This window comes from Saccopteryx leptura, chromosome X (genome assembly GCF_036850995.1).
Source record: "Saccopteryx leptura isolate mSacLep1 chromosome X, mSacLep1_pri_phased_curated, whole genome shotgun sequence".
Classification (NCBI taxonomy): Eukaryota; Metazoa; Chordata; class Mammalia; order Chiroptera; family Emballonuridae; genus Saccopteryx; species Saccopteryx leptura.
Genome location: NC_089516.1, coordinates 14,484,504 through 14,608,358, shown reverse-complemented (window position 1 = coordinate 14,608,358; position 123,855 = coordinate 14,484,504). Strand labels below are relative to the sequence as shown.

General features: G+C 41.8%; 2 protein-coding genes, 1 non-coding gene and 1 pseudogene across 5 annotated transcripts; 1 reads left to right on the top strand and 3 right to left on the bottom strand.

The window, feature by feature from the left end:
* Positions 1-40,165: 40,165 nt before the first annotated feature.
* MBTPS2 (membrane bound transcription factor peptidase, site 2) lies at positions 40,166-97,753 on the bottom strand. 3 transcript variants are annotated; one of them, XM_066356560.1, is made up of 12 exons: positions 97,541-97,723; positions 88,602-88,740; positions 86,407-86,555; positions 83,704-83,932; positions 75,879-75,982; positions 72,426-72,553; positions 60,824-60,942; positions 58,783-58,963; positions 47,322-47,416; positions 46,784-46,979; positions 44,853-44,928; positions 40,166-43,095 (listed from the first exon to the last, which is right to left on the bottom strand). In XM_066356560.1, exons 3-12 carry the CDS (start codon positions 86,418-86,420, stop codon positions 42,873-42,875), a joined length of 1,365 nt encoding a protein of 454 aa, XP_066212657.1. In that variant the 5' UTR covers positions 86,421-86,555; positions 88,602-88,740; positions 97,541-97,723; the 3' UTR covers positions 40,166-42,872. The 3 variants fall into 3 exon arrangements, with proteins under 3 accessions (XP_066212657.1, XP_066212654.1, XP_066212655.1); XM_066356557.1 differs by lacking the exon at positions 88,602-88,740 and having other exon boundaries at positions 97,541-97,753; XM_066356558.1 differs by lacking the exon at positions 88,602-88,740 and having other exon boundaries at positions 42,913-43,075; positions 44,841-44,928; positions 97,541-97,753.
* Positions 54,004-56,212, bottom strand: LOC136385944 (thioredoxin domain-containing protein 5 pseudogene; annotated as a pseudogene).
* On the bottom strand, positions 66,532-68,181 carry YY2 (YY2 transcription factor). Its single transcript, XM_066357291.1, has one exon. It carries the CDS (start codon positions 68,179-68,181, stop codon positions 66,532-66,534), a length of 1,650 nt encoding a protein of 549 aa, XP_066213388.1.
* Positions 97,754-107,115: 9,362 nt separating the features above from the next.
* On the top strand, positions 107,116-107,279 carry LOC136386525 (U1 spliceosomal RNA). The gene has a single exon (XR_010747919.1). It is a non-coding gene; the product is annotated as a U1 spliceosomal RNA (small nuclear RNA).
* The last annotated feature ends 16,576 nt before the right edge of the window (positions 107,280-123,855 follow it).

The following is a 123,855-nucleotide window of genomic DNA, read 5'->3' as shown; positions in this document are numbered from 1 at the left end:
CTGTTTCAGATACAAAGAAACTAAGGAGATTAAACTAAATCATAACATGGGATTCTGGGTTGTCTCCTGGACCAGGAAAAAATATAGCCACTAGCCACTGGAGACATTATGGGGACAGTCAACAACAGTGGAACAAGGACTATGGTTAAACAATAGCTTTGTAGCAATGTTAAATTCCTTGACTTCGGTCAGTGTACTGTGTTACATAAGAGAATGTCCTTGTGCTTCAGGAATGACACCCTGAAGCATATATATATTTGGCATGTGAAGGCAAAACAATAAATATGTATTTTTTCCTGTTCCTGGATCCCACTGCAGCTTCTTCAAAGCAAGTGAATTTATGCATGTTGATATAGCTCTTACTTTAAACTATATATTTATATATACATATATCACATTTGCCTTGGCCAGGCAAGCCCAAGCTTCGAACTAGTGACCTTAGCATTGCAGGTCAATGTTGTATCCACTTTGCCACCCCAGGTCAGGCTTAGCCTTCATTTTGTTAAGTGGTGTATCACATTGATTTGCGAATACTTTACAAACCTTGCATCCCCAGACTAAATCCCACTTGATCATGGTGTATGATTTCTGCAAATGTATTACTGGATCCAGTTTGCTAATATTTTGTTGAGGATTTTAGCCTCTATGTTCATCAGAGATATTGGTCTCTAGTTTTCTTTCTTTGTAGTATCTTTATCTGGTTTTGGAATTAAGATAATACTGGCCTCATAAAATAAGATGGGGAGTCTCCCTCCGCTTTAGTTTTTTGGAATAGTATGAAAAGAATAAGTGTTAGTTTTCTTGGACTGCTTGGTAAAATTCACCTGTGGAGCCATCCAGTCCAGAACTTTTGTTTGTTGGGAGTTTTTTATTACTGCTTCAATTTCACTATCTGTAATCTGTCTATTCAGATTCTCTGATTGACCTGATTCAGTTGTGGAAGATTGTATGTTTCTAGGAATTCATCCATTTTATCCAGACTGTCCAATTTGTTGGCATATAGTCATTCATAATATTTTCTTAGAGTGCTTTGTATTTCTGTGGTGTTAGCTGTTACTTCTCCTTTATCATTTCTGATTTTATTTATTTGGATCCTCTCTCTTTTTTTCTTGACAACTCTGGTTAAAGGTTTGTCAATCTTGTTTATCCTTTCAAAGAACAAGCTCTTGGTTCCACTGATCTTTTGTATTGTGTTTTTAGCCTCTATATCATTTATTTCTGCTCTGACCTTTATTATTTCCTTTCTTCCACTCACTTTGTCCTTTGTTTGTTGTTCTTTTTCAAGTTCCTTAAGTATAAGGTTAGATTGTCTATTTGAGATTTTTTTGTCTTGAAGTCCTAGCCACAGCAATCAGACAAGAAGAAAAAATAAAAGGCATCCAAATTAGAAAGCAAGAAGTAGTTGTCATTGTTTGCAGATGACATGCTACTGTACATAGAGAATCCTATAGACTTCACCAAACTACTAGACCTGATTAATGAATTTAATGAAGTAGCAGAATACAAAATAAGTATCTAGAAATCGGTAGCATATTGTTTTTTAGAGAGACAGTCAGAGAGAGGGACAGATAGGACAGATAGACAGGAAGGGAAAGAGATGGGAAGCATCAATTCTTCCTTGCAGTTCCTCAGTTGTTCAATGATTGCTTTCTCATATGTGCCTTGACTGAGGACCTACAGCAGAGCTAGTAACCCCTTGTTCAAGCCAGTGACCTTTAGGCTCAAGCTAGCGACCATGGGGTCATGTCTATGATCCCACACTGAGGCCAATGACCCCTTACTCAAGCGAGTGAGCCCACACTTAAGCCGGATGAGCCTGCGCTCATGCAGGTAACCTCAGGGTTTCAAACCTGGGTCCTCTGCATCCCAGTCCAACGCTCTACCCACTGTGCCACTGCCTGGTCAGGCTATGGTAGCATTTTTATACACCAATAATGATCTATCAGAAAAGAAAACAAAGAGAAAACAACCCCCTTCAAAAAGAGCCTGACCAGGTGGTGGTGCAGTGGATAGAGCGTCGGACTGGGATGCGGAGGACCCAGGTTCAAGACCCTGAGGTTGCCGGCTTGAGCGTGGGCTCATCTGGTTTGAGCAAAAACTCACCAGCTTGGACCCAAGGTCGCTGGCTCGAGCAAGGGGTTACCTGGTCTGCTGAAGGCCCATGGTCAAGGCACATATGAGAAAGCAATCAATGAACAACTAAGATGTCACAAGGAAAAACTAATGATTGATGCTTCTCATCTCTCTTCGTTCCTGTCTGTCTGTCCCTATCTATTCCTCTCTCTGACTCTGTAAATAAAAAAATAGCTTCAAAAAGAATAAAATACCCAGGAATAAATTTAACCAAGGATATGAAAGACCTATACTTGGAAAATTATAAGACAGTCAAAAAAGAAATTGAAGAAGATACAAATAAATGCAAGCATATATATGTATGTGCTCATAAATAGGAAAAATTAACATCATTAAAATGTCCACATTACCCAAAGCAATCTATAGATTTAATGCAATTCCTATCAAGATAACAATAGAGTATTTCACAGAACTAGAATAAATATTAAAAAAACTTATATGGAACCATAAAATACCCCGCATAGCCCCAGCAATAATGAAAAAGAAAAACAAAGTTGGAGGAATGACACTACCTGATATAAAACTATGCTGCAAGGTCACAGTAAGCAAAACAGCATGGTACTTGCATAAAAGACAGACCTGTAGATCAATAGAACAGAATAGAGAGCCGAAAAATCAACCCATGCCTATATGGTTAACTAATATTTGACAAAATATGGCAAGAACATACAATAAGGTAAAGAAAGCCTATTCAAGAAATGGTTCTTGGGAAACTGGACAGATATGTGCAAAAAAGAATGAAACTAACCACTTTCTTAAATGATACACAGGAATATGCTCAAAATGGATTACAGACAAATATTAGACATGAAACTATAAAAATTCTAGAAGAAAACATAGGCAGTAAAATTTCAGACATTTATTTTCTTCAGGTATATCTCCTCGGGCAAGGGAAATGAGAAAAAAGATAAGTGAATGGGACTACATCAAACGAAAAAATTTTTGCAAGGAAAACCATTAACAAAATGAAAAGAAAACCCACTGAATGGGAGAACATATTCATCGATACATCTGATAAGGGGTTAATATTCAAAATTGATAAAGAACTTATAAAACTCAACATCAAACAAACAAAGAATCCAATTAAGTTATGGGCAAAGGACCTGAATAAACACTTCTCCAAAGAGGACATACAGATGGCCAATAGACATATAAAGATGCTCAACATCACTAGTCATCAGAGAAATACAAAAAGCCCTGGTCAGAGAGCTCAGTCAGGTGGCGCATCATCCTGATACGCAAAGGTTGCCGGTTTGATTCCCAGTCAGGGAACATACAGGAACAGATCAATGTTTCTGTCTCTCTCTCTCTCTCTTCCTTTCTCTCTGAAATCAATTTTTAAAAATCCCACAATGTGATATCACCTCACACTTGTCAGAATGGCTATCACAGATAAATCAACAAACAAGTGCTGGTGAGGATGTGGAGAAAAGGTTACCCTCGTGCACTGTTGGTGGGAATGCAGATTGGTGCAGCTGCTGCGGAAAGCAGTATGGAGTTACCTGAAAAAAATAAAAATGGAACTGCCTTATGACCCAGCTATTCCACTTCTGGGAATAAATTCAAAGAAATCTGAAATAGTAATTTGAAAGAATATCTGCACCCCTATGCTCACTGCTGCATTATTGACAATAGCCAAGATGTGGAAGCAGCCCAAGTGCCCATCAGTAGATGAGTGGATAAAAGGCTGTGGCACATTCACACAATGGAAACACTTACTCAGCAGTAAAACAGAAGGAAATCTTACCTTCTGTGACAGCATGGATGGACCTGGGGATTATTATGTTAAGTGACTTAAGCCTGTCAGAGAAAGACAAGTTCCATGAACAAAACAAACAAAATAGAAACAGACTCAATACAAACAGAGAACAGACTAACAGCTGTCAGAGGGGAAGGGGCTTGTGAGGGCTGAGTGAAAAAGGTGAAGGGAGTAAGCAAAGAAAAAAAACTCATAGACACACACAACAGTATGGGGATTGAGGGAAAGGGGGTGGGGGAGGCAGAGGAGGGAGAGGGGGTGGGGGAGGCAGAGGGGGTGGGGGAGAGGGTGGGGGAGGAAGAGGAGAGAGAGGGGGTGGGGGAGGCAGAGGAGAGAGAGGGGGTGGGGGAGGCAGAGGAGGGAGAGGGGGTGGGGGAGGCAGAGGAGGGAGAGGGGGTGGGGGAGGCAGAGGAGGGAGAGGGGGTGGGGGAGGCAGAGGAGCAGAGGAGGGAGAGGGGGTGGGGGAGGCAGAGGAGGGAGAGGGGGTGGGGGAGGCAGAGGAGGGAGAGGGGGTGGGGGAGGCAGAGGAGGGAGAGGGGGTGGGGGAGGCAGAGGAGAGAGAGGGGGTGGGGGAGGCAGAGGAGAGAGAGGGGGTGGGGGAGGCAGAGGAGAGAGAGGGGGTGGGGGAGGCAGAGGAGGGAAGAGAGGGTGGGGGAGGCAGAGGAGAGAGAGGGGGTGGGGGAGGCAGAGGAGGGAAGAGAGGGTGGGGGAGGCAGAGGAGAGAGAGGGGGTGGGGGAGGCAGAGGAGGGAGAGGGGGTGGGGGAGGCAGAGGAGGGAGAGGGGGTGGGGGAGGCAGAGGAGGGAGAGGGGGTGGGGGAGGCAGAGGAGGGAGAGGGGGTGGGGGAGGCAGAGGAGGGAGAGGGGGTGGGGGAGGCAGAGGAGGGAGAGAGGGTGGGGGAGGCAGAGGAGAGAGAGGGGGTGGGGGAGGCAGAGGAGGGAGAGGGGGTGGGGGAGGCAGAGGGGGTGGGGGAGAGGGTGGGGGAGGAAGAGGAGAGAGAGGGGGTGGGGGAGGCAGAGGAGAGAGAGGGGGTGGGGGAGGCAGAGGAGGGAGAGGGGGTGGGGGAGGCAGAGGAGGGAGAGGGGGTGGGGGAGGCAGAGGAGGGAGAGGGGGTGGGGGAGGCAGAGGAGCAGAGGAGGGAGAGGGGGTGGGGGAGGCAGAGGAGGGAGAGGGGGTGGGGGAGGCAGAGGAGGGAGAGGGGGTGGGGGAGGCAGAGGAGGGAAGAGAGGGTGGGGGAGGCAGAGGAGAGAGAGGGGGTGGGGGAGGCAGAGGAGGGAAGAGAGGGTGGGGGAGGCAGAGGAGAGAGAGGGGGTGGGGGAGGCAGAGGAGGGAGAGGGGGTGGGGGAGGCAGAGGAGGGAGAGGGGGTGGGGGAGGCAGAGGAGGGAGAGGGGGTGGGGGAGGCAGAGGAGGGAGAGGGGGTGGGGGAGGCAGAGGAGGGAGAGGGGGTGGGGGAGGCAGAGGAGGGAGAGGGGGTGGGGGAGGCAGAGGAGGGAGAGGGGGTGGGGGAGGCAGAGGAGGGAGAGGGGGTGGGGGAGGCAGAGGGGGTGGGGGAGAGGTTGGGAGAGGATGAAGAGAGAGAGGGGGTGGGGGAGGCAGAGGAGGGAGAGGGGGTGGGGGAGGCAGAGGAGGGAGAGGGGGTGGGGGAGGCAGAGGAGGGAGAGGGGGTGGGGGAGGCAGAGGAGGGAGAGGGGGTGGGGGAGGCAGAGGAGGGAGAGGGGGTGGGGGAGGCAGAGGAGAGAGAGGGGGTGGGGGAGGCAGAGGGGGTGGGGGAGAGGTTGGGAGAGGATGAAGAGAGAGAGGGGGTGGGGGAGGCAGAGGAGGGAGAGGGGGTGGGGGAGGCAGAGGAGAGAGAGGGGGTGGGGGAGGCAGAGGAGGGAGAGGGGGTGGGGGAGGCAGAGGAGGGAGAGGGGGTGGGGGAGGCAGAGGAGGGAGAGGGGGTGGGGGAGGCAGAGGAGGGAGAGGGGGGTGGGGGCGGCAGAGGAGGGAGAGGGGGTGGGGGAGGCAGAGGAGCAGAGGAGGCAGAGGGGGTGGGGGAGGCAGAGGAGGGAGAGGGGGTGGGGGAGGCAGAGGAGAGAGAGGGGGTGGGGGAGGCAGAGGAGGGAGAGGGGGTGGGGGAGGCAGAGGAGGGAGAGGGGGTGGGGGAGGCAGAGGAGGCAGAGGGGGTGGGGGAGGCAGAGGAGGCAGAGGGGGTGGGGGAGGCAGAGGAGGGAGAGGGGGTGGGGGAGGCAGAGGAGGGAGAGGGGGTGGGGGAGGCAGAGGAGGGAGAGGGGGTGGGGGAGGCAGAGGAGGGAGAGGGGGTGGGGGAGGCAGAGGAGGGAGAGGGGGTGGGGGAGGCAGAGGAGGGAGAGGGGGTGGGGGAGGCAGAGGAGGGAGAGGGGGTGGGGGAGGCAGAGGAGGGAGAGGGGGTGGGGGAGGCAGAGGAGGGAGAGGGGGTGGGGGAGGCAGAGGAGGGAGAGGGGGTGGGGGAGGCAGAGGAGGGAGAGGGGGTGGGGGAGGCAGAGGAGGGAGAGGGGGTGGGGGAGGCAGAGGAGGGAGAGGGGGTGGGGGAGGCAGAGGAGCAGAGGAGGGAGAGGGGGTGGGGGAGGCAGAGGAGGGAGAGGGGGTGGGGGAGGCAGAGGAGGGAAGAGAGGGGATAGATAGTGATGGAAGGACACATGCCTTGGGGTGGTGAACACACAATGCTGTATACAGATGATTTATTATAGAATTACACCCCTGAAACCTGTATAATGTTATTAACCAGTGTTACCCCAGTAAATTCAAATAAGAAAATAGAGTATACGGTTGAGGAAAACAGAAAGGTTGTTTTTTTGATACTTTCAGCCCATTTCTCGAAGACTCCGTAAAAAAACCAGAGGTTAATGCATTATTCATCATCCACTCACTGCCATGCCGCAGGTCACCACTCACCTTCATTGACAACTTTGACACCCGAATACAATGCCAGCCTCAGCTTAGGTGGAGTTTCGGGTTCTCTGAGGGAGACTTGGCCAATGCCCTATCGCAGTTCTCTGATCTCAGCTCCAGTCGTTCTGGATAGTAGGGGCAGGGCAGGGGAGGAGGCAGCTCCATGGAAAGTCATGGGCCACTCAGAATATGTGTGCAGTGCCCGTTCTGGGATCATATCAAGGCCTCCAGTCTGAGGACCACTCTATTTCTTCCTCATTTTATCACTCACCTCATTTCTGCTCTCTCCCCACAGTTGGTCATCAGTTCCTCAATCCCTCAAGTTCTCATCCTTTGTTCCTGCAAACTCCCTGGGTCAATTTAGTCTTTTGCCTACACACACACACACACACACACACACACACCCTTCCTCCAAGGTAACTGGGTTTTCATCCTATTGGCCCTATTGGCAATCTTTGTTCACCTTTTCTTGGTTTCTTTTTTTTTCTTTTTTATAGTGACAGAGAGAGAGAGAGAGAGAGAGAGGGATGGACACGGACAGACAGACAGGAAGGGAGAGAGAAGAGAAGCATCAATTCTTCATTGATGCACCTTAGTTGTTCATTGTTTGCTTTCTCATATGTGCCTTGACCAGGGGGCTATAGCAGAGCTAGTGACCCCTTGCTCAAGTCAGTGGCTTTGGGCTCAAGCCAGTGAATTTGGGCTTCAAAGTAGTGACCTCTGGGCTCAAGCCAGCAGCCATGAGGTCATGCCTATGATCATGTGCTCAATCAAGCTGGCGACACCATGCTCAAGCCAGATGAGTCTGTGCTCAAGCCTGCAACCTTGGGGTTTTGAACCTGGGTCCTCAGCATCCCAGGCCGATGCTCTATCCACTGTGCCACCACCTGGTCAGGCTCTTGGTTCTTTTATTAGTTGGTCTTTCTTTGTTATTTACCAATGTTGAAATTCTTTCCATGGTATCCATGACATCACTATCTTCTGTTTCCCACTACTTCTTTGACGACTAGACAGCTCCTTCACAAACTTCTTCCCAGGTTCTTCTCTCTGTTTTCTTTCTAAATGTTGAGCTTCCATGGGGTTCCATCTTGGCGTGCCTTCCCTAGCAGTAGTTCTCAAACTGGCTTCCTATCAGAATAACCCAGGGAGCGTTAATAAAGGATCATGCCTGCCCTTGGCTGGTGGCACAGCGGATAGAGTGTTGTCCCAGAGCACTGAGGTTGCCAGCTCGATCCGGGTTCACTGGCTTAATCCTTAGGACATTCGACCCTGAGGTCACTGGTTTGACTTCTGGTCAGGGCATGTAGGAGGAGCAATCAAGTGGAACGAATTGATATTTCTCTCTCTCATCTCCCCCACCCTTCCTCTTACTGTAAAAATTAAAAAATGATCATGCCTGGGTCCCATCATTGATTTGATTGACCAGTGGTATGGCCTGGGCATTGGGGTATTTTAGTCCCTTCAAGTGATTTTAAGGTGTAGCCAAGGTAGAAAGCTTCCTTCTCCAGGTAATCTCATCTACTCCTACAATTTTAGCCATCCATATGCAGAAGATTCCTTAATCTCAACCCCTGGCTCCCAGTTCATCTCCTGAGCTTTGGATCTTTGTGTTGGTAATATTCAGCCCCTACAGAGTCAAAGTCAAATGGTCAAGCTGAACACTTTACCTGCTTTTTCATCTTGCTCTTTCTCATGTAATCTCAAACTTGAGATATTTACACATTATTAAATAGTGATTAAAAACAGACTCTATACTCTGGCCGGGTGGTTCAATTGGTTAGAGCGTCGATCTGATTCACCAAGGTTGCAGGTTCAATCCCTGGACAGGACACATACAAGAAACAACCAATGAATACATAAATAAGTGGAACAACAAATCGATGTTTTTACCTCTCTCTCTAAAATCAAATTTTAAAAACCAAAGCAAGCAAACAAACAAACAACACCCCCACAACCAGACTGTACCATCATCCACTGAGCTGACCACATCAGAAACCTCAGACTTATTCTTTCAGACTTATTCTTGACTATTTCCCTTTACTTCCCCTGCTCCATCGATCACTAAATCTTTCTTAAACCCATCTGGTCATTTCCCCAAGTCTCTATCTTCCAGTACCTAAATTTGGGTCTTTATTTGTTGTATCTTGCACAGTGATAACTGGTCCCCTGCTATCCATGCCCCAAAGGTTACAAGAATTATCGCTCCAGAATACAGTTCTAATGATATAACTCCCCTGCTACAACTCTCCAATGGCTGCCAATTGCCTACAGAATTAAGATCAAACGCTATGTATGGCTTAAAGCCTTTTCAGGATCTGACCTTATTCTTCCTTTTCTCACTCACCTCCCATTATTCCTCCAAAGAAACAAGTTCTAAACCTGTTAATTTCTCCAAGTCTCAGATACATCATGGTTTTCTATGACATAATAATGTTAAGAAAATTATATAAAATTTGGGAGTAAGATTACTTATCAAATAATAAAAATATTATTCCATGTTCTTTCTTTTTTATTTTTAAAGATTGTATTTATTGATATTTTAGAGAGAGGAGAGAGTGGGAGGTTGGAGAGGAGCAGGAAGTGTCATCTCATAGCTGCTTCTCGGATGTGCCTTGACCGGGGAAGCCTGGAATTCGAACTGGCGACCTCAGCGTTCCAGGTCAATGCCCGTATCCACTGCGCCACTGCAGGTCAGGCAATTCCTTGTTCTTTCAATGCCGTACTGAAATATTCTCAAATAAGTACTCCTATGTTACAGCAGTACTGTCCAATAGAGCCACAGTAGAAAAAGAAGTAAAAATAAACTGGAGAAAATGATATTAATAATGTGTATTGTTTTACCCAGTATATTCAAAGTATAAGTCTTTCAATATGTTTAAAAAATTGAGATATTTTAGATTTTCTTTTTTTATCCTAATAATTCTTTAAATCCAATATGTGTTTACCCTTATGGTGTATCTTCAGATGCTACATTTTCTTGAAAAGCATTTAATCTGTATTCAGATTTCATAAAATTTACAGTCGAAAGAAAGTAAGTTTATATATATCCAAGTTGCTTCAACATATCTACAAATTTTCACATAACTGCATTGAGTACCAGAAATCATTTCCCTTTAACATTTACATCCATATGAATAAAACTCATTTTTTCAAAGAATTGATTTGACTTTGAAGCAAAACATGTCATTTTCAAAAGCACATCTGTACAAGTGAAGTAAATTCACTAATTTGTGTCAACTCAGTATTGTTACTGTTAAATTGAAAGCGGTATTGTGCTATTTAAGTAGCAATTCTAGATTTATCAATACAAACAAAGCATTCTTCAAGTTTCCCTACAGTTTTGACAGCCAATTTTCTTAATGCTGCCTATAACAATCTTCTGCGTATTGTTTCATGTTTAAAAATATATATAAAAGTAATTATTATTGATTTAAATCAAGCAAAGTTTCAATTTCAACATAAACTCTTGTACTTGACCTGTCAAGCTAAATCACAAGTAAGCTTTTCCTGTCTGTGGAGCTTTAAATTTATCTTGTTCATATGCAGTGTGATATCCATGAAAAAACAACATGTAAATCACATGATATATATTTTTTTATTAATGAGTTTTTGGTAAGCATTCCTTTTGTTTCAAGACAATCTCGAATTGAAGTTAATAGCCCAGTAAAACTTTGTAAAACTGTTTGTGGCTCACCCAACAAGCATTGGCAATGAACACAAGCTCATTAAATTCATTGTCTGCTTCTCTCAGTGCTTCCATAAACTAGCGATGAGTCATACAGTTTGCACATATGTGCTCAACAGTTTTAACAACCGTTTCCATGACGATTTTCAGAAATTGAACACAAATATTTTCAGTGTATAGCATAAGTGACATGAAGTCACCAGAAAACATCAGTCTTTTCTTTGAAAATTCCAACAAATCCAGAATCTTGACCTAACAGCTAAAGTACCATATGTCATGGTATTTAAAAAAAAAAATTATATGACTAAAGTTCTTTTTTGACAGATGGAAAAGGTTTTAAAATATCTATGCCATAGTTTTTTACGGTCTGGATTGGCATTTCTTTGCAAGTATTAGAGCGTCATCCTAATATGCCAAGGTTGTGGGCTCAATCCCTGGTCAGGGCTCATATAAGAATCAAGCAATGAATGAAACAACAGATCTCTCTCTCTTCCTAAAGTAAATTAAAAAAAAGAAACCACTTGCCTGACCTGTTGAGGCACAGCAGATAAAGTCTCTATCAACCTGGAACGCTGAGGTCTCCAGTTCAAAACCCTGGGCTTGCCTGGTCAAGGCACATATGGGAATTGATGCTTCCTGCTCCTCCCCCCTTCTCTCTCTCACCTGTGTCTAAAATGAATAAATAAAATCTTAACAAAAAAATTTAGTGTATAAAAAAAAAGAAACTGCTTGTCTGTGTAACAGACTGACTATGCAGGTACTTAAAGCATTTAAAAAGCAATTTAATGGTAGAGATGTAAATTCAATAAGTTGTTTAGCTATATTTAGTCAATTATTTGGTTCACCAAATATTTTAGAGCCTCACTCCATACTTTACAAAATGTATATATATTTTTATTTTTTATTTTTTGTGACAGAAACAGAGAGAGTCAGAGAGAGGGACAGACAGACAGGAAGGGAGAAAGATGAGAAGCATCAATTCTTTGTTATGGCACCTTAGTTGTTCATTGATTGCTTTCTCCTATGTGCCTTGACCGGGGGGCTACAGCAGACTGAGTAACCCCTTGCTCAAGCCAGCGACCTTGGGCTCAAGCTGGTGAGCCTTGCTCAAACCGATGAGCCTGTGCTCAAGCTGGCGACCTCAGGGTCTTGAATCTGGGTCCTCTGCATCCCAGTCCGATGCTCTATCCACTGCACCACTGCCTGGTCAGGCCAAAATGTATATTTTTTAAAAAGTTAAATTAAAAATAACCAGAATGCACCTGGCCAGGTGGTGGTGCACTGGATAGAGCATCGGACTGGGATGCAGAGGACCCAGGTTCAAAACCCTGAGGTTGCCAGCTTGAGTGCGGGTTTGCCGGCTTCAGCATGGGGTCACTGGCTTGAATGTGGGGTCATAGACAGGACCCCATCATCACTGGCTTAAAGCCCAAGGTTGCTGGCTTGAGCCTAAGGTCACTGGCTTGAGGAAGGGGTCACTCAGTCTGCTGTAGCCCCTGGGTCAAGGCACATATGAGAAAGCAATCACTGAACTAAGGAGCTACAACAAATTGATGCTTCTCATCTCTCTCCCTTCCTGTCTGTCCCTATCTGTCCCTCTCTCTGACTTTCTCTCTGTCAAAGCAAAACAAAACAAACCAACCAACCAACAAAAACACCAGAATGCAATTCAGGTGAATTTGTATCACAAACCCATAACCAACATTACTCTTTTTGATTTGAGATAGGATTGGCATATAACATTGTGTTAGTTGCAAGTATACACCATATTATTTGGTATTTGTACATACTGCACAGTTACTTCCTATTGTTGACATTTATTCAAAAAATAATCATGTCTTTTTGTTCTCAGTACAATACAGGATAATTTACTGAGATATCAATGTAGGTTCTATTCATTTTTTATTTTTTAGTGATTTGAGAGAGAGAGAGAGAGAGAGAGAGAGAGAGAAACACTGACTTAATGGTTAATTCTTGAATGTGCCCTGATTGGGGAGTCAAACCTGCAACTTTGGCATATTGGGATTATGCTCTAAACAACTGAGCTACCCAGCCAGGGCTGGATTTTATTCTTTGCATCAAGCAGGATTTAGGGACCAGGGACACTGTGCAGAAAGTAGAAATGATTTAAAGGCAACTTCCCTTTTTCAAGTCTTTATTTTTAAGCCCAAGCTCCTTGAGGGAAGTGTGCTGGGTTGAGCAATGCCCACCTCTAGACTCCATCAATGGTTTTCTTTGAATTCTTTCAACATATTTCAGATAAAAACATTCCTTCCTTGTAAAGAGGAGAGATTGGCTTAACCCAGAGATTCTCAACCTGGGGTTCAGGAGATCAGTGACCTTGAAAGACACTTCCCTTCATTTTCACTGATCTCCAACAGAAGTGTTTCCTTCATCTGAAAATATAAGCATCAAACCACAGTCATGTTAGCAGGCCCTGTGCCTCATCACCAATGGAAATCACAAGTACTTTCATATCACATGACAGTTGTGGTAGATATCTTGAAATATCTTTTACACTGCCACTTAAAAATTATAGGAGAGTGCTGCTAGATCTAGTTATTTAATAGATCAAATAAAGAAGTATATATAGCCTGACCTGTGGTGGTGCAGTGGATAAAACGTCTACCTGAAATGCTGAGGTAGCTAGTTCAAAACCCCAGGCTTGCCCCATCAAGGCTCATATAAGAAGCAATTGCTACAGTGCTACAAGTTGATGATTCCTGCTCCTTCAACCCGACCTTTCTCTCTCTAAAAAAGTATATATATGATATGTTTATATTTAATACCTTGATAACCACATTTTTAATGTATTGGTTTCCTTTATATTCGTATATATGATGTCCTAAGCATGCAAACACATGATTTTGAAAAGCCAAACTGAACAGGCTTCTTGGCCTTTGAAACAAAAACATTTTGAGCCCTCAGACTAAATACTCTCAGGCTCTCCGTGCTCACATTGGTGTGCACACAGAATCTCTTTCCATCCCTCTGGGAAAATAGCTCACAACTTAGATGATTATCTCTGTGACAAGGTTACACTGACATTTCAATCATTCCCTACTGGTCTCAAAGTGCCGCCGCCTAGTCTGCAAGCTGAAATGGCCAAACCTTTAAACTCAACCACAGAATGAACCAGAAAACCCAGGTCTCCCCCCTGTTCTGCTGTCTAATCCTGAGAAAGTCATTTAACTTCTCTGAACCTCATCCATAAACACAATTAGATGATCTTTAAAGTCTGTAAGTTGCCTTTCCAGTTGTAAAATGCTCTACTTCTGAACTTTCCTGTCCTTCTGCTGGTATGTTCCTTGGGATTCGGTTCGTAATGCTTCAATTCATTCATTCATTTATCAGATATTGAGGTGGGGATGCTTACAAAACTAAGCTAGAGGGTTCTGGGAAATATTTCCAATGACTCATCTTGGAAAGGTTTTGAAGGACGAATAGAAGTTCATTAAGCGAGGAGGGGATCAGGACATTCCAAGCAGAGAGGACACTTCCAAGGCCCAGTGTGCTCGCGGCACATAGCACCCAAGGGGCTTGAGACAGGTTCAAAGGGGACCAGATCTGTACTGAGTCTGGATTCCCTGGCTTATAAAAACTGAAAGAAGGATAAAAGCAGGCAAGGTAGCATGGCCAAGTTTGTGTTTTGGAAACATTGAGCCCTGAGATCAATGTGAAGAATGGAGAAACAGAGATATCACTTAGAAAAGAAGATGCAACATTTGAGCTAAGAGACAACAGAGACACGAATCAAAGCACTGGCAATGAGAACAGAAATGAACGAAAAGAGTGGCAGGAGACAACCTTGATGAGGAATTGGGCGTGGTGATGAAGAATCAGCGGGGACCCTCGTTTCCAGTGAGGACAACTGGGTGAAGGGTGATATGGGAAGGGGTGCTGTTATTAATCAGAACAGGCAATACAACAAAAATAAAAGGCTCTCTGGGAAAGAAAGCTCCATTTTGAAATGTTGGTTGAAGGGGACTGTTTGAGTTCTGGTGAAGGTATGCCTGGAGACCCAGAATTATAAACATCAAATGAGGCAACTGAGGCCATTTCATCAGCTTCCCCTTCACCACCATCTGCACCGCCTTCCAGCCCGTGCACTGCTTCACCTTACCCCGCCCCTTGGGTCCCACTCTTGACTTGCTATGAAGGCTCACACTGCCTCCTCCTCACTCCTACCTTTCCAACGGACCTCGTGTTACTCCCTAACACATCTATGCGCTAGAGTACAGGCAAAACTGTTGTTGCAAAGGAACCGCAAAGTCTGATAGCTGCTACATGATAGGAGTTTCTTTCTCTCTTACACAGTAGCCCAGGGCCTGCAGGGCAGCTCTGTCCCACCAGCACATACAGGAACCTTGGCTGATGGGCAGCTCTGCCCTCCTCATCCTCCCTGTTAGGGCCCAAGGGACTGTCCCAATCATTGCTATTTGCCAGTCCGTGGGGGGAAACATCAGGGCAACCACTTTCATCTTTAGGGAGATGAATACACATCAATTCTGTTGACATCCCATTGGTCCAAACTTGGTCATCTGACCACACCCACCTTCAAGGGAGATTTACACAGTTTCTGGAGTCTCTTTGAGTCTGTTCTGTTGTTTATTTTTCCTGCTGGTCCTTGCTCAAGGTTTTCTGTCTCGTATGAAGGCTTAGTTCTCTTTGTGTGCTGGACATTATATAGAAAAAATTATTTGGAGAAATAATTTGATGCGTAGGTTGATGCAAGCTTCCTCTAGAAAAGATGTTTTGTTTTTTCCAGGATCACCTTGGTCCGTGTTCAAGACTGGAAACTTTCTAAAGGAGCCATCTGCAGTTCACCCTCACTTCTAAGGGGTGTGCGCAAGTGGAACAGGGACCGGGTTACCAGGTCTCCACCCTTGTCGGGTCCTGATCTGACTCTTGTCCCCCTTTTTTTTTATTCATTTTAGAGAGGAGAGGGAGAGACAGAGGGAAAGAGAGAGAGGAGAGACAGAGAGAGAAGGGGGGAGGAGCTGGAAGCATCAACTCCCATATGTGCCTTGACCAGGCAAGCCCAGGGTTTTGAACCGGCGACCTCAGCATTTCCAGGTCGATGCTTTTTTTTTTTTTTTTAATTATTTATTTTATTTTTTATTTTATTTATTCATTTTTAGAGAGGAGAGAGAGAGGGAGAGAGAGAGACAGAGAGGGAGAAGGGGGGAGGAGCTGGAAGCATCAACTCCCATATGTGCCTTGACCAGGCAAGCCCAGGGTTTCGAACCAGCGACCTCAGCATTTCCAGGTCGATGCTTTATCCACTGCGCCACCACAGGTCAGGCCAATGCTTTATCCACTGCACCACCACAGGTCAAGCAGTGACTCTTGTCCCCTTAATCCCATGAGGTTGCTAAAAAAGACAGCTCACCCTGTCGGTTGTTTCCTTATGATCAGCTAATGACTCCAACACAAAAGCGGTTCAGAGTGCCAGGCTTGTTCCCCCTGGGTTCTCGTCCTCTGCTGCACCTCATCCCAGTAATTTGTCAGTACTTCGTTAGCTATTGATGCTTTTAAAAAGATGTTTAATTGATACGTAAAGACACATGCAGCCCCATGTTCATTGCAGCATTGTTCACCGTGGCCAGGACATGGAAACAACCAAAAAGCCCATCAATAGATGACTGGATAAAGAAGATGTGGCACATATACACTATGGAATACTACTCAGCCATAAGAAATGATGACATCGGATCATTTACAGCAAAATGGTGGGATCTTGATAACATTATACGAAGTGAAATAAGTAAATCAGAAAAAAACAGGAACTGCATTATTCCATACGTAGGTGGGACATAAAAGTGAAACTAAGAGACATTGATAAGAGTGTGGTGATTACGGGGGGAGATGGGAGAGGGAGAGGGAAAGGGGGAGGGGGAAGGGCACAAAGAAAACTAGATAGAAGGTGACAGAGGACAATCTGACTTTGGGTGATGGGTATGCAACATAATTGAATGACAAGATAACCTGGAGTTGTCATCTTTGAATATATGTATCCTGATTTATTGATGTCGCCCCATTAAAAATAAAATTATTAAAAAAAAAGATGTTTAATACATTATGTTCAGCAGGAAGGATGATCTGAGTTTGCTAGTGTGACATTATGAAAATTGGAAGGGTTACATCTTTATAGTTCCCAGAATAATGTTTCTCAGCATTAGGTCCACGGACCATGATGGCAAAGTCACATGTCATGCTTGCTGAAAGATGAGATTCCAGGGATGCCATCGCAGACTCCCTTCAGAACCTGTAGCACTAAAACTCAGACACATGCACTTTTGATAGCTTCTTAGCCTGTAATTACGAAGATTTACGTTTGAGAAATTTTGCCCCCGAGCCTAGCCCAAACAGAACTTGGGCTGACTCTTGTTTAAAGGTCAGGCAGGGCAGAGGAAAGCAGATGTGCCTCAGTAAGAATGTGATCAATGTTTAAACCTCCTATCTCTTCTCCATTTAAAAAGAAAATCCTCCTTCAGATAACATGATCCTAACGAAAAACTCTCAAGAACCAGCCCCGACTGAAAGCCAAAGTCTAACCCTGTGACACTCACCTGTCTCAGGAGGAGCATTCATTTTGATCAGTCATGGGTGGCAGCAGGTATTTCAAGCACCTGTTAGTCACTAATGAAAGGTTTGATAAAGAAGTTAGATTACCCGCCCCAGATGGTCCAAGCATCAGCCCCACATGGGGGTTGCCAGGTGGATCCTGGTCGGAGCACATGTGGGAGTCTGCTTTTCTATCTCCCTTCCTCTCACTTAAATAAAAAGATAATAAGAAAAAGAAGTTAGGTTACCTGAAGTTATCTTGACCCTAATTCTACTGGTAAATCCAATTATGAACTAGTCTCAAAAAAGGAATCTGTGAAGCTGTACCTTTTATAAAATGTTGGCAATGATGAGGTCCCCCTCCCAATATTATTATCTGGAAAAATAAAGACATTAATACTATGTTAGTCTGCAACATTATTCGGAAATTTTACTGGTCTAAGAAATCTATAGCCTGACCTGTGGTGGCGCAGTGGATAAAGCGTCGACCTGGAAATGCTGAGGTCGCTGGTTCGAAACCCTGGGCTTGCCTGGTCAAGGCACATATGGGAGTTGATGCTTCCAGCTCCTCCCCCCTTCTCTCTCTCTGTCTCTCTCTCCTCTCTAAAAATGAATAAATAAAATAAAAAAATAAATCTATAGATCTCTGAATCACTGACTGGAATTTGAGTGGCTACCCAAGCCAGTCCAAATTCCAGTATTCAAGACATTCCGCCTGCCTGCTAATGTCTCTGCAAATAGCTGGCTAATCTGCATTCCACATGTCAGGAACATGATTAATTATCTATTTGGATTAGCCAACAGAATCGATGTTCCCATGTTTCTGTGACACGGTTACTTAAATTTCTCAGCTTTGGTCATGCTTTTGAGTTACAACGCTTTCCAAAATGTTTGCCTTTGCTTTCTCACAAAAAAATAAAATAAAATAGCCAAGCGGTCTGTGAGCGACACGTTTAGATTTCTCATTCTGCACCAACAATGTAGTGTCTCAGATTCCTCCAGCTTTAAAAAGGCAAAGCTTTGCATGAGTTCTGGTGTTTTCCACAGCTGAATAACCTTAATATGGAAACATGCTCATGTTACACAGCATAGATTTCAACAGAAAGGTTCAGAAAAATTTGAGCGTTTTAATCAGATGATCTTACTCTCTCCCTGGAAAATGCAGCTCCGTGGGGAATCCGCTTGTCAGAGCAGGCTTTGTTCCTTTATAATTTTCGTTTCCTTCTATTTTTCTCTAATCAAGGGGATACTTCACAAACCATCTAAATAGGGAGGATGGTATTACAAATGAGCTGTTATGAGGTTTTTAAAAATCAGACCTGTTTTGAAAACCACTGTCAGTGGGAGAGCGGCTTCCAAGTGAACTGTGCCAAATTCCTTAAAGTTCAGCCAACTCTGACTATGCGTTATCGATGAAATAGTGTTTGTTACTTCAGGAACCTAATAGGCTAGCGCACATTTCATGGGCTACGGTAACCTCTGTAACCCATGGAGACGGGAAAATAGCACATGCCTCTATGGTTTCGTTTAACCAGATTAATTTGCTTTAGTAATGGAATCATTTAGACCTAATTAAATCTATCGAGATTATGATCCTAAAGAATGGGTAATTTGTGAGAAACAAAATAGCTCTAAAATCTGTGGGTTTGGAGCAACATCATAATTTTAGGGTTTGTTTTTTTTTTTTAAACTTAGTCTTTTTTTTTTTTAAGATTTTATTTATCCATTTTTATTGAAGAGAGAGAGAGAGAGAGAGAGAGAGAGAGAGAGAGAGAGAGGAAAGAGATAGAGAGAACAGGGGGAGGACCAGGAAGCATCAACTCCCATATGTGCCTTGACCAGGCAAGCCCAGGGTTTTGACCCGACAACCTCAGCATTCCAAGTCAACACTTTATCCACTGCGCCACCACAGGTCAGGCTAATTTTAGGTTTTTAAACATACCCAATCTAAGGCGGAAACCTGGATTTGCTTTAACCCCGCCTCCTGTGTTTCCCTGGGCTCTTTATAAATTCGCTCTTGGCTCTTCATTTCATCAGCTCTCAGCAGCCTGGGTTGTGTGTCTATTAAGACGGGTGGGATGGATGCAATGTTTGATTATGTTAAAAAATTACCTGATACTTGAAAACAAAGCAAAAGGATGAGTGCTTGTCCTTTTCATGTTGGACGAGGCCCACCCAAGGATTATTCAGTTTTCCAGGGGAGAACTGTTGCTTAATTAATGCTCAGACATGTTAACTTGGAGATTTTTGTCCAGTGGAGATGCAAAAGAATTCTGTGCAAGGGAAGTGATAGCCCCAAAGGTTACTTCCCATTTTGCTTCTCATTTAGCAAACTTATTTCAGCATGTTTTTCCTTTCTGAACATATAAATTTCTGTCCTTTGAATTCTCCTTTGTACCAGAGTTACATAAAACCTGTGACATTCTATAGTTGCATTAGGGTTGTGTTTCGAAAATTACATTGTGCCCATATGAAGAAAAGACACGGAGCTCACAAAACACCACAGAAAATGAATCTCATTACTTTACTTCATCCAATTTCACCTCTCTGGGGAACACATTTTATAAGAATGAAACCAATGCATTTTGATTCTACCCTTTAAATGCTATTTCCTGGTAGCCTTCTGACAGAGACAGAGTCATCAAGCTTATTGTCCTTGGAAAGAAAAGGACAGACAGGTGCTTCCCAGAGCAGAGGGGCCAGTCATCAGTCAAAGCTGATTTTCTTGACCTCTTTTTAGTAAGACAATGTACCTAAATACCAGGCATTTTTAGAGAAAGGGATTTCTAAATAACAAAGCCTCCTTTTTAATACACAGGCCCTGTGTTCAGAATAAAAGGAAGCCCCCCCCCCAGGCTGGAAAGAAGAGAGGGGAAAAGTACTCTCCCACTTCTGGACTCAGCTGTAGGGAAAAGAAAAAGGGAATGGATTCTGGGAGGGAGGTATTAAGACACAATTGTCCCGATCTCCTGCTTCTAGGTCGAAGTAACAGGGCAGAAAGTATGTCAGCTGTGCTGCTGGGAATCAAGGGAGAGAAGGGGGCAGGTCTGGATCTTGCTTTTCTTTGGGGAGATTAACACCTGTCCTTTGCCACTATGAGGTCAGGAAACCACAGCCCTCCCCCAAATACCCAGATGCCTTCTCGGAGAGGAGCAGAGGGAGCGGCAGAACTCTTACCTGTTGAGCCCTTAACTGAGTCATACAAGTAGAAACTGTTTACCTACCAAGACATTTTAAATTACCAGATTAAACTGAGGTTAATAAATTGGACACAATCTTGTCCCCCTCCCCCCACTTCTACTTAACAGATGGAAGTTTGTGAGGCCAATCAGAGGAAACTTAGAGAAGTAAGGAAGCTAGTTTTAGCCCAGCTGAGTGTGTCCTGAGTAAATTTACAGGTTACCGCCTCTGCCTGTGAAGCACGCTCCTCTACCCTCTTGGGGCCATACACAACCAACAAATCCATCGTTACTTTTCCACTTCATGAAGAGCACTGTCCTATTTCCTTGTGATCTCTTGTCTCCATGTGACATATCTGTGAGCTTTCTACAATTCTTGAATCTAACAAGATCAAGTTGGCTACCAACTCCAGGAGCAGGTACCAGAAGCACAACCACTTGGATAACGCATTTGTCGATGTCTCCCTTGAGTTTTTTCAATATTTGGTTACTATATTTTGAGGCTGTTATTAGGTGCCATTCATTAAATATATCCTCCTCTCTCAGCCCCGTTCGGGCTGGATTAGGACCACATGACTAATTGTGGAGCGGAGCACTGTGCTGCAGGTGTGTGACTCTCCAGAGCTCTTTTCCCACAGAAGTGGCAACTGGCAAAGCTTGAAATGGCTTCTGAGTCACCGTGAGGAGCGGAGCTCCCAGATGACCTGTGATGGACATGTAGTGGGCGGGAATACACTGTGTTCTCTGGGCTTGCTTGATACCACACCAGGATTTAGCCTGTCTGTCTAAGACAAGTGTTTTAGTGAAGGGAAGGGATTTGCAAGGGATTTCTTCTAAAGATGACAGTGCCTGGTGCCTTCTTCTAAGGGGTCACCTCTTTATATGTGGATGTTCTTTCAGAGCAAAAAAAGGAAAGACAACTAAAAATACAAATGTCAAGGTGAGAGGCAACAAGTGTTTATTTCAGATCAAAAAAACAAAACAAAACAAAACAAAAAAAACACAACAATTTCTGGAAGCTCTCATTCAGACAGAAACCTGAACAGTGTTCCAATTAGGAGGTGAAGGTGAGGGATATTTGTGAGAAAGAGAAGGGGAATGATGACATGAATAGAAGGAAGGAATGTCTATGGGTGTTAATAAGTTAAGGAAGGAATTTCAATAGGTACAGATAAACTAATGGAGAGAACAAATAATTTTCCTTCCTCCTACCTTCTAAGTTCTTTTGGCTAGACTAATAATCCATTTATATTATATTTATATTTTTAAAAATTCACACAAATGAAAGTCACACAAATGTCAATAAAAATTCAGGAACATAAAGCACATTCTCCACTTTATGTGGCCTGCTAGCTGGATGTCCTTTGCCATAATGGTTACACGTTTGGCATGGAGAGCACACAGGTTGGTGTCCCCACAAAGGCCGACTGCACAGGCCTCACCTGTCCCTGCAAAGCACCAATAGCTGCACGCTGGAAGCCCAGATCTGTTCCGAATCCTGAGCAATTTCTCGCACCACACACTGGAAGGGTAGTTTGTGACTCAGAAGTTCAGTGGACTTCTGATAATGTCAAATTTCAATAAGCGACACAGTACCCTGGCTGTAGCCACAAGATTTTTTCACGCCTCCAATGGAAGAAGCACTCTTGGGAGTGGCTTCAGTAGCCAGCATCTTTTTCCACAGTTCACCACCTGTTGGTTTGTGGGCATTCACCTTTCTAGGAGCCATGGTAAGGAGACCTCAGTACTTAACCCCTTTCTCCTTCAGCTGGTGCTCGGCGAGTTAGAGGTGATGCTGGCATCAGACAGCGATGGCTGTTCAGTGGCTGTGAATACCCTGAGTCTTTCATTTCTTAAAAATAATCAGCCTGAGCCCTGATCAGTTTCTCAGTGGGTTAAAGCACCATCCAGAAACAGCAAGGTTGCAGGTTCGATCCCGGTCAGGGCACATACAGGAAGTGACCCATGAATGTACAACTAAGTGAAACAACAAATGAATGCCTTTTTCTCTCCCTTCCTCTCTCTGTCTCTCTAATATAAACAACAACAATAATAATAATAATAAAAGAATGTCAAGAAAATAATAACCTAAAATAATATTTTTTTAAAAGGCATATTTTGGGGTTGCAATATCTGTCTCCCTTCACTAACATAGTGATGCTAATTCTAAACAATGTCTTTAATTTTCTATCCTATAGTCATGATATCTGTTTTCCTTTTATCTTTGCAAACAGTTGTTTGGGATACAATGCTGCTTTAGGTCTCCAGAAAGGTTATTTTGCTCTAATGTTTTGTTTTTTGTTTTTTTTTCTGTATTTTTCTGAAGCCAGAAACGGGGAGAGACAGTCAGACAGACTCCCGCATGCGCCCGACCAGGATCCACCCGGCACGCCCACCAGGGGGCGGCACTCTGCCCACCAGGGGGCGATGCTCTGCCCCTCCGGGGGGTCGCTCTGTTGCGACCAGAGCCACTCCAGCGCCTGGGGCAGAGGCCGAGGAGCCATCCCCAGCGCCCGGGCCATCTTGGCTCCAATGGAGCCTCGGCTGCGGGAGGGGAAGAGAGAGACAGAGAGGAAGGAGAGGGGGAGGGGTGGAGAAGCAGATGGGCGCTTCTCCTGTGTGCCCTGGCCGGGAATCGAACCCGTGACTTCTGCACGCCAGGCCGACGCTCTACCACTGAGCCAACCGGCCAGGGCCTTGCTCTAATGTTTTAACATTGCAAAAGCTTGAGGAGTGAGACGTGCAGAACAGTCCTCTGGGATGGCAGCTCCGACTCCATTTTAAAGTGTTCTGTTTATATTATTTTCCACATAGGAAAACAGAGGAAATAAAATGTAGAAGAAAATAGGTCCATCATCCTATTCTGCAGTCGTTGCTATCATTTTGATGTATTTCCTTTGTCTCTTGTTAAATACAGGGGTCCTCAGTTTATGACAGCTCCATTCCTACGACAGTGGCGTAATCCGAATTTCGGTGTGAGTTGAAACACACCCTAAGCCTAAGTCACTTACCTACCCTAACACAGTTGTAAAATCATAATCTAGAACAGAGGTCCCCAAACTTTTTACACAGGGGGCCAGTTCACTGTCCCTCAGATCGTTGGAGGGCCGGACTATAAAAAAAACTATGAACAAATCCCTATGCACACTGAACATATCTTATTTTAAAGTATAAAAACAAAACGGGAACAAATACAATATTTAAAATAAAGAACAAGTAAATTTAAATCAACAAACTGACCAGTATTTCTTTGTGTGTGTGTGTGTGTGTGTGTGTGTGTGTGTATTTTTCTGAAGCTGGAAACGGGGAGAGACAGTCAGACAGACTCCCGCATGTGCCTGACCAGTATTTCAATGGGAACTATGGGCCTGCTTTTGGCTAATGAGATGGTCAATGTGCTCCTCTCACTGACCATCAATGAAAGAGGTGCCCCTTCCGGAAGTGCGGCGGGGCCAGATAAATGGCCTCAGGGGGCCACATGCGGCCGCTGGCTGTAGTTTGGGGACTCCTGATCTAGAACATAAAAACACAACTAAGCCAAAAATGGTGTAGGTAAGCATACTGGGGGGTGCCAACTCCCTCACTCACATGACACTTGACTAAGTATCCTTCTGCCGCATGCAAACAAATTAGTCCACCATGTAGGCCGTAATGGCATAAGCTGAAACACTCAAGTCTCAATTTTTAAAGTTTTTACGGGAGTGAGCGTTGTGAATTTGAAACGTCTTATGTCAAGACCCTCGTAACCTGAGGACCGCCTGTATAGATAATTCACACTTACATATAATCCCACCATTGAAATACCTACCTTTGGAGAGAATACCTTTTCAGACATATATTTATGGAAATATACATTCTTACCTCATCCTATTCCTTTAAGGAATTTTTAATGTATGCACTTTTTAACCTGCATTTCACTTTAAAGGCATATTTTGAATATGCTGTCAAATTAATAAACTTGTTTCTACATAATTTTATTGGCTTTTCATTTTTGTGTTGCATAGATGTATCATAATTAATTTGACTGGTTCCTATATTTGAGGTGTTGGACATTTGAGTTGTTTCTACTTTTTTACTGCAAACCATTAAGACTGTTTCTACTTTTTTTGCATGGTGACTAATTTCCTTCTAGTCAATCATTTCTCGAGGATTATCTCTTAGAAGTGGAATTTCTGGGTACACAGCTTTGATTCTACTAGTTTATAGGATTTTACTTGATTTCTTTTTTTAAGCTATAATAACCATGCAGTGAACAAAGCTTTCATATTCTGTTCTATATTTTAACAAAAATATTTTCCCATGTTATCATGTGTTCTGTAAAAGAAAATTTAATATTGTTCAGTGGACATAAATCTGAGTAGATTAGTCAGTTTAATTTATCCATTCCACTATTTTAGTTGTTGGACAGTCAGGTGGCTTCCAGTTATTCAATGGAATTCACTTTTAGGATCACCTCACTATAGGGAGCCTAGTACATATTTAGGATGATTACTTTAGGATAAATTCCCAGAAAAGAAATTAATGCCTCAAAGGCCATGGACATGTTTGAAGTTAGTTAATAAATACTGATGAGTTGCTTTTTAAACTAGTTATATCAATCTACATTGTAATGTGTCATGTCTTATCATGACAAATTATAGGCCATGTTACAACAGCCTCATAGAGTGCAGAATAATATTCCTTAGAGCTCTTTAAAAAGAATGCACACTTTCTTCTCTGTGTTCCAAGTCAGACTTTAAAAGACATAAATGAAGTTTGCCAATTTTCAATTAGAAAGAAATGGCTGGTTGGCTCAGTGGTAGAGCGTAAGCCCATTATATGGATGTGTTGGGTTTGATTCCCAGTCAGAGTACACAGGAAAAGCGACCAGCTGCTTCTCCCTTCTATCTCTCTTCCCCTCCTGCAACCATGCCTCTATTGGAGCAAGTTGGCCCCAGGCATTGAGGATGGCTCCATGGTCTCACCTCAGGCACTAGCTTGGTTGCTGAGCAATGGAGCAGCGGCCCCAGATGGGCAGGTCATACCCTGGTAGAGGGCTTGCCAGGTGGATCCTGTTGGGGCGCATGCGGGAGCCTGTCACTCTGTCTCCCTGCTTTTCACTTAAGAATAAATAAATAAATAAATAAATAAATAAATAAATAAATAAGTAAAAAGACATTTAAATTACAACTAACAAAGAGGTTAACATGAACATGGTGCTCTTTACCTTCTAAGACTTGGACGGTGGCTTTCTTTCCAATTGAAATGTTTTTATATTATCTCTACAAGCTAGGTAAAGTGTCTATTCTACAGACAAAAAAATATTAAGGCACAAAAAAGTTTTCAAGTGACTTTCTTAGGGTTATGTAATTTATACCAAACTCACATCTAGAGTCCACACCTTGGGGAGACTCTTTGCAATGTCAGTAAAGTTCAGATTCACCACTGGGGTAGGAACAAATTTTCTTCTATCCTTCTGGGTTCTTCTGGCTGGACTAAAAATCAAATAGACAAACAGATTAGCAAGTAAAAATTACCAAATTTAATTACATATGAACATATAGGGAAACCCACATACATGAGAGGTTCAAAGACAGAAAGGGAAAATGAGGTACATATGACATTCTGTGCTAAGGATGAGGTAGGGTGCCTGCGACTTGAAAGGGGAGGAAGGTTGAAAGACCGGATGTTTGGTAATGAGAAGTTTGTCAAAAAAGTTACTTTTGATGGTAATGCTTATTACGGGTAAAGCCCCAATTTAAGTTAAGGGAGAGATGAGTTTCTCTTGAGCGCACAGGGTCTTGATTCCATTCAGCTCAAACATGTCACAGTGGCACACCTTAGACAGCCATCTTCTGAACCCCTTTGCCTCCAGACAGCCCAGGTAAACATTTTTTTTTAATTAAAAGTTTTTATTTATTTATTTTATAGAGACAGAGAAAGAGAGAGTCAGAGAGAGGGATAGACAGGGACGGAGAAATGAGAAGCATCAATCATTAGTTTTTCGTTGTGTGTTGCAACACCTTAGTTGTTCATTGATTGCTTTCTCATATGTGCCTTGACCGCAGGCCTTCAGCAGACCGAGTAACCCCTTGCTGGAGCCAGCAACCTTGGGCTCAAGCTGGTGAGCTTTTGCTCAAACCAGATGAGCCCGCGCTTAAGCTGGCGACCTCGGGGTCTCGAACCTGGACCTTCCGCATCCCAGTCTGACGCTCTATCCACTGCGCCACCGCCTGGTTAGGCAAACATTTTTTTAAAAGAGCGAGTTCCAGGAAGGAAAGCTCCATCTAGATTTCATCTTTGCAGGAAAGAAAATATTATAACACCAAAGGAAGAAATTCCTAACACAAAGCAATGCATACAACCTAGACTTCAACCTAATATTTTGTAGTTTATAAGAAGCCAAGCTTCCCCTGAGAAGCTGTTGAGATGATTTTAAAAGGATAATGATCTATTCTTTTCTTTCTATGAATTCTAATGAACAAAGAACCAATTTGTGTTATATTCTAAATATCCAGGTGCTTGGCGTAGTAGGCCAGTTTCTCAGTCCTGGTGCTGCTGACGTTTTACACTGGATCATTGCTTTGGGGGGCTGTCCTGTGCACTGTGCGATGATTAGTAGCATTCTTGGCCTCTACCCACTAGATGCTAGTGGCACCTTGATCCCTCCCCCATTGTGACAATCAAAAGTGTATCCAGACATTGCCAAATGTCCCCTGGGGGACACAATCATCCTAGTTGAGAACAACTGGTGTGGTACATATGGTATACTTAATTCTATTTAATAAGCTCTGATTATGCCTAAATGAATGACAGATGGAAAAGAGGGAGCACTTGGCCACTAACACACTTTAACAGGTAGTTTCATATTAATTTTTTCAATAAAATTGTAATGTTTTGAGAAAAGTGTCTTAGCAAATAAATGGGAAAGCAAAAATGGACATCAATCGCTAAGTATAGTGTTCTAAATCTGTAAACCAAATGTGTGAGTTCCATATAAATTACAGTAAATCTGCAACGTTAATGCAGTTTTCTAGCAAAAATGTTTTTGTTCATATTGTAGTTACCTGTGAATAACTATTTTATCATTAAATTTGGCTTTTTCTGTTCTATTAAGGTATTACCCAAACGATTTTCAAAGCTGCTTTGCTTATGAATTCTACTTTCAATCTGGAAGACTCACATGGCATTTCAAATAGGACAATTTAAAACCTTCACTGTAATCAAAATAAATGCCACATTTGAATTAGAATCATTAGCAAAGACCTTAACTAATAAAGATTGGCAGTATTAACTTTTTTTTTTTACATGCTGCAAGAGAGAGAGAAAGAGACAGACAGGAAGGGAGAGAGATGAGAAGCATCAACTCATAGTTGTGTCACTTTTTAGTTGTTCATTGATTGCTTCTCATATGCCTTGATGGGGGGGGGGCTCCAACTGAGCCAGTGACCCCTTGCTCAAGCCAGCAACCTTAGGCTTCAAGCCACTGACCATGGGTCATGTCTATGATCCCACACTCAAGCCGGTGACTCTGCACTCAAGCCAGTGACCTCAGGGTTTCAGACCTGGGCCCTCAGTGTCTCAGGTCAATGCTTTATCTACTGCACCACCACCTGGTCAGGCAGCAGTCTTATCTTTGCCCTTAAAGTTTAAAACAATTATTTTCTGATTACATTCTAATAACCATGTCAATAAATTTGGCCCAAAGTTTCCACCAATACCTATCTTCACCATTGTGGCGTGTCTTTCTCATACATGATGAACAACTCTTTCTGACACTGCAATACCCAATGTGTCGCCAGGGCACCTGTCAGGCCTGTATCCTGAGAGCCTCCACTTACTCCAATGTCATAAGGACTTCCTCACGTTTATGCTCAGTAACTGCCCTCTAAATAGCTGAGGGGAAATTAGTAAATATTTGGCAGAAAATAGTTTTCTCCTGCACTGTATTTAAAACCTCCTTAGAGCAGTCAAGTTGCTTTCAGCTGTGAATAATAATCTCCAAGTAAAAACAGGGAGCTGTATGGTCTTACCTAACGAGGTGAGGCAGATGGGCGTCCCAGGCTAACCAGTGTCATCGGGAAGCTACTCTTTCCATCCCCATTCGCTGCCAGCCTTGGCACGTTCACTTTTGTCTACTGCTTAACGGCTGCAGTGGGCCTCCTGGCTCCCAGAGCCCAGGAAATGACAGGAAGGAAGAGGTGGGAAAGCAAGTTCTTAGATCACTTCTTTTATTTTTTTCTTTAAGATTTTATTTATTTTACAGAAAGAGGAGGGGGGGAGCGAGAAGTATCAACTCATAGTTGCTTCACTTTAGTTCATTGCTTGCTTGTCGTTAGTGCCTTGACCGGGCAAGCCCAGGTTTTCGAACCGGCGACCTCAGCATTCCAGGTTGACATTCTATCCACTGTGCCACCACAGGCCAGGCTTGAATAGCTTCCTTTCATCAGGCTGGAAAATCTTTCTAGAAGAAGTGCTGCTGAAAGGCTCATTGACTAGACCTGGGCACATGGCCAGCCCTACCTGCAAGGAGGGTGGGAGAGAGTGTCCGGTATTTTTAGCCTCTGCTACGGGACAGACCCTGCTGGAAGGGAAGAGAGGAGTGGTTTTTGGGTAGGCAACCGAAAGTGCATGCCAACTCATATTTTCGGAGAATGCCCCTCAGTCTAAACCTTGTGATATGACCAACATTCTAAGAGCATGCGAAAGAGCTGCCCCTTCTCTGTATTTCCTGTTTTGATTTGAAAACTGAAAATGAGCTTCAAGAAACCCAATTCAGTATGAGAAATATTAAATACTACATAAAGCAACCACAAGGAGGTTAAGGTTTTAAGTAGGTGGCTAAAATAAAAGCCGGCTTGATTTTGCATTCATAAAGGTAATTTTTTTTTTTAACAGAGACAGAGAGAGAGAGTCAGAAAGAGGAATAGACAGGGACAGACAGGAACGGAGAGATGAGAGGCATCAATCATTAGTTTTTTGTTGCGACACCTTAGTTATTCATTGATTGCTTTATCATATGTGCCTTGACCACGGGCCTTCAGCAGACTGAGTAACCCCTTGCTCGAGCCAGCGACTTTGGGTCTAAGCTGGTGAGCTTTTGCTCAAACCAGATGAGCCCACGCTCAAGCTGGTGACCTCAGGGTCTCGAACCTGGGTCCTTCCACTCTATCCACTGTGCCACCACCTAGTCAGGCTCATAAAGGTAATGTTTTTAAGTCCTGTGTGTTGCTTTACCTCCACAGAGCTTGCAATGTTCAAAAAGATTCCCCAACGGGATTTTTACAGACACACTAACAGGAAATCAATTAGTATATGCCAAAACTTTCCTTTTCAGATCGAGACGTTATTTAATACCATCTCTCCAAAGCGTGCCGGCAGCCCCGGCTCAGAAACACTCGGGTGATTCCCTTCCGTTGCAGGTCTTCTGGGCACCCTGGCTCCAAGTAGACTGAGGCCGGTTGGAACACGGCCCTTCTTCTTTGGGGCACACAGTGGATGTTCTGCTTCAGGAATGGCGGCGAGTGATCCAGCAGCAGCTCTTACCAGACAAGGAGATGAAGACCTTCCGATTTCCCGGGGCTGCTCCTGACTTGCCCACATTCCCTGCTGGGCTCTACAGCCGGGCTGGCCTCTGAGACTCTGTGGCTTGATCGAGGTGAAGGCCTGGGCCTGCTAGTGAGAAGGGACCGACCGTCTCACCTTCTGAAAGTCAACGGGGGGCGGCAGAGCCAAGACTCGGACCGAAAACATTTCAATTTCTCCTCCTTTTAGCCTTTAATGTTTACGTGAATTAGGTAATAATCAAACAGCATGCAAAATAAATGTATTTCCAGTGCACTCAGAAGACATCAAAGATTGAGACCAATCATCTGAAAAGTTCATTACCATGTGACGAGTCACTTTTATTTTTCTCAGAGAACAAAAAAATATACAAAACACTTACCAAAAGACAAGCCCTTTTCCTCTCTTCAAAGAACACTGCGTGCACATTTTTTAGAGTGGGGAGCTAACTCCACATGCCTACAATCCACATGCCTGCTGTGTTTGCCAGGCGCGGACATTTCTGAGGTTACATCTGGCTCCCGTTGCAACAGAACCGAGAACAATTGTGCTTGTCCATCTCCTGGTCTCCGGGAGCTGAGAACAGGAGGGAAACTGGGACAGACAGGTATGGAAAGGACCATTTTCTACTTTAGAGCGGCCCGTGTCTATCCACAAGAGCTCACTGAGCGGTGTTAGGAACTAAACGCTATGAGGGTGGCCACAAGAATAAGCAGGTTGCAGTGTTGTGGCCCTCAAGGAGTTTATAAACCAGGAAAGGAAACAGGCCTCATAAGGTCATAGGTGAATGTCATGGGCACAGATGAACTCGAGTAGGTCACATGCTATGAAAAGGATAAACCTTGAAAACATTATGCTAAGTTAAATAAGACATTACAAAAGGGACAAAAACCGTATCTTCTACTTATATGAGGTGCCTAGACTAGTCAAACTCACAGAGATAGAAAGAATAATAGTCAGGGACTGGGGGTGTGGGGACAAGTGGCGACCTCAGGGTCTCGAACCTAGGTCCTTCCGCTCTATCCACTGTGCCACCGCCTAGTCAGGCTCTTTTGTTAGTTTCCTGTTCATCTTTTTGAACATTGCAAGCTCTGTGGAGGTAAAGCAACACACAGGATTTAAAAACATTACCTTTTTTTTTTCAAACAAAAAAGTGGAGTTAGTGTGTAATGGGTATAGAATTTCACTTATGCAAGATGAAGAGTTCTGGAGATGGATGGCGGTGATGAGACAATGTGAATACACTCAACGCCACTAAACTGTGTACTTAAAATGGCTAGAATGGTAAATTTTGTCATGTGTAGTTTACCATGATTACAAAAAAACAAAACAAAACACTTGAGGAGAGATACTAAATTTTGGTGTAAAATAAAGAACACAAGATTTTGCCTTAAAACAACCTGAATTCTCATCTTTGCATTTCTACTGTGTGGTCTTAGCCAAGCCATTTAACTTCATTAAATGTCCTAACCTATAGGGCAGAGAACATGATTTTTTAAAATTGATTTCAGAGACACAGAGAGAGGGAGATAAGAGAAAAAGAGAGAGAGAGAGAGAGAGAGAGAGAGAGAGAGAGAGAGAGAGAAGCATTCACCTGTTCCACTTAGTTGTACATTTATTGGTTGCTTCCTGTGTGTGTCCTGACCAGCTAAGCTACCCAACTAGGGCCTGGAAATAATTGCTTCTAAGGTTATTGGGAGAATTCAGAGGTATGAAAAAGCCACTTATGTAAAATAAGCAAGTTAATATGCATTAGGGAATAGCATTTATTAAGTGCCTACTATGTGCTTATCTCAGTTTATATACCAAAGTTTGAAGGTATCATCCTTGCAAAGATGAAATGAAGACATGGAGATATAATTTGCCTAAACTGAAAAAGCAGCTGTCTTTCAAACAGCCTCCCTGTTTCCACTCATAGGGAGTTGTGAAATAAAAAGGTGTGGAACTAGGAAGTAGAACAAAATAGAAAGTTAAAAGGTAGAGATGATCAATAGATGCAGAAACTGGTTCTTTTCTTCAAAAAATCATTTTATTTTGAACTAATTTCAAACAAAAGCTTCAAGGAGAATACAAAGAACTCCTTCATACCTTTCATCCAAATTCAATGACTGTTACCACTTTGCCTATCTGCTTTGCTATCTCTCTCTCACGCCCTCTCTGAATCATTTAAGAGTCAGTTTCAACATCATAAGCCTGTATTCTGCCAGAGAGAAATAACTTTCCTCTACCCTCTTGGGTTAATGATTTGGGGCCTACAAATTAAACTAACAAAAGACAGATTAGCAAGAGAAAAAAACATATTGAATTATATACATAGCACAGAAGTTTACAAAGAAATGTGACTGGAGGCGGTTAGAATTTGGGGCTTATCTACCCTCTTAGTAGGGGATAGGGAGATACAGGCCCCTTCTAGGAGAACAAATGACCTCTTAGAATGTGGGAAGGAAAAGGCACTTATGGGAAAACAAATAACTTTTTGGAAAGATAAATGGGCCCTTAGATTAGGTAGGTGGGAGATATATTCTCTAAGATTTTCTTTTATTTATTATTCTTTCTTTCTTTCTTTTTTATTAAGTGAGAGGCAGACAGACAAAATGCTGCATGAGCCCCAACTGGGATCCACCTGGCAAGCCCCCTACAGGGGCAATGGTCTGCCCATCTGGGGCCGCTGCTCTGTTGCTCAGGCAACCTAGCTATTTAAGCGCCTAAGGCGAGGCCACAGAGCCATCCTCAGAGCTCGGGGTCTATTCGCTCCAACAGAGCCATGGCTGCAGGAGAGGAAGAGCAAGAGAAAGAGAGAGAACCGAGAGTGGGAGGGGTGGAGAAGCAGATAGGCGCCCCTCCTGTTTGCCCTGACCGGGAATTGAACCCAGGACATTGACACGCCAGGTCAATGCTCTACCACTGAGCCAACCAACCAGGGACGATAAACATTTTAAAGAAAAAATAATTTAAGCATTCTATTCAATTAAAACACATGAGATACAGTCTCAATACATTGTTTACTGAACTGAAAAAGTATAATTGCCTCATATAAATAAGAATGATTTATCAAATGAGAGAAATTCTACTTATTAAATTTATTCTCTCTAATGCATGTAAATTTATATCTTTTCCAGGCTAGTATAAAATATCATGACTGGTTAATCATTTGGGAATAAAAAAACACAAGATTATATCCCGCCGTGGGATATTTGCCCTGGTCAGATAGTTCATTTGGTTAGAGCGCTGCCCTGAAGCACAGAGGTTGTTGGTTCAATCCCTGGTCAGGGCACAAACAGGAGCAGATCAATGTTCCTCTCAATGTTCCTCTCTCTCTCTCTCTCTCTCCCTTTCATCAATAAATAAAATTAGGAAAAAAAAAGATTATAGTCTGGCCTGTGGTAGCTCATTGGATAAAGCACCAACTTAGAATGCAGAGATCACAGATTCAAAACCACAGGCTTGCCTGGTCAAGGCACATACGAGAAGTAACTACTACAAGTTGATGCTTCCTGCTCCTCCCCCATTTTCTCTCTCTCTCTCTCTCTCTCTCTCTGAATCCTATCTCTAAAATTAGTAAATAAAATCTTAAACAAACAAAAAAGATTATATCCCTACTGTGCACCAACATCAAAATATTTATACATTGCAAGTAGATGAAAGATTTGAATGTTTGAAAAAATAAAATCACAAAATTATTATAAAATTGTATTTATGAAATCTTAAAAAAGACTTTGAAAATATACCATCAAAGGCAAAGATAAGGCAAAGATTGACAGACCATGATATAGAAAAACATAAAAGAATTATATTTTAATAAAGTCTTAATATGATATATTCACATGTAACAAATCAAATGCCAGAGATGAGCATATGATAAAAAGCAATAAGACAATAATCACTCCCATAAAATCTGGACAAAGGATGCAGATAAACTAAAAGAAGACAATGGCCAATACATTTATAAATGTTCAACCTTTTCTATAATCAAGGAAATGCAAGTTAAGATGAGATGCCACTTTTTGCATACCCAATTACCAGAAAATGGGCACAAGTCACTATGGATATATAAAACTCTGTCCACATTTCAATATAGCAATTTTTATTTCAGGCTTATTTCAAGAGTTTCTAGAATTAAACCAAAAAAAAAAAAAGTGAAAGAAACACCCATAGATATGTAAAAAGATTTAGGTATAAGGATATTCCTCATAGATTTGTTTTTAATTTTGTAAAATTAGAAATAATATGGGTTGATTAAATTATGGTATATTTAACATTGCAATATTATATCGCTATAAAATAACGCTAGAATATAAGTAACATTGAAAAATGCTTGTAAAACATTGTCAGGTTGAAAAAACAGCCTACCAGTTCATCGACAATTTGCTTTGATTTAACATGTTTCTTACAATAAAAGTATATTTCTTTTCTAGTAAGAACTGTTTCACTATAAAGGCCAAAATTACATTATATCTCCTTCTCTTCCAATTCTGTACTCCCCAAACTGATTACCAACCTCTTTTTCCTAGATATTTGCATCACACAAGAGCAGTGCCCTGAACGCGAGAGATGAACATGCTGTAAATTGCAAAGTTCTAACCTCCACTGTAGATTTCTGGTGATGCATAAAGCCTAGAAAGAAAATTAGAAGCCATTCAAGATGGAAACAAAGTGGTTGAAAGGGAGGAGAATGCTAGGGATAAAGTCAGAAAGTCAGGGACGTATAGAAGAAGTTATGGTGTAGATAAATGGTTAAATGTTTGCAAACCATTTGTAAAATTGTGAATCCTGGGTGATGAACAGGAGTAGGAAGGTGATTAGTATTGCAGGGAAGTATGGGCAAAGGATGATGATAAAAAAATCTACAAAACAACACATTAAAAAAAAAGTTTAACTCCTTTTCTAAACAAAAAAAATGCAAATGAAAATAAATGTTAAACCCGACCAGGCAGTGGCGCAGTGGATGGAGCGTCGGACTGGGATGCGGAAGGACCCAGGTTCGAGACCCAGAGGTCGCCAGCTTGAGTGCGGGCTCATCTGGTTTGAGCAAAGCTCACCAGCTTGGACCCAAGGTCGCTGGCTCGAGCAAGGGGTTACTCAGTCTGCTGAAGGCCCACAGTCAAGGCACATATGAGAAAGCAATCAATGAACAACTAAGGTGTCAAAACGAAAAACTGATGATGCTTCTCATCTCTCTCTGTTCCTGTCTGTCCCTATCTATCCCTCTCTCTGACTCTATCTCTGTCCCTGTATAAAAAAAAGAAAAAAAGAAAATAAATGTTAAAAAAGCATATTTGGACAGAAAATATCCAGACTGTCCACAGATAGCTTTCTGTTGCCTGACTTAGTCCTCAAAGTCCATCCCACCGTGAATTCGCTTCTATACTGGTTTGTCTTAGTGCATCTTTTAAAGATACCAGATTTAAATGTTTATGTTATTATCAATAAACACACCCATGAACACAGGTTATTTTAAACCAAGTCTTTAGCCAACATCTTAAATATTATGACTTTAGGTTCATTTTGATTGGGAGAAGTTTAAAAGGGTCAAGGCCTGGAGATATTCTGGACAACCAGAGCCAGCTTGAAGACACTGGGACAAGGCATACCAACAGGAGGCAAGATTGAGCACCAGGGTAGGCTGACATGGCAGGAAATTCATGTCATAACTCTGCATTCAGAAAATAAGGAATTTAAGTATATAATAACTGGGGCATGACAGGCACCATGGGATGAACTTTATGTAAACTTCTGTTTACAAACCTTATAAAGAAAAAAGAATTATGACATGTCTATTTTGGAGATAGTTTACTTTATACAGAAAAATGAACCTGAATTTCCTGCCTCTCACCATATACAGAATGGGGCAACAGTAGATTTACAGTTGTTCATGTGGGAAATATAGTAATTATTAATAATTAATACGAGAATAAAGTTTTGCATACTCACAATTGTAAACCTACTTTTGCCCCACCCTGCATTCTATAAATTAAAGATCTCACTATGAAAGTACAAGCTAAAGCAAACAGAAGAAAGTGTGGACTACTATGATTTTCAGATAGGGTAGGACTTTTTTAGTAAACCCAAAAAACACAAAAAATGAATTAAGAAATCAATGGATCTGATTACATCAAACTAAACACCCTTGTTCAACAAAGGACTTCATAAAATTTTCAGATGGGTAATGGACTGGGAAAAATTACTTGCAACATCTAAAATGGATGAGATAGATATTTAGAACATGGGTTGTTCTGTAAACAGTTAATTGGTAAGTATTTTAGGTTATGTGGGCCATATGGCTCAACTCTGCTGCTGTGGGATGAAAGCAGCCCTAGATAATACATAGATGAATGACTGCAACTGGGTGACAATAAACCCGTATTTACAGAAATAGGTGGTAAGCAGGGTTTGGCCTGCAGGCTGTAGTTTGTTAACCTTTAATTAAGAACATTCAATGGATAACCAGGCAGAGGATATCAATAAGCAATTGGCAGAATAAAAAATCTAAATTGCTACACAAGTATATGGATGTGCAACTTTATTAATAATCTGAGAAATACAAATGAAAAAGAATTGCATTTCACACCCACCCAATAGATGTCAGAACATGGAAGTCAGATAAGTTGGTGGGGGAAGGGTGTAGGGAAACAGGGAACCCTCATGCCGTGCGGATGAGTGTCAGTTACAGAGAGCCATTCCGGAGAGCAAGCTGAAGTGCTAAGGGAAATTCAGTATGCCTTTCTGCAATCCACACAAAGGCAAGCTCTTTGATAAAGGGCAGCGGGCAACCTTACGACACATAGACATTTTTTACTTTGTAATTAGATAAAATCTACATTAGCTTTATTTTTCTCATTTCAATGATAAACAAAAACATCATCAAAGACTCATTAGTTTCCAAACCAAATATTATAAACTATTTTCTACCAATGTGCTTTAGACATGAAGAAAATCTTAATATTCTTTTTTTTTTTTTTAAGTGAGAGGAGGGGAGATAGAGAGACTGACTCCCACATGTGCCCCAACCAGGATCAACCTGGCAACCTCCGTGTGGGGCCGATGCTTGAACCAACTGAGCTATCCTCAGTTCCTGAGGCCAATGCTAAGACCAATCTCAAGCCACTGGCTGCAAGAGGGGAAGAGAGAAGGGGGAGAGTGAGGGGGAGAGAAGCAGATGGTTGCTTCTCTTGTGGACCATGACTGGGGATCAAATCCGGGACATTCATATGCCAAAGCCGATGCTCTATCCACTGAGCTAACTGGCCAGGGCCAAAAATCTTAATATTCTTAGTGTCTAATTTCTTTTTATAACTTAGAGTTTAATATCTTTAAGAGGGGAACTGGCTTTATGAGGCCTGATTAATGGAGAGCAAAATTCACATGAATTTAAAAGAAAGTGAGATTACAATTTTATAGGATGCAGAACCAATTACAGGGCTCCAGTCATAGATCCTTCTGGGTTTTCCCTACTCTATGGTGTCAGGAACAATTCAGTAGAAAAATTTGAGAAACAGTAAGCAGGAACAATGATTGAATATCCACCAGTCTTTAGCTAAATAAAACTAAGATATAAGTGTGTTTTTCTCTCTTTAACGGGAAATTGCATAAACAATATAATCTGCTTGGTAATTAGAACTGCAACTTCCTTTAGCTATTTTTCTCTTACCTCCACCCTGAGAATAATCTATTGTATCATTAGATTCTGAAATAGAGGGTTTCCTTTCATTGAATTCATTTGCCATGGTCTGATAAAATAGACAATGGATTACTTAAATTACTTTGGCCTAAACACTAAGAGTAGCTGGCAAATACAGTGATTAAAAAGGCTGTCTCAAAGAAAGTATATCACATGCTTTACCTTAAAAATAAGTTTGTTAGGCCCTGGCCAAGTAGCTCAGTTGGTTAGTGTCACTCTGATATCTTAAGGTTGTGGAATGGATCCCTGGTCAGGGCACATACAAGAACCAACCAACAAATACATAAATGGAAAAACAAATTGATATACTCTGTCTGCAACCCCATCCTTTCCTTCTCTCTCAAATCAATCAATCAATAAATTTAATTAAAAAAAATGTTATTCCACTCTGTCCCAGTGCTTAAAACCACTTCAGAGTTGAAACAGCTATGACATCAAGGAAACATTTTTCTTCCTAGCCTTTTATCACACGCTCATTTAAGGGTCTGAATATATTAGAGCAGGGGTTGGGAACCTTTTTGGCTGAGAGAGCCATGAACGCCACATATTTTAAAATGTAATTCCATGGGAGCCATACAACGAGCTGTGTACATTACGCATTATCCAATAAAAATTTGGTGTTGTCCCGGAGGACAGCTGTGATTGGCTCCGGCCACCCGCAACCATGAACATAAGCAGTAGGAATGAATGGATTGTAATATATGAGAATGTTTTATATTTTTAACATTATTATTTTATTATTAAAGATTTGTCTGCGAGCCAGATGCAGCCATCAAAAGAGCCACATCTGGCTCGCGAGCCATAGGTTCCTGACCCCTGTACCAGAGCATATGAATACCACTGTTTGATTTGTTATTAAAAGAAAAATGGCCTGACCAGGCGGTGGCGCAGTGGATAGAGCATTGGACTGGGATGCTGAGGACCCAGGTTTGAGACCCCGAGCTCACCAGCTTCAGCACGGGTTTATCTGCTTTGAGCAAAGCTCACCAGCTTGGACCCAAGGTCGCTGGCTCGAGCAAGGGGTTACTCAGTCTGCTGAAGGCCCATGGTCAAGGCACATATGAAAAAGCAATCAATGAACAACTAAGGTCTTGCAACGTGCAACGAAAAACTAATGATTGATGCTTCTCATCTCTCTGTTCCTGTCTGTCCCTGTCTGTCTCTGTAAAAAAAAAGAAAAAAAAAAAAAAGAAAAATGGTTTTACATGGAATCACACACTTTAAACAGGTGAACATTATGGTATTTAATTGCATCTCCATAAAGTCACTAATAAAGAAAGGTGGCTTAGAGGTCTAACCTAGGATGGTGCAGTGGATAAAGTGTCAAACTCAGACGCTGAAGTCACTGTTTTGAAACCCTGGGCTTGCCTGGTCAAGGCACATATGAGAGATGATGCTTCCTGCTCCCCCTTTTCTCTCTCTCTCTCTCTCTCCTCTCTAAAATGAATTTTTAAAAAATTTAAAAATTTATAAAAAGGTGAAATAAGCCAGGCAGAAAAAGAAAAATATATGAACTCACTCACTTAAGGAATCCAATGAACAATGTGAACTGAGGAATGGAATTGAGACAGAGGAGGGATCAAAGGGACCAGAGGAAAAGAGGACAGAGGGAAAGGGGATTAGGATAGGATAAACCTGAAGGGAAGGGGAATGCATTCGGGGCAACACTAGAATCTATGTAAATACAATAAATTAAAATCAATGAAAAAATAAAATAAATGTAAAATCTAAAACTAAAATATTTCTAGATGAAAACAGGAAAAATCCCTTTAACCTTAGGTTGGGCCAATAATTTTTAGTTTTAATGCCAGAGCACAATTCATAAAAAAAAAATTATAAAAAGGTGGTTTAGATCAGTGGTTCCCAACCCCCGGTCCATGGACCGGAACCGGTCCATGGGCCATTTGGTACCAGTCCACAGAGAAAGAATAAATACTTACATTATTTCCATTTTATTTATATTTAAGTCTGAACGATGTTTTATTTTTAAAAAATGACCAGATTCCCTCTGTTACATCCATCTTAGACTCACTCTTGACGCTTGTCTCAGTCACATGATACATTTATCCATCCCACCCTAAAGGCCGGTCCGCGAAAATATTTTCTGACATTGAACTGGTCCGTGGCCCAAAACAGGTTGGGGACCACTGGTTTAGATAATCAATTACCTAGTCCAGTAGCTCTTAATTGTAGCACAATGGGGCAGAGGTAAGGAGGAGTGGAATGAGGCCAGCCAATCAGGAGCTGGGCTAGATTTCTGGCCTATTTTATCTGGCCCTCAGTAACCTAGAAAGAGGATGTGTGCATGTGTGCATGGGAGAGAGACAAGCTCTGTGCACACAGGAGGAAGCAGTAGGGCAAAAGGTCAAGGAGAACCAAATGTCAGAATTGAGACAGTTTTCTTTCATGAATATCTAATAACAGACTCACTCAAAGAAGACTTCTGTCAGACACTAATGAAAGGAAACACGGTAGTCCTCTTTCTTCATTCTTAAACAGGCCATTTTCAAAGCAGCAGCGAGAGCACAGGCGTCTGATGGAAAAAAGACTTCTTTCCACAGCCTGTAACAGCTTTCACATGCAGACTGCTTCGGGTGAAACCTGAAAGCTGCTTTTAGAATCAAGAATTTAAAACCACTCAGATCATACTGTATGTAAAGGGGACAATTTTGATAGAAAAGAATACACATATTTTAAAAAAGACAACACACGGATGATGATGAAACGTACAACGCCAGTACACATTTATTTATTTTTTTATTGCTAAACATCAAATGCTAGCAACTAAGATATCTTCAAGTTAAATCCTAATGAATTACAGAACAGTCAAAAGATTTAGAGAAAAAATCTCTGTGCACCATTAGTATTTGGACATTCAATAAATACCATAGGACAAACTGATGACCAAGAGCCACATATCCATGACACACGTTTACAAATTACTGTTAGAACAAACCAAACAATGACCTACAAGAGTGATTATCAAAAGGTCAGGTTTAACTTTGTGTCTTTCCAAACTGAGATGCTGAAAAGAATATACATTCTTTACAGGTTGTAGGTGATTTTAAAAAATCCTCAAAAATGTAAACAATGCAGAGTAGGAACACTGAAAATGAGTTTTGTTGAACAAAGTGACAATACAGAAAGTACACGTTCTTCAAATCCTCAAAATAATTCATTTTTCTAATTGCTGTACAGAAACCAAAATGGATTATTTTCATAAAGATGGTAACACACCAGGGACACACAGACCTTCTGAATTATTTTCTGTTAACAGATATTTACAGTAAAGAGTCAATAGTTTCTATAGCTTACTTAAATAGATACATGCTTTCCTAATCCATAAATAACACTAATCGTCATCCATTCCACCACATTTATTAAGTATTTATGATGTCTCATGCACTGTGGCAGGGCTGCAAAGAGGAGTATGACATGGTCCTTGCTCTACAAGTGTCCACAATCAAGCTGACAAGATAACACGTAACATTTCATTCCTTTCTCACGTGATGAGGCCATTTCTATGCAAATGGACTGATCTGCTTAACACCCTAATAGAGTGGTTCCCAAATCCTGACCCTATGGAGCAACAGACCAAGGTGTTTAAAGGCTACAAGAAAGTGATATTTGGTTGTTGTTTTTCTCCACCCAGAAAAAGAAATTAATGGGAAGGATTTCCTCTATTGTTTCTCAGTTAAAAACAAAAACAACTGACCTGCACATATACATTTTCATTAGTAAACTGCTTAGTTCATGTCATCGAATTAATTATGCAAGTATTTCATGGCATTCCCTAAGTTCTACACAAACAGGTCTGATCATTACTCTGCTAATACACTTTGATCCTGAACGACTGTCTGCATAAAGAACAAGTGCTTTTTTCCTGGGATAAACCAATAATGTGTATGATTTTACTAGTGGTAGTAACTGATGACCTTCAGTCATTAATTAAATGTTAAAATCATGCTCAATACATAATTTGTATAAGAAGGCAGGCAATTGTGTGATAGAATCTAGTTTGTTGAAAATAACTAACAAGTTTTAGTGCCTGAACAGCTTAGCAACTCAATGATTTGAAAAAGATGAAGCCCATGGAATACCCCACTTAGGAAGAAGTTGGCTACAGGACTGTGAGTGTTCCTGAGTGTATGAGAGAAGTACATATTTGTCATCAAAGAAAAGCATGCTCACACACTCCAAGAATGGTGGCCTGCTGCCTTTCCAGACTTCCCAGGGTTGCACCTTCAGCCCAAAGCCCTCAAACTAGGCGGGGCTTCTCAGGGCTTTAGAGTCGGTTCCCAGTCTCAGGCAAACCCATGTTTGAACTCCTGGGTAGCCGTTCTCGCTGTACTACCGAGTCTTCTGTGGACCCACTGAGGTAGCTAAGGGGAAAGATGGAAAGCCAGGACTAGATGTTTTATTGCCCAACACAGAGAAACATGGAAGCTGCTGGTGAAGACAGAGCATAGCTCAGAGCTGAAGGTAGTTGTTTCTTAAAGATAGGAATCCAGAAGCTAGGGCTCAGATAGGCCAGCAGCACAAGAGAAAATGTCTACCCTGGAAGGGTTCCAAGCATCAAAGCTCTGCAGAGAATGGTAACCAGGACTGCAGAGGTCCTGTGTTGTGTCTCGTGATGTCAAAAGCCCCAGCTCAGTTCTGAGGTTCAACCTTAACTGCCGCAGCTTACATGCTGCAAGTGGAAGACACTTCCTGCAGCATGGAAGCCATTCTAAATGTCAAGGCTAAGTATTGCTTTGAGAAAATGCGTGCTCATATCCAAGAGGTAACTTGTGAGGTGAAACTTGTCTTGAGATATTGTAGGCCCTACTTCCTACCTACTTTGTTCACTTAATCGGTCTCATTTGACAAAGATTTTCCCTTTCGTGTCAGTAGATTCTTTTATAGAATTTTATCAATTTAATTGTAATCAGACCTCACTTATCAGAGTACAAAACAATACAACATTAAATTTTAAAATACTTTTCAAACAAGACAAAGGGCAAGAGATATAGGCCAAGAAAATGCTCAGTATTCCACTTGGCCAAAATCTGGACTCATGATACTTTCTTAAGACATCTCCCCCAATTAATTCCACCCAATTCTGTTCTCCTTTAAACTTCTGCAACATCATATGTGGTCACACAAAATGGCTTAACAAGATTCTGCACTTGTTTAAAAGTTGTTCCCTATGCATCTGCAGTTTGTAAGTTCAGTCTCTGAAACTAGAACACAGCCGAGGACTACACCTTGCATTTCCTCTGCTTGTCCCCATCCCCGAGTTTGGCTACTCTGCATATAGGAGGAGATGAAAAGTTGTTGGCTAACATGTAATTTTAAGGGAACACTTTATATTTCATACCAAGTAATGGTTTTCTATATTGCATATTGTAAGTCAGAGATTCCGTCAGATGAGTGTAAATATTACCGTGCTGTAACCATCCAGAGTCCCAGGGTCACGTTGGCAGCCAAAAGCACACTGCCACCAAGCAAGATGAAAAACCCTATCAGATCTCTCACATCATTGTCTCCAATCACTGTGGTAAGGGTAGCATCCAGGAAAGAGTTTAAAATCCACTGTCCATCCAGAGCAAAGCAGGGTACTGCGTTAACAATAGCCAGAGCTCCTGAGAGAGAAATTAGGTACCTGGTTAAAATCAGTTAAGGAGCAGACTATGAGGCCTGGGTGGAAATCACATTTCCAGGAGTCAAAAGAAGGTATTTTACTAGGACTGGATTCAAGATTATAGGTGACTTCCCTTCTTTCTTTCAATCCCTGCGCACCAGTACAGGCCATTTCTTCTTAGGTCTCTACTATTTAAAACAAATAACAGATTATTTTGAGGTTCAAAACCTTGACTAGAAAAATAAAGGCCAACAATTTGTAAGCTAAGGTAATCTATAATAAACTCTTAGAAGGACTGTCTTTCTAATTCTTTAATGATACCATAAGGAACGAAATTTGCAAGGAGTAAGACATAAAAGAAAATTATCTTTTGATCCTGATAAAGTATTACCTTATATTAAAACAAAGATTAACTCCTTGAATTCTATTTTGTGATCATCTACAAAGCTATAATGTACATTTAATGATAATGTAAATAAAACCATTTTACTATCATCTATAAGGTTATAGTGTAAATATGAGTCAGAGCTGCAATCTACAAGGTACAATCTCAATTCTATGCATTTTTAGTAACTGTTCATCTGTTTTCCATTTCATTTTTATGCATATCATTGAGGAAAGAAATTAAAAATATTTAAAAATAGCAAAAAAAAAAACCCTTCAAACAGTTCAGTTTATTTTTAATTTTTTTAATTTAAAAAAAAAATTTTTTTTTCTTTTTCTGAAGCTGGAAACAGGGAGAGACAGTCACAGACTCTCGCATGCGCCCGACCGGGATCCACCCGGCACGCCCACCAGGGGGCGACGCTCTGCCCTACCAGGGCGTCCCTCTGTTGTGACCAGAGCCACTCCACTGCCCGGGGCAGAGGCCAAGGAGCCATCCCCAGCGCCCGGGCCATCCTCGCTCCAATGGAGCCTCGGCTGCGGGAGGGGAAGAGAGAGACAGAGAGGAAGGAGAGGGGGGAGGGGTGGAGAAGCAAACGGGCGCCTCTCCTGTGTGCCCCGGCCGGGAATTGAACCCGGGACTTCTGCACGCCAGGCTGACGCTCTACCACTGAGCCAACTGGCCAGGGCCTTCAGTTTATTTTAATACTACATAACAATCATTTAAAAAATTTCATCTTGTAACTGTGAACATAATAAGCTAAAGAACACAAGAGAGCCTGACCTGTGGTGGTGCAGTGGATGAAGCGTCGACCTGGGAACACTGAGGTCACCGGTTCGAAACCCTGTACTTGTCTGGTCAGGGCATATATGGGAGTTGATGCTTCCTGATCTCCTTCCCCCCCTTTCTCTCTCTCTCCCTCTCTAAAATGAATGAATAGATTTTTAAAAATCTAAAAAAAAAAAAAGAACACAAGAGATTTTGTCTGCCGAACCGCTATTTCTGCACCAGAAACTGGTTTGCCTTCCCTTGTGCATTCAGTTCCTCCATTTGCTCAGGACCACAGGCTCAGAGGAGGCGGAATTCATCACTGTCCTAGGAACTGAAGTTTTCATCCTTCATAATTCAACTCTCAATTTCTATTCTGGGTTCCTTCTCTTGTGTATCCTAAACCTTTCTCCCTCCCTGATCAATCTCTCTCCTCTGACTTCTTCCCTTCTAGATACAATCTGATCTTTCTCAATGTTGAAACCTCTTTTTTAGTTGCTAGTAATTAACTGATATTTTTAAGGTTTATACATCTTAGTTTCTCCCCTATCAACTGTATTCAAGGTAAGACTGATCAAGTCCCAAGTAACACACTTTTAAAACATTTTCACACCAGAAAGGATACTTGACAAATGTCTCCACAACCACAGGCAGATCTATGCTTAGAAAGTTAAAACGTGGGATAAAACTGGTGATGCTCACTAAAAAGAGAAAAATAGGAAGAATGCATATTATTCATAGAGAAACAACAGCATTATGAATTTTACCATATAGTCAAAGGTGGCCTAGGCTATTAGAGGTGGCCTAGGCTATTAAATTGGTTGAGAAAACCCTTCTCAAACATTTTCTGTGGGCTAGCCCCAAATTGACTATATACTAATACAGAGATTGACTTAATAAACACAGAATTTACAACAAGGGACCTTACTCTTTCAAAGAGATATAACTTGAAAATCGCATTAACTACAACTACTATGCCTTTCTTGTCCCGTTTTTTTCTTCACTGCCAAACAAGGATTAAGAATAGAGAATTTTTAAGGTCTTTCACTCTGGATTCCATCGTCTTGCTTTTGTTCCAAACATTTAAAAACTTTCCTGTAATTAGGTAGAACCCACAGTACACATTTCTGAATTACCCTAAGAGGGCACCTTTCTTCCTTTGACGATATGAATATTTGTAACCTAGTCACTTACTGTAAAACTCCAAAATAAGAATGACCCGGGTTGTATCTCAGGATACGACCATGAAGCACGAGAACCTTTTAAAGCAGTGGTCCCCAACTTTTTTTGGGCCACGGACCAGTTTAATGTCAGAAAATATTTTCACGGACCGACCTTTAGGGTGGGATGGATAAATGTATCACGTGACCGAGACAAGCGTCAAGAATGAGTCTTAGACAGATGTAACAGAGATAATCTGGTCATTTTAAAAAAATAAAACATGGTTCAGACTTAAATATAAATAAAACGGAAATAATGTAAGTTACTTATTCTTTCTCTGCGGACTGGTACCAAATGGCCCACGGACCGGTACCAGTCCGTGGCCCATGGGTTGGGGACCACTTTAAAGAGTAATATAAAACCTACATGTCCATCAACTGATCAATGAACAAAGAAAAATATACAATGGAATATTATTTGGCCATGAATATGAAGGCTACAACATGAATGAACCTTGAAAACATTATGCTAAGTGAAAGAAGCTGGTCAGTAAATATTCCAAGTATGTGAAATGTGAAAAACAGACAAATTTGTAGAAACAGAGAGCAGATTAATGGTTGCCAAAGGCTGGGTGGCAGTGGGGAGAAATGAGGAGTGACTGCTTAATGGCAACGAGGTTTCTTTTTGAGGTGAAAATATTCTGGAACTAGATTTTGATAATGACTCTATTAAAAACTACTGAATTGTACACTTCAATCGTGTGAATTGTGTGGGACATAAATTATATTTTAATAAGTTATGAAAAAAGGAACATAAAAATCTTATAATACAAAATGAGTTAGACTATCTGATCTTCAGTCCAGTCCTGTTGCTACTGTTCAAATAATTATGCTGGCCCACTTTTGAAATGATGTTCACATAAAATTCACGTGCCATGCACAAATTACTTTATTATCACACCCCTATAGCGTCTGGCATTCTCTAGGGCATGCTGCTCTTGCCACTGTTTTGGGAGCTGTGATATATTTACTAAACTTTCACCAAATATCTGAGAGATCAGCTCTGTGACTTGGGTATAAATGGTGGAGAAGGAAAAATGCATTACTCTCCAAAGGCAGACATGGGATTCAGCTCCATCTTGCTTTATAAATTCAGATTACTTCCCTACTGCCTACATTTTATTTAATGCTTTAGAATAAGTGAACAACACCTGAAACTAATATGACACCATACACCAATTGTAACTGAAAAATTTTAAAAGCAAGTTAACAAGACTTTGAAAAGTGATCAAATTTATAATAAATAAAACTAATGCAAGGATTTATACTGAGTTCCTACGACTGAGAATACATGTCATCTTACTGATTTCCGAGGCTCTACCACCATAATACTCACCTGTGTAGTGCAGGTGCAGTGGATGTCCTACGTACAGCATATCAATTTGAGGTGGGTGCTTCACTTTTATTAAGCGAGTGTGTGTTTCCAAAGAGGGTATTATACAGAAACTTGAACTTGAACCTTTCTTACAATCTTTATTGGTTCTACAAACTTGGGTGGCTTCAACTGCTTTTCGGGCAGGTAGGCATGTATGCTAGGAATAAAATATTAAGTAGTCAATACTAAAAATGATGAAAAGAAAAACACTAAGTTACAGTTCTTCAATATATTTCATGTCATTCATCATTTTAGGAAAGAAGTTCATATAAAAGCGATGCCATTTATGTGTACCTACTATAAATGAGATTTAAGTATTCTACTTTGTGCAAATAAGATACTGCCACTATAAATTTTTAAAGATTCTCAGATGAAATGTAAATTTTAATAAAATGATACAAAGCAAAAGGGAGACATTTTCATAGATTCTATTTAGCTCTATCTGTTTATCTTATAATAATCATATCAGACAAGCAAGACAGTGTCAGGGACAACTTACCAAACGCTTGTTAAAATGATTTCTGTAGGAAAAGCACACATCTGTAAGGCTCTGATTGTTACAGCATTCAGTTGAACCATCTAGCCGTTTGTATGCTAAAGAGAAATAGTTTATTAGAATCTGTTATATAGAAGTACACTGTAATAAAATTTTCTCTTGAGACAAGAGCAGTAAGTAAAATGCATATGAATTCAGAAACAACTGGAGAATTCAGAGCTCAGCTTGATGGCTACTCACTATAGAGTTTGCTTTTATGTTAAAAAATATGTCCAATTTGAAATTAAGAAGCAGCATTTAGGCCCTGGCCAGTATGCTCAGTGGTAGAGCATCGGCCCAGCATGTGGAAGTCTCAGGTTCGATTCCTGGCCAGGGCACACAGGAGGAGCACCCATCTGTTTCTCCACCCTTCCCCCTCTCCTTCCTCTCTCTCTCTGGCTTCCCCTCCCATAGCCAACGCTCCACTGGAGCAAAGTAAGCCCGGGTGCTGAGGATGGCTCCATGGCCACTGCTGCCTCAGGCGCTGGAATGGCTCTGGTTGCAGCGGAGCAACTTCCCAGATGGGCAGAACATCGCCCCCTAGTGGGCATGCCGGGTGGATCCTGGTCGGGCGCATGTGGGAGTCTGTTTCTCTGCCTTCCCGCTTCTCACTTCAGAAAAAAAAAAAAGCAACATTTACCCGAAGTTAGCTATCTTCATATAACTTGCCCACAAAGCTGGATCTATAGAGTCTCAGTGGGTTTTGCGATAACTCAGACTGGTCAAACAGATATTTAATGAGCCACTATTAGCTGTCCTAATGCCACTGATCCAGTATCACTACTGAGCTCTTGTGCTGTGGTGTTAGCAAAGAGAGTAGGCCAAGAAGGCCCCAGAGGCTCTCATCCTTAAGGATATCACTGTTGTAGCTAACACCCGTCTCAGTTCCAGGCTTACCCTGGCGCTCTCGTCCTGGAACCCAGGCAGCCCAATTTCACCCAGAGCTGTGTACACATCTGCCTGCACACCAAGAATCCAGTTACTATTTTTGGAAGAGGACAGAAACTGTTTATTCTCACAATGAATTTTTTTTTTAAAGAAAGTTTATTTTATTTTTAATTTTTTTAATAAAGATTTTATTTATTCATTATAGAGAGGGGAGAGAGAGAGAGAGAGAAGGGGGGAGGAGCAGAAAGCATCAACTCCCATATGTGCCTTGACCAGGCAAGCCCAGGGTTTTGAACCGGCAACCTCAGCGTTTTCAGGTTGACACTTTATCCACTGTGCCACCACAGGTCAGGCTCCCACAATGAATTTATTTTTTAAAGTTCTTTGGTAGACTGCTTCTCTGCTATCTGGAGCATAAGGAAGCTAAATCATGGACACAGCTGGCACAGAAAAGGATTTCCATGTATTTATTTTGGAAGGTTTCCTGCATTCAGCACATCAAATTTGTAAAGCATACGTTGATGTATGTCAAGGACCAATTAAATTTAGAATCTTATATTCATGCTACCACATGCTTAGATGTGCTGAGGAAGATAGACTGAAGAACCAAGTTTCCAGTACTGCAAAGTTTCCAGTACAAAAAAGCTTTCCTAGTGCAATGTCTTCAAAACACAAGCATGGAAATATTAGTTGATACGTAATGTGATTTTATAAGCACTATATATCTTAGCCAAAGGTTTTTGTTTGTTTTCAAATAGTTATTTTTTAAACTAGATTATTTAAGGAAGATATCTTGCATTGGCCACACTGGATCTCCCCATCCACCGTTGCTCTCTCTCCTTGATCAATACAAAATGAAGAACAAATCAGGTAAAGCAAACTAACAAATGCATCAATTTCTCCTCTGTAATGGTTGACTGTATGGGTAGTTTTGTTAAGTTCTGGGTGACAAATCATATATAAATATCCATTGACCACTTTGATGATGTTCTATACCAGGGGTCCCCAAACTTTTTACACAGGGGGCCAGTTCACTGTCCCTCAGACCGTTGGAGGGCTGCCACATACAGTGCTCCTCTCACTGACCACCAATGAAAGAGGTGCCTCTTCCGGAAGTGCGGCGGTGGGCTGGATAAATGACCTCAGGGGGCCGTAGTTTGGGGATGCCTATTCTATACCATTTGCCTTTGTATTAGTAATCATTTAAAAAATTTACATTGGAAGCTTGATCCCTAACTTTCCTTGGAAGATGGTATATGATATAGAATGCAAGCCAAGAATTTGATATTACTGTTGATACAGCATTGTGGTGACACAAATGCTTAAAGGGGCCAAGAAAATACCAAATAAATGAGGTAGATAGTACATGGAAAAATAGGAAGTGGCGGGGACTGTAATCAATTAGAAAATATATATCATTGTCTAAGAGGTTAGCAGGCAGGCTAAACAACTTAGGGCCCAGTTCAACAGCTCATCCATTTTATTCCAAGAGAAATCAGAAAAATAGACCTTCATGTAAACCCTCTTGAATTTTAAATATTAGCAGCCACTTAGTTCTTTTTTAAATGACAGTGGAAGCCAAACCAAATACATCTGCTCAGGCTGGATTTGGCCTCTAGGCTCCCGCCAAGTTTCAAACTCAGGGTAATGGCTTCTTCCTATGGTGATTATTCCAACTAAAACATAAATCCATGACCATGGCTGTGCTGACAAGATAAAGTATTTCCTGACACGCAGAATTTTCCAATAAAAAGTTAAATATTTTGTTACCATGTGAGAAGTAAACTAGTTCTTGTTTATCAATTTTGAACCTGACCAGGCAGTGGCAGAGTGGATAGAGCATCGGACTGGGATGCAGAAGACCCAGGTTTGAAACCACAAGGTCGCCTGCTTGAGTGCGGGCTCACCAACTTGAGCGCGGGCTCACCAGCTTGAGCGCGGGGTCACTGACTTGGCATGGGATCACAGACATAACCCCATGGTTGCTGGCTTGAGCCCAAAGGTCACTGGCTTGAGGAAGGGTTCACTCGCTCTGCTGTAGCCCTCCCTCCAGTCAAGCCATGTATGAGAAAGCAATCAATGAACAACTAAGGTGCTGCAACGAAAAACTGATGCTTCTCATCTCTCTTCCTTCCTGACTGTCCCTATCTGTCTCTCTCTCTGTCTCTGTCACACACAAAAATATATATTTTTTAAAGTTGTAGGTCTAAAAAATATTTTATTTTAGAATTTTTTCTACTGGGTCAAATTAAAGAACAAGTTACTGAATCAATTTCTTAACATAAGACGAGGAGGCCACAGACAATTTTCACATTAAGGTACTTCTATTAATTACGAGAGGTTTATCCAATTCTGCTATGGAAAGAGCATTCAAGACTGCAACAAGAGGTTCCAGAGGCATTCATGAGTTCAATTTAACTGGATATAAAGATTAGAATTGTCCCTTAAATCTCCTCAGTCTGGAAGACAGGAAAATTTAAGACCAGACCCGTTTCACAATTCCACTACAGGGAGAACGTACATATTCTGAATGTACTCTAAGATGGGCCCTAAGATAGAGAAATCGCCTAGTCTTCAAAGGATATTCTAGACCAGAGGTGATTCTAGAATAAGGTTAGAAAGAGATTTTTCAATCTATAGTTCAAAGTCCCAACTACTTTCTATATCACTAAAATGAACAGAACAATGTTCTTACCCTAGCTTATTAAACACATAAATATAGTTAGAGCTCCAAAACAGGGAGAGGCAAGACTATTTATTCTAAGTTCTACAGTAGACTTTATACCAGCATCACCTAGTAACAAGTAGTTTAAAAATCATAAAACAAACGCACACACACTCCCACTCTCTCTTTACCATTTAGGATAGCAAAGAAACCTTGGCTTATAACTTGACGTTTACAATGGGAAAAGACACATTTCCCCTCAAACATTACAGATTTGGGTATTAAAAACAATCTGGGTATTCAAAACATGTGGGGAAAAAAAAATCCCTGTTGTTTTCTTTTTATTGTCTTAAACTAGGTCGGGAAGGGTCTTTTCTCACTTTAGTTAGATATGTAAGACAGAGTAATATTCCTGTCACCAGGGAGTTATGGGAATATACCCTCACCTCTTCTTAATGGGAACAGGCTTTTCAAGGGGAATGCCCGAGTCTGTATGAATGGAGCAGTTGTATTCAGTACTCAGTATCATTCTTCTTAAAATGTAGTTCAAACACTGGGCTCACTGAGTATAGTCTTTCTTACTCAAGGTAATGCTTTCAGAAAAGAAAAAAGGAATTTTGTTTTATGCATATATGAAATGAACAGTGTTCCTTCAAACTAAAAGAGAGAGGATGCAAACTACTTGTTAGGAAAATAGTCCCCCAAAAAAGCCAGATTAGTAGGTCTTGTCCCGAACTTTTAGTTCCATTCAAATCACTAGGTAGCATACGAACACCCAGCAATCTTGAAAGCAAAGGCTGGAATGAAAACAGGGAAAACGTTCTTGTTTTCTGTTCAGACTGGAAATAGACTGGAGATCTATTTCAGGTGCAAAGGGCTCCAAGGCCTCAGCCGGTGTCCTTGGCCAGGCTTCCTGGAAGGGCACTCTGTCTCCAAGGAACGTATGGAGTAAGCTCCTTAGGCCTGCCCCATGCACCGAGGGCAGAGGCGGGAATCAAACAGCCTTGGCTCTGGTGGTGGCACTCCCAGTTTAGCAGGTGAGTGTTTAAAAGTAAAAAAGGAAAGGATTAATATGGCTTTAGATAAGGAAAGAGTAAAAGAAAAAAAAGTTCCAACAATTTAATAAAATAAAGTAATTTCAGGTAGATTTACCTCATTTCTCTCATTTCTCAGAAATATGTTAGTACAGAGGGTCCTCAGGTTACAACATAGTTCTATTCCTACGACAGGGACGTGACCCGAATTTTGGTGTGAGTCGAAACACACCCTAGCCTGTCACTTACCTATCCTGTCTCTCCCCGTTTCCAGCTTTGGAAAAAAAAAAAAAGTCACCATCTGCTTAAGACATGCTTAAATTTGTGGATGAAATGATAGGATGGATGCCTGGGATATAATTAAATACTCTCCCCAAAAGTGAGGTGCTTGGATAAAAAAGTTGGCAAACTGTTGGTAATTGCTGAGGCCCTAGAAGGCGGCTCAGCGGATAAAGCACCAGCCTGGCATATGGATGTCCTGGGTTCAATCTGCAGTCAGGACACACAGAAGAAGCAACCATCTGCTTCTATCCTTGTTCCTCTCTCCCTTCTTCTCCTCTTCCCCACCCACAGCCAGTGGCTTGATTAATCTGTCGGGCTCAGGTGCTAAAAATAGCTCAGTATTTGAGCATCGGTCCTAGACAGGGTTGCTGGGTGCATCCCTGTCTGGATGCATGAACGAGTCTTCCTCACTTCACTATCTCCCCTCCTCTCACCTAAAAGAAAAAAAAGTTGATAATTGCTGAAGTTGCAAGAAAAGGGCGTAAGTTCATTTATACCACTCTCTTGACTTTTATGTATGTTTAAAAAATGTTTACAATAAAAAGTTCTGGCCCTGGCCGGTTGGCTCAGCGGTAGAGCGTCGGCCTGGCGTGTGGGGGACCCGGGTTCGATTCCCGGCCAGGGCACATAGGAGAAGCGCCCATTTGCTTCTCCACCCCCCCCTCCTTCCTCTCTGTCTCTCTCTTCCCCTCCCGCAGCCAAGGCTCCATTGGAGCAAAGATGGCCCAGGCGCTGGGGATGGCTCCTTGGCCTCTGCCCCAGGCGCTGGAGTGGCTCTGGTCGCGGCAGAGTGACCCCCCAGAGGGGCAGAGCATCGCCCCCTGGTGGGCAGAGCGTCGCCCCTGGTGGGCGTGCCGGGTGGATCCCGGTCGGGCGCATGTGGGAGTCTGTCTGACTGTCTCTCCCCGTTTCCAGCTTCAGAAAAATACAAAAATAAAAAAAATAAAATGCAAAATTACATTTGAAAATAATTTAAAAAATAATTCTAACTACTTTGTCATTGTTGCACACAGCACTTTAGTAAAGTTACTCTTGATTATTAAACATATTTCCTAACCTCAGTAAATGTGGACAAGTATCCAGGGCATTTCTTGATTTAAAGATATAGGTTGTGAGCATAATTTGTATTTTCCAACACTTTCAATAATTTGAGAACCCATAATTTTACATAAATCCTTGAGAAGACTGATCTTTCAGAGCCAAAACATCTCAAAATAAATTTGGCAGCTTTTGAGAATAAACTTGCTTCACCCTGCCACCTGCTACACAGAACAACAAATCTGACTTCAGGGGATATTTTCAGAAGCCAAGATTACTTCCTCTGGATGCCTGCCACATAAAATAATTCTACCTCAAATAGCTCTGGACATGCCATCATCCATACAGCACAGGGATATTTAATTACCGACTTTAGTTAATTGGCTATGGTTGAGCTTGAATGCTGACTTAACCCAAGTTGTTTTTTTTCTCAAGAGTTTATTTAGAAAGTAGCACAATGTAAACAAATTGATGACAAAGAACATACATGTACCTATCTTAAGGGAGCTTAGTCCTATGGTGGCTTATTGCCATATATGGTTACAGTAAAAATGTTTAATAACCAGGATGGCATGAATTATAAGGACACTAGCTTTGATGGTGACACGGCCTATTTTAGCTCTGACTCAGCTCTGCTTACTTCATTCACTGGTTTTTAGATCAAGTTAATCCCACTCTTCATATAGCGGAGGGTCAAGATCTGCGAAGGCAGATGATGTCGAGCGAGCGTCTAAAAGGACTAGCTAGGTGCAGAACGGAGACTGCTTCCCTGGAGCGGGGCTGCAGGCTCCCCGGTCCCCGATACCCGGACCAAGAACAGCTCATCTAGTCCTCTTGCCCCAGGTGGTAGATACAACCAGAATCTTTCTATGAGTTAACAGAATAGTCAGGTCAAGCCTTTTGGAACTTTCCATGCTCGGATTTTTCACGGGAGACATAAAATCTCAAACATAGATTTAAACATAAATTTTAAATCTTAAAAATCTTCACATGGACCCTGACTTAATGTTGACATAGTTAATGAAATCTTTCACCCATGAGAAACAAACAGAAGTATCCCTTGACCAGTAATAACTTGCCAATATCGACACACATACACAAGATTAGGGCATCAGCGTTATCTTACTCAGGCACATGTCAAAGGAACCACTGCTTTCACTGCGGCAAACCTCTTGTGATAAGAGAAGTACGAACAGAAACCAAATCCAGGAGTGGCCGTGAAGGTATCTTCCAGAGGTGTGGGGTTTTTGTTTTTAAATATGCTCCACGCTACAGACCAACGACATTATTAAGAAGGCATTTGTGACCTTCAGATCAGAGGAACATCAATACTGCCCCGCAGTCACCTTTTCAGAACTTGTGGGCAGTTCAAAAACTATGCATTGGATAGTGCTCGAACCGATATCACTCAGGAGCCCAAAATAATCCAGCAATCTGATTTTCCTCAACTCTATTTTGGTCTTGAAGGAAACCATTGAGAGTTCATTGAGAGAAGGTTAAAGGGAATGGTATATTGGTACTGAAAATAGTTTACAAAGGGACCATGTGTTACGTGTTTACTTAAAAGAGCTTAATAAAGAATCTGTAGAGTGTGTTGGCTTAAAACACACACAAAGAAGATACCACTAGTACATTCACCTTTCTGAATAACCACCACTTGCAAGTCGGCAGCATCTGCACGGTTTAGCTCCTTCACAAGGTTCCAGGAGTCCAGGCGGGAGAGGCGACTTGCATCTGTATTTTTATAGTTGTCTTTCACCTGGCACAGAACAAAGTGGTGCAACCATTCAAGGTGTCTGCCCCCACTGTGCTCACTGACCCTTTTTCCTCCATGGAAAAGCAATAATTAATGTGAGATAGCCTCCTACCGAGCAGCTGCTGCAAATACAGGGGTGGGTGGGCAAAAGGAGGTCTACAGTTGTTTGTATGAAAAATACAGTACTTAGTAAATAATAAACTCTTTTGCGTACTCACAACTGTAAACCTGCTTTTGCCACCTCTGCATTCCATTCAGTACAGTCCACTTCAGTGATCTGGGCCTCTGTCTAACCAGGGAATTCCCTTTTAGCGAGTTCTTCCCAAGGAGGAGACAGACTCTTATAACGACACCATGGAGCACAGAACTTGGTGAAGGTTACTCCTTCTGCAGCGGTGTCATCTAAGTTATTTTCTGAGCGCCAACAGTGCCCTCGTCGGCCTCGGGCTGGGCAGCCGCACAGGCCTCTGAGGGCTGCAGTCTCAGGGGTACCTGGTCCGCACGCTGGAGCTGCGATGCCACAAACTCCGTGAGTCCAGATACCGCTTTCCCTTGGACTGGTCAATAATTGTTTTACTGTCTCGGAACCAGAGGAAAGTAGGAAAGCCACAAACCTGGCAGCCTGTATAGAGTTCAGAGCGTGGTTGGTGGTCAGTCGACTTTGCCAATCTTGGCAGTTTCGGAATGTTCAAGGCCTAAGCCAGCGGCTCCCAGGTCGGAGCCAGAGCTCTGTAGTGAGCACACCACGGAGTGAAGAACTTGAGAAAGTGGTCGTGGCGTGTGACCTGCAGCTCAAAGTTGCTTGCTAAAAGCTCATATAGCCCCTGGTCGGTTCTATTTGGGACTCTGGTGTGGTGGAATCCTCACTCAACATCTGCAGTATCAAATCATCCAGTGTCCGGAAGTCCCAAGGGCTTTGGTACTTTTCAGCTTCTTCCCAGGCTTGAAAAACTTCAAGGTGGGGTATCCTCCCATGCCCTGGAAAGTGTACCTGTCGGAGATGGCCATGCAGTCCCTTTAGCCACGTAGATGCTGATATCGTCCATGCTGTTTTACTTGTCCCCCAAGTCATTCCAAGTGGGGTAGAGCTGTTGGCAATGCCCACACTAGGGCACAAAGAGTGTGACAAGTGTGTGGAGCTCTGGGTTCCATGCATGAACATGCCGGCCATGTACAAGTGCTTGGTGTGCAGGTCCTGCCCAGCCCCGCAGTAGGCCCACCCGCTGCCACATCAGCTTCTAGGACCTGGTACCCCAGTGCCCGCCGCCACCATGGCCAAACAGCGGCACCGCAGCTGGCTCTATTGCAGCTGGGTTGGGTGCTCTCGCAGCGGCAGTGGGGCTGTTGGTTGTCGCCTGGGCAGGGGGTAGGGGGAAGAAACTGGTTCATTCTTGCCACTGGGGGGTAGGGAGCTGGCGCATTCTTAATGCAGTGTGTGTGTGGGGGCTGGCATGTTCTCACCATATGGGGGGCTAAGGAGGGCTGGCGTGTTCTCCCCATGGGGGAGGGGGAGCGGCAGGCATGTTCTTGCTGTGGAAGGGGTGGGGTCTGGCGTGGTCTTGGCGAGGGACTGGCGTGTTCTCCGCCTTGTGGAGGGGCTGGAATACACCAGTTTCTTCCCCCCACCCCCACCCCCCACCCCCTTCCCAGGCTACAACCAAGAGCCCCACTGCCGCTGCGAGAGCATCCAACCCAGCTGCAATAGAGCCAGCTGCAGTGCTGCTGTTTGGCCATGGTGGTGGCGGGCACTGGGGTACCAGGTTCTCCCCATGCGGGTGGGGTGGGGGGGTGGAGGGGGATGTGTGGCTGGTGAGCTCTTGCTGCAGGAGGGGATAGGGTGCAGTCTGGCGCAGTCTCAGTGAGGGGCTGGCGTGTTCCCTGCCTTGTGGGGGGGCTGGCGCGCTCTCCCCATGCAGGTGGGGGGGGGTGGAGGGGGATGTGTGGCTGGCGAGTTCTTGCTGCAGGAGGGGGTAGGGTGCGGTCTGGCAGTCTCAGTGAGGGACTGGCGTGTTCCCCGCCTTGTGGGGGGTCTGGCACGTTCTACCCATGCGGGGGGGGGGGGTGGTGGTGGAGGGGGATGTGTGGCTGGTGAGTTCTTGCTGCAGGAGGGGGTAGGGTGCGGTCTGGCGCAGTCTCAGTGAGGGGCTGGCGTGTTCCCGCCTTGTGGGGGGTCTGGCACGTTCTACCCATGCGGGGAGGCTGGGGTGGGGTGGAGGGGGATGTGTGGCTGGCGAGTTCTTGCGGCAGGAGGGGGTAGGGTGCGGTCTGGCACAGTCTCAGTGAGGGGCTGGCGTGTTTCCGCCTTGTGGGGGGTCTGGCACATTCTACCCATGAGGGGGGGGTGGAGGGGGATGTGTGGCTGGCGAGTTCTTGCGGCAGGAGGGGGTAGGGTGCGGTCTGGCGCAGTCTCAGTGAGGGGCTGGCGTGTTCCCGCCTTGTGGGGGGAGCCTGGCGTGTTCTCCCCATGGAGGGGGGGTCGCAGTGGGGTTGGCGCAATCTCAGCGAGGGGCTGGAGTGTTCTCGCCGCAGCAGGGTGCGTGGGCAGGGTGCGTGGGCAGGGTGGGGGGGTGCAGTCTGGAGCAGTTTCAGCGAGGGGCTGGCGCATTCTTGCCTTATGGGGGAGCTGGGGGGGTCTGGTGCATTCTCCCCATAGGGCGGGGGTTAGGGGTCACAGCTGGCACGTGCTCCCCGCAGCAAGGGGCAGGGTGGGGTCTAGCGCGGTCTCCGCTAGGGCCTGGCGTGGTCGGGGCTCGCGCCTTCCCGTAGTGGTAGCGCAGCTGGCGCGAACACAGCAGGGCGGGAGGCTGGCGTCTTCATGCTGCGGTGGAGGGGGCTAGGGGCTGGCGCCTTCTTGCCATTGTGGCTGGTCTCCCTAACGGCGCCCACCTGCCACCCTCAGGGTATACAAGTGTTTTTTGCTTTTTCTTTTTAAATGCGTAAACAATTAAGATACTAGACCCTGGCCAGTTGGCTCAGTGATAGAGCATGCACCAGGTGTGTGGAAGTCACCGTTTGATCTGGGTCAGGACACACAGGAGAGGCGACCATCTGCCTCTCCATCACCCTTCTTCCTCCCCCTCTGTAGCCATGGCTCCACTAATTATAGCATGTGGGCCCTGGGCACTGAGGATGGCTCCATTGAACCAGTAGCTCCCGTTGAACCTCCTCAGGTGCTAAAAATAGCTCTGTTGGGAGCGGCCACAGATGGGAAGAGCATCGGTCACAGAAGGACGTCCCAGGGGGGATCCCTTTTGGGGCATATAGGGGGGGGTCTGTTGCTTTCTTTCCCCTCCTCTCACTTAAAAAAAATAAAACAATTAAGACACTATAGAGTCCTGAAACTCAAATATGGTATTATGAAATTACATGTTCAATAAATATAATAAAAGGAAACATATTAGTACATGGTTTACAAAGAATGTTTACTAATTTGGGCCTGTTATTATTTTGCTGATTTGTTTTAAATAAATTAGAACAAAACTGCCTGACCTCTGGTGATGCAGTCAAGTGTCAACCTGGAACACTGAGGTCGCCGGCTGGAAACCCTGGGCTTGCCTGGTCAAGGCACACACGAGAAGCAACTACTGCGACCTGATGCATCCCGCTCCTCCCCACACCCATCTCTTTCCTCTCTCTAAAATCAATAAATAAAATCTTTAAAAAAGAAATTAGAACAAAATACATCTAGAGATATAACGTAAAATTGATTACTGGCCAGTACTGCTGCTTGAAGCACTGTTACTCTGAGAGCGATACACATACCTCTCACTGGGAAGCTTAACTGCTGTAAAGTCGATGCACTTATGCAGTAACCAATTTGGGGTTCATAGGCGATGGTATCTAGACATTCATTCCAATCTTGTACATTAGTAACGGGACAATCCTGTAGATGGGTAACAAGGTCTCCCACGAAAAGGCCCCTGGGTCCAACTGCAGGTGAGTCCTTGGGAAGATGGCAAAAACAATGTGTGAAAACAAGCTATGATTAAGCTTAGCAAATAATAAAGACAATGAGTTGATTAAGTAGTCTATTTTGAATCTAGAAAATAATCGAGCTCTGAATCCAAAATGTATAATCCTAGAAAATTAAAACAACTCTCAACAATTATAGTTACTTTTCCTACTCAAAGATTTTGAATTTTCTGCAAATGCAAAAAAACAAAAATCCACTTGCCAGCTGTTAAAATAGTTTTTTTTATAAACTGGTAATTCATTTGTATTTGTGTGTATGTGTGTGAAAGTAGTCCACAGAATGCCTTCATTTTCCTATGTCTTCAGCAGATTAAATTGTAAGGCAAGTCCTTAGCTACATACAGTCCCAAATAGGTGGAAGATACTGTCAGCACAATGAATATGTGAGTCAGTTGCTCACAAAGGCAATTTTCCTCTTCCCCATGTCTGAACAGAGGATTTGATGCCATTGACTAACAGAGTGAAATACAGACTTGAAGACATAAGCTCCCATGAAATGTTCTGGCCGGCTAGCATAAGTGTCATCTTTCTTCTTCTTTAAAATTTTAATTGCCTTTGGCCTGACCAGGCAGTGGCGCAGTGGATAGAGCATTGAACTGGAATGCGGAGGGCCCAGGTTCAAGACCCCGAGGTCACCAGCTTGAGCGCGGGCTCATCTGGTTTGAGCAAAAAGCTCACCAGCTTGGACCCAAGGTCGCTGGCTCGAGCAAGGGGTCACTCGGTCTGCTGAAGGCCCGTGGTCAAGGCACATATAAGAAAGCAATCGCCTGACCTGTGGTGGCGCAGTGGATAAAGCATCGACCTGGAAATGCTGAGGTCGCCGGTTCGAAACCCTGGGCTTGCCTGGTCAAGGCACATATGGGAGTTGATGCTTTCTGCTCCTCCCCCCTTCTCTCTCTCCTCTCTCTCTCTTCCCCTCTCTCTCTCCTTTCTAAACTGAATTAAAAAAAAAAAAAAGAAAGCAATCAATGAACAACTAAGGTGTCGCAGCGAAAAACTAATGATTGATGCTTCTCATCTCTCTGTTCCTGTCTGTCTGTCCCTATCTCCCTCTCTCTGACTCTCCCTCTCTGTAAAAAAAAATAATAATAATTGACTTTGTTGGGGTGACACTGCTTAATAAAATTATATAGGCTTCGCCTGACCAGGCGGTGGCACCGTGGATAGAGCGTTGGACTGGGATGCAGAGGACCCAGGTTCGAGACCCCGAGGTCGCCAGCTTGAGCGTGGGCTCATCTGGTTTGAGCAAAAAGCCCACCAGCTTGAACCCAAGGTCATTGGCTCCAGCAAGGGGTTACTCAGTCTGCTGAAGGCCCGCGGTCAAGGCACATGTGAGAAAGCAATCAATGAACAGCTAAGGTGTTGCAACACACAATGAAAAACTAATGATTGATGCTTCTCATCTCTCTCCGTTCCTGTCTGTCCCTGTCTATCCCTCTCTCTGATTCGCTGTCTCTGTAAAAAATAAAAATAAAATTATATAGGTTTCAGGTGTACATTTCTTACTTAGGAATAGAAACATGTGACTCGAAGCAGAGTTACAACAGTACGTAAACAGTTAAGGTAAATGGTGCATTTTATCAACAAATTACAGGTAGAAGATCTTGAAACTATCTTTGTAATTCAGAACAGAAACGGTTTTTAGTACTTTTAGTATTTTTGAAAAGAATATGTTTCACAAAACTGTTCGATTTAAAAGGGCTGCCACTAATTCCTTCAGGAGAAACTGAGCATGCTATGAGGAGAACTTGAATAAAAGTTCCTGACATAAAATTTGAAATGTTACATCACAAAATGTGGTGAGAGAGTGCCCAAGTCCCCTATTACTTACCTCAGCAACTTCGGTGATAAGCACCCCGACTCCCGTGTAGTAAAAGGGCAGGAGAATCACAGGGAGGAGGACCAAAGCTAAAATACCCAGGAGGGCAAGCACAAAATTATGCCAGATTCCTGAAAAGAGGAAAAACGGAATAAGCTCAACCAGGGCCAGGAATGACATAGGTTCTTGGATCTCATGACAACTGAGCATTCTGATAAATTAGTAATCAGAAGCTGTGAGGCACATAGATCTACTTATTAGTACAGCAGACAGATATTCTCCTAGAGGCCTCTTCCAGTTCAGATATTAAAATGTAAAATAAGCATGTTAATACCAAATTAGGAAGACCACATGCTCATATGATTTAACACTAATAAAATATATTTTATCATATATACCTGAATATGTATTTACTATACCCTCTTTTCAGAAAATGTATTATTACATTATTAATGCAAACATACCTGTGATCTTTGAAAGGAATGTCAGAACTATTCAAATAAAAGCTAAGATGAAATAAACATTCATTCTTGCTGAACTGGGGTATGGAACGCCAAATGGTACTTGGAAAAGGAGATTGTTCTGAGGAGAATATTATCGGTGGGCCAAACAGAGTCTGTGTCTAACATCCTGCCACAGACTATAAGCAATCTCATCATAGACAGAGATGTGTAGGTGAACCCAGTGGAGTACTGGAGCCTGCTCCTACCAGCTTGCCATAGCCAACTGTGCCCATTCCTTCCCTATTCCTTCTTCAGGGACTTCAGATGGGCACCCTGAAACTGGCCATTGTGAGACCATGAATTTACAAGACAGAAACCAGCACATGTTACATATCAGAGCTCCCTGCCTTCCCCTTCAGAGCCAGGTGTTGAACACACACTGGCATACCATTATCCAACCCCTCCCTCCATACCCATCCTTCCTCTCTCCTATTACTTTCTGTCCCAGAGCAGGGTGGGGGCACTATTAGCTCTCCGAACAGTAAGATTCTCAGCTGTGCAGGTCTGTCCCTTACATTACAGGCTATATAGCGTTCCTGGCTCCATCCATTAAATACCATAGCACTCTCCTGTCACACAACCAAAGAATGCCTTCCACCCCACACATTCCAAACATTCCCAGGAGGATGACGGACATCAGTCATTGAGAACCAATGTTCGCCTGACCTGTGGTGGTACAGTGGGTAAAGCGTTGACTTGGAAATGCTGAGGTTACCGGTTCAAAACCCTGGGCTTGCCTGGTCAAGGCACATATGGGAGTTCATGCTTCCTGCTCCTCCCCCCTTCTCTCTCTCCTCTCTCTAAAATGAATAAAAATAAAATCTTAAATTCAAAGGGTATTTAAAAAAAAAAAGAGAGAGAGAACCAATGCTCTAGAATGATAGAAATGTAACCTGAACACATCTCCTGGACTCCCAGGAAGCTGAGTATGGTTATATGACTGCTTTGAACAAGAGGATATAAGTGGAAATGATGGGACTATTCTGTCCCACTGGCTGGAATGCAGCTCTATGAAGGAGCAAAACCTTAGTCCTTAACACAGAAGCTACATGTTAGGAATATTGGAGCTACCAAGACAAAAGAGGCTTGAGTCCTGCAAATCCTAGACTTATATCAGTGCTGAGCTACTTCCATTTGGAATGTTTTATGAGAGTTTAAGCCTGTTATTTTTAGATATTACAGCAGCCAGATACCTAGCTAATGCATGTTCCACATACCATATTCATATTGTTAAGATGTTCTTCTCCCCTTTTTGAGTGTTTTATGTTTTAGGTTGTTAAATTCCAAAAATATCCAGAACTCTAGTCCAGGACATACAGGTAAACAATATTTACTGTTCTATATACAGTTCTTTTATTTATTTATTTTTTTAGAGACAGAGAGAGAAAGAGAGTCAGAAAGAGGGATAGATAGGGACAGACAGACAGGAACGGAGAGATGAGAAGCATCAATCATTAGTTTTTCATCATGACACCTTAGTTGTTCATTGATTGCTTTCTTATATGTGCATTGACCGTGGGCCTTCAGCAGACTGAGTGACCCCTTGCTCGAGCCAGCGACCTTGGGCTCAAGCCGGCGAGCTTTTGCTCAAACCAGATGAGCCCGCGCTTAAGCTGGCAACCTCGGGGTCTCAAACCTGGGTCTTCCACAATCCAGTCCGACGCTCTATCCACTGTGCCACCGACTGGTCAGGCAGTTCTTTTATTTTCTTAAAATTTTTTTTAATTTATTGATTTTAGAGAGAGGAAGAGGAGAAAGAGAGAGGGCCATCAATCTGTTCCTGTATGTGCCCTGACGGGATCGAACCAGCAACTTTTGTGCTTGGGCTGACATTCAATTAACTGAGCTCTCCAGCTGGGGCTGGCAGATAGTTTTTTCTTTTAAAGCCACCAAAGGTGGCCCTGGCCTGATAGCTCAGTTGGCTAGAGCAGTGTCCCGAAGCACAGAGGTTGCAGGTTCGATTCCCTGTCAGGACACATACAGGAACAGATAGATGTTCCTGGTTTTTTTTCTCTCCTTTCCTCTCTCTCTAAAATCAATTAAATATATTTTTCTAATTTAAAAAACTCACCAAAGGTATCAAACTATTAAGAACTATATTTTGCTTTTACATTTATCGATTTTGGACTTTTCCCTTATCTGCACATTCATATCTATCCCATTACTTACATCCACTATAAAGTAAACCATTTTTTTAACATACTGATTTATAAGGTTCCCTACTTATGATCACTTACGCTGTTTTAACTTTTTCATATCATGCTGCAACAAACAGCTTTGCTCATATTGTTATGCATCTAATTAAATATGCATTTGCGAGGGCATGAAAAATTGCATAGAAATGGAACTGTTGGGTAAAAAGTATGTGCATTAAAATTGACCTCCCATGAGTGCATTAAGTTATGTTCTCATAATTGGCATCCTTCCCACCTTCTAAACATTGGATGTTATAATAATTTCAGACTTTGCCATCTGCTGGGTGAAAAGTAAAACCTCTTTGTCTTTATTTATATTTCTTTACTTACGAGTGAGTTTGTACAATTTTCATGTTTATTAAAAGACTGTTTCTATTTCCTTTGAAAACTATTTCTATTCATTCCCTGTTTACATTTTTGGATGGGGCTGTTTCTTTGTTTTACTAATTTGTATATATTATTATTTGCAATATATACATTGAGGAATTTGGTCTTTTGTAAGAGGTATTATAATTTATTCCTCCAGTGTGTTGCTTGGCTTGGTTTATAATCTTACCCATGCAGACATTTTAAAATTTGGTGTGGTCAAATTGCTCCTTTGTATTAAGCCTTTCCCAGTTCAAGTTTATAGAGAATACCTGTTTTCTTGTATTGCTTTTATAGCTTCATTAAAACTAAATAAATAAAGGAAAACAAATAACAGTACAGTTCTTTGACCTACTGGAATTTACTCTAGATGCTAGTTTTGGAATGCAGCTATAATGCCGCCACCCCCCCCCCCACACCCCCTACCAAGTTGCTAGACCCAACACAATTCCACAAAATAATCCATCCCTGCTTAGATTTGTCATCATTACCATGAGCTAAATTCAGCCTCCCCCCCTCACGCCAGGAATGAAACAGCCCACATGCTTATACCCTCTCACTAATTCTACCACCCAAACAACAGTCAGGGGGCATGCAGCAGCGCTGATAACTCAACTCTGGGCAACCTCCTATGTCTTTATTTTTAAGATTTTATTTATTCATTATAGAGAGGGGAGAGAGAGAGAGAGAGAAGGGAGGAGGAGCAGAAAGCATTAACTCCCATATGTGCCTTGACCAGGCAAGCCCAGGGTTTTGAACCGGCAACCTCAGCGTTTCCAGGTTGACACTTTATCCACTGCGCCACCACAGGTCAGGCAACCTCCTATGTCTTGACAGGGATGTAACTGGTACCAGACCACCCCTCTAGATTCCGTACTTGCCCATACTGACTAAGAAGCAACAATGGTGGTTGAAAACATACATCTCCTTTATTTACACAATCTCTTGTACACTAATATACACACATCAAAGGAAGCCATTACAACTCTCACTTTCTCTAGAGCAGGGTTTCTTACTATTGGCATTTTGGTGCAGATAATTAGTTGTTGCGTGGCACAGTGGATAGTGTCGATCTAGGACGCTGAGGTCGCCAGGCTTGAATCCCTGGGCTTGCCTGGTCAAGGCACATAGAGGAAGTGACTACTACAAATAGATGCTTCTTGCTTCTCCCCCCCTTTCTCTCTCCAAAAATCAATAAAAATAAAATCTAAAAGAAAATTAGTTGTTGTAGAGGCCAACTCATGCATGGCAAGATGTTTAGCAGTCTCCTTGGCCTCTACTCCCCAGATGCCAGTAGTATCCTCCCTATTTTCTAGCTCTAGTATTAACATAAGTAAGTCTTCCTTTTTGCTTTCTTTAGAATAGGTATTTTATTTTTTGCCTTTTCTACTATATAAGGCAGGCGTCCCCAAACTGCGGCCCCCTGAGGCCATTTATCCGGCCCCCTGCTGCACTTCTGGAAGGGGCACCTCTTTCATTGGTGGTCAGTGAGAGGAGCACTGTATGTGGTGGCCCTCCAACGGTCTGTGGGACAGTGAACTGGCCCCCTGTGTAAAAAGTTTGGGGACCCCTGATATAAGGTATACATATCAAGTGTTAAAATAGTTAATATAGCCTGACCAGGCGGTGGCACAGTGGATAGAGCATTAACCTAGAATGCCGAGGATCCAAGTTTGAAACCTTGAAGTCGCCAGCTTGAAGCCCAAAGTTACTAGCTTGGGCCCAATGTTGCTGGCTTGAGCGAGTCGTCACTGGCTTGGCTGGAGCCCCCCAATCAAGGCACATGTGACAAAACAATTAATGGACAATTAAAGTGCTACAACAAGTTAATGTTTCTCATATCCCTTCCTGTCTGCCCCTCTCTCTCTTGCTTAAAAAACAAAAAGTCAATATATAAACAACACAACTACAATTGAGCACCACTCTAAGTGAAGAGGCAAAGAAATTACACTAAATAACACTACTTGGCAGTATTTGGGGAAAAGAAAAAGACTAAAAAAATGTTTAAATTGACTAATACTATTAAATCCCACGTACTATTTAATACTTCATATTCATAATTCAATGCAGCTAAAAGATAACTAAGCAAAAGGTGTTAATATCAAAGAACACAACCAGAATTAAGAGCAAACAAAACCTCTCTTTATTTCAAATCAAGATACTTTATGTATGCATATAACTATTCTCTTAAACAAAACCTACAGCAAGCAAATCCATCAACCTTCCACTCAAAAACCATAAAATTATGAAACATATCCCTAAAAGTATAAACATGAACACTTACAAAATACAGAACTTTTAAAATGTGTAAATAGGCAAACTTGAATATGAAAAGTCCTATTTTTAGCACAGTTGCATAAAAACAGTCTTTTGATATGAAGTTCATGAATTATCCTCCTGTTGGGATCAAACTTTACAAACACACCATGTTTTTCAAATATTATAGAACAAGATAAAACACCTTAACAATGCAATGTCATGAACATATTTTTAAACTTTTTTCACTTTTTAACCTTTTACTATTCTACCATAACATCTTCACAATGAAATGACATATATTTAACCTTTTAAAACTTTTTACCCTTTAATTTTTATAACTAATTATCAAAATATGACCCTTACATAGGTAGGAATCAAAAAAGGGGTTCTCTCCTATTTACTGGCTAGTTTTGCTCCTACCATGGGTAAAGATATGAGATTTTAGATTAGTCGACTGAGCAAACTTCCTATTACAACCACTGAACGGGCACGCATAGGGCTTGTCACCGGTATGGATTCGCACGTGCGTGCGCAGGTTGAAATCCAGGGAAAAGCATTTGCCACAGCCTTCGAAGGTGCACTGAAAGGGCTTCTCCCCGGAATGCACCAGATGATGACGTTTTAGTTTTGAGCTCTCCACAAAACCTTTGCCACACTCTGCACAGATGTGGGATTTCGGACCGTGGGTGTGCAGGTGTTTTCTCATTGAAGCAGGATCCCTGAACATCTTTTCACAGTGTGGATTAGCACAAGGTACAGGTCTTGGAATATCATCGCTGGGTTTCTTTGGCTTCATTCTAGTAAACTCTGCCAGCTGTTTCGGATCTGATAGGTCAATGCCAGGTAGTCCTCCTGGAGGAAGTTTCTTTCCTGTCATGTACTCAAAATAATCAGGAGACGAGCTGTCTGAAGAGCCGTGGCCATCAGGCTCCTGCCGCCCCAGGGTTTGTCCGCGCCTCCGCCTGTGCCCCCGCTTCCTGCGGCCTGCCTCCCGGCTCCTGCCTCGCGCCGCCCCGGACTCCACCCCGGACTCCACCCCGGACTCGGCCTCGGAGTCAGAGTCAAAGTCAGAGTCTGTGTTGGAGTCGGAGTCGGAGTGGGAGTCGGAGTCGGAGTCCGAGCTGGAGTGGGAGCCCGTGCTGGCGCCCGTGCTGGAGTCCGAGTCTGCGTCGGAGCTGGTGCACGTGGAGGAGCTAGTACCGGCGCTGGTCTCGGCCTGAACCGCGGCCCCGGCCTCCGCCTGAGCCTCCGCCCGAGCCCGGGCCTCCGCCTCAGCGCGGGCCTCCGCCTCAGCCCGGGCCTCGACCACCTCCTTGGGGTCGGTCCTAGCCGCGCCGCTGCTGGGGACTCGCTTACCGCCGGTGCTCCTGGGCCGCCTGCAGCTCCTCCGGCTGTACCTCTGGGCCGCCGCCGTCAGCGAGGCCAGCGTCTGCTGGAACGCGAGCTCCTGCGCGTCCAGCTCGGCCCGCCGCTGGCCCTGGCAGCCGGCAGCCCGCGGGCCATCGGGCTCGCAGCACTCCACCACTTCCTCACGGGTCTGCACCCTGATCGCCTCCTGGTCGTGGTCCCCCAAGGCCGAGGTGATGAAGAACGGCTCCAGCGCCAGCAGCGGCGAATCGAGGTGGCCACCGTGGACCCAATCACCGTGGATCCAGTCGCCGGGAAGCTCCTCGAAGGCCCCCTGGAAGGTGGCCGCCGCTGTGGAGCGCACGGGCCCGGTCGGCAGAGGAGCGTTCTCCACAGGATTGGCCTGCACGGCAACGGGCGCCGCAGGGGCGTTCTCCACACGGATCTGCCGCGGGTCCATAAAGTCGGCGGGCACCTCCAAGCTCTCCATGGTCAGGCAGATCATGTCTGAGTCCATGGCTGAGCGTCTGAAGCAGCTTTCACTGCTGGGCGGAGCGTGGGTAGCGGAAGGTCGCGGAAAACAAACGCTGGGAAAAAGAGCGCGGGCGAGCGCGAGCTCTCGAAAAGAGCGCGAATGCCTGGGAATTGCGGGGGGGGGTGTGCAATATACAAGGCGGCAAACGCGGAGCATTCTGGACATCCTGGCACCCGACGCATGCGCTTCCCACACCCTGGCACGGGACGCAGGCGCACATCCACTCATATCCACGCACATTTCGACACTCGCGTATGCTACCCCTCTCACCCACCGAGATATTGCTTTTTGAGTATTGATTCAGTAACCAGGCTCTTTACTGAATTTTTCTCTATTTCATATATTTTTATTTTATATACCCCCCAGGCATATAACAGAATCTGAGCATAAAATAAAAGCCTAATATTCATGCTATTTTCTCCTAATTGCACTGACCCACATTTACAGACCATTTAATAGTATCAGTGATAGTTGATAGTGGAATTGCTTATCTTGTTCTTTAATAGGAATATTTCTAAGTGTTATATCATTAGGATATATCCAGCTATTTCTACTTTTACTAAGGATTTCTTTAGTCATTAATGGATGCTGAATTTTGTTAAATATTTGTTTCAATATCTGCCAGAATATTTTCTCCCTAATGATTAATAATGTTTACCACATTCAAATATAGACTACCTAATGTTGAACCATCTTTGCTTTGTTTAGATACACCATGTGACTAGAGTTTTCTGATGCTTTAAAAAAAAAACATTTATCTCTGTTATATTGGCTTTTAAAAAAATCTCAGTATCTTTATGCGATCTGGAAAGTTTATACTAAATTGGAATTAAAAGGAAAAATCTTTTCCTTCAAGATTTGAAAAAATTTCACCTATGAAACTTTCAGAGGCATTCTTCATCAGCTAATTTCTTAATCTAACCCATTGTAATTAGCCCATGTATATATTTTTTTCTATGTCCTCTGGGGTTTATTTAGGCTAATTATTTTTTAAATAATCATCCAGGGACTTGAACTTTTTTTGCAGAGATGGACAAAGAACACTTTTAGAATTCTTTTCATTTTCTCTGTATTAGTTGTCATCTGATCGCTAGTTCTGTCTATAGAAGCTTTTCCCATTATTTAATCTTTTTTTTTCTTCAAAGAACTCGTGGGTTTAACAGTTGTTTTTCTTTTTTTCAATTTATTATTTTCTGCCTATATCTTTACTAACTATATCATTTCTTTTTTTTTCCTTTTTAGAGAGAGAGAAAGAGAGAGAGAGAGACAGCATCAAGTCATAGTTGTGGCACCTTAGTTCATTGATTGCGTTCTCATATGTACCTTGGTAGGGGTGTGGCTCCAGCTGAGCAAGTGACCCCTTGCTCAAGCCAGGGATTTTGAGCTCAAGGCAGTGACCATGCGGTCATATCTATGACCCCAAGCTCAAGCTGCTGAACCGGCCCTCAAGCTGGTGACCTTGAGGTCACCAGGGTTTTGTACTTGGGTCCTTAGCATCACAGGCCAACGCTCTATCCACTGCACCACTGCCTGGTCAGGCCATTTCTTAACTATAGGGGGGCCCTTGGGTTACGACAGTCTTAACCTATATTTTGAGTTTACAATGCTCATTTCTATAAAAACTTTAAAAAAATTGAGACATGACTTTCGGTTTACACAGTTAGTATTGTACCTATGGACTACGTGAGTGAACTAGTTTGCACATGACAGAAGAATATGCAGTAATGTGGTGTATGAGTGAGGTTGTTGGTGTCACTCATTTTTTGTCATTTTTTTCTGTTGCTAAAGTACAGTGCACAGTAGTACAGTATACTTATGTCCCTTTCCTTTTTCTGTGGCTTAGTTGTGTTTTTATGTTCTAGATTATGATTGTACAATTGTGTTATGATAGGTAAGTGACTTAGACTAGGGCAGGCATAGCAAACATATAGCCCGCGTAATGAGTTTATGCGGCCCGCGATTAAATTTTTAATATTCTCCGCTACTTTAGAATCTCAGCTACTCAGAAGTGGAAGCGTCTTTGATTATTGGAAATCGAGATATTTAAGAAGATAGTGATATGCGGAAAATAATTCCGCGTGTGACTAATCTAGGGTTAACTTCCAATAACTGGTTGAATGGATTCGCGATGCTTCTTTATTTTTTTAAAAAAAATCTATTGTAAATTACAACTTCTGTACTCTATACGAACTGTTTGACGTTTAGCGGCAATGTGAAAGCCACATTCTTTTAGGCGGAGTTTGCCAGTGTACACCCAAGATCAAACAATTTGTTATTTTTGTGGTCAAGTGTGCTGAATCAAGTGGCATTGTAACATAGACAATAGCTGCAGTTGATAACTGAAAACATGTCCAGGCTGTTTGTAAAACGAAATAATTGTTTTATTTGTGATATAACCCCTTCAAGCTCATTCAATTAAATATTGTTTCAATTGATTGCGATATAGTTTGGACATTTATACGGTATATAATTATATTTTTATTAAAATTTTTTTATTAAAATAATGCTGTATATTAAAATTTTTTTCACTCACTTACACTTATCCATAAACAAATTACATAATAAAATTTTGTTTACTTAAACGAATCATTTTTGTATTTAACATTTTTTAATTTTAATATTTTGTCCAGCCCGTGAAAAAAGTTTTCTTTCTAATCTGGCCCGGGGGCAAAAACTGTTGGCCATGTCTGGGCTAGGGTGTGTTTCGACTCACACCAAAATTCAGGGTATTTCACTGTTATAAGAATGGAATTGTGTCGTAACTCAAGGACCCCTTATATTTTATAGTTTTTTTCTCATTTTTTTAAAATTTAAAAAATGTTTTTTCAATTCATTTGGGGGGGGGGAAGAGACAAAGACAAAGAGAGAGAGGGAGACAGAGAGACAGAGACAGAGAGGAGAGAGGAGTAGGAAGCATGAACTCCCATATGTGCCTTGACCAAGCAAGCTAGGGGTTCTGAACTGACGACCTCAGAGTTCCAGGTCCACATTTTATTCACTGAGCCACCACAGGTCAGGCCTCACTTCTTTATTTGAAATCTTTTTTTTTTTTTTACAGAGACAGAGAGTCAGAGAGAGGGACAGATAGGGAGAGACAGGAACAGAGAGAGATGAGAAGCATCAATCATCGGTTTTTCGCTGCAACACCTTAGTTGTTCATTGATTGCTTTCTTACATGTGCCTTGACCGTGGGCCTTCAGCAGACCGAGTAACCCCTTGCTCTAGCCAGCGACCTTGGGTTCAAGCTGGTGAGCTTTGCTCAAACCAGATGAGCCCACGCTCAAGCTGGCGACCTTGGGGTCTCGAACCTGGGTTGCATCCCAGTCCAACGCTCTATTCACTGCGCAACCGCCTGGTCAGACTTTATTTGAAATCTTACTTGATTTACTTTTAGTTCTTATTTCATTAATAACTGTGTAAGGCAGTAAATTTCGCTTTTAGCAAAACTTGACACATTAATTAGTTCATCATTATTATTTTAAATTTCATTATTATTTTTAAGTGCATTGCAATTATAGTTTTGAATGAAACTGGACAATTTTTATGTTTCATGAGCACTGGAAAAGAAATTGTGGTATAAAGTGTGACATATCTATTTTTACTTTATAAGAGCTTCGAAGTGACTTTGTCATATCTATGTGCCATGTGTTGAGAGATACGAGTCTCTCTTATTAGACCTATTTTTTTCTTCGTGCTTTTCCTATTTTTGTTTTGATGGTTTGTTACCTGATACAGTAAACCAACAGCAAATTACATTTTCATGGCAGACTAAATTCCATGATTATTAAGTGCCCCTTTGTCTCATTTAATACTTTTAGTCATACTTTCTATTCACGTGGTATGTTCTGTTCATTTTACTTTCAATCTTTTAAAAATTATGTTGGTTTTATTGTTTTTAATGAAGAAACTGAAATGTAAATTATTTTGCTCTACTACTTTTGACTCGGATTTCTTTTTTAAGAGAGAGAGAGGGGGGACAGACAGGAAGGGAGAGATGAGAAGCATCAACTCATAGTTACGTCACCTCAGTTTTTCATTGATTGCTTTCTTATATGTGCCTTGAACGGGGGCTCCAGCCAAGACAATAACCCCTTGGCTCAAGCCAGCGACCTTGGGCTTCAAGCCCAAGACATGGAGTCATGTCTATGATTCCACACTCAAGCCAGCAGCCCTGAGCTCAAGCTGGATGAGCCCTTGCTCGAGCTAGCAACCTCAAAGGTTTTGAACCCGAGTCCTCAGTGTCCCAGGCCGACGCTATTTACTATGTCACTGCTGGGTCAGGCTTGACTGAGATTCTTATAAACTGAATTTATCAACCATAAGATGAGATGCTTTCATTTGTGATGTGAGTACCTTCCAGAAAACCATTAACAACACATAAATGAATAAAAAAAAATTAAGACTGTTACCTGCACAAAATATCCTTAGCTGCTGGACTGGTGATATAAGTTGCAGATGAGTAGTGAACAGATCAACAAATGCTCCAGGATAAATAATGAAGAGAAAAATCCCAAAGCCATTAAACCGAACTTGTTCCCTAAGAAATCACATAAGAAAAATGAATAGACTATTAGTATTGCATTTGTCAAAATAATAATGCATGTGATCTTAAAACTTCACACTGCATTTTGAATTCTTGCTTAAAAAGCAAGTTTCTGCCCTGGTCAACTGAGTCAGTGGAGAAAGCATCAGCCTGGTGTGTGGATGTTCTGGGTTTGATCCCTGTTCAGGGCACACAAGAGAAGAGACCATCTGCTTCTCTTCCCTTCCCTCTCCCCCTTCTCTTTCCCTCTCGCAGCCAGTGGCTCGATTGATTTGAGCATTGGTCCCAGGCGCTGAGGATAGCTCAATTGATATGAGCATTGGCCCCAGACGGGTTGCTGGGTGGATCCTGGCTGGGACGCATGCAGGATTCTGTCCATCTCCTCTCCTCTCACTTAAAAAAAAAGTTTCTCTGGACACTCAAAAAGTTATGCCTACATATATATATCTCATAATTTTACAATAATGTACAGAGTTGGTAATCTGTGAAATTGCAATTGCATTTTATAAAACAGAGCATTCTGAAATAGACATACAACTGCAAAATTTTTAAAAACCAACATGCTGAATAACTTTAAACTAGACACATATATAAGAAAAATATAATATTTCTATGAGAAACATTTTTATGGTTTATTCTGAATTTTTATTTTCTGAGGACACAATATAAAAGAGTTCATGTAAATTATTAAACATTTATGTTTGCCATAGCTATTATAAATGAAGGTGTAAGTTTAAGTGTTATCCTATTAAATTAATGTTAAACTAAGTACAATAGTACAATTAAAAATGCATAATGCAGCCCTGGCTGGTTGGCTCAGTGGTAGAGCGTTGGCCCAGCATGTGGATGTCCTGGGTTTGACTCTTGGTCAGGCACACAGAAGTGACCATCTGCTTCTCCACCCCTCCCCCTCCCACTTCCCCACTTCTCTCTTTTCCTCCAGTAGCCATGGCTCAATTGGTTCAAGCACATCAGCCCCAGGCACTGAGGATGACTCCATGGAGCTTTTGCCTCAGGTGCCAAAAATAGGCTGGTTGCAAGCAGCCTCAGATGGGCAGAGCATCGGCCCTAGATGGGGGTTGCTGGGTGGATCCTGGTCAGGGTGCATATGGGAGTCTGTCTCTATCTCCCTTCCTCTCACTTGGAAAAAAAAGAAATAAAATGTATAGTGCTCAGACTGTCCTTAGGAGAACTATCAATTCATTCTCTAAAAATGGATTTATACTTAATAGCTTCATAAGACCAAATAGATATTCTAAAAAAAGAGCATTGCCTAAATACAGTGTGTCCGTAAAGTCATGGTGCACTTTTGACCGGTCACAGGAAAGCAACAAAAGACGGTAGAAATGTGAAATCTGCACCAAATAAAAGGAAAACTCTCCCAGTTTCATACCTATTCAGTGCAGTTCGATGTGGGCTCACACACAGATTTTTTAGGGCTCCTTAGGTAGCTATCCCGTATAGCCTCTACAGACTCGTCACTGACTGATGGCCTACCAGAACGGGGTTTCTCCACCAAACTGCCGGTTTCCTTCAACTGCTTATCCCACCGAGTAATGTCATTCCTATGTGGTGGCGCTTCGTTATAAACGCGCCCATATTCATGTTGCACTTTGGTCACGGATTGGAATTTAGTGAGCCACAGAACACACTGAACTTTCCTCTGTACTGTCCACATCTCAACTGGCATGGCCGTGGGCTGCTCCACTGTATACATGGTGTTATGTCATCATCTGCACATGCACACATGCTGCCACATCATCCTACAGAAACTGCGAGGGAGTTTTCCTTTTATTTGGTGCAGATTTCACATTTCGATCGTCTTTTGTTGCTTTCCTGTGACTGGTCAAAAGTGCACCATGACTTTACAGACACACTGTATATTGTGCTATCACTTAATACTAAATATATAAGATTACTTTAAAATTTGCTTTTTCTTGGCAGTTGTGATTTTGTAAAAAAAAAAATTACCCACATTATACTGTGAATTATTAAACAGATAACAATGCTTTTATATGTAAAACCCTAAGGGCTGCAGTGCTAAAAATGTGGAAGCAAAGGTGAAAGAGATTGAAAAAAAAAAAAAACAGTAGCCACCCAATCAAACCACTACATGGCACACCTGTGTAACAGTATATGCTCTGTCAAGATGAGGGTTTATTGCCAGTCTATACACCAGGGGTCCCCAAACTACGGCCCATGGGCCACATGCGGCCCCCTGAGGCCATTTATCCGGCCCCTGCTGCACTTCCAGAAGGGGCACCTCTTTCATTGGTGGTCAATGAAAGGAGCACATTGACCATCTCATTAGCCAAAAGCAGGCCCATAGCTCCCATTGAAATACTGGTCAATTTCTTGATTTAAATTTACTTGTTTTTTATTTTAAATATTGTATTTGTTCCCGTTTTGTTTTTTTACTTTAAAATAAGATATGTGCAGTGTGCATAGGGATTTGTTCATAGTTTTTTTTATAGTCCGGCCCTCCAATGGTCTGAGGGACAGTGAACTGGCCCCCTGTGTAAAAAGTTTGGGGACCCCTGCTATACACCCTTGTTCATAAGCAACAGGAAAGTAATGTGCAGTGATTAAATCTTGTCATCTAAAGCCTTTTATATGGAGCATACACTGAAGCGATAAAACACACTCCCATCAGTATGTGTGTTCCTTCCGGCAGTTAGTATCAGTGGGAGCGAAAGGGAATTGTGACTCACCTTTCTCCCATCATGATTTTATAGGTTTAGGAGCTTCAAAACCGTCAGGTATAATTATGATACCTTTTGGTAGTCATGACAAGAGGGCGAGATATTTGAAACAAGTCCAAGGTCTCAGCCTCCCTTATCCTCTACTTGGCTGTCTAGATAGGCTATGATATTTGTTAACAGAACCAGAGCTTTCAGGGTTCTTGCTTTAGCTAGCAGAGGCCATGAGCAGAAGCAGGAAAGTATTTCAGCTAAGCCAAAGAAACTAATAAGAAGGCAGTGTAGAGGTTAGCATTCTGATCCAATGATGAATAGAAAGATTAAGTTTCAAGACTGGATGAAAATCTTGAAGCACCATGAAGATATAACCACATTGGCGGAGGGCAAAGGATAAAAAGACCCAGATTATAGATATGCGCGTAGCTATACCACATGTTAACAGCATATTCATCAATATAGAAATCTCCTTTGCAAAAGGCAAAGGACGTTCAAATAATAATGGTGGCTATGCACTGGGCAATTTCCACAGAAAGAAAAGTATCATATGTAGCAGATCTTAGTAATAAAGCTTCCTAAATGAGGAGGTTTATTTCTAGAAAGAAAAACGTAAACATCATTACCTAATAGCTGCTATCCCATGTCCAATTTCATGTACAACACCACTAATGAGGACTGCAGCGAAGAAGTAGGTCAGTTGGTTGACGGGTAAATTTATCCCAGGAACCTGTTCACAGACACAATGATAAATACACACTTGCGCACCAAGAGACCACGATGCTCACTCTGTATCAAAGTTTAAACTTCCAAGCTCAAAGTTCTATAAACTAAAAATAATGTGAGTATTAATGGTTCACTTTTTCATTTCTATCATAACAGAAGTAAAAACACCAGTCAGTTTTTCGAGCTCGGCAGCTTTTGAATTAAGCACACCAATCTAAAGAGAACAGGAAACACCAGGTTAAAAAGTTGAAATTTTAGCTTCCTAAAGTCTTTACCACGGGAAAGAATTAGCCTGGCAAAGTGCCAGAGAGCAGGGGCTGTTAAGTGACACTGAAGGAACCAGCTGGAAGCCTGATTTGGGAATTCTTGTCACAAGTCCTAGTCCTTCCTCTACATTGTTATTGCAAGGTCCCAAGTACTTATGTGAGTAATATAGGATATCCCCACCCCCATCAATGAATTTCCTTTTAGTACTCTTCAAGCTCTATGAGAGTTGTTAACGGTAGTCTATAAAGTGCCTTGTTGGTGTGGAAGCACCATGCCCTCCATTTCTTTGATTCTGTCAGTTTGTCCAGTACATTGGTACTAGCAAAGTGATACATAAATATTATATTAATATTGAAATTTAATGTAGAAGGTAAGGCATTTGGAATATAATACTTATTAAGGACCTGTGAAGAATCGAGTTGTCAACCCTGGCCAGTTGGCTCAGTGGTAGAGCGTCGGCCCAGCCTGTAGGTGTTCCGGGTTCAATTCTTGGTCAGGGCACACAGGAGCAGTGACCGTCAGCTTCTCCTCCCCTCCCCCTTCTCTCTCCCAACCCCCTCTTGCAGCCATGGCTTGAGTGAATTAGCCGTGGGCACTGAGGATGGTTCCAAGGCCTCTGTCTCAGGTGCTAAAAAATGGCTTCGGTTGCAATGGAGCAACAGCCCCAGACGGGCAGAGCATTGCCCTCTAGTCGGCTGGCCTGGTGGATCCCAGTTGGGGCGCATGTGAGATTCTGTCTTTCTGCCTCCCCTCCTCTCAATAAATTAAAATAAAAGAATCAAGAGTTGTCATGCAATCATGTGAGCCTAAGATGTTGTGCACACATATATCATTGCATACACAAGGGACGTTTGCTATTTAAGACAGTATGGAAAATTTTTTTCAGATACCCAAGAATCTGCTCATAAGACAAATACTCCCAAGTTATGTCATCTGTTAAGGAGAGCCTCTATAAATTAGGCTAAGTGGGGCATACCAGGCATCATTACTGTTTATATACTGGCATCTCTTTCTCACAGTGCAGGGTTAGGACCCTAATGGTATCCTTCTGGAGGAAATTCATTCTTTGTTATTAATTATTGTTTTAAGTTAATTATAAAATGTTTAAAGAAGGAAAACTTGAAACCTCAAAGAAAAATAGAAACCTGTAATCTTGCTCCCAGAACACAAAACAAAAAACCATTCTCAATGTTTTAATGCATAGCTTTCTAGTCTTTTCATGTACACATATTTTTATAAATTCTACTTTTATTATAAATGTGGTTTTGAAATCTGACCCTTTCACTTAGTTTCACAAATATCTTCCCTTGAGTATTTTCTGATTCAACATGTTTTTAATAGCTGCATTGTATTATATGGAATAGATTGCTGGGCATTTGTTTTAAAAGTGTTTGTCCTGACCAGGCGGTGGCACAGTGGATAGAGTGACGGACTGGGATGCCGAGGACCCAGGTTCGGGACCCCAAGGTTGCCAGCTTGAGCGTGGGCTCATCTGGTTTGAGCAAAAGCTCACCAGCTTGGACCCAAGGTCGCTGGCTCGAGCAAGGGGTTACTCGGTCTGCTGAAGGCCCACGGTCAAGGCACATATGAGAAAGCTATCAATGAACAACTAAGGTGTTGCAATGCGCAACGAAAAACTAATGATTGATGCTTCTCATCTCTCCATTCCTGTCTGTCTGTCCCTGTCTATCCCTCTCTCTGACTCTCTGTCTCTGTAAAAAAACAAAAATAAAATAAATCTTTAAAAAAAAGTGTCTGCTCTTATAAACATATTTAACACATACACTCAAATATTTTGTGAGGAATAAACTCTTAGACAAGCATGGTTGGTTCAGGCTCCAGAGAAATATCACTTGGGTTTGACATTCTGGCTTCATCACTAACTAGCTAAGTGACCTGGAGGAATTCTGATTATTCCTCTAGCACTTCAATATCCTCATTATTAAGGAGAAATTAACTGCATTTATATGAAAGGGCCATGCTGAGGATTACAGGAGAACACTTGTCCAGTATTTACTATTTTGCCTCACAGATAGGGTAACAAATGCTATCATTACACAAAAGTTAAAGGACTTTGATTTGATACCCATCAAACTGTTCTCTAACAGCAGACCCAGGCATAAAATTTGGGCAAGCTCGTTTTATTTAAATCTGCAATTTCAGAGAAATAAAAAGCATCCCACTGTTCAATTTATTTTTCTTTGATCATTATTAAAGCTGAACTTTCCCCTACTTTTGACCACTGATAGGACTGATAGCTCTTTTGAGGGTAGTCCACTTGTGACTTGTCTGTTTTTTTCTTAGAGTGCTCATATTTTTCTTTTTAAAAATTTTTAAAGATTTTTCTACTTATTACTTTAGAAAGAGGACAGAGAGAAAGGGAGGTGGTTTGAGTGGGAAGCATCAATTTGCAATAGGTGCTTCTCGTATATGCCTTGACTGGGCAAGCCCGGGGTTTCAAACCAGTGACCTCAGCGTCCAGGGCAAGCATCCAGGTCAGCGCTATAGCATCTGTGCCACCACAGGTGAGGCTCTCATTTTTTAAAATCTGTAAGATCACTTCAAATATCAATTATCAGTCCTCCTGTAATACATGTCACAAATGTATTCCCAAGGTTTTTTTTGCCTTTTAATTTTATTTTGCTTTTCGTTTTTTTTTGTTGTTGTTGTTGTTGTTGTATTTTTCTGAAGCTAGAAACGGGGAGAGACAGTCAGACAGACTCCCACATGCGCCCGACCGGGATCCACCCAGCACGCCCACCATGGGGCAATGCTCTGCCCATCCTGGGCATCGCCATGTTGCAACCAGAGCCACTCTAGCGCCTGAGGCAGAGGCCACAGAGCCATCCCCAGCGCCCGGGGCCATCTTTGCTCCAATGGAGCCTTGGCTGCAGGAGGGGAAGAGAGAGAGAGGAAAGCGCGGGAGAGGAAAGCGCGGGAGAGGAAAGCGCGGGGGAGGGGTGGAGAAGCAAATGGGCGCTTCTCCTGTGTGCCCCGGCCGGGAATCGAACCCGGGTCCCCCCGCACGCCAGGCTGACACTCTACCGCTGAGCCAACCGGCCAGGGCCGCTTTTTGTTTTTTGATATATAAAATTTTTATGCTGTCAAATCTATCAATATTCATGGTTTCTGCCTTTAGTTTTATGCTTACATCTTCCTCATTCTGTGTTCATATAAACAGAAACCTGTTTTTTTTCTTTAAAGGTCTTAGGATTTCATGCTTTAATTTTAATTAACTGGAATTTATTTTTGTGCACAGCAGAAGAATTTCACTTTTAAGTCCCCTTTAGTAACAGAAGAAGAGATTCAAACCATGCTGCTAGGACAGCTTTCTAAATTCATTTGTAATTCCAAGTTTCCTTTCCCTAGTTTTTGTAATCATCATTTTTAGTCTATATATAATATTTCATTTAATGGCAATCTCATAATTTAACCACTTATAAATTGCATATTGTGCTTGGTTCCAATTCTTCATAAGAAAAAATAACATTAGGAACAAGAGCTTCATTAACAGGTTTTTTTCTGTATTTGAGAACCTTTATAATGCTCACTCTGTAAGGTTCTCTTTATGCAGACTGTACTAAGCAGCTCCTTTGAGGAATATCAGCGTATGTTTCTACATGCCAGCTCTCCTCCCAGGCTGCTAGGTGTCTTTCTGACCAGATTCACCGTCTCCTTTTCTCTGACCTCTCTCTGTTTATGTACGTAGGATTAATCTCCATATATTCCCTCTATATCATAAAGTATTCCTGGTTACTTTACAAATAAATGAGCAGGGCCTGACCTGTGGTGGCACAGTGGATAAAACATCGACCTGGAAATGCTGAGGTCGCCAGTTCGAAACCCTGGGCTTGCCTGGTCAAGGCACATATGGGAGTTGATGCTTCCAGCTCCTCCCCCCTTCTCTCTCTATGTCTCTCTCTCCTCTCTCTCCCTCTCTGTCTCTCTCTGTCTCTCTCTCTCTCTCGCCTCTCTAAAAATAAATAAAATAAAATAAAATAAAAAAAACCAAATAAATGAGCAGGCTTGACCCAATAGGACAGTGATTTTCAATCATAAGGGCACACTGGTGTGTCGCAAGAATTTTTAAAACATGCAAAATCTGATTATTTAGTTAGGGGCCCTCAGCTCCTTTCCCTTAGATTAAAAAAAAAAAAGACAACAGACAATAGCTATCTGGTATGAATGCCCTGTCTTGAACCATAAGTATATAAGTCATATAATAGAGTTGCATCTATATTGGTCATGTCACATAAGGCTGTGTCTGATTGGTTAATTCTTGGTACCAGAAATCCTTATATACAAATATAGGCACCTGATGTTTATAAATTTTTTTAACAACTTATCTCTGATTTGTTTTTAAATTCTTTTCTTAAGCATTTTAATGTTATTTATTTTGTGACAGAGACAGAGAAAGGGACAGGCAGAAAGGGAGAGAGATGAGAAGCATCAATTCTTTGCTGCAGCACCCCAGCTGCTCTTCGGTTGCTTTCTCGTATGTGCCTTGACCGGGGGCTACAGCAGACCGAGTGACCCCTTGCTCGAGCCAGTGACCTTGGGCTCAAGCTGGTGAGCCTTGCTCAAACCTGATGAGCCCGCGCTCAAGCTGGCGACCTCAGGGTCTCAAACCTGGGTTCTCTGCATCCCAGTCCAATGCTCTATTCACTGCGCCACCGCCCGGTCAGGCTGTTTATAAATTTTTATTTTTTCTTTATTCATTTTAGAGAGGTGAGGGGGGGGAGAGTGAGAGAGAAGGGCAGGGGGAGGAGCAGGAAGCATCAACTCCCATATGTGCCTTAACCAGGCAAGCCCAGGGTTTTGAACTGGTGACCTAAGCATTCCAGGTTGACACTTTATCCACTGTGCCACCACAGGTCAGGCTAGGTACCTGATTTTTTAAAAAGTCACTGGAGCAAAGAGTAGGTAATTACTAGTACTTATTGTTTTTGTAAATCAATCAAAATTATACCTATTTTTTTGTCAGATAGGCAAAAAATATATTCTTTGGTGTGCTGCAGAAACTTTAGTAATTACATAGTTTATATGTGCCATGAGATGAAAAACATTGAAAATTGCTGCAAGAAGACGTTGGTTCTATTTTACAGATGTAAGAATGAGATAAGGTAAGGATTTGAGCATGACTGTACCAACAGATGGTAGGTCTTATTTGCTGGCAACAGTATGAGACTGCCCATCTGTCTTGGCCATGATCACACAGGGTATTAGATGTACTAGGATACTGATCTCTCAACAACAGAGTGCCAAGTTTTGAGAAATTAATACTGAACGAGACTGTAGGGAACTACAGAGTAAAGAGAAAAGTAGGTTCTCTAAGCTACCAGAGCTCATTTCAAAGTCAGGAGATAGTAACATCCTTAAATGTATACATAAACATGTACAGCGGACGGCAGGGGGCAGCTGACTTCTTGATGCTTCCAAAGCGTGATTCTCCTAACACAGTCAGTATGTTTGTGAGCTCTATAAATACACTGATAAGCAAAAAGGAGAAATAATTTCTTCTTTGCACATTCTCCCATTCTAATCCATCAGGCAGACGGGACACTGCTCAACTGATCATGTTTCCTCCAAATCTGTTTCTCTACTGTCCCCTTTATTGGCAAACAATAACTAATTCAATAGCCTGACGTATCATAAACTCTTCCTTATTCCTCGAGCCTCACATTCAGTTAACCGACAGGCCTGAGAATTCCAATCCAAAAGATCCCTTCAATTTACCCCCTTCTTTCTTTTTACCACTGATTTAGTTTAGATCTTTATCACTTCCACCGTGAATTATTCCAGCTGCCCTCTTACATGGTCTCCCCATCTTACATGTTACCCTACTTTGGTTCATTTTGTACAGATCTGTTATCTACAGGTAAAATCAGAACTTAGAATGGCCCTCCATAACCCAGACCCTATCTGTAGCTCCCATCTTGTCTCCGGGACCATATACCTTCCACTATCTGCCTCCTAGTCACAGGTCAAAGTTACTGTACAGTGGCTTCAAGTATTGCTTTCTCTTAAGGAAGTAGAGTGTAATGCCCCTGAGGTCAGTGGTGGATGAGTGACAGGACCCCCCCCCCCCCAATTTACTAGCTGTGACCACAGGCAAGTGATTGAATATCTCTCTGCCTTGGTTTTCTCATCTGGGAATCACTTCCAGATTGTTGCAAGAATAAAATAAAATGGGCAAAAAACCCTCACACAACAGCACCGTATGTTAACTAGGTTTTATTTTTACCATTATGATTTCCTTCACCTTTCCATGTTACGCGATTGCCTATGTCACTGGGATGCTCAAGTGCCACCGTCCTATCCAGGCTACGCGGACTCTCCTCAGCCTTCCCCGGAAGCACTCCTTGCGCTGTCCCCAGTGCCAGGCACCCCTTAGCACGCCTTCTCTGTTCCCACAGCACCTGATGCTCTGTCCTACTCTAAAACGACCAGAGCAGCTCCTTCCCTCCACTAAAACATCCACGATGGCTAGGAATGGATTTTGTTCCCTGTACAAGCAGGACTCAACACAGGCCCAATAGGCAGAATATACTCATTCAATGTCTGCTGAAGAAACAGTCATCTCTTCTGCGGACTCACCTGGAGAGTCCTTTTACACTCTAAGAAAGAGCTATTACCATAGGAGAGACTCTTTATCATTCTCTACCATGATTTTGAAATTTTCCCACAGTGACCCAGCTGATAGTAGAGGCCACAAAGAGTTAAAAAAATATGTGTCACTTAACTCTTAGTCTACTCCATTAATAAGAATATGATTAAAAACATAACATCCATGACTAATGGGAATAAAAACTATAAATATAAAAAATCTAAAATAAAAGCCAATGGTAAAGTACCCTTCCAAACTCTGGAGAAATGAATTGATAAGGTATAATATGTGATTTAAAGTGAAAATTATTATAAATAATTCACAAAGGAGTATAACTCAGCACATTATTCTTCACATCAAAATATCAGTGACCTTTCAAAAAGATCTTTTACCTTTAATTAAAAGGATATTATTGGTTAGAATATGAAAGCCATGTAGAGGAAAGGGGAAGAGAACACTTTGCATAGGATAAAAATGAAATTTATGCATTATAGAGCCCTTAAGTCATGATGCTTACTCCTTTATAACGATCATTTAACATCTCAGAAACCCATGTAACTGTCGACAGTCTAAACGTCTAAATAATGATCCTTTGTTCTATTATTACTATTACTGCTACTGCTATGACTACATATTGCAACAAGTCCATGCGATATTCTTACTAACATTTGTGTGTAAACTGGTAATTTAAGAAATCATGAAACTGTTCATTTCTTTTTCATATTTATATTATGGATAGGAATTATGCTATCCAAAAAAATTAAGTTTTATATATATATATGTTTTATATATGTTATATATATATATATATATGTTTCAACAGTTACTTAAGGCAAAAAGAAGGCACTTACCACAACTTGTAGCACCTGTTCATTGTGAAGTGAGGAGGAGGAGGAGGAAGAGGAAGAGGAGGAAGAAGAAGAAGAGGAGGAGGAGGAAGAGGAAGAGGAGGAAGAGGAGGAAGAATAAGAAGTAGAAGAGTCAGCCATCATTTGTGCTAAAGTCTGCATCAGCGTTTTTCCCAGGAGAAAAAAAGAGCTAAACATGGCAATTACGCCAAAAACCATTCCAAAATTGAACCTGTTAAAAGGAAAAAAATTGCATAAATGTACAATTCCTCATAATTCATGGACTAAACAAATTCATTGACCAGCCACATTTCATAGCTTCAAAATGTGTACAAATTCCAATACCTCATCCCCTTTCTCTTAGCTGAACTTCAGATCTGTAACTAAAGCATAGGCACTAGTCTCTTTAAGCCATTCTAATAACTTACAATTCTCTCATAACCAATGAGGCTAAAGATTCTAACCGATAAAGAGTTTGTGTCCACTGTCTTTTGCTCATTTACATAGCACTGTTTTCATCTGGTTCTCATATTGTTAGGAAAGTTCTTTTGACATTATAGACATTCATTCTTTTCATTGACTGATTCTGTCACTTGCATCCTGTTTTAGTTGTATTTTGTGATGAGCTTAAATACTAACATGGTAAAATTTAATGATAGGTTTTTACTTTTACTGTTTAAATCAGGGGTCCCCAAACTATAGCCCGTGGGCCGCATGCACCCCCGAGGCCATTTACCCACCCCCCGCTGCACTTCCAGAAGGGGCACCTCTTTCATTGGTGTTCAGTGAGAGGAACAAAGTTCCCATTGAAATACTGGTCAGTTTGTTGATTTAAATTTACTTGTTCTTTATTTTAAATATTGTATTTGTTCCTGTTTTGTTTTTTTACTTTAAAATAAGATCTGTGCAGTGTGCATAGGGATTTGTTCATAGTTTTTTTTTATAGTCCGGCCCTCCAACGGTCTGAGGGACAGTGAACTGGCCCCTGTGTAAAAAGTTTGGGGACCTCTGGTTTAAATAATTAGAAGTTACCTTTCTAACTTATATTTTCTAAGTTTTTGATAAGTTTTTCAAGGAACTTGTTCATTTCACCTAAATTGTCAAATTCATAAGCACAGAATTGTTCACAATAGTTTCGTTTTTAAAAAGGTCTGTGGAATCTATACTGACGTTCCCTTTTTCAATTCTGATCTTTAGTTATAAGTGTTCTCTTTTTCTTGATCAGTTATAGTAGGGATTTATTAACTATTAATCTTTTCAAAGAAGCAACTTTTGGCTTTGCCGATTTCCTCTACTATGTACTTTCTTTTCTTTTCAGATTTTAAATATTTATTTATTTTAATTATTTTTTTAAAGCGAGAGGAGGGGAGACAGTGAGGCAGACTCCTGCATACATCCTGATGAGGATTTACCTGGCAACCCCATCTAGGGCACATGCTTGGGAACTGGACTATTTTTAGTGTCTGAGGCTGATGCACTCCCAATAGCACTATCCTCAGTGCCTGGGGCCAATTCTCAAATCAATCGAGCCTGGCTGCAGGAGGGAAAGGGGGGGGGCGTGAAGCAGATGGGCGCTTCTGCTGTGTGCCCTGACTGGCAATTGAACCTGGGATGTCCATATGCCAGGCTGACACTACATCCACTGAGCAACCAGCCAGGGCCTTAAATGTTTATGTTTATTGATTTTAGAGAAAGAGGAAAGGAGAGAGAGAGAGAGAGAGAGAGAGAGAGAGAGAGAGAGAGAGAGAGGCAGGAACAACCTGTTCCTGTAAGTGCCCTGACCAGGGACTGAACCAGCAACCCCTGCACCTTGGGACGATGCTCTAACAACTGAGCTATCAAGCCACTAGGTACTTTCTATTTCCCTGACTTCTGCTCTTTATTATTTCCTGCTTTTCATTTCCTTTGCTTTGAATTTCTGATGCATTTACCACTTTTTGATGACCTGACTATTTACATTTAGTTCTACTCCATTTGGAGCTACACTTTTAACAAAAAGGAATTTAGACAAAAGCCTCCTACTCCCATATTAGAAATCCTTCAACTACTCCGTCAGCCTCTAGGGTCCTCAGAGATCATCATAACATCCTAAACACAAAGAACATAAACTCCTTGATTTAAAAAAAGTTAAACTAAATGGGCACACCTGGAATTTCATGGGGGCTCCAGGACCACAACGCTGCAATCTGGCTAGCCATTCTACCACTTGGTTTGTGCATATGCCTTATTGTTTGTTACACATTTTAAAAACCCTCCCCCTGAAGGAGTATCAAAAGAAGTCTAAGGGAAAACCTGCAGACTTGTAGGCACCCCATGTGTCCCAGGACCCTCATTCCTCCTGTGTGATGATGGGGGCGAGAATTCTCCAGGATTATTTTCCTGATGAAAAAGGCTCTGTATGTTTTGCCTTTCTATTAGTGTATAATGTACAGAATAAAGTGCACAAGCCTGAAGTGTACAGCTCACTGAAAATTTACATATATGCATGCATGGATCTATCATCCAGATTAAGATACAGAACCTTGATATTTAATGTATGCAAAAGCACAATGATGCAGTTCCATGTTATATAAAACCAGAAAGTTTTTATACTGTCAACATCTTAAATCTCAGTAAATTGAAAAAATGATCGGAACAGTTCAGTTAACAAGCATTTGTCCTGATCACAACGACTAATTTAAACCAAAAAGAGAAAATGAAGCATACCACTGATAAAGCATCCGCGCTTTCCGCCGTCCCCAACTGTAAAAGGCACGATTGAAAACAGCAGTTTGCCATCTGATGTGAAAAGGGGAGATGCTCAATCCGTTGTTTTCCAGCCAGTCTTCATAAGAATGTTTAAAATATACAGATGACTAAGAGAGAACGAAAAGTTCCGCACCATTTAATTTTGAAGAATAATTTATAACGTTTAAGAAAATAAATAAATTAGTATTTTTCCATAGGAAAGCACGACCCTCACTGACCAAATAAAAAAAAAGAAAAAGAAAAAGCTACATGTTCATTCCTCAGGATATGAAAGTAAAGGCCTCAGACTAGCTGGTCTGCTGAAGTCAGGGTCTGGCAAACTATGGCCCATGGGCCAAATCCAGCTTATAGCCTGTTTTTGTACTACCTATGAGCTAAGAATGGTTTTGATTTTCAAGAGACTGTAAAAAGACAACAGACCCTGTGTGGACTACAAAGCCTAAAATATTATCTGTCCCTTTACAGAAAAAGTTTGCTGACCTCTGCTGGGACAGCACTGTCCAAGAGAAATATGTCAACAGCAAATGCTGGCCCACATGTATAATTTTCAATTTTCTAGTAGCCAACTTTAAAAATGTAAACAGAAAACAGATAGATTTTCAACTCAAATCAATATAAAAAATATTGGACTGGGTGACATCAGAGGAATGGCAGCATGAGAGATTCCCTTGGTCTCTCCCCTTGAAGTTTCAATAATTGGGACTGCTGTAATTCAACAAAGGACTCCCTGCTCAACACAGAAACACATCTGAAATCCACGCACTGACAATCTGAAGTCGGACCAGTGGGAGCAACAGGGGAGGCTACAAGGGAACCAAGCTGAGATAAGCCACAGGTGTAGCCCTGCAGCTGGGAGCTCAGAGGGGCTCAGCCGGAGAGGGGAGGAATCAGGTCTGGCAAGCACTTCCTTCAGCTGTAAGGAGCAGAGATTTAATGAACATTCCTGCAGGAGTTGGCAGTAAGAGCTGCAGCTGAGCCCAGTGATCTGGGCAGGGATGACATACAGAGGTGCGGCCTCGGTTATCTGGCAATTGGCATTCCAGAAGAGACACAAAGCCCAACACTTTGGCACCCCTTAAATTCCCAAAGCTCGTCTCCCTTCAGCCCTCCTGTGGCGTTGCAGAGCACATTATCTGCAAACCCAAGAACTGGTACTACAGAATCACTTTTCCCCAAGGGAAAGGCACACCCTACAACTAATCCCAGGTTCAGGAGGAGGCGCAGGGAGTACACTGTGGAAGTTCACTGGTCACCACTGCTGGGAAGGCAAAGCAACAAGAGGTGGCTGGGTCCCCCCAGCACAACCCACCTTCAAGCTACACTGCCAGCTGTGTCTAGCTGCAGAGGACAGCCCTGGGATTTCACGAATTTGGAGCCACATGACCCACTGAATTCCCCTTCATGGTTGGTCTCCTGGGACTGGGGTGACTGGACCACAGGAGAGGCATGCACCTTCTCAGAGCGCACAGGCCATTTTCCCACTGAAAAGCCAGAAAAATGTAAAAGGGCTAAAAAACTTGTGAAACAGCGCCACCTACTGGATAACAATAAGACTTCTTTTTACCAATCTACTAAAGAGATTCCACTCGTACATAGATGCCTAGAGAAGGAATCCCTCAAATAACATGAATAACCAAAGTAACAAGGCAGCTCAGAAAGAAAATGAAAAATATCCATAAAACAAACTTAAAGAAATATGTAACTTAAATGATAGAGAATTCAAGATTGCAGCTCTGAAAAAAAAATCTCAAAAAAAAATACAGACAGGAAATTTAATGAACTCAGAAAACAAATCAACAACAGAACAGAGAGGCTTGAGCATAAAAAAAGACCTCTACAAGAACTACCTGACTCCATCAGAAAGAGCAATAATAGGTATACCAGAAGAAGAGAGGGAGAAGGGGACAGAGCCTATTCGAACAAATAGTTAATAACTTCCAAAACCTATAGAAAGATCTAGATTCTCTAATCCAAAAAGCAAATGGAATACCTAATTATCTCAATTCAAAAAGGTATTGTATTAAAACTGTCAAAAGAAGACAGTAACCTATAAAGGACAGTCTATTAGCTTATCATCAGACTTCTCGGCAGAAACTCTACAAGCCAGAAGAGAGTGGAACCAAATATTCAAACTATTCAAAGAGAGAAATTACCAGCCAAGAATAATATGTTCAGCAAAGTTATCCTTTAGATATGAAGGAGAAATAAAGACTTTTTCAGACATACAGAAGCCGAGGGAATTTATCACCAGAAGACCTCCATTGCAGGAAATATTCAAGGGGGTTATTCTATCTGAAAAAAAAGAACAAAAGGTCACAAAATTATGAGTCAGAACACCAACAAACTTACAGCATAAACAGGAATAATTTGTGACAACAAAAACATAAAAGGGGGGGTAAAGGTCTGAATTTTCAGAAGAGGATGGAGATCAGATACATTCAAATGAAAAAGGGCTACTATATATATGAAATTTTCTTTTTCATAAACCTGATAACCACACACACAAAAACCCAAAACTAAGACACATTACTTAAAAAAGGAGGAAAAGGAAGAAAAAAGTATGGAATTCTACCACACAAAAACAACAGACAGAAACACAAAGGAAAAGAACCAAAAGAGGCATAGTACTGCTACTAGAAAACAAAGGAGAAAATGTCTACAGAAAATCCTCATACATCAATAATCACTCTACATGCAAATGCACTGAACTCACAAACAAAGAGGCACAGAGGAGCCAACTGAGTCAAAAAAACAAAACAAAACTCAACCATATGCTGCCTTCAGACACAGCTAAGTTACAAAGACAGATAGATACAAAGTAAGAGGGTGGCAAATGATTTTCCAGAGAAATAGCATCCATAAAATGCAGGTGCAGTCTACTTCTATCTGATAAAATAGATTTCAAGATAACAAAGGAAACAAGAGGGAAAGATGGACATTTTATAACGCTAAGGGGGACATTTTACCACTAGAAAACATAACACTTCTCAATATATATGCACTCAGGGAGTACTAAAATATATAAAGCCACTACTAACAGAACTAAAGGGAGAGACTGACAAAAACACAGTCATAACAGGGGATCTAAATACTCCACTGACAGCTCTAGAAAGATTAACAAAACAGAAAATCAATAAAGAAATATCAACCTAAAATTACACATTAGACCAAATGGACATAATTGACATTTACAGAGCCTTCATTCCAGAACATCAGTTTATACATTCTTTTCCAGTGTACACGGAACATTCTCAAAGATAGATAGTGAGGAGCCCGGAGGAGCTACTGTGCCACTTCACCAGCAGGTGTTGTAAGGTACCCAAAACTACAAAATTAATATTAATATTTTAAGAGGCTTGAAGAACATTTTATTAATTTGGGTCAAGGTGTGCAGAGAAATTGTGAGAAATAGTCTCTGTACTGTGATTGGCATAACCAGGATGGCCCTTGGCATTGTATTGTAAATGCAAAGGGGAGGAAAACATGGATTCCCAGACATTCCACCACACCTGTGAGGAAAAGGGTGAATGGCTAGCCAGGTGCAGGAAGAGAAAAGCCAAAATAAACCTTTTCTTATAGCAATGAGTCATTTGCAGGCATTTGTCCCCACGGAAACTACCTCTCCTATGTAAATGCGTGTGGTTAACACGTGTGACTCTGGACAGAGAGATGGTGGATAAACACTAGAAAATATAGGAATGCTTTTAATATGTAAAGAGACATCTTTCTACCATTGTGTTGGCTTGTAAATTTTGTTTTCTCCAAAATGATGTATGGCTTGCAAATTGAACATGGTCCTATCAAGTTAAAGGACATATGACTATAACCAATAGTGGTAAAGGGCTCTTAATTACCATTTTTGCTCCTGTACTTCCCACTTACAAAACTATAAAAACTAGGTAGAACAAAGGGCCAGTGCGCTCTTCCTCAGATTTCTGTCGGAGTTGCCGCTGCTTGGCCAAGCTAGACAATAAAGCTTTGGTGTGTAATTGATGGACCTTGTTCGTGTCTTCAATGTTTCAGGTCCCTCCGGATTAGGCTTAACAGATAGTATGTCAGGTCACAAAACTAGCCTCAACAAATTCAAAAATACTAAAATTATACCAAGCATATTCTTTGACCACAATGCTTTGAAATTAGAAATCAACTGCAAAAAGTAAAGAAACCCACAATTATTTGGAGATTAAACAACATACTACTAAAAAATGACTGGGTCAAAGAAGAAATAAAAGGTGAGGACAAAAGATGACAAATGAGAATGACAACAAGACATTATCAAAACTTTTGGGATGTAGCAAAAGCAGTAACAAAGGGAAGTTTATATCATTACAGGCTTATATCAAGAAATGAAAGATCCCAAGTAAAAAACCTAACATTGCATCTTAGGGAACTAGAAATACCAAAAGCAACACAAAGGCAGTAGAAGAAAGAAAATAATGAAAATTAGAGCAGAACTGAATGAAAAAGAGAACAAAAAGACTACACAAAAATGTCATACCACAAAGAGTTGGTTCTTTGAAAACATTAATAAAATTGACAAACCCCTTGCTAAACACAATAAGAACAAAAAAAAGACTGATAAACAGATTCAGAAATGAAAGAGAAGTTACCATGGACAGCACAGATATACAAAGGATTATAGAATACTATATCCCACCAAATTCACTAACCTATAAGAAATGGATAAATTCCTAGAAAAATGTAACCTTCCTAGACTGAATCTTGAAGAATTGGAAAATCTAAATAGACCAATCAACAGTGAGAAAATAAAAACTACTATCAAAAACCTCCCAAAAAATAAAAGTCCAGGACTAGACTGCATCATTAGTAAATTCTACCAAACATTCAAAGAAGATTTTATCCATCCTTCTCAAACTCTTTCAAAAAACTGAAGAAGAGGCAATACTTCCTACCACATTTTATGAGACAAACATAACCCTGATACTAAAAGCCTGGCAAAGACAACACAAACTCACACAGAAAAACACTACAGACCGATATCTCTGATAAATAGATGCAAAAATCCCAAAAAAGTACCAGCAAATAGAACAATACATTTAAAAAATAATAATCATTGCCTGACCAGGTGGTGGTGCAGTTGATAGGGGGTTGGACTCAGACAGGGAGGACCTGGGTTAAACACCCTGAGGTTGCTGGCTTGAGCATAGGCTCATTTGGCTTGAGCATGGGATCATAGACATGACTCCATGGTCCCTGGTTTGAGCAAGGGGTCACTTGCTCTGCTGGAGCCCCCCAGTCAAGGCACATACAAGAAAGTAGTCAATAAACATCTAAGTTGTTCCAACGAAGAAGTGATGCTTCTCATGTCTTTCTCTTCCTGTCTCTGTGTCCCTATCTGTCCCTCTCTCTGACTCTCTGTCTCTGTCACAATAATAACAACAACAATAATAATAATACATCACAATCAAGTAGAGTTCATTCCAGGGGCATAAGGCTGTTTCAACATATGCAAACCGATCAACAAAATACAGCACATTAACAAAACAAAGAATAAAAATCACATGATCTTATCAATAGATGCAGGAAAAACATCTGATAAAAGACAACATCCATTTATGATTAAAACACTCCATAGAAGGAAAGTACTTCAATATAATAAAAGCCATATTTGACAAATCATTAGCTAATATACTCAATGGTGAAAAACTGAAAGCTTTTCCTCTAAAATCAGGAACAAGACAAAAATAGCCCTTCTCTCCACTCTTATTCAACATAGTACTGGAAGTCCTAGCCAGAGCAATCAGGCAAGGGAAAGAAAGAAAAGGCATCCAAATTGGGAATGAAGAAGTGTCACTTTTTTCAGATGACATGATTCTATATATACAAAACCCTGAAGACTCCACCAACTATCTATTAGAAACAATAAACAAATACAGTAAAGTTGCAGGATACAAAATCAATGTACAAGTCCACCATATTCCTACATACTAACAATAAAACTTCAGTAAAAGAAATGAAAAAAAAATCCTTTTGTAATTTCAATAAAAAATAAAATACCAAGGAATAAACTCAACAAAGGATGTGAAGGACCTATATACTGAAAACTACAAAGCATTAAAAGAAAAGAAAGGATTCAATGAAATGGAAAGATCTTTTGTGTTCATGAATTAGAAGATTCTCAACAGTTAAAATGTCTCCATATTATCAGTTAAAATGTCCATATTACCCAAAGCAATATACAGATTTAATGCAACCCCCATAAATCCCAATGCCATTTTCTAAAGAAATAGAATAAAAAATCATCAGATTCGTATGGAACCACAAAAGACCCCAAATAGCCAAAGCAATTCTGTGAAAAAGAACAAATTCTGTGAAAAATATCACACTATCTAACTTCAAACTGTACTACAAAAAAATAATCAAAACAGGCCCTGGCCGGTTGGCTCAGCGGTAGAGCGTCGGCCTGGCGTGCGGGGGACGTGGGTTCGATTCCCGGCCAGGGCACATAGGAGAAGCGCCCATTTGCTTCTCCACCCCCCCTCCCTCCTCTCTGCCTCTCTCTTCCCCTCCCGCAGCCAAGGCTCCATTGGAGCAAAGATGGCCCGGGCGCTGGGGATGGCTCCTTGGCCTCTGCCCCAGGCGCTAGAGTGGCTCTGGTCGCGCGGCAGAGCATCGCCCCCTGGTGGGAAGAGCGTCACCCCCTGGTGGGCGTGCCGGGTGGATCCCGGTCCGGCGCATGCGGGAGTCTGTCTGACTGTCTCTCCCCGTTTCCAGCTTCAGAAAAATACAAAAAAAAAAGAAAAAGAAAGAAATAATCAAAACAGCATGGTGGCCCTGGCCGGTTAGCTCAGTGGCAGAGTGTCGGCCTGGCGTGCGGGAGTCCCGGGTTCGATTCCTGGCCAGGGCACACAGGAGAAGTGCCCATCTGCTTCTCCACCCCTCCCCTTCTCCTTCCTCTCTGTCTCTCTCTTCCCTTCCCCGCAGCCAAGGCTCCATTGGAGCAAAGTTTGCCCGGGTGCTGAGGATGGCTCCATGGCCTCTGCCTCAGGCACTAGAATGGCTCTGATTGCGGCAGAGCATCGCCCCCTGGTGGGCGTGCCGGGTGGATCCCGGTCGGGCGTATGCGGGAGTCTGTCTGACTGCCTCCCCGTTTCCAACTTCAGAAAAATACGAAAAAACAAAACAAAACAAAACAAACAAAAAAACAGCATGGTACTGGCAGAAAAACAGATACACAGACCAGTGGAACAGAATTGAAAGCTAGAAATAAAACTGCCACGTATAGGTGCAAATAAATTTTAAGAAAGGAGCCAAAACACACAAAAGAAAAGAAAGCCTCTTCAATAAACAGTGCTGGGAAATTTGGAAAGCCACATGCAAAAGAATGAAACTAGATTAGTTTGTCCCCACATACAAAAATTAATTCAAAAGGATCAATGACCAAAATACAAAATCTGAAACAATTGACATAAAATAAAACATAGATACTAACCTCATGGACCTTGGTCTTTGAGAAGATTTTTTGAATTTGACCCCAAAGGCAAGGAAAATAAAGACAAAAATAAATAAACGGGATTATATCAAACTAAAAAACTTCTGCACAGGAAAAGAAACTGATAACAAAAAGGCAGCCAACCAAATGAGATGGTATGTGCAAACAATAGCTCTCAAGAGGTTAATATTCAAAACACATCAATAATTCATACAACTCAACACCAAACAATCCAATTAAAAAATGGGCAGAGGACCAAAACACTTCTCCCAAGAAGACACACACATGGTCAACAAATATATGAAAAGATGCTCAACTTCTCTAGCTATTAGAGAAATGCAAGTCAAAACTACAGTGAGATACCACCTCACACCTATTGGAATGGCTGCAACAAGACAGGTAATAACAAGTGCTGGAGAGGCTGTGGAGAAAAAGGAATCCTCATTCACCGCAGGTGGGAATGTAAACTGGTGCAGCCAGTATGGAGAACAGTCTGGTGGTTCCTCAATAAATTACGTTACCATATGATCCAGCAATCCCTCTGCTATCTATCCAAAACACTTGAAACATTCATTTGCAAAGATATATGCACCCCTATGTTCACTGCTGCACTCTTCATGGTGGCCAAGATATGAAAACAAAAGTGTCTGAGGGATTAAGCAGAGAAAAAAAACACCTCATAGATACAGACAACAGTATGGTGACTACAAGAGGGACAAGAGGGAAAGGGGCGGTGTTGGGGGAAGGTAGAAAAGGGGAAAGGGGGAATAGTGATGGAAGGAAACTTGACTTGGGGTGGTGACACATAATACAATATACAGGTGATGTATTATAGAATTGTAGACCTGAAACCTGTATTTTATTAATCAATGTCACCCCAATAAATTCAACTAAAAATGTCCTTTGATCGGTAATTGGATAAAGATGTGGGAGCTATACCATGGCATACTACTCGGCCATAAGAAAAGATGAAATACTGTCATTTGCGACAACATAGATGGACTTTGAGAATATTATGTTTAAGACAAACAAGTCAGACAGAAAAAGCTAAGAAGCGTATGATTTCACTCATATGTGGGATATCAAACTGAAACTCATAGGCACAGATTATAGTATGGTGGTCACCGGAGGGAAGGGGACACAGTAAAGGATGAAGGGGGCTAAATATACGGTGACGGAAGATGATTTGACTTTGGGTGGAGGGCACACACTGCAGTATACAGATCATGTGTCATAGAAATCTATAGTTGAAACCTAATACTCTTATTAACCAATGTCACCCCTAATAAATTGAATGAAGAAATTTAAAAGTTGTAATAATTTACAAATCTATTTATACAGTAAGCTTTTGAAATCCGGTTTCAACTTTACAGTTACAGCCCATGTCAATTCAGAGTAGCCCCATTTCAAATGCTTGATGGCCAGATGCAGTTTGTGGCAACCATACTGGACAGAGGTCTAGAAGCCTTGTTACTATAGAAAGAAGTATTGTGTTATACTTTAAAAAGACCCCAACCAATCCAACAGAGGGCAATCAGTTCTATCCTTTCCTGAGCAACAACCCTAAGAAATCAGGCCAACACTGATCATGTAAAAGTATAAAACTTACCTAAGGCCATCTTGGTTTCAGTAACTTCTCTTACATTCCTCAGGGCTGGTGGGATAGTGGCTTATATACAGCCTAATAAGTTTTATCTTTAGGGAAATCTGAAGTCCTTGAACAAGGATTTCAAACAATGTAAGGCTGTTTTCCATACACTGATCCCTATTACCTCAGTTACAGAAAGTACAGTAAGTATTTTGTCACATCCACGTCCATCCATTTGAGAAACTTCTATCTCTCTAGAAGAATATTTCATCCCTATTAATCATTAAAAAATGACCTGAGCCTGAATATAGGTATCCATTTGACTTTGGATCATTAATGTTCTCTACTCTTAATCTTCAAATGGAGTTTTGGAAACCTGCTTGTTTTCTTAGACTTGGAAAAGGAGAGTGACATACCCTACCAGCAGGAAATCCTACCTAGAAGAAACAAGGGTGGAAGAGCAAACCCTGTTGGAAACAGAGGCGCTGAAGGTGCAGGCTCTGAAAACTCTGAGGTCTCTGCATTCCCCAGGAAGATACTCTGAATGCGAGGTGTTTTGCTCAAGGAATGGTTGTCTTAGGGAGCCAGGAGCTATTACTGAAATTAAAGTGCCATCCTGATCACCTTACACGCTTGACCAGAGACTAGGTTTTAGAAAAATTCTTTTTATTTTAAATTTTTGTCACACATGCAACATGAAGAAATTCTGTGGCTTTGTTTTTTCTACATAACAAAATCACTGTTCAAAGAATCAGCGGTCTGTACCACTTACCACGTGTTCAGCACTAAGCCAGGAGGAAGCACCTGGTGGATCCTGTGACCATGCAGATTCTGATTCTCTAGTACAGGGAGAGAAACTTCCAGATGATACAAGTGCTGCTGGTCCTTGAACCTCAGGTAGAATGGCAAGTCTTTATGTGGATGAACTAATGTAATCTTCTCTACAATATCAGGAAATCCTTGCTATTATGACCCCTATCTTAAAGATGAGTGTGATTTGCACAAGGTCACAACCACTATAAAGTGGGTGAGCCCAGCCCTTGCTCACTCCACTGTGTAACCGCTTCACTTTGCAAGTTCAAGTGCCACAAAGAAGCACAAGTACCATTTCATTTCACTATTAAACCTAAAACACATAAACTAAACTATTTAAAACGGTATTCATAACATGGTGTCACTATTCAAAATTGGAATTTTTATTAAACATTTGAGAATTTATATGATTTTATTCTATACATATACTTAGCCCCACCCTCCGGTATTCAATTCCAAAAGGGTGCTTGAAGCATGTGGTCAGACATAACTGTGGCTACCTTTCGCAAATAACTGGAGAATGGATCACACAGCCAGAGGTTTTGTGTGTGTGTTAATGTGAAAAAGCGGGTGCAGGTGCAAATTAGAATCTGAGAAGTCAGAACTAGTTACTAACTACCTGATACTAAGTACCTACTACTTTGAAGTACTGTATCGGCGGTGGACTAGCAAACAGCATTGGTAACACTTGGGAAGTGGTTAGAAACATAGTCTTAGGCTCCGCCCCAGACCGGATGAATCAGAAGGTGCATTTTAACCGGAACCCCAAGATGATCGTGTGTACTTGAAAGTTTGAAACCACGAATCTAAATCACCTGATTTAGATTCATTCAATGCTACAGTCTCTAGAGGGTCGTGGTCTTAAAGATAATGAGGGAAAACAACGCCATTCCTCCTAGGCGGACATGTTATTTTCCTCCCTGGGCACTGCAGCGGATTATAGCAGGGACCCGGCCCTCCCAAGACCACTACCGTCGCCCCCCGGGCCGGACCCTAAGGCTGCGGGGCGTCCAACGCCCCGCAAAGCCACTGCGGCTGCTGCGCAGGCCGGCACACCCCTCCCGCGGCCCGCCAAAATTTACTCCACGGGCCCGGGTGTCACGAGGAAGGCCGCACGTGGGCACCCGCCGCACAGCTTCCAGCCCGGGAGGCGCGAGGTAGGAGAAGAAAAAAGGCCTCGGGCCTTGCGCCCCGGCGCTGGGTACCGCGGGCTTGGGCCGTCGACCCGTGGCCCTCACCTTCAGCACCAAGTCGGTCAGGTAGACGGCAGTCCAGCCGCCCACCACCACCACCACCAGCGACACCGGAATCATGGCAGCGGAGGGAAAGCGAGCCCCGGCGTCCTCCTCCCTGCGAGCCGCGCAACGCCGACCGCGCGGTGCCTACAACCGCACCACCATCTGCACAGGAACAAACCTGCTACCGGCTCCTTTCTCGCAGCGGCGCCGTTTCCCTCCGGGCTTTTCCGTTTAAACACGGACGGGCGCGTGCGCACCGGAAATGGACGCGGGGGCCCATTTTTGTGGGCACTCGGGCGCTGTCGTCCCAGCATCAGTTCGGCGGCGGCGCCTCCCAGCCCTTTAATGATTTCTTAGGCTTTGTCCCTCCCTGCTGTCTGTTCTTCATTCTCTCCAGTTCTGGTTTGGGATCATCTGAAGTAATAAACATCTCCACCTCCCAGACCTTGTTATACGCATCCAGGTTTAAGTTACAGTACTTTTATTCTTTTTATTGAAGTGTAATTTACATATAGGGAAGTCATAAATGATACAGATCTTAACTGTCCATTTCGATGAGTTTTAGTCACTATCAGTGTACCCTAATCAAAATAAAGAATATCTCAAGAATTTCCTTGCTGGTCAACTCTGCCTCCCCTTCTTTATGTAAACAGAACTATACAATAGGCACTCTTTTGTGTCTGGTTTATTTTGCTCAACATAATACAGGGTGGGGCAAAGGCAGGTTTACAGTTGTGCGTATGGAAAATAATATAATAATATAAGAACAAACTGTTCCGTGTACTCACAACTGTAAACCTACTTTTGCCCAACTCTATTTTAGAGCTATAGGGAAGGAGAATTTGCGACTCCAAAATGACTCTTTTTGTCATATTATTGTAAACTATAAGAGAAGCTCTGAAAACCAAGCAGAAGTTACCCTTTTGTAAGACATTTACATTTATGAAGGTAATCTTCATTTGCAAAGGTATCTCTCTGTACCAGGAAGAATAGGATGGATAAATCCCTAGAAACTCTTATCAAGGAAGTCAAAGACTTAAATCTGCATAACAACCTTACCTTTGTTTACTTTGCTTTTCCTGGTCACCTCCCAGAACTGGCCTCCTCCCATCGCTAACATTTTTTGTCTTCATAAGGTGGTGACTTTAGCCATTTTGGGGGATTTACTCAGTTTTCCTGGAACTACAGGATATTAAACTTTTGATTGTTTTGCTTCTGTTCTGTCTCATGTCAATTGACTTAAACCAGCCAGAAGAATCTAAAAGAGAAAAAGAATTTTCTGTTGGGCAGATAAAATATATTATGTTCACTTTGTTAAAGATGCGCTGCCCACATGGAAGCCTGTTGCCCAGGTGATATTAATGTGGGTTGGGGCAAGCTGAGGGCAGGCAAGATCCTTGTAGCCTGGGGCTTAGTTTTTTTTGTTTGTTTGTTTGTTTTTATATTTTTCTGAAGCTGGAAACGGGGAGAGACAGTCAGACAGACTCCCACATGCACCCGACCGGGATCCACCCGGCACGCCCACCAGGGGTGATGCTGTGCCCCTCCAGGGCGTCGCTCTGTTGCGACCAGAGCCACTCTCTCTAGCGCCTGAGGCAGAGGACAAGGAGCCATCCCCAGCGCCCGGGCCATCTTTGCTCCAATGGAGCCTCGCTGCGGGAGGGGAAGAGAGAGACAGAGAGGAAGGAGAGGGGTAGGGGTGGAGAAGCAGATGGGCACTTCTCCTGTGTGCCCTAGCCGGGAATCGAATCCGGGACTTCTGCATTGGGGCTTGGTTTTAAGACAGTCTTTCCCACCCTTTTTGATGTGGGGTGGTCCAATCCCATCATGCCCCAGATAAGTGACTTTGTATTAGAGACTTCCCTATTTTGTATATTGGATTAAAGGTTTTGATTCCTACACTATAAAATGCGAGCAGAACAGGAGCTTGCTCTCTTAGTTCCTGAGATTAGCATTAGAGGAGAGAGCAGAGAGCAGAGAAAAGCCACGTGGAGGAGGCCTGGAGAAGCAGCCAAGATGGCAGAGTGCTGAAGGAAAAGCCAGTTTGTGCAGAGTTTGTGCAGGGAGAAGGAAAGGGATGGGGATCAGAAGTGAGTAAGTCTGGTGAGCTAGAAACCTTTGATTCTAGGAAACTTGGATAAAGTCAGTAGCTTTGTGAGCACTGAATGAGTGGGTTTTGGAGCCCAGTGTGTATTTTTACTTGCCTGCCAGGTGCAAGCTAGGATTAAAGATGATGGCCCACCAGTTTTTGGCTCCGTTGTTTCTTTACCGACTCTCCGAATCCAATGCGAACCTCCTTGGGCCAGGCGGCTGTGATGGTGGCCGTGGCTACTGGCTTTGCACTCCCCAACAGTGCTTTATTCATATTGTTGATTAAATCAGGTTCTTCTCTCAACCTCTTCTATTACCAAATTTAAAATTGGTGGTATGGTTAAGAAATTGTAGCACCTGACCATGTGGTGGCGGGGTGGATAGATCGTTGGATTGGGATGCAGAGAACCCAGGTTCGAGACCCTGAGGTCGCTAGCTTGCTTGAGTGCAAGCTCATCTGGTTTGAGCAAAGCTCACCAGCTTGAGCCCAAGGTCACTGGCTCCAGCAAGGGGTCACTGGGTCTGCTGTAGCTCCGCCCCCCAGTCAAGGCACAAATGAGAAAGCAATCAATGAACAACTAAGGAGCTGCAACAAAGAATTGATGCTTCTCATCTCTCTGCCTTTCTGTCTGTCCCTATCTGTCCTTCTCTCTGACTCTGTCTCTGTCACAAAAAAAAAAACACACAAAAAACCCCAAAAAATAAATTGTAGCTCTGAACAAGCTGAACATACTTTTATGTTGATGTATTCCTGATTACATATTGAACTGGAACAGTGGGTCTCCACCTTGGTTGTACTTTAGGATCACCAGGGAGCTTTTAAATTTTATTTTAAAGTTCTGTAGTTTAGAGCAATTGAATCAGAACTTCAGCGTAGTACACAAGCATTCATATTTTTTGAAGCTCTGTAGGTCATTCCACTGTGCAGTCAAGAATGAGAACCAGTGAACTAGACAGCTCTAATGGGAAGGAAAACTAGTATTTATGGAGTGTTTTTCTGCATTCTCTTAATGTTCAAGTCTTTCAAAGTTAGTCTAACTTTTCTGTAAAAGCAGCAATGTTGGGCAGATAAAATATATTATACTCACTTTGTTAAAGATGGCGCTACCCACGTGGAAGCCCGTTGCCCTGGTGATAATATTAGTTGCCCTTCTTGCTTGGGATGGGCGTGATTATATTAATGTGTGTTGGGGGAGGGCTTTCACGTCAAAAGGTTTTTGTTTTTTTTTTTGCATTTTTCTGAAGCTGGAAACAGGGAGAGACAGTCACAGACTCCCGCATGCGCCCGACCGGGATCCACCCGGCACGCCCACCATGGGGCGACGCTCTGCCCACCAGGGGGCGATGCTCTGCCCATCCTGGGTGTCGCCATGTTGCGACCAGAGCCACTCTAGTGCCTGAGGCAGAGGCCACAGAGCCATCCCCAGCGCCCGGGCCATTTTTGCTCCAATGGAGCCCCAGCTGCGGGAGGGGAAGAGAGAGACAGAGAGGAAGGTGCAGCGGAGGGGTGGAGAAGCAAATGGGCGCTTCTCCTGTGTGCCCTGGCCGGGAATCGAACCCGGGTCCTCCGCACGCTAGGCCGACGCTCTACCGCTGAGCCAACCGGCCAGGGCCACGTCAAAAGGTTTTAAAAGGAGACATCACGTTGTTCTGGGGAAGAGTGATTATGTTCTAGGAGGAGCCCATGCTGGAGGAGAGCAGAGAAAGGCCACGTGGAAGAGAGGAGAAGCAGCCAAGATGGCGGGGTGCTGAAGGAGAAGCCAGTTTGTGCAGAGTTTGTGCAGAGAGAAGGAGATGGGGAATAGAGGTGAATAAGGCTGGTGAGCTAAAAACCTTTGATTCTAGGAAACTCAGATAAGTCAGTGGCTTTGGGAGCCCTGAATGGAAAGAGAAGTGTTTTCCCACTGTGTGTATTTCTTCCCACAGGGTGTAAGCTAGGATTAAAAGGTAATGGCCCACCAGTTCTTGGCTCCATTGTTTCATTACCGTCTGTCCAAATCAAATGTGACCCTTTACAGGCCAGGCGGCTGTGATGGTGGCCGTGGCTACTGGCCTTACAAACAATAAAAATACTAATACAAATATTGAGAACATAATATTATCTTAAGAAAAGTATCCCAAATAAAAATTCACATCCATAACACTCTCTAAAGTAAAAATAAAGTATAATACTAGAGACCTATATTGCAGATATTGCTACTGGTTTGCCTCACTGTCCATATTTATCCTAGAGTTTTTTTTTTTTTTTAAAGATTCTTTTTTATTTTAATTTTTTATTTTTTTTATTTTTACAGGGACAGAGAGAATCAGAGAGAGGGATAGATAGGGACAGACAGACAGGAATGGAGAGAGATGAGAAGCATCAATCATCAGTTTTTCGTTGTGACACCTTAGTTGTTCATTGATTGCTTTCTCATATGTGCCTTGACTGCGGGCCTTCAGCAGACCGAGTAACCCCTTGCTTAAGTCAGCGACCTTGGGTCCAAGCTGGTGAGCATTTTGCTCAAGCCAGATGAGCCCACGCTCAAGCTGGCAACCTCGGGGTCTTGAACCTGGGTCCTTCCGCATCCTAGTCCGACGCTCTATCCACTGCGCCACCGCCTGGTCAGGCTTATCCTAGAGTTTTAATAATTTAGCACCAGAACTCTTTAGCTTCAAGAAACCTTATGACTCATCTCTTATATACATTTGTGTATATGTGTTATTATAAAATGTTTGAATTTATTTTGGACATAGCTGGGTATAAATTATAAGAGTTTATATTCAACCATGCTATAACTCTACAGTTTTCCACTTACAGATACTACAAAAGTCTTAGTGTAGTTTTAGACTTTGATAATTTCAAAAGTATAAATGCTACGTACTTATAAAAAGTATCACCCATATGTTTACTTAAATTTCTTTCTGTCCTGGGTTCAATTCCTAGTCAGGGTATACAAGAGAAGTGACCATCTGCTTCTCTTCCCCCTCCCACTACTTCTTCTCTCACTCTTCCCCTTCCATAGCCAGTGGCTCCATTGGTTCGAGTGTAGCCCCAAGTACTGAGGACAGCTCAACTGGTCCAGCGCATCAGCCTCGGGTGCTAAAAATAGCTCGGTTGATTCAAGCATTGCCCCAGACAGAGTTGCTGGGTAGATACTGGTCTGGGTGCATGGTCTATCTATCTCCCCTCCTCTCCCTTTAAAGGAACAAACAAACAAAAACCTTTTTCATACTTACTTTGTGAATTTTGAATAATTTTATTTAAATTCCAAAAATTTTAGGATGGCAAAAAGTGACTGAAAAAAAGATGAAAAAACACTGTACAAAAATTTCTAAGACCAAATAAACATGAAATAAATTCAAATATTTTTACTTTTGAGTGATGTTTTTTGTAAGTTTGTAGAATTTGTACTTCTGAAGTTATTAAAGCCTAAAACTACATTAAGACTATTGGTACTGTTGTATTTGTCCTGACCTTTGCTCCTATAAAATTCCTGTTCAGTTTTTAATACTGTTCTTCCCTGTGAGGAGAGTATTAACTTAATTGGAATGTCAAGCCTGACCAGGTGGCAGTAGATAGGGCATCATATGGAACGCAGAGGACCCAGGTTTGAAACCCTGAGGTCACCAGCTTGAGCGCAGGCTCATTTTCTTGAAGTGCAGGTTCATCTTGCTTGAGTATGGGCTCACCAGCTTGATCATGGGATCATAGATATCACCCCATGGTCACTAGTTTGATCCCAAAGGTCGCTGGCTTGAAGCCCAAGGTCGATGGCTTGACCGTAGGCTTGAGCAAGTGATGGCCACCCCAGTCAAGGCATATATGAGAAAGCAATCAATGAACAACTAAGGTGCCACAATGAAGAACTTTTGATGCTTCTCATCTTCCTCCCTTCCTGTCTGTCTGTCCCTATCTGTCCTTCTCTCTGTTTCTCTGTCTCCGTGGAAAAAAAAAAAGAGTTGAAATGTCTTCGCTTTTGTCAGTCTGAATCCTTGTCTGGACCACTTGCTGGGACAAGTACCAGATGCTGTATGGCTATCTGATTACCCAAAATATGTAGAAAATAAGTTGATTGTGTTTTTCTGTTCCAAATCTAAAAAATTACTTATTCAACTGACTTAGTGTTCTCAGCAGGGACCCAGCAGTCAAAACAGAACACTGAACTGAACCCTGCTGGTTTCTGGAATGTATCAGTAGTGGATGCCAGCTGGTGGCAGCAGAATGGACAAGACAGAGGATGTAATACGGCAGCAGAAAACATGCCTGAACTCCAAAAGTTTAAGGTATTCTTCCTTAGAATAAATTTGGGCCCTAATTTACAAATCATTTCATGCTATATATACCTCATTTCCCCTTTCTATCCCTGAAACTCTTAAGTTTGTGGGGTGTCTAATTTGTTCATGTATATGGGGTCCCCAAACATATATATGTAATTAAATTTGGATATTCTCTCTAGTTAATTTGTCTCAGTTTTGTTGAAGCAGTCCCTCAAATGGAAGCTTCTAGTATCAGATGAAGAAAATATTTTATGAATCTTTTCTGAAAGTGTTGTCCTCATGTATATATATATTTTATTTTTTATAAATTTTTATTAATGTTAATGGGATGACATTAATAATTCAGGGTACATATATTCAAAGAAAACATGTCTAGGTTATCTTGTCATTAAATTATGTTGCATACCCCTCACCCAGAGTCAGATTGTCCTCCGTCACCCTCTATCTAGTTTTCTCTGTGCCCCTCCCCCTCTCCCTAACTCTTTCCCTCCCTCCCTCCTGCATCCTCCCTCCCCCCACCCCTGGTAACCACCACTCTCTTGTCCAAGTCTCTTAGTCTCGTTTTTATGTTCCACCAATGTATGGAATCATGTAGTTCTTGTTTTTTTCTGATTTACTTATTTCACTCCTTATAATGTTATCAAGACCCCACCATTTTGCTGTAAATGATCTGATGTCATCATTTCTTATGGCTGAGTAGTATTCCATAGTGTATATGTGCCACATCTTCTTTATCCAGTCTTCTATTGAAGGGCTTTTTGGTTGTTTCCATGTCTTGGCCACTGTGAACAGTGCTGCAATGAACATGGGGCTACATGTGTCTTTACGTATCAATGATTCTGAGGTTTTGGGGTATATACCCAGTAGAGGGATTGCTGGGTCATAAGGTAGTTCTATTTGCAGTTTTTTGAGGAACCACCATACTTTCCTCCATAATGGTTGTACTACTTTACATTCCCACCAACAGTGTATGAGGGTTCCTTTTTCTCCACAGCCTCTCCAACATTTGCTATTACCCGTCTTGTTGATAATAGCTAATCTAACAGGGGTGAGGTGGTATCTCATTGTAGTTTTGATTTGCATTTCTCTAATAACTAATGAAGCTGAGCATCTTTTCATATATCTGCTGGCCATTTGTATTTCTTCCTGGGAGAAGTGTCTGTTCATGTCCTCTTCCCATTTTTTTATTGGATTGTTTGTTTGTTTGTTATTGAGTTTTATGAGTTCTTTGTAAATTTTGGATATTAGGCCCTTATCTGAGCTGTTGTTTGAAAATATCAGTTCCCATTTAGTTGACTGTCTGTTTATTTTGATATCAGTTTCTCTTGCTGAGGAAAAACTTTTTATTCTGATGTAGTCCCATTCATTTATCTTTGCCTTCACTTCTCTTGCCATTGGAGTCAAGTTCATAAAATGTTCTTTAAAACCCAGGTCCATGAGTTTAGTACCTATGTCTTCTTCTATGTACTTTATTGTTTCAGATCTTATATTTAGGTCTTTGATCCATTTTGAATTAATTTTAGTACACGGGGACAGGCTGTAGTCGAGTTTCATTCTTTTGCATGTGGCTTTCCAGTTTTCCCAACACCATTTGTTGAAGAGGCTTTCTTTTTCCATTTTGTGTTGTTGGCCCCTTTATCAAAGATTATTTGACCATATATATGTGGTTTTATTTCTGGGCTTTCTATTCTGTTCCATTGGTCTGAGTGTCTATTTTTCTGCCAATACCATGCAGTTTTGATTATTGTAGCCCTATAATATATTTTAAAGTCAGGTATTGTAATGCCCCCAGCTTCATTCTTTTTCCTTAGGATTGCTTTGGCTATTCGGGGTTTTTTATAGTTCCATATAAATCTTATGATTTTTTGTTCCATTTCTTTAAAAAATGGCATAGGAATTTTGATGGGAATTGCACTAAATTGATATATTACTTTGGGTAATATGGCCATTTTAATTATATTTATTCTTCCTATCCAAGAACAAGGAATATTTTTCCATCTCATTGTGTCTTTTTCTATTTCTCTTAGCAATGCCTTGTAGTTTTCTTTTTTTTTTTTAATTTTTATTTATTTATTCATTTTAGAGAGGAGAGTTAGAATGAGAGAGAGAGAGAGAGAGAGAGAGAGAGAGAGAGAAAGGGAGGAGGAGCAGGAAGCATCAACTCCCATATATGCCTTGACCAGGCAAGCCCAGGGTTTTGAACCGGTGACCTCAGTGTTCTAGGTCAACACTTTATCCACTGCGCCACCACAGGTCAGGCTGTAGTTTTCTTTATATAGGTCCTTTACATTCTTTGTTATGTTTATTCCTAGGTATTTTTGTTGTTGTTGTTGCAATCGTGAAGGGGATTATTTTTTTGAGTTCGTTTTCTAATATTTCATTGTTGGCATATAGAAAGGCTATGGACTTTTGTATGTTAATTTTGTATCCTGCAACCTTACTGTATTGGTTTATTGTTTTTAGTAATCTTTTTGTGGAGTCCTTTGGGTTTTCGATGTATAGGATCATATCATCAGCAAAAAGTGATACCTTTACTTCTTCTTTTCCAATATGGATGCCTTTTATTTCTTTGTCTTGTCTGATTGCTCTGGCCAGAACTTCTAGCACCACATTAAATAAGAGTGGAGAGAGTGGACAACCCTGTCCTCACGTATATTTTTTATTCCTAATATGTTTTGCCTGCAATTACTCTTTTCATAGTTATATGAACAAAATTTTTCCTTAAACGATGGTTCTGCCTGACCAGGCGGTGGCGCAGTGGATAGAGCGTCGGACTGGGATGCGAAAGGACTCAGGTTCGAGACCCCGAGGTCGTCAGCTTGAGCGCAGGCTCAACTGGTTTGAGCAAAAAGCTCACCAGCTTGGACCCAAGGTCGCTGGCTTGAGCAAGGGGTTACTTGGTCTGCTGAAGGCCCGCGGTCAAGGCACATATGAGAAAGCAATCAATGAACAACTAAGGTGTTCCAGTGAAAAACTGACAATTGATGCTTCTCATCTCTCTCTGTTCCTGTCTGTCTGTCCCTATCTATCCCTCTCTCTGTCTCTGTAAAAAAAAAAAAAAACAATCAACAAAACAAACAAACAAAAACCGATGGTTCTAACAATGTGGCTTTCAAGCAACCAATCGTCTTCGTTTTTCTGTCTGCATTTCATTTTTATTTCATGAACACCGTACTGGCTTCTTCCTGGAGTATACTAAGAGCATCTAGTAAGAAATGCTTGCAATACTTGCCTGGCAGGGGAGATACCATGATCACGAAGGTGGTTTTCCCATGGCGAAGCTTATCCATTGCACTCCGGATGTGCTGACCCCTGCGATTTCCTCAAATGTGGGAAATTCGACTGCATAACTTGTGGTAGTGGGGAACTGCATTCGCTCTCTCCCCTAGGGAAAAAAAAAAAAGAAATGCTTGCAGTCTGAGAGCATGGGTTTGGTTACCTCTTCCTCAGTTTCCAGCAAGCAAAGTAGTTTCTTTGCAAGCAATTTTAATAAGTTGAGATATATTGTTTTCACCTAAAGAAGCTTACTATTGTGGTTTTGTTCAAGATAGCTTTTAAACATGCAGTGGCCGCTATTCCATCTTGTTTAAACATCGTGTTATATATACATATGACAAGGCAATTCCAAAATCTTTGGACATCATGTATTTTTGTCTTTGCCTGAAGTATGATGACGTAGCCTACTATCTTTCTGCTTATAGACAATTATAATTGCTTTCTGACTATAGTAATGACAAGTATATGAATAAAACATTGTATCTTTATGATTCCCAATCATTCTTAGCCTTTACCATGCTTGTTCCATTATCAGTAACAATTGTCATGTTTAATAACTGATTTTTCCATCCTATGAATGATTCTTTACTCAGAATGTATTATGTTGATAGCCATGTGAGACCTCAACATCTCTCAGCAATTAAACAGAAGTAGAGTCTAATTAAATTACCATACCATCAGCTTAAATGATTTGTAGTTGTTCCTGCGTATCTAAATGTGTGACATCTAAGATAAAGTATCACATTTAGTAATTTCATAGTCTTTCTGTACACAGCAGAATACAACTCAAGAAGTCTTATCATAACACATTTTCCAGAAGGAACTTAACAAATCGGATTTATAGCTTCAGCAAATCTGAAAACTCATCTTCAACTCTTAAAAATAGTGTACAGTCTGTATTAGGAGTTGTAAAATTATGTTCTGAGGGTCAAGTCCAGCCCTCTGCCTGTTTTGTAAATAAGATTTATTAGAACATAGCCATGCTATTTTGTTTGCACTGTCCATGGCAGCTTTGCACAACAATAGAGTTGAGTAGTTGTGAGAGAGACCTAATGGCCCACAGAGACTAAAATATTTACTATCTGCCTGGCCTGTGGTGGCGCAGTGGATACAGCATTGACCTGGAAAGCTGAGGTCACCACTGTGAAACCTTGTGTTTGCACAGTCAAGGTATATATAACAAGCAAGCAATGAATAACTAAAATCAAACTAAAGTTGTTACTTCTTGCTTCCCCCTTCTCTAAAATCAATAAATAAACTCTTTTTAAAAATATTAATTATCTGGCCCTTCAAAGAAAAAGCATGCTGATTTGTGATCTATAGAAATATCAATAAAATTTTTCTTTAAATTTTAGCTTCCCTAGCCTGACCAGGCGGTAGCGCAGTGGATAGAGCGTCGGACTGGGAAGCAAAGGACCCAGGTTTGAAACCCCAAGGTCGCCTGCTTGAGCACGGACTCATCTGGTTTGAGTGGGGCTCACCAGCTTGGGCCCGAGGTCACTGGCTTGAGCAGGCAGTCACTTGGTCTGCTGTGGCCCCCTGATCAGGGCACATGTGAGAAAGCAATCAGTGAACAACTAGGGTGCCGTGGCGAGGAGTTGATATTTCTCATCTCTCTCCCTTCCTGTATGTCTGTCCTTGTCTGTCCCTCTCTCTCTCTCTGTCACAAAATAGAAAAATAAATAAATTTTAGCTTCTCTAGACATAGAACTATAAGAAATTCTCTGTGAAAACCTTTTCATAAAGTCTATTCTTTTGAAGTTTGATAAGTGGGAATATTTTTTTTTTTTTTTTTTTTTTTACACATACAGAGAGAGTCAGAGAGAGGGATAGACAGGGACAGACAGGAACGGAGAGAGATGAGAAGCATCAATCATTAGTTTTTCGTTGAGACACCTTAGTTGTTCATTGATTGCTTTCTCATATGTGCCTTGACCGTGGGCCTTCAGCAGACCGAGTAACCCCTTGCTCGAGCCAGCAACCTTGGGATCAAGCTGGTGAGCTTTTGCTCAAACCAGATGAGCCCTTGCTCAAGCTGGCAACTTTGGGTCTTGAACCTGGGTCTTCCACATCCCAGTCCAACGCTCTATCTACTGTGCCACCATTCGGTCAGGCAGAAATATAATTTTGATAACCTTATTTGCTCTAACACTTTAATTTTATACTTGAAAGTCTTTCATTTTTATTTTTTTTTTAGAGAGAGAGAGAGAGAGAGCTGGAGACAGGAATGGAGAGCGATGAGAAGCATCAATGTGTAGTGGTGTCACTTTAGTTGTTCACTGATTGCTTTCTCATATGTGCCTTGATGGAGGGTGTGGGGCTCCAGCCGAGCCAGTATCCTCTTGTCAAGCCAGTGACTTTGGACTCAAGGCAGCAACCTTGGACTTCAAGCCAGCAACCTTTTGGGCTCAAGCCAGTGACCGTGTGATCATGTTGATGACCCTTTGCTCAAGCCAGCAATCCTGTGCTCAAGTTGGCGAGCCTACACTCAAGCCGGATGAGTCCAAACTCAAGCCAGCAGCCTCGGAGTTTCATTCTACAGTGTCCCAGGTCAATGCTGTATCCACTGTGCCATCACCATTCAGGCTTACATTCTTTATCATATCTAAATTGAAGATGATTTTTCAAGAATGCTGTTAACCAGGATTTGGGAATTTTTCCTGCTTATGAAACTTTCAGGTGGCAAACTGACTTTCTGCCATTAATTAACCCTTGAAAGATGTGAAGAATTTCCTACTGATACTTTTTCTTGTAAGGCTTATGGCCTAAGTAGAAGTAAATAACCACAAAAAAATGTATAGTTCTTTGTTTTAGAGTTTGTTGTTACAGTGCAACCTAAGAAAAGCTAAGCAATGCAGATTCTTCTTTTTTTAATTGATTTTTAGGAGGGAGGTAGAGAGAGGGAAAGAGAGATAGAGACAGGAAAGGAAAGAGAGAAGAAGGAGAGAGTGAGAAGCATCAACTTGTAGTTGTATCATTTTAGTTCACTGATTGCTTCTCATATGTGCCTTGACGGGGGGGGGGGGGCTCCAGCCAAGCCAGTGACCTCTTGCTGAAGCCAGAGACTTTGGGCTTCAAGGTCATTCACATCTCTGGATTTGTATTTTCTCATCCTGAATTTTTTTAAACCCCTGAAGATTTCCCTCATTTTCTACTACTTCAGATATACATTTATGAAATATTTAAAATATTTAATCCATTATTTTATGTATTTTTGTCCTAGGAAATTTTTTTCAAGATGGCTATTATTTCATATTGCTGGAAATGGAAGTCCCTATGTATCTTTTTTTTTTAACTGTGGAAATTATATATAATATAAAAATTACCATTTTAAAGTATACAATTCAGTGGCATTAGGTATATTCCCAATGGTATGTAACAATCACCACTATTTCCAGAACTTTTTCATCATCCCAAACAGAAACTTTGAACCCATTAAATAATAACTGCCTATTCTCCCCTGCTCTCAGACCCTGGTTACCTCCTACGGGCCTCTTCTAAAAGGATAAGTTCCTGTAGATCTTTGAGACTATAACTGCTGAACTCCAGATTTCTCAGATTAAGGTTGAGAAAAAATGGTCGAAAACTATAAACTTAGCATTGGGGACTTATTCCAGGAAAGGGCTATTGATTAACTCTGTGTTCTGTGCCCATGACCAGTTCCTTTTAAAGGTGACACGTGCTGTCAATATCGTAGGAAACTACAATTTGATTCTTCTGCCATTTTCTAGAAGACATGCCTCTTTCCAATTTTATTTTTCCACCTTCAGCAAAAAACATGTTGCATGGAATTCCTGGTATGGGCTAGTAGATATTGCTAAGAAGAGAAAAATAAAATCATATTAAATTCTAGGTAAGGAGTCAGCTGTTTGTACTGGTACCTACTATCATTATAAAGAAATTACTACTCAGTGGTATCTTCCCCTGGAAATTTCAATTCACTGCATAACTCAAGGTATGTGATAGGACAAGAGACATTACTGGCTAAGCACTCTCTATTTCCCTCTATACAACTCTAGTAAAGGGAATTTTGTCTTTTGCATCCTATTCGAGATTTTTCGGGTTGCAGATTTGGGAGAAGGAGATAGACTTAAAGAGGCGAACTTGAGTGACATCAGAGAAATGGCGCCATGAGGAAGGCTCCTGATACTTCTCCCTGAAATTTCAACAAATTCAACAACTAGAGACAGAAAAACAATCCCAGGAGCATCTGAAATACACATACATCAAACAAAGGTACGATTGGGTGAAAAGGTGGCTGAAAAACCACTCTGAAGGAAATAGGACGGAGAACGGAGTATTCCGCCTCCCTCACTGACCCGAGGAAACTTTTTTTCACTTGGAACTGAGAGGAAGGGAGGGCTAGGAGACATTCAAGCCAAGGAGAGACTGTGCCCGCTGCTCAACCTATGCAGAGCTAACACCAGCAGCAAACCCCAGCAGAGCTGGGTGAGTGGCTTGCCTGCGGAGTGGGCTTTATTTACCCCCGTCTCCAGATCAGTGGTGTGGGCAGTGTACGAGTGGTTCCTCCTAGCACCTCGGGCATGGGCACCTGCGTTCCAGGACGGAGGGGCTGGGTCAGAAACTGTCAGCAGTGGCCTTCTACGTGGGCTGCAGCCAGAGTCTCTGTATAATCCCTGCTCCTCGAACAACACCGTGTGGGGAGTGCACAAAAGTCGGCTTCTTATGCCCAGATCTCTCTGGACGGGGCACCTCTGCCAGCCATACAGGCTAACAAAGCAAATTCTCCAGGAAGAAAACTATGGAAGTGCTGGGGGAAGGGTGCACAGGCAGCTTGCAGACAGCCTATGGAGAGCAGACCCATGGATTGCTGAAAGGAGCCTAACCCACAGTCTGCTCACTGCCCGGCTGGCTTACACTGGCAGTGGCTATGGCTGACAAGGTCTTCTTTCCCAGGTCTATGAAATTAAGAGAACCTGGAGGAGGGAATTGATAGTTCTTAGGGCCTCTTGCTCAGCAGGCAGTGGCTGGGGCAACTTCCTGCCAGCCAATACAGGGTAAAAAACACATTCCTATGGAACAGACCTCAGAGAACACTGAAGAAGTTGGCCGGGCTGGGCTGTAGGCTTCCCAACAAGGGAAAAGCCTGTGAAGAGCAGACCCGTGGAGCGCTAAGGCAAATTTAACTAGACATGCCCGGGGAACATTAGAAAGGAGCCTGACTAGAAGTCAGCTCACCCCCCTCCCTGCTTAAGCTGGTGGCTCTGGTCAGCAGAGCTTTTATACCCAGGGCTGTGCTTTAAAAGGACCTGGAAGAGGGACTTGGCAGTTTTTAAGACCTCCTGTTCTGCAGGCAGTGACTGGGGCATCCTCCTACCAGCCAATACAGGTTACAAAGTGCAAAAAGTCTGGGGAGAGTTGTCCCGCGAAGCGCTGAGGCATACTGGACACGCCTGGAGGCTCAAAGAAAGACACCTGAGGAGCAATCGGCTCCCAGCCCTGCCTGATTATGCTGGTGGCTCGGGCAGGCAAGGCCTTACCCAGAACCCTGCATTGAGTGGGGATAGAGGGGGGTTTTGGCAGCTCTTAGAGCCTCTTGCTCTCCAGGCAGTAGCAGCGGCAACTTCATAGCTGAGTCCACAGGCTGCTGGTTCAGGAAGGAGAGACTGGGGGAGAGGCTCCAGGAAAATAGACTCTCCCATTGTCGAAGTCTGCAAATGCTCACAAGCCCCGCCTACCAATGGGACTGAAGCCTAGTATATATCATCACCATAGCGACACATCAACTGCAAATCTCTATCTAAGAGTGCCACAGGGGCAGAACCTGAGGTACAGTGCCAGTGGCCAAAAAGAGAGAGAAAGAAGAAAAAGGAAGAAGATAACCTCTCAAAACAAGAAAAAATCCACAGTCTTTATAACTTTTTACATTTTTTTCTTTTTCTTTTTGTATTTTTTATTCTTCTACCTTGGTCTTTTTATCCTCTTCCCATTTATTCTTTTCTTTCCTTTTGAACTTCATTACCAATAGGTATTACATTTTCTATTCTTTTTTTTTTTTTCTATGAGGGTTACATTCCAAAAACCTCTCTCCTTTTTTTTCCGTTTCTTCTTTTCTCTTTCACTTTTCCACTCATTTGATCCTCATTCACAAACAAATTATTTTGGATTCAAATTTTTTCTTTGTGGCATTTTGTGTGCTTTTTACTTCACTGTTTATCTCATTAGCATTCCCCTCAACTCCGGATTTCCATTCGATGTAGTTTTTGTTCCACTTAATACAATAGAATTTGCATCTTTCACTGTATTTTTTCTTCTTTTCTTTTTTTTTCTTCTCTTCTTTTTCACTATATCTCTCATTCGACCATCATTTACAAACAAATTATTTTATTCTTTTTTAAAATTAATTTTAATGGGGTGACATTGATAAATCAGGGTACATATGTTCAGAGAAAACATCTCTAGGTTATTTTGACATTTGATTATGCTGCATACACATCACCCAAAGTGCAACTGTCTTCCATCACTTTCTAACTGGTTTTCTTTGTGCCCATCCCCTCCTCCAACCCCTTCCCTATCCTCCCCCCCCCGTAACCCCCACACTCTTGTCCATGTCTCTGAGTCTCATTTTTATGTCCCACCTATGTATGGAATCATATAGTTCTTAGTTTTTTCTGATTTACTTATTTCATTCCGTATAATGTTATCAAGGTCAATCCATGTTGTTATAAATGATCCGATGTCATCATTTCTTATGGCTGAGTAGTATCCCATAGTATATATGTACCAAAGCTTTTTAATCCACTCATCCACTGACAGACACTTGGGCTGTTTCCAGATCTTCGCTATTGTGAACAATGCTGCCATATACATGCAGGTGTATTTCTCCTTTTGAAACAGTGCTATGGTGTTCTTGGGGTATATTCCTAAAACTGGGATAGCTGGGTCAAAAGGCAGTTCGATTTCTAATTTCTTGAGGAATCTCCGTACTGTTTTCCACAGTGGCTACACCAGTCTGCATTCCCACCAGCAGTGCAGGAGGGTTCCCTTTTCTCCACATCCTCGCCAGCACTTATTCTGTGTTGTTTTGGTGATGAGCGCCATTCTGACTGGTGTGAGGTGATATCTCATTGTGGTTTTAATTTGTATTTCCTTAATGATTAATGATGTTGAGCATTTTTTCATATGCCTATTGGCCATCTGTATGTCCTCTTTGGAGAAGCGTCTATTCATTTCTTGGGTCCATTTTTTGATTAGATTGTTTGTCTTCCTGGTATTGAGTTTTACAAGTTTTTTTTTTTAATAAATTTTGGTTATTAACCCCTTATCAGACATGTTGTCAAATATGTTCTCCCATTGTGTAGTTTGTCTTTTTATTCTGTTCTTATTGTCTTCAGCTGCGCAAAAGCTTTTTAGTTTGATATAGTCCCATTTGTTTATCCTGTCTTTTATTTCACTTCCCTGTGGAGATAAATCAGCAAATATATTGCTCCGGGAGATGTCCAAGAGCTTACTGCCTGTTTTCTTCTAAGATGCTTATGGTTTCACGACTTACATTTAAGTCTTTTATCTATTTTGAGATTATTTTTGTGAATGGTGTAAGTTGGTGGTCTAGTTTCATTTTTTTGAAGGTAGCTGTCCAATTTTCCTAACACCATTTGTTGAAGAGACTGTCTTTACTCCATTGTATGCTCTTACCTCCTTTGTCAAATATCAATTGTCCATAAAGGTGTGGGTTTATTTCTGGGTTCTCTATTCTATTCCATTGATCTATATGCCTGTTCTTATGCCAGTATGAAGCTGCTTTGAGTACAATGGCCTTGTAGTATAACTTGATATCCGGAAGTGTGATACCTCCCACTTTATTGTTCCTTTTCAAGATTGCTGAGGCTATTCATGTTCTCTTTTGGTTCCATATAAATTTTTGGAATATGTGTTCTATACCTTTGAAGTAAGTCATTAATATTTTAATCGTTATTGCATTGAGATTATAAATTGCTTTGGGTAATATAGACATTTTAATGATGTTTATTCTTCCTAACCATGAGCACGTTATATGCTTCCACTTGTTTGTATCTTCCCTGATTCCTTTTATCAATGTTTTATAATTTTCCGAGTGCAAGTCTTTAATCTCCCTGGTTAAATTTATTCCTAGGTACTTTATTTTTTTTGTTGTAATGGTGAAGGTGATTGCTTCCTTAATTTCTCTTTCTGAAAGTTCATTGTTGGTGTATAAAAATGCCTCTGATTTCTGAGTATTAATTTTATATCCTGCCACCTTGCTGAATTCATTTATCAGGTCCAGTAGTTTGTTTTTTTTTTTTTTGTTTTTTTTTTTTTTTACAGGGACAGAGAGAGAGTCAGATAGAAGGATAGATAGGGACAGACAGACAGGAATGGAGAGAGATGAGAAGCATCAATCATCAGTTTTTCATTGTGACACTGTAGTTGTTCATTGATTGCTTTCTCATATGTGCCATGACCTTGGGCCTTCAGCAAACTGAGTAACCCCCCGCTTGAGCCAGTGACCTTGGGCCATGCTAGTGAGCTTTTTGCTCAAGCCAGATGAGCCCACGCTCAAGCTGGCAACCCTGGGGTCTCGAACCTGGGTCCTTCCGCATCCCAGTTCAATGCTCTATCCACTGCAACACCTCCTGGTCAGGCAGGTCCAGTAGTTTTTTGACTACGACTTTAGGGTTTTCCATATACAATATCGTATCATCTGCAAATAATGATAGTTTTACTTCTTCTTTTCCAATTTGGATGCCTTTTATTTCTTTTTCTTGTCTGATTGCTGTGGCTAGGACTTCCAGAACTATGTTGAATAAGAGTGGTGAAAGGGGTCAAATTATTTAATTCTTGGTGCAAATTTTGTCCTTGTAGCATTTTGTGGGTTCTTACCTCGTTTTTTGCCTCTTTGTCACTTCTCCCCAACTCAGGACCTCCATTATATGTAGTTTTAGTTTTATTTAGCAGAATATAATTTTCAGTTTTCACTGTAGTTTCTCAAAAAATTTTTTTTACTTTTTTATTTTATCTTTATTTTTGTATTCTTTATCAACTCTTATTAGTGTTATTAACAATACCACTTTCAAATGCCATTAAGAAAAAAATAAATATCATGGATACAAAAGACAGAGATGTAGCTCAGATAGATGAGGAAAAATCTATAGAAAAAAATTTCAGTAGCTTGGAGACGTTGGAGTTAAATGACAGAAAATTTAAAATTGAAATCCTAAAAATACTCAGGGATATGCAAGAAAGCACAGAAAGACAATTTAGGGAGCTCAAAAAAACAATTCAACGAACAGAAAGAATACATCACCAAGGAAATTGAAACTATGAAAAGAATCAAACAAAGATGAAAAACTCAATTCATGAACTGAAAAACCAGATAACAAGCTTAGCTAATAGAACAGCTCAGATAGAGGAGAGAATTAGTGACATAAAAGACAGGCAACTAGAGGTACTACAAAGAGAAGGGGAGAGAGACTCATGAATTAAAAAAAATTGAGAAAGCCCTATAGGAATTGTCTGACTCCATCAGAAAGAGCAACATAAGAATAATGGGTATATCAGAAGGAGAAGAGAGAGAAAATGGAATGGAGAGCTTATTCAAATAAATAATAGACGAGAACTTCCCAAACCTGTGGAAAGAACTGAAGCTTCAAATTCAAGAAGCAAACAGAACACTGAGTTATCTTAACCCTAATAAACCTACTTCCAGGCACATCATAATGAAATTGGCACAAACCAATGACAAAGAAAAAATTCTCAAGGCAGCCAGAGAAAAGAAGAATACAACATATAAAGAAGGCCTATTAGATTATCATCAGATTTCTCAGCAGAAACTCTACAAGCTAGAAGAGAGTGGACCCCAATATTTAAAATTCTAAGAGAGGAACTTCCAGCCAAGAATACTATACCCATCAAAGCTATCCTTCAAATATGAAAGAGAAATAAAAACATTCACAGATACAGAAAAGATGAGGGAATTTATCACTAGAAAACCCCCATTTCAGGAAATACTAAAGGGGGTTTTCCGCCAAGATACAAAAAACAAAACAAAACAAAACAACAAGTAAAAGCTCCATCAAGAACACAATAAAATCAAATTTAATCTGTGACAACAAAAACAAAAAAGGGGAGAGGACAAAGATAACAGTAGCAAAGAAGGATGGAGTGCAGAAGCACTCATGAGATAATGTACTACACAATGAACATGATAGGTACCCTTTCCATTACTTAATAATAACCACCCCTGAAAAAACCACCATAGAAACACATGGCTTGAAAAAAGAAGCAACAGAGAAAAGAAGTATGGATTACAACCAAACAAAAACAAATGATAGAAAAACAGAAGAATCAACAAGATACAAAACTATCAGAAAGCAATATATAAAACGGCAATAGGAAACCCTCAAATGTCAATAAATACACTAAATGTAAATGGATTGAACTTACCAATAAAAAGACAAAGAGTAGAAGAATGGATTAAAAAAGAAAATCCAACTATATGATGCCTACAAGAAGCACATATAAGTTACAAGGATAAAAACAAATTTAAAGTGAAAGGCTGGAAAACAATACTCCAAGAAAATAACATCTAAAAAATCAGGTGTAGCAATATTCATATCTAATAATGCTGACTACAAGACAGCAAAGATAATCGGAGACAAAAACAGTCATTTCATAATGATAAAGGGGACATTGAATCAAGAACACATAACAGTTCTTAATATATATGCACCAAACCAAAGAGCACCAAAATATATAAGACAGCTACTGACTGACCTAAAAACAAAACCAACAAAGATACAATCATACTTGGAGACCTCAATACACCGCTGATGGCTCTAGATTATTCATCCAGACAGAAAATCAATAAAGAAATATTGGCCTTAAACGAAACCCTAGAACAATTGGATATGATAGACATCTACAGGATATTTCATCCCAAATTGCCAGAGTATACATTTTTCTCTAGTGTACATGGAACATTCTCAAGAATTGACCATATGTTGTGCCACAAAAATAACATCAATAAATTGAGAAGGACTGATATCATACCAAGCATATTCTCCAATTATAAAGCCTTGAAACTAGAATTCAACTGCAAAAAAGAGGGAAACAAACCCACAAAAATGTGGAAACTAAACAATATACTTTTAAAAAATGAGTGGGTCAAAGAAGAAAAAAAACAGATCAAAAGTTACATACAAATGAAAATAACAATATGACATATCAGAATCTCTGGGATGCAGCAAAAGCAGTAATAATAGGGAAGTTCATATCACTTCAGGCCTATATGAACAAACAAGAAAGCCCAAGTAAACCACTTAACTTCACACCTTAAGGAACAAGAAAAATAAGAACAAAGGCAACCCAAAACCAGCAGAAGAAAAGAAATAATAAAAATCAGAGCAGAAATAAATGAAATAGAGAACAGAAAAACTATAGAAAAATTAATAAAACAAGGAGCTGGTTCTTTGAAAAGATCAACAAAATTGACAAACCCTTGGCAAGACTCACTAAGGAAAAAAGAGAAAGGACTCAAATAAACAAAATCCAAAATGAAAGAGGAGAAATCACTACAGATATCATAGATATACAGTGGTACCTTGAGATAGAATTTAATTCATTCTGTAACCGAGCTCATAAGTCAGTCAACTTGTATATCAAACTACCGATACTGGACCTGTGCCCCAACATGCCAACTAGCAGCAGCTTCCTGAATCACGACTCGTATCTCAGAATTTCTCTCGGATCTCGAACAAAAATACAGACCAAGTTGCTGCTTGTATCTTAAAAAATTCGTATGTTGGTCTGTTCGTATCTCAAAGTACTACTGTACAAAGAATTATTGTAGAATACTATGAAAAACTATATGCCACCAAATTTAACAATATAGAAGAAATGGATAAATTCCTAGAACAATACAATCTTCCTTGACTGAATCACGATTAAGCGGAAATCATAAACAGACCCATAAGCAGGGAGGAAATGGAAACAACTATCAAAAAATCTCCCCAAAAACAAAAGTCCAGGCCCAGACGGCTATACTAGTGAATTCTACCAAACATTCAAAGACTTAGTTCCTATTCTACTCAAAGTCTTCCAAAAAATTGAAGAAGTATCAATACTTCCAAACACATTTTATGAGGCCAACATAACCCTCATACCGAAACCTGGCAAGGACAACTCAGAAAAAGAAAACTACAGACCAATATCACTAATGAATACAGAAGCTAAAATACTAAACAAAATACTAGCAAATCGAATACAACAACACATTAAAAAAATAATACATCATGATCAAGTGGGATTCATCCCAGAATCACAAAGATAGTTCAACATATGTAAAATGGTTAACGTTATACACCATATCAACAAAACAAAAACAAAAACCATATGATTCTATCAATAGATGCAGAAAAGGCATTCGATAAAATACAACACAATTTTATGTTTAAAACACTCAACAAAATAGGTATAGAAGGAAAATATCTCAACATAATAATGGCCATTTATGATAAACCATCAGCTAACATCATATTAAATGGCATAAAACTGAGAACTTTTCTCCTAAAATCAGGAACAAGACAAGGTTGTCCACTCTTTCCACTCTTATTCAATGTAGTGCTGGAAGTTCTAGCCGGCACAATCACACAAGAAAAAGAAATAAAAGGCATTCATATTGGAAAAGAAAAAGTAAAGGTTTAACTTTTTTGATGATATGATCCTATACATTGAAACCCCCAAACACTCCACAAAAAGACTACTAGAAACAATAAACCAATACAGTAAGGTCACAGGATACAAATTTAATATGCAAAAGTCCATAGCCTTTCTATATGCCAACAATGAAACATTAGAAAACAAACTAAAAAAATAATCACCTTCATGGTTGCAACAAAAAAGATAAAATACCTAGGAATAACCATAACAAAGAATGTAAAGGACCTATATAATGAAAACTACAAAGCACTGCTAAGGGAAATAGAAAAAGAAACAATGAAATGGAAAATTATTCCTTGTTCCTGGATAGGAAGAATAAATATAGTCAAAATGACTATATTACCTAAAGCAATGTACAAATTTAATGAATTCCCATCAAAATTCCAATGTCATTTTGTAAAGAAATGGAACAAAACATCATCAGATTTATATAGAACTATAAAAAACCCCAAATAGCCAAAGCAATCCTAAGGAAAAAGAACGATGTTGGGGGCATTACAATACCTGACTTCAAATTATAGAGCCACGATAATCAAAACAGTATGGTACTGCCTGACCAGGTGGTGGCGCAGTGGATAGAGCGTCGGACTGGGATGCGGAAGGACCCAGGTTCGAGACCCCGAGCTCACCGGCTTGAGCGCGGGCTCATCTGACTTGAGCAAAGAGCTCACCAGCTTGGACCCAAGGTCGCTGGCTCCAGCAGGGGGTTACTCGGTCTGCAGAAGGCTCACGGTCAAGGCACATGTGAGAAAGCAATCAATGAACAACTAGGAAGTCGCAACGCATGGCGAGAAACTGATGATTGATGCTTCTCATCTCTCTCCGTTCCTGTCTGTCTGTCCCTGTCTATCTCTGCCTCTGTAAAAAAAAAACCAAAAAACAAAAAAAACCAAAACAAAACAGTATGGTACTGGCAGAAAAATAGACACTCAGACCAATGGAAGAGAATAGAGAGCGTAGAAATAAAACCACATATATATGGTCAAATAATTTTTGATAAAGGGGCCAACAATACACTATGGAGAAAAGAAAGCCTCTTCAACAAATGGTGCTGGGAAAACTGGAAAGCCACATGCAAAAGAATGAAACTCGACTACAGTTTGTCCCCTTGTACTAAAATTAATTCAAAATAGATCAAAGACCTAAATATAAGATCTGAAACAATAAATTACATAGAAGAAAACATAGGTACTAAACTCATAGACCTTGGTTATAAAGAGCACTTTATGAATTTGAATCCAAAGGCAAGGGAAGTGAAGGCAAAGATAAATGAATGGGACTACATCAGACTAAGAAGCTTTTGTACAGTAAGAGAAACTGACAGCAAAACAAACAGACAGCCAACTAAATGGGAGATGATATTTTCAAACAACAGCTCAGATAAGGGCCTAATATCCAAAATATACAAAGAACTCATAAATCTCAACAACAAACAAACAAACAATCCAATAAAGAAATGGGAAAAGGACATGAACAGACACTTCTCCCAGGAAGAAATACAAGTTGCCAATAGATATATGAAAAGATACTCATCTTCATTAGCTGTTAGAGAAATGCAAATCAAAACTATGAGATACAACCTGTTGGGCAGATAAAATATATTATGCTCACTTTGTTAAAGATGGCGCTGCCCATGTGGAAGCCATCGCCCAGGTGACATTAATGTGTGTTGGGGCGGGCTGTGGACAGGCAGCATCCTTGTAGCCTGGGGCTTGGTTTTAGGACTAAGCCTTTCCCACCCTTTTTGATGTGGGGGATGCAATCCCATCATACCTCAGATAAGGGACTTTGTATTACAGACTTCCCTGTTTTGTATATTGGATTAAAGGTTTGGATTTTTACACTATAAGGTGGGGTAGCCCAGGAGCTTGCTCTCTAGGTTCCTGAGATTAGCATTAGAGAGGAGAGCAGGGAAAGGCCACATGGAGGAGACCAGGAGAAGCAGCCAAGATGGTGGAGTGCTGAGTGAGAAGCCAGTTTGTGCAGAGTTTGTGCAGGGAGAAGGAAGGTGTTGGGCAGATAAAATGTATTATGCTCACTTTGTTAAAAATAGGCGCTGCCCACGTGAGGCCGCCGCCCAGGTGATATTAATGTGTGTTGAGAATCCTTGTAGCCTGGGGCTTGGTTTTGGGATTAAGCCTTTCCCACCCTTTTTTTGATGTGGGGTGGTACAATCCAATCATGCCTCAGAGAAGTGACTTTGTATTAGAGACTTCCCTATTTTGTATATTGGATTAAAGGTTTTGAATCTTTACACTATAAAATAGGGGTAGAACGGGAGCTTGGCTCTTGGTTCCTGAGGTTAGCATGAGAGAGCAGAGAGAATAGAGCCAGCAGCGGGAGGAGGCCACGTGGAGGAGGCCAGGAAAAGCAGCCAAGATGGTGGAGTGCTGAGTGAGATGCCAGTTTGTACAGAGTTTGTATCTGGGATAAGGAAGGAGATGGGGAACTGAGGAGAATACGGCTGGTGAGCTAGAAACCTTTGATTCTAGGAAACTCGGATAAGTCAGTGGCTTTGTGAGCACTGAATGTGACTGGGTTTTGGAGCCCAGTCTATATTTTTACTTGCCCGCCGGGTGCAAGCTAGAATTAAGGAAAATGGCCCACCAGTTTGTGGCTCCTTTGTTTCTTTACCGACTGTCCGAATCCAATGCGAACCTGCAAGAGCCGGGCTGCTGCGATAGTGGCCCTGGCCTTGGATACTGGCTTTACAGAAGGAGATGGGGAACAGAGGTGAATAAGTCTCGTGAGCTAGAAACCTTTGATTCTAGGAAACTCGGATAAAGTCAGTAGCTTTGTGAGCACTGAACGAGTGGGTTTTGTAACCCAGTGTGTGTTTTACTTGCCTGCTGGGTGCAAGCTAGGATTACAGATGATGGCCCACCAGTTTTTGGCTCCGTGTTTCTTTACCGACTGTCTGAATCCAATGCAAACCTGCATTGGCCAGGTGGCTGTGATGGTGGCTGTGGCTACTGGCTTTACAACCTCACATCTGTTAGATTAGCTATTGTTGGGCGGATAAAATGTATTATGCTCACTTTGTTCAAGATGCCTTCGCCCAGGTGATATTAATGTGTGTTGGGGGCAGGCAGGATCATTGTAGCCTGGGGCTTGGTTTTGGGATTAAGCCTCTCCCACCCTTTTTGATGTGGGGCGGTACAATCCAATCATGCCTCAGAGAAGTGACTTTGTAGTAGAGACTTCCCTATTTTGTATATTGGAATAAAGGTTGTGAAGCTACACTATAAAATAGGGGTAGAACGGGAGCTTGCCCTCTTGGTTCCTGGGATGATTAGCATGAGAGAGTAGAGCCAGCAGCGGAAGGAGGCCACGTGGAGGAGGCCAGGAGAAGCAGCTAAGATGGCGGAGTGCTGAGTGAGATGCCAGTTTGTGTAGAGTTTGTATCAGGGAGAAGGAAGGAGATGGTGAACTGTAAAGCCAGGAGCCAAGGCCAGGGCCACCATCACAGCAGCCTTCTGGCCCGTGCACGTTCGCATTGGATTCGGACAGTTGGTAAAGAAACAATGGAGCCACAAACTGGTGGGCCATAGTCTTTAATCCTAGCTTGCACCCGGTGGGCAAGTAAAAATACACACTGGGCTCCAAAACTCAGTCACATTCAGTGCTCACAAAGCTACTGATTTATCCGAGTTTCCTAGAATCAAAGGTTTCTAGCTCACCAACTTATTCTCCTCAGTTCCCCATCTCCTTCCTTGTCCCAGATACAAACTCTACACAAACTGGCATCTCACTCAGCACTCCGCCATCTTAGCTGCTTCTCCTGGCCTCCTCCACGTGGCCTCCTTCCGCTGCTGGCTCTACTCTCTCATGCTAATCATCCCAGGAACCAAGAGCACCCTCATTTTATATTGTAGCTTCACAACCTCTAATCCAATATACAAAGTAGGGAAGTCTCTAATACAAACTCACTTCTCTGAGGCATGATTGGATTGTACCGCCCTACATCAAAAAGGGTGGGAAAGGCTTAATCC

Coding starts and splice junctions, on each gene's coding strand:
- MBTPS2 (XM_066356557.1), bottom strand. CDS start 97,615: ATGATTCCGGTGTCGCTGGTGGTGGTGGTGGTGGGCGGCTGGACTGCC. Junction 75,983..83,703: donor AACAGGTGCTACAAGTTGTG/GTAAGTGCCTTC, acceptor GTCTGTGAACAG/GTTCCTGGGATAAATTTACC. Junction 43,096..44,852: donor GTTGTGGAGACATTTGTCAA/GTATCCTTTCTG, acceptor GATTTTAACCAG/GTACCTAATTTCTCTCTCAG.
- YY2 (XM_066357291.1), bottom strand. CDS start 68,181: ATGTCCAGAATGCTCCGCGTTTGCCGCCTTGTATATTGCACACCCCCC.